This window comes from Ranitomeya variabilis, chromosome 1, assembly GCF_051348905.1.
Source record: "Ranitomeya variabilis isolate aRanVar5 chromosome 1, aRanVar5.hap1, whole genome shotgun sequence".
Classification (NCBI taxonomy): domain Eukaryota; kingdom Metazoa; phylum Chordata; class Amphibia; order Anura; family Dendrobatidae; genus Ranitomeya; species Ranitomeya variabilis.
The window spans coordinates 1,167,102,177-1,167,224,072 of NC_135232.1; the positions used below are offsets into that span (position 1 = coordinate 1,167,102,177).

Genomic DNA, 121,896 nt, shown 5'->3' on the forward strand with positions numbered 1-121,896 from the left:
TTTAACTTGCTGAATGGGGTCACCAGAGGAGCGGGGTTTCAAAGCAAGAAACAGTTTACAATTATTTTTGAAATTCAGAACCCTAGATCTATCCCCAGAAAACAAATCAGGAATTGGAATTCTAGGCTCTAACATCGGATTCTGAACTACATAATCTTGAATGCTTTGTACCCTTGCAGTGAGATGATCCACACAAGAGGACAGACCTTGAATATCCATATCTACACCTGTGTCCTGAACCACCCAGAGGTCAAGGGGAAAAGAGAGACAAAACACACTGCAAAGAAAAAAAAATGGGTTCAGAACTTCTCTTATCCCTCTTTTGAGATGCATTAACACTTTGTAGGCCAGCTGTACTGTTATGGACCTGGTGGTTAGGAGCACCCGGAATGACCTGATAAGTAAATTCAAAATCGGGACTAGCTCTGGGTAAGTGGGAACTCTGCTGACCGCAAACCCTACTCCCATCACATACACTAGAAATAGCCGTGGAGCGTACCTAACTCTCCTTAGACGCCTCTTCACAGCCTAAGAGCTAACTACACCTAAAGATAGAAATAGAAGCCTTACTTTGCCTCAGAGAAATTCCCCAAAGGTAAAGGCAGACCCCCACATATATTGACTGTGAGTTAAGAGGAAAGTCACAAACACAGGAATGAAACAGGTTTTAGCAAAGGAGGCCAGATTTCACTAAATAGTCAGAGGATAGAAAAGGGAACTATGCGGTCAGCACAAAAGACTACAAAAACCACGCAGAGTAAGCAAAAAGACTCCCCACACCGACTCACGGTGTGGAGGTGCCACTCTGCACCCCAGAGCTTCCAGCTAGCAAGGGAATATCATGATAGCAAGCTGGACAAGAAATTAGCAGTAACAACAAATGAACTAGCAAAGACTTAGCTTCTGCTGGAGTAGACAGGTCCTCAGAGAAGTCCAAGAGAGATCTGAACCAATACTGAAACAATGACAGCTGGCATGAAGTAACGATCTGAGTGGAGTTAAATAGGGAAGCAGCATAGCAATAAACGAGAGCAGCTGATAAAGCCAACCTCAGTGACCAGCAGTTCCGCTCGAAGCCACCAGAGGGAGTCCAAGAGCAGAACCAACCAAAGTACCATTCATGACCACAGGAGGGAGTCCGAGAACGGAATTCACAACAGTGCTCCCTCGCTTCCGAGCCCCGACGTGCGCCCAAACAGTGGTTTACCCCCACATATGGGGTACCAGCATACTCGGGACAAACTGGACAACAATTATTGGGGTCCAATTTCTCCTGTTACCCTTGTGAAAATAAAAAATTGCTTGCTAAAACATCATTTTTGAGGAAAGAAAAATTATTTTTTATTTTCACGGCTCTGCGTTGTAAACTTCTGTGAAGCACTTGGGGGTTCAAAGTGCTCACCACATATCTAGATAAGTTCCTTTGGGGGTCTAGTTTCCAAAATGGGGTCACTTGTGGGGGGTTTCTACTGTTTAGGCACCTCAGGAGCTCTGCAAACATAACATGATGCCTGCAGACCATCCCATCAAAGTCTGCATTCCAAAACGTCACTACTTCCCTTCCGAGCCCTGACGTGTGCCAAAACAGTGCTTTACCCCCACATATGGGGTACCAGCGTACTCAGGAGAAACTGGACAACAACTTTTGGGGTCCAATTTCTCCTGCTACTCTTGTGAAAATAAAAAATTGCGGGCTAAAAAATAATTTTTGAGGAAAGAAAAAAGATTTTTTATTTTCACGGCTCTGCGTTATAAACTTATGTGAAGCACCAGGGGGTTTAAAGTGCTCACCACACATCTAGATAAGTTCCTTGGGAGGTCTAGTTTCCAAAATGGGGTCACTTGTGCGGGAGCTCCAATGTTTAGGCACACAGGGGCTCTCCAAACGCGACATGGTGTCCGCTAATGATTGGAGCTAATTTTCCATTCAAAAAGCCAAATGGCGCTCCTTCCCTTCCGAGCCCTGCCGTGCGCCCAAACAGTGGTTTACCCCCACATATGAGGTATCGGCGTACTCAGGAGAAATTGCCCAACACATTTTGATAAAAGATTGGAGGCAATTTTTCACTGAAAAAGTCAAATGGCGCTCCTTCCCTTCCGAGCCCTGCCGTGCGCCCAAACAGTGGTTCCCCCCCATATGGGGCATTGGCGTACTCAGGACAAATTGTACAATAACTTTTGGGGTCCAGTTTCTCCTTTTAGCCTTGGGAAAATAAAAAAATTGTTGCTAAAAGATCATTTTTGTAACTAAAAAGTTAAATGTTCATTTTTTCCTTCCATGTTGCTTCTGCTGCTGTGAAACACCTGAAGGGTTAATAAACTTCTTGAATGTGGTTTTGAGCACCTTGAGGGGTGCAGTTTTTAGAATGGTGTCACTTTTGGGTATTTTCAGCCATATAGAACCCTCAAACTGACTTCAAATGTGAGGTGGTCCCTAAAAAAAATGGTTTTGTAAATTTTGTTGTAAAAATTAGAAATCGCTGGTCAAATTTTAACCCTTATAACTTCCTAGCAAAAAAAAATTTTGTTTCCAAAATTGTGCTGATGTAAAGTAGACATGTGGGAAATGTTATTTATTAACTATTTTGTGTCACATACCTCTCTGGTTTAACAGAATAAAAATTCAAAATTTTCGCCAAATTTCCATTTTTTTCACAAATAAACGCAAAAATTATCGACCTAAATTTAACACTAACATGAAGCCCAATATGTCACGAAAAAACAATCTCAGAATCGCTAGGATCCGTTGAAGCGTTCCTGAGTTATTACCTCATAAAGGGACACTGGTCAGAATTGCAAAAAGCGGCCAGGTCATTAAGGTCAAAATAGGCTGGGTCATGAAGGGGTTAAATGGGACAGTTTCCATCCGAAACACATAAAAAACTCTACTAAAAACAGCATAAAAACAAAAAGGTGTGTATATATGAACACAACTACCAAGTAAATATAGTAAAAAGATATCATTTTATTAGATAATATGTGTATAGAAGAATCACAACAATGCAGTACATCACATGGCCATCAGGTGGCGCCACAGGATAAACCCGGGATTTCACCTAGAGGAGACCAATTAGTCACATCCCAGTGTACCCCAAATAATCAGCCGTCAGAAATGGGGCTGCAATATAGAGCATCGGGTAATAAATAACAGCGGCAATAAGCTGTGATATATGGTGCAACGTGTCCAACTACAAGTCGCCTTTCAGAGTAAGAGAACATGATTGTTCCTGCAGCCGGCGAGGACGGGACAGAGGGTCTCACACCTGTGGGTCTCACACCTGGGGGTCTGACACCTGGGGGTCTCACACCTGTGGGTCTCACACCTGTGGGTCTCACACCTGTGGGTCTGACACCTGGGGGTCTGACACCTGGGGGTCTGACACCTGTGGGTCTCACACCTGTGGGTCTCACACCTGTGGGTCTCACACCTGTGGGTCTCACACCTGGGGGTCTGACACCTGGGGGTCTCACACCTGTGGGTCTCACACCTGTGGGTCTCACACCTGGGGGTCTCACACCTGTGGGTCTCACACCTGTGGGTCTGACACCTGTGGGTCTCACACCTGTGGGTCTCACACCTGGGGGTCTGACACCTGGGGGTCTCACACCTGTGGGTCTCACACCTGTGGGTCTCACACCTGTGGGTCTCACACCTGTGGGTCTGACACCTGGGGGTCTCACACCTGGGGGTCTCACACCTGTGGGTCTCACACCTGTGGGTCTCACACCTGTGGGTCTCACACCTGGGGGTCTGACACCTGGGGGTCTCACACCTGTGGGTCTCACACCTGTGGGTCTCACACCTGGGGGTCTGACACCTGGGGGTCTCACACCTGTGGGTCTCACACCTGTGGGTCTCACACCTGGGGGTCTGACACCTGGGGGTCTCACATCTGTGGGTCTCACACCTGGGGGTCTCACACCTGGGGGTCTCACACCTGGGGGTCTCACACCTGTGGGTCTGACACCTGTGGGTCTCACACCTGTGGGTCTGACACCTGTGGGTCTGACACCTGTGGGTCTGACACCTGTGGGTCTCACACCTGTGGGTCTCACACCTGTGGGTCTGACACCTGTGGGTCTCACACCTGTGGGTCTCACACCTGGGGGTCTCACACCTGGGGGTCTCACACCTGTGGGTCTCACACCTGTGGGTCTGACACCTGTGGGTCTGACACCTGTGGGTCTGACACCTGTGGGTCTCACACCTGTGGGTCTCACACCTGTGGGTCTGACACCTGTGGGTCTCACACCTGGGGGTCTCACACCTGTGCGTCTGACACCTGTGGGTCTGACACCTGGGGGTCTCACACCTGGGGGTCTCACACCTGTGGGTCTGACACCTGTGGGTCTCACACCTGTGGGTCTCACACCTGGGGGTCTCACACCTGGGGGTCTCACACCTGTGGGTCTCACACCTGTGGGTCTGACACCTGTGGGTCTGACACCTGTGGGTCTCACACCTGTGGGTCTCACACCTGGGGGTCTCACACCTGGGGGTCTCACACCTGTGCGTCTGACACCTGTGGGTCTGACACCTGTGGGTCTCACACCTGTGGGTCTGACACCTGGGGGTCTCACACCTGTGGGTCTCACACCTGGGGGTCTCACACCTGGGGGTCTCACACCTGTGGGTCTCACACCTGTGGGTCTCACACCTGTGGGTCTCACACCTGTGCTCCCTCCGGACGGCGGATCCTTGGTTGTCTCCATGGATCTCCAGCCATCGGCCGACATGACACTCTTCATTGATCTCCAGGTTCTAGATTAATAGTTGTTTTATATTTTTCATGCTTCATTTTATTTCTCTTTATAACTTATATTTGAACAATCTTTTTATCTTGTAAGATTTATTACGTGTGTCCAGATGTCGCTCCCCTGAGGCCTCGAATTCAGGAACCGTGGACCCGACCTGAGGATCCTAGTACAGAAGTGTTGTTATTGGTATAAATACCTGATTTCTGGTATCTGGTGCTTGTCGGCTACTGTGCGGCTGATAGACAGCGTATCTATGTGTAATATTATCTGTAATTATTATTATTATTATAGGCCTCACTGCACAGGTGGGATTCTATCGATATATTTTATGTATCTATTTCCAACACATCACACCACAGGTATATATATATATATATGGGCATATTATCTTCTAGATCCGTCATTGTGATCTATTTTATGTATCTATTTCCATCTCACATGATGTATATAACTCTCCATTCTGTATTGTGGCCGCGTCCTGCACACACTGCAGTGATAGCTGTGATTTATTATATGTACACAGGTATATATATATATATCTGGGCATAGTTACTATTATCCTCTAGATCCGTCATTGTGATCTATTTTATGTATCTATTTCCATCTCACATGATGTATATAACTCTCCATTCTGTATTGTGGCCGCGTCCTGCACACACTGCAGTGATAGCTGTGATTTATTATACAGTGCCTACAAGTAGTATTCAACCCCCTGCAGATTTAGCAGGTTTAATAAGATGCAAATAAGTTAGAGCCTTCAAACTTCAAACAAGAGCAGGATTTATTAACAGATGCATAAATCTTACAAACCAAAAAGTTTTGTTGCTCAGTTAAATTTTTATAAATTTTAAACATAAAAACATAAACACATAAAAGTGTGGGTCAATTATTATTCAACCCCTAGGTTTAATATTTTGTGGAATAACCTTTGTTTGCAATTACAGCTAATAATCGTCTTTTATAAGACCTGATCAGGCCGGCACAGGTCTCTGGAGTTATCTTGGCCCACTCCTCCATGCAGATCTTCTCCAAGTTATCTAGGTTCTTTGGGTGTCTCATGTGGACTTTAATCTTGAGCTCCTTCCACAAGTTTTCAATTGGGTTAAGGTCAGGAGACTGACTAGGCCACTGCAACACCTTGATTTTTTGCCTCTTGAACCAGGCCTTGGTTTTCTTGGCTGTGTCCTTTGGGCTGTTGTCTTGTTGGAAGATGAAATGACGACCCATCTTAAGATCCTTGATGGAGGAGCGGAGGTTCTTGGCCAAAATCTCCAGGTAGGCCGTGCTATCCATCTTCCCATGGATGCGGACCAGATGGCTAGGCCCCTTGGCTGAGAAACAGCCCCACAGCATGATGCTGCCACCACCATGCTTGACTGTAGGGATGGTATTCTTGGGGTCGTATGCAGTGCCATCCAGTCTCCAAACGTCACGTGTGTGGTTGGCACCAAAGATCTCGATCTTGGTCTCATCAGACCAGAGAACCTTGAACCAGTCAGTCTCAGAGTCCTCCAAGTGATCATGAGCAAACTGTAGACGAGCCTTGACATGACGCTTTGAAAGTAAAGGTACCTTACGGGCTCGTCTGGAATGGAGACCATTGCGGTGGAGTACGTTATTTGTGGTATTGACTGAAACCAATGTCCCCACTGCCATGAGATCTTCCCGGAGCTCCTTCCTTGTTGTCCTTGGGTTAGCCTTGACTCTTCGGACAAGCCTGGCCTCGGCACGGGAGGAAACTTTCAAAGGCTGTCCAGGCCGTGGAAGGCTAACAGTAGTTCCATAAGCCTTCCACTTCCGGATGATGCTCCCAACAGTGGAGACAGGTAGGCCCAACTCCTTGGAAAGGGTTTTGTACCCCTTGCCAGCCTTGTGACCCTCCACGATCTTGTCTCTGATGGCCTTGGAATGCTCCTTTGTCTTCCCCATGTTGACCATGTTTGAGTGCTGTTCACAAGTTTGGGGAGGGTCTTAAATAGTCAGAAAAGGCTGAAAAAAGAGATAATTAATCCAAACATGTGAAGCTCATTGTTCTTTGTGCCTGAACTACTTCTTAATACTTTAGGGGAACCAAACACAATTCTGGTGGGTTGAGGGGTTGAATAATAAATGACCCTCTGAAAATACTTTTCCCAATTTAAAAAAAAAATAAACAAAGAAATAACATTCTTTTTTGCTGCAGTGCATTTCACACTTCCAGGCTGATCTACAGTCCAAATGTCACAATGCCAAGTTAATTCCAAATGTGTAAACCTGCTAAATCTGCAGGGGGTTGAATACTACTTGTAGGCACTGTATGTACACAGGTATATATATATATATCTGGGCATAGTTACTATTCTCCTCTAGATCCGTCATTGTGATCTATTTTATGTATCTATTTCCATCTCACATGATGTATATAACTCTCCATTCTGTATAGTGGCCGTGTCCTGCACACACTGCAGTGATAGCTGTGACTTATTATATGTACACAGGTATATATATATATATCTGGGCATAGTTACTATTATCCTCTAGATCCGTCATTGTGATCTATTTTATGTATCTATTTCCATCTCACATGATGTATATAATTCTCCATTCTGTATTGTGGCCGCGTCCTGCACACACTGCAGTGATAGCTGTGACTTATTATATGTACACAGGTATATATATATATACCTGGGCATAGTTACTATTATCTTCTAGATCCGTCATTGTGATCTATTTTATGTATCTATTTCCATCTCACATGATGTATATAATTCTCCATTCTGTATTGTGGCCGCGTCCTGCACACACTGCAGTGATAGCTGTGACTTATTATATGTACACAGGTATATATATATATACCTGGGCATAGTTACTATTATCTTCTAGATCCGTCATTGTGATCTATTTTATGTATCTATTTCCATCTCACATGATGTATATAACTCTCCATTCTGTATAGTGGCCGCGTCCTGCACACACTGCAGTGATAGCTGTGACTTATTATATGTACACAGGTATATATATATATACCTGGGCATAGTTACTATTATCTTCTAGATCCGTCATTGTGATCTATTTTATGTATCTATTTCCATCTCACATGATGTATATAACTCTCCATTCTGTATTGTGGCCGCGTCCTGCACACACTGCAGTGAGAGCTGTGATTTATTATATGTACACAGGTATATATATATATACCTGGGCATAGTTACTATTATCTTCTAGATCCGTCATTGTGATCTATTTTATGTATCTATTTCCATCTCACATGATGTATATAACTCTCCATTCTGTATTGTGGCCGCGTCCTGCACACACTGCAGTGATAGCTGTGACTTATTATATGTACACAGGTATATATATATATACCTGGGCATAGTTACTATTATCTTCTAGATCCGTCATTGTGATCTATTTTATGTATCTATTTCCATCTCACATGATGTATATAATTCTCCATTCTGTATAGTGGCCGCGTCCTGCACACACTGCAGTGATAGCTGTGATTTATTATATGTACACAGGTATATATATATATATACCTGGGCATAGTTACTATTATCTTCTAGATCCGTCATTGTGATCTATTTTATGTATCTATTTCCATCTCACATGATGTATATAACTCTCCATTCTGTATTGTGGCCGCGTCCTGCACACACTGCAGTGATAGCTGTGATTTATTATATGTACACAGGTATATATATATATACCTGGGCATAGTTACTATTATCTTCTAGATCCGTCATTGTGATCTATTTTATGTATCTATTTCCATCTCACATGATGTATATAACTCTCCATTCTGTATAGTGGCCGCGTCCTGCACACACTGCAGTGATAGCTGTGACTTATTATATGTACACAGGTATATATATATATACCTGGGCATAGTTACTATTATCTTCTAGATCCGTCATTGTGATCTATTTTATGTATCTATTTCCATCTCACATGATGTATATAATTCTCCATTCTGTATTGTGGCCGCGTCCTGCACACACTGCAGTGATAGCTGTGATTTATTATATGTACACAGGTATATATATATATACCTGGGCATAGTTACTATTATCTTCTAGATCCGTCATTGTGATCTATTTTATGTATCTATTTCCATCTCACATGATGTATATAATTCTCCATTCTGTATTGTGGCCGCGTCCTGCACACACTGCAGTGATAGCTGTGATTTATTATATGTACACATGTATATATATATATATACCTGGGCATAGTTACTATTATCTTCTAGATCCGTCATTGTGATCTATTTTATGTATCTATTTCCATCTCACATGATGTATATAATTCTCCATTCTGTATTGTGGCCGCGTCCTGCACACACTGCAGTGAGAGCTGTGACTTATTATATGTACACAGGTATATATATATATACCTGGGCATAGTTACTATTATCTTCTAGATCCGTCATTGTGATCTATTTTATGTATCTATTTCCATCTCACATGATGTATATAATTCTCCATTCTGTATAGTGGCCGCGTCCTGCACACACTGCAGTGATAGCTGTGATTTATTATATGTACACAGGTATATATATATATATCTGGGCATAGTTACTATTATCCTCTAGATCCGTCATTGTGATCTATTTTATGTATCTATTTCCATCTCACACGATGTATATAATTCTCCATTCTGTATTGTGGCCGCGTCCTGCACACACTGCAGTGATAGCTGTGATTTATTATATGTACACAGGTATATATATATATCTGGGCATAGTTACTATTCTCCTCTAGATCCGTCATTGTGATCTATTTTATGTATCTATTTCCATCTCACATGATGTATATAATTCTCCATTCTGTATTGTGGCCGCGTCCTGCACACACTGCAGTGATAGCTGTGACTTATTATATGTACACAGGTATATATATATATACCTGGGCATAGTTACTATTATCTTCTAGATCCGTCATTGTGATCTATTTTATGTATCTATTTCCATCTCACATGATGTATATAATTCTCCATTCTGTATTGTGACCGCGTCCTGCACACACTGCAGTGATAGCTGTGACTTATTATATGTACACAGGTATATATATATATACCTGGGCATAGTTACTATTATCTTCTAGATCCGTCATTGTGATCTATTTTATGTATCTATTTCCATCTCACATGATGTATATAATTCTCCATTCTGTATTGTGGCCGCGTCCTGCACACACTGCAGTGATAGCTGTGACTTATTATATGTACACAGGTATATATATATATACCTGGGCATAGTTACTATTATCCTCTAGATCCGTCATTGTGATCTATTTTATGTATCTATTTCCATCTCACATGATGTATATAATTCTCCATTCTGTATTGTGGCCGCGTCCTGCACACACTGCAGTGATAGCTGTGATTTATTATATGTACACAGGTATATATATATACCTGGGCATAGTTACTATTATCTTCTAGATCCGTCATTGTGATCTATTTTATGTATCTATTTCCATCTCACATGATGTATATAACTCTCCATTCTGTATTGTGGCCGCGTCCTGCACACACTGCAGTGATAGCTGTGACTTATTATATGTACACAGGTATATATATATATACCTGGGCATAGTTACTATTATCTTCTAGATCCGTCATTGTGATCTATTTTATGTATCTATTTCCATCTCACATGATGTATATAATTCTCCATTCTGTATTGTGGCCGCGTCCTGCACACACTGCAGTGATAGCTGTGATTTATTATATGTACACAGGTATATATATATATACCTGGGCATAGTTACTATTATCTTCTAGATCCGTCATTGTGATCTATTTTATGTATCTATTTCCATCTCACATGATGTATATAATTCTCCATTCTGTATTGTGGCCGCGTCCTGCACACACTGCAGTGATAGCTGTGACTTATTATATGTACACAGGTATATATATATATACCTGGGCATAGTTACTATTATCTTCTAGATCCGTCATTGTGATCTATTTTATGTATCTATTTCCATCTCACATGATGTATATAATTCTCCATTCTGTATAGTGGCCGCGTCCTGCACACACTGCAGTGATAGCTGTGATTTATTATATGTACACAGGTATATATATATACCTGGGCATAGTTACTATTATCTTCTAGATCCGTCATTGTGATCTATTTTATGTATCTATTTCCATCTCACATGATGTATATAATTCTCCATTCTGTATTGTGGCCGCGTCCTGCACACACTGCAGTGATAGCTGTGATTTATTATATGTACACAGGTATATATATATATATCTGGGCATAGTTACTATTATCCTCTAGATCCGTCATTGTGATCTATTTTATGTATCTATTTCCATCTCACATGATGTATATAATTCTCCATTCTGTATTGTGGCCGCGTCCTGCACACACTGCAGTGATAGCTGTGACTTATTATATGTACACAGGTATATATATATATACCTGGGCATAGTTACTATTATCTTCTAGATCCGTCATTGTGATCTATTTTATGTATCTATTTCCATCTCACATGATGTATATAATTCTCCATTCTGTATTGTGACCGCGTCCTGCACACACTGCAGTGATAGCTGTGACTTATTATATGTACACAGGTATATATATATATACCTGGGCATAGTTACTATTATCTTCTAGATCCGTCATTGTGATCTATTTTATGTATCTATTTCCATCTCACATGATGTATATAATTCTCCATTCTGTATTGTGGCCGCGTCCTGCACACACTGCAGTGATAGCTGTGACTTATTATATGTACACAGGTATATATATATATACCTGGGCATAGTTACTATTATCCTCTAGATCCGTCATTGTGATCTATTTTATGTATCTATTTCCATCTCACATGATGTATATAATTCTCCATTCTGTATTGTGGCCGCGTCCTGCACACACTGCAGTGATAGCTGTGATTTATTATATGTACACAGGTATATATATATATATACCTGGGCATAGTTACTATTATCTTCTAGATCCGTCATTGTGATCTATTTTATGTATCTATTTCCATCTCACATGATGTATATAACTCTCCATTCTGTATTGTGGCCGCGTCCTGCACACACTGCAGTGATAGCTGTGACTTATTATATGTACACAGGTATATATATATACCTGGGCATAGTTACTATTATCCTCTAGATCCGTCATTGTGATCTATTTTATGTATCTATTTCCATCTCACATGATGTATATAATTCTCCATTCTGTATTGTGGCCGCGTCCTGCACACACTGCAGTGATAGCTGTGATTTATTATATGTACACAGGTATATATATATATATGGGCATAGTTACTATTATCTTCTAGATCCGTCATTGTGATCTATTTTATGTATCTATTTCCATCTCACATGATGTATATAACTCTCCATTCTGTATTGTGGCCGCGTCCTGCACACACTGCAGTGATAGCTGTGACTTATTATATGTACACAGGTATATATATATACCTGGGCATAGTTACTATTATCCTCTAGATCCGTCATTGTGATCTATTTTATGTATCTATTTCCATCTCACATGATGTATATAATTCTCCATTCTGTATTGTGGCCGCGTCCTGCACACACTGCAGTGATAGCTGTGACTTATTATATGTACACAGGTATATATATATATACCTGGGCATAGTTACTATTATCTCCTAGATCCGTCATTGTGATCTATTTTATGTATCTATTTCCATCTCACATGATGTATATAACTCTCCATTCTGTATAGTGGCCGCGTCCTGCACACACTGCAGTGATAGCTGTGATTTATTATATGTACACAGGTATATATATATATATACCTGGGCATAGTTACTATTATCTTCTAGATCCGTCATTGTGATCTATTTTATGTATCTATTTCCATCTCACATGATGTATATAATTCTCCATTCTGTATTGTGGCCGCGTCCTGCACACACTGTAGTGATAGCTGTGATTTATTATATGTACACAGGTATATATATATATACCTGGGCATAGTTACTATTATCTTCTAGATCCGTCATTGTGATCTATTTTATGTATCTATTTCCATCTCACATGATGTATATAACTCTCCATTCTGTATTGTGGCCGCGTCCTGCACACACTGCAGTGATAGCTGTGATTTATTATATGTACACAGGTATATATATATATACCTGGGCATAGTTACTATTATCTTCTAGATCCGTCATTGTGATCTATTTTATGTATCTATTTCCATCTCACACGATGTATATAACTCTCCATTCTGTATTGTGGCCGCGTCCTGCACACACTGCAGTGATAGCTGTGACTTATTATATGTACACAGGTATATATATATATATCTGGGCATAGTTACTATTCTCCTCTAGATCCGTCATTGTGATCTATTTTATGTATCTATTTCCATCTCACATGATGTATATAATTCTCCATTCTGTATAGTGGCCGCGTCCTGCACACACTGCAGTGATAGCTGTGATTTATTATATGTACACAGGTATATATATATATATCTGGGCATAGTTACTATTATCCTCTAGATCCGTCATTGTGATCTATTTTATGTATCTATTTCCATCTCACATGATGTATATAACTCTCCATTCTGTATTGTGGCCGCGTCCTGCACACACTGCAGTGATAGCTGTGACTTATTATATGTACACAGGTATATATATATATACCTGGGCATAGTTACTATTATCTTCTAGATCCGTCATTGTGATCTATTTTATGTATCTATTTCCATCTCACATGATGTATATAACTCTCCATTCTGTATAGTGGCCGTGTCCTGCACACACTGTAGTGATAGCTGTGATTTATTATATGTACACAGGTATATATATATACCTGGGCATAGTTACTATTATCCTCTAGATCCGTCATTGTGATCTATTTTATGTATCTATTTCCATCTCACATGATATATATAACTCTCCATTCTGTATTGTGGCCGCGTCCTGCACACACTGCAGTGATAGCTGTGACTTATTATATGTACACAGGTATATATATATATATCTGGGCATAGTTACTATTATCTTCTAGATCCGTCATTGTGATCTATTTTATGTATCTATTTCCATCTCACATGATGTATATAATTCTCCATTCTGTATAGTGGGCGCGTCCTGCACACACTGCAGTGATAGCTGTGATTTATTATATGTACACAGGTATATATATATATACCTGGGCATAGTTACTATTATCCTCTAGATCCGTCATTGTGATCTATTTTATGTATCTATTTCCATCTCACATGATATATATAACTCTCCATTCTGTATTGTGGCCGCGTCCTGCACACACTGCAGTGATAGCTGTGACTTATTATATGTACACAGGTATATATATATATATCTGGGCATAGTTACTATTATCTTCTAGATCCGTCATTGTGATCTATTTTATGTATCTATTTCCATCTCACATGATATATATAATTCTCCATTCTGTATAGTGGCCGCGTCCTGCACACACTGCAGTGATAGCTGTGACTTATTATATGTACACAGGTATATATATATATATCTGGGCATAGTTACTATTATCTTCTAGATCCGTCATTGTGATCTATTTTATGTATCTATTTCCATCTCACATGATGTATATAATTCTCCATTCTGTATTGTGGCCGCGTCCTGCACACACTGCAGTGATAGCTGTGATTTATTATATGTACACATGTATATATATATATATACCTGGGCATAGTTACTATTATCCTCTAGATCCGTCATTGTGATCTATTTTATGTATCTATTTCCATCTCACATGATGTATATAATTCTCCATTCTGTATAGTGGCCGCGTCCTGCACACACTGCAGTGATAGCTGTGACTTATTATATGTACACAGGTATATATATATATATCTGGGCATAGTTACTATTATCTTCTAGATCCGTCATTGTGATCTATTTTATGTATCTATTTCCATCTCACATGATATATATAACTCTCCATTCTGTATTGTGGCCGCGTCCTGCACACACTGCAGTGATAGCTGTGACTTATTATATGTACACAGGTATATATATATATATCTGGGCATAGTTACTATTATCTTCTAGATCCGTCATTGTGATCTATTTTATGTATCTATTTCCATCTCACACGATATATATAACTCTCCATTCTGTACTGTGGCCGCGTCCTGCACACACTGCAGTGATAGCTGTGACTTATTATATGTACACAGGTATATATATATATACCTGGGCATAGTTACTATTATCCTCTAGATCCGTCATTGTGATCTATTTTATGTATCTATTTCCATCTCACATGATGTATATAATTCTCCATTCTGTATAGTGGCCGCGTCCTGCACACACTGCAGTGATAGCTGTGATTTATTATATGTACACAGGTATATATATATACCTGGGCATAGTTACTATTATCCTCTAGATCCGTCATTGTGATCTATTTTATGTATCTATTTCCATCTCACATGATGTATATAATTCTCCATTCTGTATAGTGGCCGCGTCCTGCACACACTGCAGTGATAGCTGTGATTTATTATATGTACACAGGTATATATATATATATATCTGGGCATAGTTACTATTCTCCTCTAGATCCGTCATTGTGATCTATTTTATGTATCTATTTCCATCTCACATGATGTATATAATTCTCCATTCTGTATTGTGGCCGCGTCCTGCACACACTGCAGTGATAGCTGTGACTTATTATATGTACACATGTATATATATATATATACCTGGGCATAGTTACTATTATCCTCTAGATCCGTCATTGTGATCTATTTTATGTATCTATTTCCATCTCACATGATGTATATAATTCTCCATTCTGTATTGTGGCCGCGTCCTGCACACACTGCAGTGATAGCTGTGACTTATTATATGTACACAGGTATATATATATACCTGGGCATAGTTACTATTATCTTCTAGATCCGTCATTGTGATCTATTTTATGTATCTATTTCCATCTCACATGATATATATAATTCTCCATTCTGTATTGTGGCCGCGTCCTGCACACACTGCAGTGATAGCTGTGATTTATTATATGTACACAGGTATATATATATATATATCTGGGCATAGTTACTATTATCTTCTAGATCCGTCATTGTGATCTATTTTATGTATCTATTTCCATCTCACATGATGTATATAACTCTCCATTCTGTATAGTGGCCGCGTCCTGCACACACTGCAGTGATAGCTGTGATTTATTATATGTACACAGGTATATATATATATACCTGGGCATAGTTACTATTATCCTCTAGATCCGTCATTGTGATCTATTTTATGTATCTATTTCCATCTCACACGATGTATATAATTCTCCATTCTGTATTGTGGCCGCGTCCTGCACACACTGCAGTGATAGCTGTGATTTATTATATGTACACAGGTATATATATATATACCTGGGCATAGTTACTATTATCCTCTAGATCCGTCATTGTGATCTATTTTATGTATCTATTTCCATCTCACATGATATATATAATTCTCCATTCTGTATAGTGGCCGCGTCCTGCACACACTGCAGTGATAGCTGTGATTTATTATATGTACACAGGTATATATATATATATCTGGGCATAGTTACTGTTATCTTCTAGATCCGTCATTGTGATCTATTTTATGTATCTATTTCCATCTCACACGATGTATATAATTCTCCATTCTGTATTGTGGCCGCGTCCTGCACACACTGCAGTGATAGCTGTGATTTATTATATGTACACAGGTATATATATATATACCTGGGCATAGTTACTATTATCCTCTAGATCCGTCATTGTGATCTATTTTATGTATCTATTTCCATCTCACACGATGTATATAACTCTCCATTCTGTATTGTGGCCGCGTCCTGCACACACTGCAGTGATAGCTGTGATTTATTATATGTACACAGGTATATATATATATCTGGGCATAGTTACTATTATCTTCTATATCTGTCATTGTGCTATATTGCACACTATACAGTATATCCCTCTGTGCTGTACGAGTGTCCGTCTGTTATGGATTCCTTTCTTCCCGGCCCCGCACAGCACCTCTACTCTACACTGCGCATGTCGGCCCGCCGCCCCTCTGTCTCCTACGCCCCAGGCCGGGGTCCGCTGACATGTTAGTTTGGGCGTGGCTTCGGGTCACGTGATCGTGTCTGTTTCCATGGCGCTCTGGGGGATGGGACTGAGCTCAGGGAGTCAGCACATGCGCCAATAAATGGCGGTGTAACATCTGCGCTTTGTACACAATACACGCGATTGGTCGCCCATCAGCCCCTTTGTTAGGGACAGGCGCCACCAGAGAGTCACGCTAGTGTACATTTATCTATTGCTTATCCTGCACTTAGATCTCGGGGCCTTTACTTACAAGTCGCACACACTTATTATTGATCCTTCCATTGCTGATCACTTTCTGACGATTTCCTTCACCACATTGTTATTGTTTATCCTGTGGCGCCACCTCATGGCCATGTGATGTACTGCATTGTTGTGATTCTTTTATACACATAGTATCTAATACACTGAGACCTTTTTACTACATTTACTTGGTCGTTGTGTTCATATATACACACCTTTTTGGTTTTATGGTTTTTTTCAGTGTGATGGTGTAGAACCATTGTTGTCCTTTACTATCAATGGTGATATTTGATTTTTTTTATTCACATAAAGCTTTATTGATAATAAAAGACTCTATTGTCTACAGCCATCAGATACAATCGTATATGTTCCACCCCATGGACAGGGATGAACACCTTGGTCGCCTCAGAAAGACCTTTTTGAATCAGGGCGACCATCCAAGAACAACTGAAAACCAGATCACAAGAGCCACCAGAATATCAAGGAATCACCTGCTACATTACAAAGCTAAAGAAGAAAATAACCGGGTGCCTCTAGTAGTTACCTACAATCCAAATCTGGAGGTGCTAAGGGGAGCTGCACGGAAATTACAACCTTTACTGCAAAAAGATGCCGATTACAATCCTCCAGACCCCCCACTACTGTGTTTTAGGCAGCCCCCAAATCTAAGAAGCATCATTGTCAGAAGCTCCCTGTCCTCTCCAACAGCTGCAGGAACCTTTCCCTGCAATCAGAAAAAATGTAAAACCTGTCCATTTATAATGACCACGGACAAGATAAAGATCCCAACTCACATCAGGACTACAAGATCCCAGGTACTTTCAGCTGCGTCACTTCTAATGTGGTGTACCTAATTATTTGTACTAAATGTCCAACTGGAGGTCTGTATGTGGGGGAGACAGGGCAGAAACTGAGAACAAGGATGAACTCTCATCGCCATACAATAAGAGAAAAAAGAATGGATCTACCTGTGGCCAAACATTTCTGTCTCCCTGATCATAGCACCATGGACATGAGATTACTTGTATTAAAGGGTCATTTCAGATCTAAGAGAGACAGAAGAGTCTGTGAATATAAACTGATGACGATCTGTGACACTCTCAGTGCAGGAATGAATGTGTCACATGGATTTATGTCTTTTTACATTAAGGTATTTGCCCATCAGACCGTGTGGGGTCATCACAACAGAGACCCCAATCAGAGGACAATAAAACATTCACTCCTTATCTAAGAACTGTTCCAATATTTATGGACACAACTGTTTATCACTCACATAATGGTAGTTCTGCTTCACGTCACCTGTCGTATCTATGGCATTTTTCTGTGTTGTGTATAAATATGTGATTCTTCAGAATTTGTTTTAGTCTTTGCCTGATGAAGAGACCTGAGTAGTCTCGAAAGCTGCAATTTGTTACCATCTTCTCAGTTAGCCATTAAAAGGTATCAACCACTGAGGACTCTCAATTCTAAACATTTTTCTATCCACTGCCTAACACTGTACCAAGATATATATCTTTCCTGTATCACAGTATACCGGGAAACCAAACAGGATTTGGGCCCACAAATTAGATAAAGCAAGTATAGGAGACTCATTCATTAATCCCATTAAGGGAAAAGGACTGTGACCTAAAGATCCACTCAGCCTCCCGTCTCTGAATGATCTTATCAATATTACCGCCCCGAATCCTTAAGCCTAAGTCACACTAAACGACTTACCTGGCCGTGATCGTTGGTAAGTCGTTGTGTGGTCGCTGGGGAGCTGTCACACAGACCGCTCTCCAGCGACCAACGATCAGGGGAACGACTTCCCCCTGCAGCACCCGGGTAACCAGGGTAAACATCGGGTTACTAAGCGCAGGGCCGCGCTAAGAGCTTCCCTGCACTGAATGTGTCAGCGCCGGCAGTAACAGCGGTGACGTCACCGCCGGCAGTAACAGCGGTGACGTCACCGCTGTGCTCTGCTTTACGGCCGGCGCTGACACAGTCAGTGCAGGAAGCTCTGAGCAGCAGCGCGTGCATATTAGCAGCGCTCCTGCCGAAAGCAGTTTTAACCCTGTGGACGCCGGGGGACGTGACAGACATCAGAAGGTGAGTATGTAGTGTTTTTTTTAACTTTTACAATGGTAACCAGGGTAAATATCGGGTTACTAAGCGCGGCCCTGCTCTTAGTAACCCGATATTTACCCTGTTTACAAGCGAACACATCGCTGGATCGGCGTCACACACACCGATCCAGCTATGACAGCGGGTGATCAGCGACCAAAAAATGGTCCTGATCATTCCCCAACGACCAGCGATCTCCCAGCAGTGGCCTGATCGTTGGTCGCTGTCACACATAACGAGATCGTTAGCGGGATCGCTGCTACGTCACCAAAAGCGTGACGTTGCAACGATATCGTTAGCGATATCGTTATGTGTGACTCAGCCTTTAGTTTCATCAGTTTAATCACATTAAAGGCGATGTCACTCAATCGTCCATCATGTACATTATTCATGTGTTGAGCGACCGGTGTATCCCGTTTACTTCTGATGTCGCCCAGATGCTCAGCCACCGTCACCCTCGATTCTCTTATAGTCTTACAAATATAATCCATGGGGCAGGTGCACGTTGCCTTATACACCAACCCCATCAACCTACAATTACCAAAATCACTAATGCGATAGGTCCTGCCATTGGCCAAACTAACAAAGGTCTTACATTGGGACATCCTTTCACACCTCGAACAATGGTCACATTTAAAGAAACCCAGAGGCTTCCTATCCAACCACGTGCCTACCCTTACAGGTCTCTGATAGGGGCTATGCACTAGCCAGTCTCCAATAGATCTACCCCTTCTCTATGTAATACTTGGTGTAGATGACACAACATTTTTCAGCTTGGGGATAATATAAAATACCCCAATGTTTTTTAAAAACCTGATAGACGCTTTCGGCCTGCCCATCAAATTTACCAATAAGTCTCTCCAGGATTTTTCCACCATCCACATGAGTGTCCTTAGGCATTAAAAGAGATTGCCTGTCAATAGATAACGCCTCATTCAAAGGTCCATCCAAGACACTACAAGGGTAACCTGTCGCCCTGAATCTTTGGTAGAGATCCCCAGCTTGTCTTCTAAAGATGCCCACATCTGAGCAGTTCCTGCCGATTCAGAGGAACTGCCTCTTTGGTATTCCTTTCTTGAGAGGGACGGGATGATGACTTGTCCATCTCAACAGATTATTTGTTGCTGTGGGTTTGTGGTAAGAACACATGTTCATACTGCCATCTAGTTCTTTTGTAATAGTCAAATCAAGGAAATTGAAACTCCGGCTATGATGTTCACTTGTGAACTTGAGTCCTATAGAATTAACATTAATGCTCTCAACAAGGCGGCAGAACTCTGCCTCTGGGCCAGACCAAAATATCATCACTATATCTGCCACCCCTCCTCTCCCCCAAAGATATGGATTTCCTCCCACCAGCCCAGGAAGATATTTGCATACGTAGGGGCACACAGTCTCCCCATTGCAGTACCCCTGAGCTGGCGGAAGTACTTGCAATCAAAGAGGAAGTAGTTGTGTGCAAGAGTAAAAAACAAAAGGTTTTCAATGAACAAATTGTGGCTCTGACATTCAACCGCTGCAAAAAATGGGCAATTGCTGTCATCCCGCAGTCATGTGGGATACTGCTGTAGAGCGCCTCCATGTCGATTGAGGCTACCAAGGTGTCTGCCTCCACAGCAACCCCCTCCAACAAGGTCAAAAGATGAGACGAGTCCCGCACATATGAGGGAAGCGATGTCACAAAGGACCTAAGTATTTTGTCCAGATAAATTCCACTATTTTGTGTTTGGGAATCAATCCTTGCAACAATGGGACAACCTTTCAATGGTTTAAACCTTCATGAACCTTTGGCAATGCATAAAATGTAGGTATTACAGGGTTATTTGGTAACAGAAAATTTTATTCATTGTCCGAAATTAAATCACTCTCTCTTGCCTGGTCCAAAATACTTACTAGTTAATTTCTATTTTCCAAAGTTGGATCCCCCATTGCACCTCATATGTATCACATTGATGCAATAATGAATGGCACATCTCACAATAACCCTGGTGATCCATGAGCACAAGATTTCCGCCTTTATCTGAGGCTTTCATGATGCCATCACCGTTTTTCTCTAGTCTCTCTAGTGCCATTTTTTCGCCTGTTGAGAGATTCAAGATACTCTGGTGATCGTAAGAGGGTATTTTACAAAGATCCGCCTCACCATCTTAATAAATGTCTACACTAGTCACCTCATTGATAGGCTGCATCCTAGTGCTCCAATGAAGGGACCCATACCCCGCTGAAGTTCATTCTCTTTTAAAGGGCCCGTAAGAGCTTGAAATCCCTCTAAGTCTTCTTCAGATAATCCTAGCCTTCTACATTGCTCAAGATCATGTTGTTGAAAAAAAGAGTTTCCACTTTAAACTACGTCCAAATAAATTCAAATCCTTAACCCAATTAAAACTGTTGAAGGAATTTGTTGGCACAAAATTAAGACCCTTCTGTAGGACCGAAAATTCATCCCTGGACAGTGCATATGATGAAACATTTATAATTTGACCTTGGCTTATAGCGGCCTTTTCCTCAGATCGTATCCCAATGTAGGTCCTATGTCCAAACAAGATTGTGATGATGAAGACGAGGAAGGCACGGCCTTTGTCAAATTTTATTGTGTCCCTCTCCCTGTCCCGCTTTGCCTGTATTGATTTCTTGATCCATGCCATTTTGATTTTGTTTGCCCACCTCTTCCGTGATAATTGGTGAAAATATCTGTACGTTCTGTGTCAGAACTATCTATATCACATGAAGTCACTTCTACCGTACCTCTAGGTTGATAATCATATGCCATATTATCTTTAAAGTCACCAATATCACGTGTAAAGTGAGTATGTTTTCGATCCTTAAGATTAGATTGAACTTTCTCAACTGATGTTTGTAGAATATTTTCCCGTCTCACAAACTCAGGATCAGATTTGTGTTCTGAACTTTTTCTATAAGACTATTTAATTTCTTTGTTGAGTCATGCGTGGTGGAGACAGTAGCCACATCTCTGGCCATACCCAAGGTCGTGGCGGGAAACATGATTCATGGAATAAATAAAGCACAGAACACAATGGACATGAAAGAAGTAAAGGTAGGCCCACGTCCAACCATCATCCCTGCAAACAGTGGGAGTGAGGTGTGGAATTTGGGTGAAACCAGGAAGAAAATTACAGAGTAGACTGTTTGTGCCGAGAGACTCATCAATACTTCCTGAGGGTGTCATCCAAGATGAGACTCTGCTTATGATCCCTACAGGTGGTTTTGCCCTAGTCACAGTGCTGGTGATGAATACGATGAGGTATGAAGCTAGATAGAACTCTAAGACTGTGTTAGGCCACATTGAAACCATTAAGACGGTGTATCCAGCCAGTGTGAGTCCAGTCCATGTTCCCGCAGTGAATTCGATTTGCAAACCAAGAATGAAAGTGTGCCCAGGTGAGAGAACCACAGGACTAACCTCAGGAGTTTGGGACCCTCGAGTACCCCTCGAACACCTGAGTGCTGAAGATCTAGCAGTAGCGAAACAGATATTAAGGGAAGAGTGTCACGCATTCTCAAAGGATGACACTAATATAGGGTGCATCACATCATTACACCTGAAGATCAACCTGAAAGACACTATCCCAGGAACTGGAAGTTACATGTCTGTGCCTAAACCATTGCACCAAGAAGCGAAAGAATATCTGCAAGACCTAATTAACAGAGGTTGGGACCAAAAGTCGAAGTCTTCCTAATCCTCTACTATTATCTCTATCAGGAAGAAGGATGGCACGTTGAGCCTCTGTTGTGATCGGGAACTTTAAAGGAAGTCAATTCCTGATCAACCTGGCTACCTAACATTCAAGACATGCTGGATAGTTTGTCCAGAAGTACCTGGTTCTCTGAACTTGACCAAGGTAAGGCGTGCCATCAATGTTCTGTCGAAAATTCCAGGAGACCCCTGACAGTCTTCATCACACTTTGAGGATTGTACGAGTGGATCCGTATACCATTAGGGCTTATCTCTGCCCTGGCAGAATTCCAGAGGAGCATGGAAGCATGTCTAGAGGAGTTAAGGGACACTGTCATGGTTCCCAATGGCAAGGGAACGTCAGAGAACTTAAACAACAGACTAGCTCTTGGGTGATGGAATCTTGAGCTGACCGTGAGCTAAACCTACCACACAACTAACAGTGGCCGGGTGGCGTACCTACGTTTTATCCCTAGACGCCTAGCGCCAGCCGGAGGACTAACTAACCCAAATAGAGGAAAAGACAGACCTGGCTTACCTCTAGGGAAATTCCCCCAAAAAGGAGACAGAAGCCCCCCACATATATTGACGGTGAGTTCAGAGGAAAAGACATACGCAGTATGAAGGTAGGTTCAGCAAAGCGAGGTCCGCTTACTAGATAGCAAGAAGATACAATAGGGAACTTCACGGTCAGCTGAAAACCCTATTAAAATACCATCCCGAAATTACTTTAAGACTCATGTGTCAACTCATGACACCGGAGTGGCAATTTCGGCCCACAAGAGCTTCCAGCTACAGAAAAATAACATAACTGTGAACTGGAACAAAAATGCAAAACAAACTTAGGACTAAGAGTCCAACTTAGCTGATAGTAGTCTAGAAGCAGGAACATGCAACAGAAAGGCTCTGGTTACATTGATGGCCGGCACTAGAATAACTGAGCAGCAAGGCTAAATAGGATACTCCCATATCCTGATGGAAACAGGTGAACAGAGAAAGTGAAGCACACAAGTCCAGTACCACCAGTGACCACCGGGGGAGCCCAAAAACCAAACTCACAACAGTACCCCCCCCTCAAGGAGGGGGCACCGAACCCTCACAAGAACCACCAGGGCGATCAGGATGAGCCCTATGAAAGGCACGGACCAAATCAGAGGCATGAACATCAGAGGCTGTCACCCAAGAATTATCCTCTTGACCGTAACCCTTCCACTTGACCAGATACTGAAGTTTCCGTCTGGAAACACGGGAGTCCAAGATCTTCTCCACAACATACTCCAATTCACCCTCAACCAACACCGGAGCGGGAGGCTCAACGGAAGGCACAACCGGTACCTCATACCTGCGCAATAATGACCGATGGAAGACATTATGGATAGAAAAAGATGCTGGGAGGTCCAATCGAAAGGACACGGGGTTAAGAATCTCCAAAATCTTATACGGGCCGATGAACCGAGGCTTAAACTTAGGAGAAGAAACCCTCATAGGGACAAAACGAGAAGACAACCACACCAAGTCCCCAACACGAAGACGAGGACCAACACGACAACGGCGGTTAGCAAAATGCCGAGTCTTCTCCTGGGACAACTCCAAATTGTCCACCACCTGTCCCCAAATCCGATGCAACCTATCCACCACAGTATCCACTCCAGGACAATCCGAAGACTCCACCTGACCAGAAGAAAAACGAGGATGAAACCCCGAATTGCAAAAGAAAGGAGAAACCAAAGTGGCAGAACTAGCCCGATTATTGAGGGCAAACTCCGCCAACGGCAAAAAGGCAACCCAATCATCCTGATCCGCAGACACAAAACACCTCAAATAAGTCTCCAAGGTCTGATTAGTTCGCTCAGTCTGGCCATTAGTCTGAGGGTGGAACGCAGACGAAAAAGACAAATCAATGCCCATCCTAGCACAGAACGCCCGCCAAAATCTAGACACGAACTGGGTCCCCCTGTCAGAAACGATATTCTCCGGAATACCATGCAAGCGAACCACATTTTGAAAAAACAGAGGAACCAACTCGGATGAGGAAGGCAACTTAGGCAAGGGCACCAAATGGACCATCTTTGAAAAATGGTCACACACCACCCAGATGACAGACATTTTCTGAGAAACAGGGAGATCAGAAATAAAATCCATAGAGATGTGAGTCCAAGGCCTCTTCGGAATAGGCAAAGATAACAACAATCCGCTGGCCCGAGAACAACAAGGTTTGGCCCGAGCACAAACATCACAAGACTGCACAAAAACTCGTACATCTCGAGACAGGGAAGGCCACCAGAAGGACCTAGCCACCAAATCCCTGGTACCAAAGATCCCGGGATGACCTGCCAACACAGAAGAATGAACCTCCGAGATGACTCTACTGGTCCAATCATCAGGAACAAACAGTCTACCAGGCGGGCAACGATCAGGTCTATCCGCCTGAAACTCCTGCAAAGCCCGTCGCAGGTCTGGGGAAACAGCAGATAATATCACCCCATCCTTAAGGATACCTGTAGGTTCAGAATCACCAGGGGAATCAGGCTCAAAACTCCTAGAAAGGGCATCCGCCTTCACATTTTTAGAACCTGGTAAGTATGAGACCACAAAATTAAACCGAGAGAAAAACAACGACCAGCGCGCCTGTCTAGGATTCAGGCGCCTGGCAGACTCAAGATAAATCAAATTCTTGTGATCGGTCAATACCACCACCTGATGTCTAGCCCCCTCAAGCCAATGACGCCACTCCTCAAAAGCCCACTTCATAGCCAAAAGCTCCCGATTACCAATATCATAATTTCGCTCGGCGGGCGAAAATTTTCGAGAAAAGAACGCACAAGGTCTCATCACGGAGCAGTCGGAACTTCTCTGCGACAAGACCGCCCCAGCTCCGATCTCGGAAGCATCGACCTCAACCTGAAAAGGAAGAGTAACATCAGGCTGACGCAACACAGGGGCGGAAGAAAAGCGGCGCTTAAGCTCCCGAAAGGCCTCCACAGCAGCAGGGGACCAATCAGCAACATCAGCACCCTTTTTGGTCAAATCAGTCAAAGGTTTAGCAACATCAGAAAAACCAGTTATAAATCGACGATAAAAATTAGCAAAGCCCAAAAATTTCTGAAGGCTCTTAAGAGAAGAAGGTTGCGTCCAATCACAAATAGCCCGAACCTTGACAGGATCCATCTCAATGGAAGAGGGGGAAAAAATGTACCCCAAAAAAGAAATCTTTTGAACCCCAAAAATACACTTAGAACCCTTCACACACAAGGAATTAGCCCGCAAAACCTGAAAAACCCTCCTGACCTGTTGGACATGAGAATCCCAGTCATCCGAAAAAATCAAAATATCATCCAGATACACGATCATAAATTTATCCAAATATTCACGGAAAATGTCATGCATAAAGGACTGAAAGACTGAAGGGGCATTTGAAAGACCAAAAGGCATTACCAAATACTCAAAATGGCCCTCGGGCGTATTAAATGCGGTTTTCCACTCATCCCCCTGCTTAATTCGCACCAAATTATACGCCCCACGGAGATCAATCTTAGAGAACCACTTAGCCCCCTTATGCGAGCAAACAAATCAGTCAGCAGTGGCAGAGGATACTGATATTTGACTGTAATTTTATTCAAGAGTCGATAATCAATACACGGCCTCAAAGAGCCATCTTTTTTAGATACAAAGAAAAAACCGGCTCCTAAGGGAGATGAAGAAGGACGAATATGTCCCTTTTCCAGGGACTCCTTAATATATTCTCGCATAGCAGCATGTTCAGGTACAGATAGATTAAATAAACGACCCTTTGGAAATTTACTGCCCGGAATCAGATCTATGGTACAATCGCAATCTCTGTGAGGAGGTAGTGAACCAAGCTTAGGCTCCTCAAAAACATCACGATAATCAGACAAAAATTCCGGAATCTCAGAGGGAATAGATGACGAAATGGAAACCAAAGGTACGTCCCCATGAGCCCCCTGACATCCCCAGCTTAATACAGACATAGCTTTCCAGTCAAGGACTGGGTTATGAGATTGTAACCATGGCAATCCGAGCACCAAAACATCATGTAGATTGTACAACACAAGGAAGCGAATCGTCTCCTGATGGTCTGGATTCATACGCATAGTCACTTGTGTCCAGTATTGTGGTTTATTACTAGCCAATGGCGTAGAGTCAATACCCTTCAGAGGTATAGGAACTTCCAGAGGCTCTAGATCAAACCCACAGCGCCTGGCAAAGGACCAATCCATTAGACTCAAAGCGGCGCCAGAGTCGACATAGGCATCCGCGGTAATTGACGATAATGAACAAATCAAGGTCACAGACAGAATAAACTTAGACTGTAAAGTGCCAATTGAAATAGACTTATCAACCTTTTTTGTACGTTTAGAGCATGCTGATATAACATGAGTTGAATCGCCACAATAGAAGCACAACCCATTTTTTCACCTAAAATTCTGCCGTTCGCTTCTAGACAGAATTCTATCACATTGCATATTTTCTGGAGCCTTCTCAGAAGACACCGCCAAATGGTGCACAGGTTTGCGCTCCCGCAAACGCCGATCAATCTGAATTGCCATTGTCATGGACTCATTCAGACCAGTAGGCGCAGGAAACCCCACCATAACATCTTTAATGGCATCAGAGAGACCCTCTCTGAAATTCGCCGCCAGGGCGCACTCATTCCACTGAGTAAGCACAGACCATTTACGAAATTTTTGGCAGTATATTTCAGCTTCATCTTGCCCTTGAGATAGGGCCATCAAGGTTTTTTCAGCCTGAATCTCTAAGTTAGGTTCCTCATAAAGCAACCCTAAAGCCAGAAAAAACGCATCCACATTGAGCAACGCAGGATCCCCTGGTGCCAATGCAAATGCCCAGTTTTGAGGGTCACCCCGCAGCAAGGAAATTACTATCTTAACCTGCTGTGCGGGATCTCCAGCGGAGCGAGATCTCAGGGAAAGAAATAATTTACAATTATTTTTGAAATTCAGGAAACGAGATCTATCCCCGGAGAAAAATTCTGGTATAGGAATTCTAGGTTCAGATATAGGAGCATGAATAACAAAATCCTGTAAATTTTGAACCTTCGTAGCAAGATTATTCAAACCTGTAACCAAACTCTGAGGATCCATTTTAATCAGGTGAGATCAGAGCCATTCAAGGATTAGAAGGAGAGAGAGAGAGACAAAGGCTGCAATTAGAGCAGAAATGCAACTGAGTCAACTAAAAAGCAAACTCAGAAGGAAAAAAAAAAAAAAAATCTGCAGACTTCTTTTTCTCTCCTTTCTTCTGCCAACGGTTTTAACCCTTGGCCGGCCATACTGTCATGGTTCCCAATGGCAAGGGAACGTCAGAGAACTTAAACAACAGAACAGCTCTTGGGTGATGGAATCTCGAGCTGACCGTGAGCTAAACCTACCACACAACTAACAGTGGCCGGGTGGCGTACCTACGTTTTATCCCTAGACGCCTAGTGCCAGCCGGAGAACTAACTAACCCTAATAGAGGAAAAGACAGACCTGGCTTACCTCTAGGGAAATTCCCCCAAAAAGGAGACAGAAGCCCCCCACATATATTGACGGTGAGTTCAGAGGAAAAGACATACGCAGTATGAAGGTAGGTTCAGCAAAGCGAGGTCCGCTTACTAGATAGTAAGAAGATACAATAGGGAACTTCACGGTCAGCTGAAAACCCTATTAAAATACCATCCCGAAATTACTTTAAGACTCATGTGTCAACTCATGACACCGGAGTGGTAATTTCGGCCCACAAGAGCTTCCAGCTACAGAAACATAACATAACTGTGAACTGGAACAAAAATGCAAAACAAACTTAGGACTAAGAGTCCAACTTAGCTGATAGTAGTCCAGAAGCAGGAACATGCAACAGAAAGGCTCTGGTTACATTGATGGCCGGCACTAGAATAACTGAGCAGCAAGGCTAAATAGGATACTCCCACATCCTGATGGAAACAGGTGAACAGAGAAAGTGAAGCACACAAGTCCAGTACCACCAGCGACCACCGGGGGAGCCCAAAAACCAAATTCACAATAGGACACTATCTGCCAGCTGTATCTAGATGACAATGTGATACACAGCAAGACCTTCACCAAGCACGTTGAACACTCCGTTTCTACAACATGGAGTCAAGCTAACGCCAAAGTGTGAAATATTCAAAAGACAAGTTCGATTACTGGGACAAATTGTGTCTGGAGATGGAAACACCCTGGACACAGCGGAAATCGCTCTGGTAATGGCCTTAAAAGACAAGCATCCATCTAATGTGGGGAAGCTGAGGAATGATCTTAGGATTCCTCTCCTATTACAGATTATAAGATTAGCCCCCAATGTTACAGATGAGACGGAGACATTCTGCCTTTTCACTTGATCGTTTATTAGGCACAGAACACATTATCCATAGAGATCTTAGTGACTGCGACTCCATCTTGTGATCACATAGATGATAAATGCCACAAACCTCCCAAAATACAAGAAATTATAGACAGCCCTAGAGAAATCCAAAAAGTATGGAGACCATATGGCTAAAGCAGTCGCTTCTCCCAACATGACCTCTGGATCAGCAGGTGGCTGGAAGAAAAAGTCAAACATGAAAGTTATGTTTCCTTTGTATGGAGGTAGGCCCCTCAAGGCTCCAAATGAAAAAAAATCAGATGACAAATGCATCAAAATGTTGTTCAACACAACTGAAGGTCAAATCCGGCTGGAATCTCTCCCGATACACAGAAAACAATTATGGCAGAAACTAGACGTTTGGCGGCATGAAGAAGAGCATGAAGAAGAGCAAAAAGAAGAACAAGAAGAAAAGCGTGAAGAAGAGCAAGAAGAAGAAGAGCATGGAGAAGAGCATGAAGAAGAGTATGTAGAGAAGCATGAAGAAGAGTATGTAGAGGAGCATGAAGAGGAGCATGAAGAAGAGCTTGGTGATATGGCCTGAACTGGTCTAACAAACCCACTACTAGCAGGGGCCCCACTGGTCTATTATACCCACTACTAGCAGGGGCCCCACTTTTCTAACATATCCACTGCTAGCAGGGGCTCCACTGGTCTAAAATACCCACTGCTAGCAAGGGTCTCACTGGTCTAATATACTCACTGCTAGCAGGGGACCTCACTGGTCTAACATACCCACTGCTAGCTGGGGCCCCGCTAATCTCATATACCAATTGCTAGTAGGGGCCCAACTGGTTTCACATACCAACTGCTAGCAGGCTCCTCCTGGTCTAATATACCCACTACTAGCAGTAGCCCCACTGGTCTAACATACCCACTGCTAGCGCGGCCCCCACTGGTCTAACATACCCACTGCTAGCAGGCTCCTCCTGGTCTAATATACCCACTACTAGCAGTAGCCCCACTGGTCTAACATACCCACTACTCGCAGGGGCCAAACGTTTCTACTATACCAGCTGCTAGAAAGGGCACCACTGGTCACATTGTGGTGATGAGATGGCTGGAGGGGCCCAATGGTCACACTACAGTGTTATGATGAGAGTACTTCTGGTAATGTTAAGGTAATGAGAATACTGAGAGGTCTAGACCAGAGTCCCTAATCTCCAGTCCTCACCAGACACTAACACATCTTGTTGTCAGAATGTCCTTAGAATTGCACAGATGATGGAATTATAGCCTGCACAATACTAAGGACATCCTGAAAACATGATGTGTTGGTGGCAGGTGAGTTCTAGAGATGGGGACTGGAGAGGTGAGGACTGGAGGTGAGGAATGGAGATGAAGACTGGAGGCGAGGGTTGGAGGCGAGGACTGGAGGCAAGGACTGGAAGCAAGGACTGGAGATGAGGATTTAAGATGAGGGCTGGAGGGCAGGCCTGGAGGGGAGAACTGGAGGTGAGGACTGGAGATGAGCACTTGAGGTGGGAACCTTGGTCTAGATTATTCTGTTTTCAGAAGATTATCCTGTAGAATACCTCATATAAGATGTTCTTAGAGGATCTTCAGCATTGGGGCCCAGGAGCTCCACACTAAAGGGTTATACAGGTCTCTGCAGCGTACAGTGAAATTCCGAACATCCTTCTCATTGTAGCTCTGCTCTTCTGTGGTCTTTATCACCTGGAAAAAAAACAAATATATTGTGCATGAGGAACCTCACGCTCCACTTCTCTACTCAATTCTGGAGTTGAGGATTAAAGGGGTTGTCTAAAAAGTGGACCAGCCCTTTAACCATGTGGCATGGTGTAATGAGAGTGAAGCTGTAGAATCTGGTGATTATGTGAAACCTGATGAGAATTCTAGTAGAGAAGTGAAATCTGTAGGACTTGTAGAACTTTTAAAGGTGGCACTTAGTGAAGATGTGGAATCTGGAAAGAATATGAAATCTGAGAACAGTCTAAAACTTGGCGACAAAGTGAATCCTGATGGAGATGTAAAAACTGGTCACAATTTAGGATCTGGTGAAATGTGGGACCTGCTGAACATTCAGGTTTTTGAGACAGATGTGGACAGGTCCCAAGACATCTTTTTTTTACAAGCTCCTCTTTTAGAGGAGCCTTGTGTCATAGACAATATAAGAACCTTGTCTTACTGACTTACACTCATTTCAAGGTCACCTTCACACATGAATCTTTTACTCACATTGGTGTTGTTTCGATAGTTGACCGACAGCTCGAACAGCAGAGGGAAGAAGGATGGATGATGGGTCCAAGATGGGTTTGACCAAATGATCTTCTCATTGGTGACAGACAAGTTCTCCGGGGACCGAGGCACCACTAGAAGACCAGAAACAAGAAAATTGAGTATAACAGTGAAGAGATTAACATTTATCCAACCTGAGACTGTGAGGATGTCTGTTTCTTATATAACACGGTGGGACGCCAGGAGGTGTGTGGTTGTCCAGTGGTTGCGGCAGGAGCAGGTATAACAGTGCAGGCAAGGAGATGTTTGTCAGAATATTGTCAGCAACAACAGCCTTGACAGCAGCAGTATTACAGTATAATGCAATACATGCTAAGCTTGCCGAGATGAGGAGACTTAAAGCTGCAATGCTCCTCTGGGAAATATGCTAATTATGCAAATTGTCTCTTCAGAGAGGAAGAGAACTAGAACTCTAGTGCCACCTATTGGAAGTAGCAATCCTACAAGACAATGTTGACCCTTTAACGAGCCTTGTCACATGACTTAGGATAATAACCAAACCAGAAGAAACGGTACTTCTTGGATATCGGTCGGACGCCTCTCACACAGCCAAACCAGATCTCCACTTTGCACTGACGAGGGGCAGTTCCCGAAACACAGTGTCTGCAAATTGAGATTCTGCTTTGGCTATTATCCTAAGTCATGTGACCAGGCTCGTTAAAGGGTCGACATTGACTTGTAGGATTGCTACTTCCAATAGATGGCACTATAGTTCTAGTTCTCTTCCTCTCTGAAGAGACAATTTGCATAATTAGTATAATGCAATAAATGTTTTATGGGAAACTACTCTTCAGCATACACAAACATGAAACCATTCCCAAAGTACGGCTAATTTTTTATAAATGGTTTGGTTGGCAACAAGTCATAGCTTCTTCACTTTTAAAACAGTACTCCTGTTTTGTCTGCTGATCAAAAGGTGATACTTTTTGGATGGTTTGATAAAAACAACCTTTTTAATTGTTTTTAATAATTTTGTGACTAGAAAACCAGATGTGGACCACAAAAAGTTATTTTTTTATTCCTAGTTGAGAAAAAAATCACTTATTTACGTTCAAAAGAGCACAACTGTATTGTTTCCTTAACTAAAGAGACAGCTTCATCACTAGGCATCCAAAAATTATCACTTCAATTAGCAAAGTGCTAAGCTCTTGATACTACCCAAACAGAAATCATTTTTAGACCCAATCATGTGAAAATGTCAGAATTTCTTCCATCAGTACCACCTGACTATAAACCTCATCAATTCATGCATCTTCCTCCCAAAAGGGATAATTTTTGGACTGTTTATACAATATGATTAGCATAACAAGCCCGAAACTGCACTGCGTGGTTAAATCCACTGCTGGTTACCACCGCTTACCATCTGTCTTCTCCAGATGTCATTTGGACATCAAAAGGCTGTGTTTGCATTACACAGCTCAAAGGGGGCTTCGAGGGGAAATCAGTGGTCTGCATATTTTAAAGGTACTTAAAGGTTTTCTAGTTATGCAGCAAACTAAACCTTTTGGAAAAATTCTGTAAAGTCAGAGAATTTGAATTTCAAAAGATCCACTCTTCTCTATTACTCACCAATATCTCGGATATAGATGGACATGTGTCCTGTCCTATATTCACCGTCAGACATGAGCTCGACATACACATTAAAGGGATGCACCTGCTCCTCAAAAGGACAGAAACCACGAAGAGGAATGTCAAACACAAAAAGCTGATTGCCTTCCTGTGAGATCCTCATTTCCTTCCAGCCTTGGTCCATTTTGGAGCTGAAGGACAAACCGGTGAATATGTAACCTGACAGAAGATTGTTTATGAGATCCAGGCACAATGGGTCCATGAAATTCCACTTACTTGTTGGACTTTGCTCTCACCAGACTTTCTTTTTTGAGGTTTTCAGCCAGGGAACAGTGGAGAACATGGCTGGTATGTGAATCCACAGAGCAAGAGAAGGACAAGGGATTGTGTCCTAAGGGAATGGAAGTGTGGAAGGACTGATGAGATACCTATCATAACATTTGGAGGAGATCATATGAGGAGTGCTACATGATCCTTATAAAAGGAGTGGGGCAGGAAGGACTGATGAGATCCAACTAAACCTTGTGGAGGAGATCATTTGGGGAGCTCTACATATTCCCTATAGAGCAGTGGGACAGAACGGACTGACGAAATCCAATTGAATGTTGTGAAACAAATCATGTTGGGGCGCTCTACATGATCCCTACAGAGGAAAGGGACAGGACTCACTGACGAGATCTCTACCATAACCTTATGGAGGAGATCATGTGATGAGCAGGGCAGGAATGACTGACGAGATCCCTAATAAACCTTGTGGAGGAGATCATGTAAGGAACACTACATGATCCCTATAGAGCAGTGTGACAGGAGGGACTGTATGATGCCCGGTCCAGTGTGTGGATGACCCAGTCAAAGTCAATTATCCATGGGCAATAAATTTAGAGGGGATTTCCCATCATCCTGCATTCCTCCCATCCCTCACAGTGTTCAGGGGCCCTGCCCCCACACAGTATTACATTTGTGCCCCCTGGAGTCAGTGTTGTACTGGCAGTTTGTGTCATTTATCTCCATGTAATAGTTCTGAGTCCACCCAGTTGGAGATGATGGCGATGTGGTCCTTACCTCCGTCTATCAGTAGGTACTGGGAGTAGGTTTGGGCACCGTTGGTGCAGGTGTAGAGGCCGGTGCAGCGGTGTCTCAGAGGGCGCAGGTGAAGAGTCTTCTGGGGCACTGAGTCATTACACTTGTGACGTGGAAACGACCAGTTCATTTCCTGGGCTTCTAGCGGACACTCGAGGACATGCATCGCCTTTTCCTTCACAGCATAATCTAGAAGGAAGGGGTGTACAGAGCATGTGAGAGGACCCCAGTATGGTGGGACCGTCTATTGTACAACATAGAGGAAGCCATGTATACAGCGATGTTCCACCGCGGCAGGACTAATGCACGTGATGTGGTGTCGTATGTACTGCCATGTACATGGGGAGACATAACAGTACACAAAGAAAATGGGAGACGTTTATTAGCATCCGGGATAGGACCTGTGCACAGTATATACCGTATGGGAGTAAACATACTAGGTTCTCTGCTGTATGTATGCCCACAGTGGGTTCTCTGCTGTATGTATGCCCACAGTGGGTTCTCTGCTGTATGTATGCCCACAGTGGGTTCTCTGCTGTATGTATGCCCACAGTGGGTTCTCTGCTGTATGTATGCCCACAGTGGGTTCACTGTTTTATGTATGCCCACAGTGGGTTCTCTGCTGTATGTATGCCCACAGTGGGTTCTCTGCTGTATGTATGCCCACAGTGGGTTCTCTGCTGTATGTATGCCCACAGTGGGTTATCTGCTGTATGTATGTCCACAGTGGGTTCTCTGCTGTATGTATGCCCTGTTGTGAGCTGTGTTTCTGGGCTCCCTCTGGTGGTCACTAACGGTATTGTGTTAGGTATGTCTTGTTGCAGGCCTGAGCTCCAGCTGTGTCGTTAAGCAGCGGGTGTTTCCTATTTGAGTCTCCTCTGGACTCAGTCTCTTGCCTGGCATCGTTGTATCCAGACCTATTTGGTCTCCTCCGGATTCCTTTCAGTCTGCCTCATGCAAGAAAAGCGAAGTCTGTTTTGTACAATTTGGATCGTTTGCATTATTCAGTGTTTTTGTCCAGCTTGCTTTACATTTGATTTTTGACTTGCTGGAAGCTCTAGGGGGCTGATATTCTCCCTCCACACCGTCAGTCGGTGTGGGGGTTCTTGAATGTTCAGCGTGGATGTTTTGTAGGGTTTTCTGCTAACCGCATAGTCCACTATCTATTTTCTGCTATCTAGACTATTGGGCCTCACTTTGCTGAATCTAGTTCATCTCTACGTTTGTGTTTTCCTCTTGCCTCACCGTTATTATTTGTTAGGGGCTTTCTATATCTTTGGGGTTCAATTTCTCTGGAGGCAAGTGAGGTCTTATTTTTTCCCTCTAGGGGTAGTCAGTTCTCCGGCTGGCTCGAGACATCTAGAACCAACGTAGGCACGTTCACCGGCTACTTTTAGTTGTTTGTGTCAGGATCAGGTATGTGGTTAGCCCAGTTTCCACCTCCCTAGAGCAGTATTTATATTTTTGCTATCTTGCCGGAATATCAGAGATCCTCTGCCATTGGGATCATAACAGAATGCCAGGCCCAAAAGAAAATGTTTAATGCATCGCAGAAGCGGGATTAAAAAGAAGTTCTGAGTTTTTTTTGTTTGTTTTTTTTTGCTGCAGTTTGCCTAGCTTCTTCCATCCCCTTTTTCTCTGAGTGGCTGAAACTCTGCTGCAGATATGAATGTCCAGACTTTGACTTCTAGTGTGGATCAGCTTGCTGTTAGGGTGCAAAGCATTCAGGATTTTGTTATCCATAGCCCTATGTCTGAACCAAAAATACCTATTCCTGAGCTGTTTTTTGGAGATAGATCTAAATTCCAGAATTTTAGGAATAATTGTAAATTGTTTCTGTCTCTGAAACCTCGTTCCTCTGGTGATTCCGCTCAGCAAGTTAAGATTGTTATTTCCTTCTTGCGCGGCGACCCTCAAGATTGGGCCTTCTCTCTGGCGCCAGGAGATCCTGCATTGGTGAATGTTGATGCGTTTTTCCTGGCACTTGGTTTGCTTTATGAGGAGCCTAATCGTGAAAATCAGGCTGAAAAAATGTTGCTGGTTATCTCTCAGGGTCAGGACGAAGCTGAGGTATATTGCCAAAAATTTCGGAAATGGTCCATGCTTACTCAATGGAATGAGTGTGCACTGGCCGCAAATTTCAGAAATGGTCTTTCTGAAGCCATTAAAGATGTGATGGTGGGGTTTCCTATCCCTACAGGTCTGAATGATTCAATGGCTCTAGCCATTCAAATTGATCGACGTTTGCGGGAGCGCAAATCTGTTAATCCTTCGGCGGTGCTGTCTGAACGGTCACCTGATTCTATGCAATGTGACAGAATTCTGACCAGAGCCGAGCGACAAAATCATAGACGTCAAAATGGGTTGTGTTTCTACTGTGGTGATTCAACACATGTTATCTCAGCATGCTCTAAACGTTTAAAGAAAAAAGTTAATCCTGTCGCCATTGGTACTTTTCAGCCTAAGTTTATTTTGTCTGTGACTTTAATTTGTTCATTATCTTCTTACTCAGTTATGGCTTTTGTGGATTCTGGTGCTGCTTTAAGTCTGATGGATTTGTCGTTTGCCAGGCGCTGCGGTTTTGTCCTGGAGCCTTTGGAAAATCCTATTCCTCTTAGAGGAATTGATTCTACGCCATTGGCAGAGAATAAACCTCAGTATTGGACGCAGGTGACCATGTGCATGACTCCTGTACATCAGGAGGTGATTCGTTTTTTGGTACTGCATAAAATGCATGATGTTGTCGTTTTGGGTCTGCCATGGTTACAGGCCCATAATCCAGTTTTAGATTGGAAAGCTATGTCTGTGTCTAGTTGGGGGTGTCAGGGGATTCATGGCGATTCTCCATTGGTGTCTATTGCTTCTTCTACTCCTTCTGAGATCCCTGAGTTTTTGTCAGACTTTCAGGATGTATTTAATGAGGCCAGGTCCAGTGCCCTTCCTCCTCATAGGGATTGTGATTGTGCTATAAATTTGATTCCTGGTAGTAAGTTTCCTAAGGGACGACTCTTTAATTTATCTGTGCCAGAACATGCCGCGATGCGGAGTTATATAAAGGAGTCTTTGGAGAAGGGACATATTCGCCCATCCTCGTCCCCTCTTGGTGCAGGATTCTTTTTTGTGGGCAAGAAAGACGGGTCTCTGAGACCTTGTATTGATTATCGTCTTCAGAATAAGATCACTGTTAAATTTCAGTATCCTTTGCCATTGTTGTCTGATTTGTTTGCTCGGATTAAGGGATCCAGTTGGTTCACCAAGATAGATCTTCGTGGTGCGTATAACCTTGTGCGCATAAAGCAGGGAGATGAATGGAAAACGGCATTTAATACGCCTGAGGGTCATTTTGAGTACCTGGTGATGCCTTTCGGATTATCTAATGCTCCTTCTGTGTTTCAGTCCTTCATGCATGACATCTTCCGGAAATATCTGGATAAATTTATGATTATTTATCTGGATGATATTTTGTTTTTTTCTGATGATTGGGAGTCCCATGTGAACCAGGTCAGGATGGTGTTTCAGGTTTTGCGGGAGAATGCTCTATTTGTGAAGGGCTCAAAATGTATCTTTGGAGTACAGAAGGTTTCTTTTTTGGGTTTTATTTTTTCCCCTTCTACTGTGGAGATGGACCCAGTCAAGGTCCGTGCCATTCATGACTGGACTCAGCCCACGTCTGTTAAGAGCCTGCAGAAGTTCTTGGGCTTTGCTAATTTTTACCGTCGTTTTATCGCTAATTTCTCCAGCGTGGTTAAACCTTTGACGGATATGACCAAGAAGGGTTCTGATGTTGCGAATTGGTCTCCTGCGGCCGTGGAGGCTTTTCGGGAGCTGAAGCGTCGGTTTACTTCAGCGCCAGTCTTGTGCCAGCCGGATGTCTCTCTTCCCTTCCAGGTTGAAGTTGATGCTTCTGAAATTGGTGCAGGGGCTGTTTTGTCGCAAAAAAGTTCTGATGGCTCCGTGATGAAGCCATGCGCCTTCTTTTCAAGGAAATTTTCGCCTGCTGAGCGGAACTATGATGTTGGTAATCGGGAGTTGTTGGCCATGAAGTGGGCATTTGAGGAGTGGCGACATTGGCTCGAGGGAGCTAGACATCGTGTGGTGGTCTTGACTGATCATAAAAATCTGATTTACCTCGAGTCTGCCAAGCGCCTGAATCCTAGACAGGCCCGTTGGTCGTTGTTTTTCTCCCGTTTTGACTTTGTGGTCTCGTACCTGCCTGGTTCGAAGAACGGGAAGGCTGATGCACTTTCTAGGAGTTTTGTGCCTGATTCTCCGGGAGTCTCTGAGCTGGCTGGTATTCTCAGAGAGGGAGTAATTTTGTCTGCCATTTCCCCAGATTTGCGACGAGGGCTGCAAAAATTTCAGGCTGATAGGCCTGATCGTTGTCCACCAGAGAGATTGTTTGTCCCTGATGGATGGACCAACAGAGTTATTTCTGAGGTTCATTCTTCGGTGTTGGCGGGACATCCTGGGATTTTCAGTACCAGAGATTTGGTGGCCAGGTCCTTTTGGTGGCCTTCCTTGTCGCGGGATGTGCGTTCTTTTGTGCAGTCCTGTGGGATTTGTGCTCGGGCTAAGCCTTGCTGTTCTCGTGCCAGCGGGTTGCTTTTGCCCTTGCCTATCCCAAAGAGGCCTTGGACGCACATTTCCATGGATTTCATTTCGGATCTTCCGGTGTCTCGGAAGATGTCTGTCATCTGGGTGGTGTGCGATCGGTTTTCTAAAATGGTCCATTTGGTGCCCTTGCCTAAGTTGCCTTCCTCCTCTGATTTGGTTCCTTTGTTCTTTCAGAATGTGGTTCGTTTGCATGGCATCCCTGAGAATATTGTATCTGACAGAGGATCCCAGTTTGTTTCCAGATTCTGGCGATCCTTTTGTGCTAAGATGGGTATTGATTTGTCTTTTTCGTCGGCTTTTCATCCTCAGACTAATGGCCAGACCGAGCGAACTAATCAGACGTTAGAGACTTATTTGAGATGTTTTGTTTCTGCTGATCAGGACGACTGGGTTACCTTTTTGCCACTGGCCGAGTTTGCCCTTAATAATCGGGCTAGTTCTGCCACCTTGGTTTCACCCTTTTTCTGCAACTCTGGTTTTCATCCTCGTTTCTCCTCGGGTCAGGTTGAACCTTCTGACTGTCCTGGGGTTGATTCTGTGGTGGATAGGTTGCAGCGGATTTGGAACCATGTGGTGGACAATTTGAAATTGTCACAAGACAAGGCCCAGCGGTTTGCCAACCGCCGCCGCGGTGTGGGTCCCCGACTTCGTGTTGGGGATTTGGTTTGGTTGTCTTCTCGGCATGTTCCTTTGAAAGTCTCCTCTCCTAAGTTCAAGCCTCGCTTTATCGGTCCTTATAAGATTTTGGAAATCCTTAACCCGGTGTCTTTTCGCTTGGACCTTCCAGCGTCTTTTGCTATTCATAATGTGTTCCATAGGTCCTTGTTGCGGCGGTACGTGGTGCCTATGGTTCCTGCTGTTGAGCCTCCTGCCCCGGTTTTGGTTGAGGGCGAGTTGGAGTACGTGGTGGAGAAGATTCTGGATTCTCGTATCTCTAGACGGAAACTCCAGTATTTAGTTAAGTGGAAAGGCTATGGTCAGGAGGATAATTCCTGGGTTGTCGCCTCTGATGTTCATGCGGCTGATTTGGTTCATGCCTTTCACGCTGCTCATCCTGATCGCCCTGGGGGTCTTGGTGAGGGTTCGGTGACCCCTCCTCAAGGGGGGGGGGGGTACTGTTGTGAGCTGTGTTTCTGGGCTCCCTCTGGTGGTCACTAACGGTATTGTGTTAGGTATGTCTTGTTGCAGGCCTGAGCTCCAGCTGTGTCGTTAAGCAGCGGGTGTTTCCTATTTGAGTCTCCTCTGGACTCAGTCTCTTGCCTGGCATCGTTGTATCCAGACCTATTTGGTCTCCTCCGGATTCCTTTCAGTCTGCCTCATGCAAGAAAAGCTAAGTCTGTTTTGTACAATTTGGATCGTTTGCATTATTCAGTGTTTTTGTCCAGCTTGCTTTACATTTGATTTTTGACTTGCTGGAAGCTCTAGGGGGCTGATATTCTCCCTCCACACCGTCAGTCGGTGTGGGGGTTCTTGAATGTTCAGCGTGGATGTTTTGTAGGGTTTTCTGCTAACCGCATAGTCCACTATCTATTTTCTGCTATCTAGACTATTGGGCCTCACTTTGCTGAATCTAGTTCATCTCTACGTTTGTGTTTTCCTCTTGCCTCACCGTTATTATTTGTTGGGGGCTTTCTATATCTTTGGGGTTCAATTTCTCTGGAGGCAAGCGAGGTCTTATTTTTTCCCTCTAGGGGTAGTCAGTTCTCCGGCTGGCTCGAGACGTCTAGAACCAACGTAGGCACATTCACCGGCTACTTTTAGTTGTTTGTGTCAGGATCAGGTATGCGGTTAGCCCAGTTTCCACCTCCCTAGAGCAGTATTTATATTTTTGCTATCTTGCCGGAATATCAGAGACCCTCTGCCATTGGGATCATAACAATGCCCACAGTGGGTTCTCTGCTGTATCTATGCCCACAGTGGGTTCTCTGCTGTATGTATCCCCACAGTGGGTTCTCTGCTGTATGTATGCCCACAGTGGGTTCTCTGCTGTATGTATGCCCACAGTGGGTTCTCTGCTGTATGTATGCCCACAGTGGGTTCACTGCTGTATGTATGCCCACAGTGGGTTCTCTGCTGTATGTATGCCCACAGTGGGTTCTCTGTTGTATGTATGCCCACAGTGGGTTCTCTGCTGTATGTATGCCCACAGTGTGTTCTCTGCTGTATGTATGCCCACAGTGTGTTCTCTGCTGTATGTATGCCCACAGTGGGTTCTCTGCTGTATGTATGCCCACAGTGGGTTCACTGCTGTATGTATGCCCACAGTGGGTTCACTGCTGTATGTATTCCCACAGTGGGTTCTCTGCTGTATGTATGCCCACAGTGGGTTCTCTGCTGTATGTATGCCCACAGTGGGTTCTCTGCTGTATGTATGTCCACAGTGGGTTCTCTGCTGTATGTATGTCCACAGTGGGTTCTCTGCTGTATGTTTGCCCACAGTGGGTTCTCTGCTGTATGTATGCCCACAGTGGGTTCTCTGCTGTATGTATGTCCACAGTGGGTTCTCTGCTGTATGTATGTCCACAGTGGGTTTTCTGTTATGATCCTAGTGGCAAGGATCGCAGGTAGGACTAGCTAAGTAACTGAACAGACTACTTGCTCTGGGGAAGTGGTAACTAGATTGACCGCAACCTGATCCTATCCGCAAGCAACTATAGGCAGCCGTGGAACGTTACCTAAAAATCCTAGACGTCTCGTCACGGCTTGAGAAACTGACTATTCCTGGAGGGAAAGTAAGTCCTCACTTGCCTCAGTGGAATGACCCCAAAGATATAGAATAGCCCCCCACAAATATTAACGGTGAGTTAAGGGGAAAGCACAAACGCAGAGATGAAATCAGATTTAGCAAATGAGGCCCGCTAATACTAGATAGCAGAAAATAGGAAGGAAACTGTGCGGTCAATAAAAAACCCTATTCAAAATATCCACGCAGAGATTGCTCGAGCCCCAGCACCAACTAACGGTGCGGGGGAAGCAACTCCGTACCCCAGAGCTTACCAGCAAAAATAAATCACATGTTAGCAAGCTGGACTAGACTCATCATACACAGAAATCATATTGCAGGCAGAAGAGCAAAAAATATTCAAACAGAACTTAGCTTATCCTGAAGAGGCAGAAAATGAGATAATCAGGAGTAATCAGAATAGCACTGAATACATTGACAGCTGGCAACAAGTGGAAGTGAAGCAGAGCTAAATAGGAGCCTCCCTGGTGAATAACGAGGCAGCTGATCCAGCAGACCCGCAGGATAATAAACCAAACCACCAGAGGGAGCCAAAAAACCAAAGTCACACAATACCATCTGTGACCACAAGAGGGAGCCTAAAAAAACGGAGTTCACAACAGTACCCCCCCCTTGAGGAGGGGTCACCGAACCCTCATCAAAACCCCCAGGGCGATCAGGGTGAGCCACATGGAAGGCACAAACCAAATCGGCCGCATGAACATCAGAGGCGACAACCCAGGAATTATCCTCCTGACCATAGCCTTTCCACTTAACCAAATACTGAAGCCTCCGTCTAGAAATACGAGAATCCAAGATCTTCTCCACCACGTATTCCAATTCTCCCTCAACCAGCACAGGGGCAGGAGGCTCAACCGAAGGAACCACAGGCACCACATACCTCCGCAACAACGACCGATGGAACACATTATGAATGGCAAACGATGCCGGGAGGTCCAAACGAAATGACACAGGGTTAAGGACTTCCAAAATCTTATAAAGACCAATAAACCGAGGCTTAAACTTAGGAGAGGAGACCTTCATAGGAACAAAGCGAGAAGACAACCACACCAAATCCCCAACGCGAAGTCGGGGACCCACACAGCGACGGCGGTTGGCAAAGCGCTGAGCCTTCTCTTGTGACAGCTTCAAATTGTCCACCACATGATTCCAAATCTGATGCAACCTATCCACCACAACATCCACTCCAGGACAGTCAGAAGACTCCACCTGACCCGAGGAAAAACGAGGATGAAACCCTGAATTACAAAAAAAAGGCGAAACCAAAGTAGCAGAACTAGCCCGATTATTAAGGGCAAACAAAGCCAATGGCAAAAAAGTCACCCAGTCTTCCTGATCAGCAGAAACAAAACATCTTAAATAGGTTTCCAAAGTCTGATTAGTGCGCTCGGTTTGGCCATTCGTCTGAGGATGGAAGGCCGACGAAAAAGACAAATTAATGCCCATCTTAGCACAAAAGGTCCGCCAAAATCTAGACACAAACTGGGATCCTCTGTCGGAAACAATATTTTCAGGGATCCCGTGCAAACGAACCACATTTTGAAAAAACAGAGGAACCAACTCGGAGGAGGAAGGCAACTTAGGCAAGGGCACCAAATAGACCATTTTAGAAAAACGATCCCACACCACCCAAATGACCGACATTCTCTGAGAGTCAGGGAGATCTGAAATAAAATCCATGGAAATGTGCGTCCAAGGCCTCTTCGGGACAGGCAAAGGCAACAACAAGCCACTGGCACGAGAACAGCAAGGCTTAGCCCGAGCACAAATTCCACAAGACTGCACAAAGGAACGCACATCCCGCGACAAGGAAGGCCACCAGAAGGACCTAGCCACCAAATCTCTGGTACCAAAAATCCCAGGATGGCCTGCCAACACCGAAGAATGAACCTCGGAAATAACTCTGCTGGTCCATCTATCCGGGACAAACAGTCTCTCCGGTGGACAACGGTCAGGTCTATCCGCCTGAAACTCCTGCAGCACTCGTCGCAAATCTGGGGAGATGGCAGACAAAATCACCCCTTCTCTGAGGATACCAGCTGGCTCTGAATCACCAGGAGAGTCAGGCACAAAGCTCCTAGAAAGAGCATCAGCCTTCACATTCTTCGAACCAGGCAGGTATGAGACCACGAAATCAAAACGAGAGAAAAACAACGACCAACGAGCCTGTCTAGGATTCAGCCGCTTGGCCGACTCGAGATAAATCAAATTCTTGTGATCAGTCAAGACCACCACACGATGCTTAGCTCCCTTGAGCCAATGTCGCCACTCCTCAAATGCCCACTTCATAGCCAACAACTCCCGATTACCAACATCATAATTCCGCTCGGCAGGCGAAAACTTTCTTGAAAAGAAAGCACATGGCTTCTTCACAGAGCCATCAGAGCTTCTCTGCGACAAAACAGCCCCCGCTCCAATCTCAGAAGCATCAACCTCGACCTGGAAAGGAAGGGAGACGTCTGGCTGACATAAGACCAGAGCCGAAGAAAACCGGCGCTTCAGCTCCCGAAAGGCCTCCACAGCCGCAGGAGACCAATTAGTAACATCAGAACCCTTCTTGGTCAAATCCGTCAATGGCTTAACAACACCAGAAAAATTAGCGATGAAGCGACGGTAAAAATTAGCAAAACCCAAGAACTTCTGAAGCCTCTTAACAGATGTAGGCTGAGTCCAGTCATGAATAGCCTGAACCTTGACTGGGTCCATCTCAATAGCAGAAGGAGAAAATATGAAACCCAAAAAAGAGACCTTCTGGACTCCAAAAAGACATTTTGAGCCCTTCACAAATAAAGCATTGGCACGCAGGACCTGAAACACCATCCTGACCTGCTTAACATGGGACTCCCAATCATCCGAAAAAACCAGAATATCATCCAGATACACAATCATAAATTTATCCAGATATTCGCGGAAGATGTCGTGCATAAAGGACTGAAAGACAGAAGGAGCGTTAGAAAGTCCAAAAGGCATCACCAAGTACTCAAAATGGCCTTCGGGCGTATTAAATGCAGTTTTCCATTCATCACCCTGCTTAATACGCACAAGGTTATACGCACCACGAAGATCTATCTTGGTGAACCAACTAGACCCCCTAATGCGAGCAAACAGATCAGATAACAATGGCAAAGGATACTGAAATTTGACCGTGATTTTGTTTAGAAGGCGATAATCAATACAAGGTCTTAAGGAACCATCCTTCTTAGCCACAAAAAAGAACCCCGCACCAAGAGGGGAGGAGGAGGGGCGAATAAGTCCTTTCTCCAAAGACTCTTTTATATAACTCCGCATAGCAGCATGCTCCGGCACTGACAAATTGAAAAGTCGTCCCTTAGGAAACTTACTACCAGGAATCAAATTTATAGCCCAATCACAATCCCTATGAGGAGGTAGAGAACTGAGTTTGGGCTCATCAAATACATCCTGGTAATCTGACAAAAACGCAGGGACCTCAGAAGGAGTGGATGAAGCAATTGACACCACAGGCGCGTCGCCATGAATTCCCTGACAACCCCAACTTGACACAGACATTGCTTTCCAATCCAGGACTGGATTATGAGTCTACAACCATGGCAGGCCCAACACGACAACATCATGCAAATTATGCAATACAAGAAAGCGAATCACCTCCTGATGAACAGGAGTCATGCACATGGTCACTTGTGTCCAGTACTGAGGTTTATTCGTAGCCAATGGTGTAGCATCAATTCCCCTTAGTGGAATAGGGAATTTTAAAGGCTCCAAAACAAAACCACAGCGCCTGGCAAATGACAAATCCATCAGACTCAGGGCAGCACCTGAATCCACAAAAGCCATAACCGGGTAAGATGACAGGGAACAAATCAGGGTAACAGACAAAATAAACTTAGGCTGTAAAGTACCGATGGTGACAGATTTATCAATCTTTTTTGTGCGCTTAGAGCATGCTGAGATAACATGAGCTGAGTCACCACAGTAAAAGCACAACCCATTTTGCCGTCTATAATTTTGGTCAGAATTCTATCACATTGCATAGACTCAGGTGTCTGTTCAGAAGACACCGCCAAATGGTGCGCAGGTTTGCGCTCCCGCAAACGCCGATCAATCTGAATGGCCAGAGTCATTGACTCATTCAGACCTGCAGGCGTAGGGAACCCCACCATGACATTCTTAATGGCTTCAGAAAGACCTTTTCTGAAATTTGCAGCCAGGGCACACTCATTCCATTGAGTAAGCACCGACCATTTCCGAAATTTCTGGCAGTACACCTCTGCATCATCTTGCCCCTGAGAGAGGGCCAACAACGCTTTTTCAGCCTGGTTCTCAAGATTAGGTTCCTCATAGAGCAATCCAAGGGCCAGAAAAAACGCATCCACACAGAGCAACGCAGGATCCCCTGGAGCCAATGCGAAAGCCCAATCTTGAGGATCGCCACGCAAGAAAGAAATAATAATCTTAACTTGCTGAACAGAATCCCCAGAGGAACGAGGTTTCAAAGAAAGAAACAACTTACAATTGTTCTTAAAATTCAGGAACCTAGATCTATCTCCAGAAAACAACTCCGGAATAGGTATTCTAGGCTCTGACATAGGAGTGTGAACAACAAAATCCTGAATACTTTGTACCCTTGCAGCAAGATGATCTACACTGGAGGCTAAACTCTGGATATCCATATCAGCAGCTGAACTCAGAGCCACACCAAGATTAAGAGGAGGAAAGAAGCCAGACACACAGCAGCTAGACACACGGCAGCAAAAAAAAAAAAAAATATCTCCAAGCTTCTTTTCTCCTGCTTCTGCCATGCAATTAACACTTTACTGGGCCGGCTGTACTGTTATGATCCTAGTGGCAAGGATCGCAGGTCGGACTAGCTAAGTAACTGAACAGACTACTAGCTCTGGGGAAGTGGTAACTAGATTGACCGCAACCTGATCCTATCCGCAAACAACTATAGGCAGCCGTGGAACGTTACCTAAAAATCCTAGACGTCTCGTCACGGCCTGAGAAACTGACTATTCCTGGAGGGAAAGTAAGTCCTCACTTGCCTCAGTGGAATGACCCCAAAGATATAGAATAGCCCCCCACAAATATTAACGGTGAGTTAAGGGGAAAGCACAAACGCAGAGATGAAATCAGATTTAGCAAATGAGGCCCGCTAATACTAGATAGCAGAAAATAGGAAGGAAACTGTGCGGTCAATAAAAAACCCTATTCAAAATATCCACGCAGAGATTGCTCGAGCCCCCGCACCAACTAACGGTGCGGGGGAAGCAACTCCGTACCCCAGAGCTTACCAGCAAAAATAAATCACATGTTAGCAAGCTGGACTAGACTCATCATACACAGAAATCATATTGCAGGCAGAAGAGCAAAAAATATTCAAACAGAACTTAGCTTATCCTGAAGAGGCAGAAAACGAGATAATCAGGAGTAATCAGAATAGCACTGAATACATCGACAGCCGGCAACAAGTGGAAGTGAAGCAGAGCTAAATAGGAGCCTCCCTGGTGAATAACGAGGCAGCTGATCCAGCAGACCCGCAGGATAATAAACCAAACCACCAGAGGGAGCCAAAAAACCAAAGTCACACAATACCATCTGTGACCACAAGAGGGAGCCTGAAAACGGAGTTCACAACAGTTCTCTGCTATATGTATGCCCACAGTGGGTTCTCTGCTGCATGTATGCCCACAGTGGGTTCTCTGCTGTATGTATGCCCACAGTGGGTTCTCTGCTGTATGTATGCCCACAGTGGGTTCTCTGCTGTATGTATGCCCACAGTGGGTTCTCTGCTGTATGTTTGCCCACCGTGGGTTCTCTGCTGTATGTATGCCCACAGTGGGTTCTCTGCTCTATGTATGCCCACAGTGGGTTCACTGCTGTATGTTTGCCCACAGTGGGTTCCCTATTGTATGTATGCCCACAGTGGGTTCACTGCTGTATGTATGCCCACAGTGGGTTCTCTGCTGTATGTATGCCCACAGTGGGTTCACTGCTGTTTGTTTGCCCACAGTGGGATCACTGCTGTATGTATGTTCACAGTGGGTTCTCTGCTGTATGTATGCCCACAGTGGGTTCTCTGCTGTATGTATGCCCACAGTGGGTTCACTGCTGTATGTATGCCCACAGTGGGTTCACTGCTGTATGTTTGCCCACAGTGAGTTCACAGCTGTATGTATGCCCACAGTGGGTTCACTGCTGTATTTATGCCCACAGTGGGTTCTCTGCTGTATGTATGTCCACAGTGGGTTAACTGCTGTATGTATGCCCACAGTGGGTTCTCTGCTGTATGTTTGCCCACAGTGGGTTCTCTGCTGTATGTATGCCCACAGTGGGTTCTCTGCTGTATGTATGCCCACAGTGGATTCCCTGTTGTATGTATGCCCACAGTGGGTTCTCTGCTGTAAGTATGCCCACAGTGGGTTCCCTGCTGTATATATGCCCACAGTGGGTTCTCTGCTGTATGTATGCCCACAGTGGGTTCTCTGCTGTATGTATGCCCACAGTGGGTTCACTGCTGTATTTTTGCCCACAGTGGGTTCTCTGCTGTATGTATGTTCACAGTGGGTTCCCTGTTGTATGTATGCCCACAGTGGGTTCACTGCTGTATGTTTGCCCACAGTGGGTTCCCTGCTGTATGTATGTTCACAGTGGGTTCTCTGCTGTATGTATGCCCACAGTGGGTTCTCTGCTGTATGTATGCCCACAGTGGGTTCTCTGCTGTATGTATGCCCACAGTGGGTTCTCTGCTGTATGTATGCCCACAGTGGGTTCTCTGCTGTATGTATGCCCGCAGTGGGTTCTCTGCTGTATGTATGCCCACAGTGGGTTCTCTGCTGTATGTATGCCCACAGTGGGTTCTCTGCTGTATGTATGCCCACAGTGGGTTCTCTGCTGTATGCATGCCCACAGTGGGTTCTCTGCTGTATGTATGCCCACAGTGGGTTATCTGCTGTATGTATGCCCACAGTGGGTTCCCTGCTGTATGTATGCCCACAGTGGGTTCTCTGCTGTATGTATGTCCACAGTGGGTTCTCTGCTGTATGTATGCCCACAGTGGGTTCTCTGCTGTATGTATGCCCACAGTGGGTTCTCTGCTGTATGTATGTCCACAGTGGGTTCTCTGCTGTATGTATGCCCACAGTGTGTTCTCTGCTGTATGTATGCCCACAGTGGGTTCTCTGCTGTATGTATGCCCACAGTGGGTTCACTGCTGTATGTATGCCCACAGTGGGTTCTCTGCTGTATGTATGCCCACAGTGGGTTCTCTGTTGTATGTATGCCCACAGTGGGTTCTCTGCTGTATGTATGCCCACAGTGGGTTCTCTGCTGTATGTATGCCCACAGTGGGTTCTCTGCTGTATGTATGCCTACAGTGGGTTCTCTGCTGTATGTATGCCCACAGTGGGTTCACTGCTGTATGCATGCCCACAGTGGGTTCTCTGCTGTATGCATGCCCACAGTGGGTTCACTGCTGTATGCATGCCCACAGTGGGTTCTCTGCTGTATGTATGCCCACAGTGGGCTCTCTGCTGTATGTATGCCCATAGTGGGTTCTCTGCTGTATGTATGCCCACAGTGGGTTCTCTGCTGTATGTATGCCCACAGTGGGTTCTCTGCTGTATGTATGCCCACAGTGGGTTCACTGCTGTATGTATGCCCACAGTGGGTTCTCTGCTGTATGTATGCCCACAGTGGGTTCACTGCTGTATGTATGCCCACAGTGGGTTCTCTGCTGTATGTATGCCCACAGTGGGTTCTCTGCTGTATGTATGCCCACAGTGGGTTCTCTGCTGTATGTGTGCCCACAGTGGGTTCTCTGTTGTATGTATGTCCACTGTGGGTTCTCTGCTGTATGTTTGCCCACAGTGGGTTCCCTGCTGTATGTATGTTCACAGTGGGTTCTCTGCTGTATGTATGCCCACAGTGTGTTCTCTGCTGTATGTATGCCCACAGTGGGTTCTCTGCTGTATGTATGCCCACAGTGGGTTCACTGCTGTATGTTTGCCCACAGTGGGTTCACTGCTCTATGTTTGCCCACAGTGGGTTCCCTGTTGTATGTATGCCCACAGTGGGTTCTCTGCTGTATGTATGCCCACAGTGGGTTCTCTGCTGTATGTATGCCCACAGTGGGTTCTCTGCTGTATGTATGCCCACAGTGTGTTCTCTGCTGTATGTATGCCCACAGTGGGTTCTCTGCTGTATGTATGCCCACAGTGGGTTCTCTGCTGTATGTATGCCCACAGTGGGTTCTCTGCTGTATGTATGCCCACAGTGGGTTCTCTGCTGTATGTATGTCCACAGTGGGTTCTCTGCTGTATGTTTGCCCACAGTGGGTTCTCTGCTGTATGTATGCCCACAGTGGGTTCTCTGTTTTATGTATGCCCACAGTGGGCTCACTGCTGTATGTATGCTCACAGTGGGTTCTCTGTTTTATGTATGTCCACAGTGGGTTCCTGTCAAGGGAAACTATCAGGAGACACTGCCAGGTGGGCACTTCCCAGCGGTTTATGCTGCCCTGACAGTGAGAGCCCGGAGCCTCAGACGGCCTGTGGCAGCTGTACATACAGCGCCCAAGAGCTGGGCAAGAAAACACCAACAATACAGCAGAGCTGGAGTGAGCAGAACGCTAGGTGGTAAGTGTACTGACAGGACCTGTGGTCACGTGACCACAGGGGGCGGGGCTTAGCGTCCTGTTGCTGGAGAATGCAGGACACTACAGGGACTCTGAGCAGAGGAGAAGGGAAATGGAGTAACCGGACACCAGGGAAAGGACGGGCCACCAGAGGGAGACGCAATCCGAGACAAGCCGAGAACAGTAAACGAGAGAGGTAACGCGGTACACAAGGAGCAGGCTAATCAAGAGTAGTCAGGGACGTGGCAGGAGTCAGAAAACCGGAGAAGCAGATACACAGTACAGAATCAAAAGGCAAAACCACACCAGGGAATAGAACCGAGTCAGAACCATACAAGCAAGCTAGGATACAGGCACAAGCACACAGAGGTCAACACACTCAGCCAATAGCAAAAGTATAACTGACAGAGATTGGAGCTTCCCAGGGCTATAAGAAGCTCCCCCCGAACCAAAGAGAGGCCAATAATAAGCCCCAGGTGTGACGGTCAGAGCCTGCACTGTGATCAAGACATTAACCCCTGGTGTGCAGGTAAAACCTGCACTGGGATCATGACAGTACCCCCCTCTCAATGGAGGGCTTCCGGACCCCCAGGCTTCCCTGGATACCTGGCATGGAAAGCCCGAACCAGACGATCCACATGTATAGAGTGAGCAGAGACCCATGAACGATCCTCCGGTCCATATCCCTTCCAGTGGACCAGGTACTGCAAGGAGTGGCGCACCCGCCGAGAGTCCACAATATGTCCGACCTCATACTCCCTGTGACCCTCCACTAACACTGGAGGAACAACAGACACCGAGTCCTCCTTGACAGACCCCATGGGTTTCAACTAGGATTTATGGAACACATAAGATATTTTTAAGGACGCGGGGAGACGCAACCTATTTGCCACTCGATTCACTATCTCTACAATCTCGTACGGACCAATGAACTTCGGGCCCAATTTAGCTGACGGTACCTTCAAGTTGATGTTACGTGTGGAAAGCCAAATCTTCTCCCCCACCTGAAACATGTGTCCTGGGGCTCTCTTCGTGTCCGAAAAATATTTATACCTCCCCTGGGCCCGAGAGATATTACACTGGACTTCAGCCCAGATATTTTTTAACCATTGCACAGATCCCTCCGCCCCTGGACAACCGGAATCCAACCGAGAAAACTCCCCAGAATGGGGATTAAGCTCATAATTGATCAGGAATGGGGACATGTTGGATTGACTCACCCGGTTGTTAAAAGCGAATTCCGCCAACGGTAATGCATCACACCAATCCTCCTGTCTGGCGGAGGTCAGACACCGGAGAATCTGTTCCAGGGATTGATTGTTGCGTTCCGTCAGACCATTGCTCTCCGGGTGATATGCCGACGAGATGGAGAGTGAGATGCCCAATTTCTTACAGAATGCCCTCCAAAATTTGGCCACAAACTGCATACCTCTGTCAGACACAACATTCAGGGGTACCCCATGCAAATGGACCACATGCAGCACAAACAACCTTGACAATGTTTCTGCTGAGGGTAATGCTGCCAAGGGAATGAAATGGGCCTGTTTCAAAAACCTGTCCACCACCACCCAGATCACGGTATTGCCCCTGGAAGGTGGAAGACCGGTAAAGGTATGAGTTCCCCAGCCGGCCGCCTATGCGAGCTTTTGGAGCGAGCACAAACTCCACAAGCAGAAATGAATCTCTCTCTCTGTTACTCTGTTATGTGAGACTGAGGCCTGGAGTATCTGTTTAAAAATGATAGTTTTGCAGGCATACGCAGCCTAGTTCTGTGTGCTAGCCTTGTTCTACTTTTATTTATTTATTTATTTTTTTTTAAATTCACCAAAAAACAAAAAATAATTTATACAGTCTGTTATGTCAGACTGAGTCCTGGTGATTCTGTGTTTGAAATATCGTATTTCCGCAGGCATACATAGCATAGTTCTGTGTGCTAGCCTTGTTCAATTTTTTTTTCTTAAATTCACCAAAAAAAGCAAAAAAATGTATACAGTCTGTTATGTCAGGCCTAGTGTATCTGTGGTGGAAAAATCATAGTTTCGCAGGCATACGTAGCATAGTTCTGTGTGCTAGCCTTAAGCTACTGTTTTTTTTGTTTGTTCTAAATTCACCAAAAAGCAAAAAAAAATGGAATAGTCTGTTATGTCAGGCTGATGCCTGGTGTTTCTGTGTTTTTAAAATTGTAGATTTGCAGGCATACTGATCAGATATAATTTAGCTCCAAATAAATACATTTGTGTTGAGCTTTTGAAATAGTTCAGTAGTCCATTTACAATGGGCAAGGCAAGGGACGGGGTAGTGGACGTGATGCTGATGGTGCATGCAGAGGACGAGGACGTGGTCAACTGAAAATGCGGACAGGCTGACTCAAAATGAACAAGGCCTGGATTGGGAAAGACTTCTGTACATCATCAAATGAAAACAGCGAAACATGACCTCTAATACATTCTCTGTTTTGGGGAGGTGTATTCTCATGCACCTCTTCACGACCACACATGGGTATACGCTTCCAGATGTCTGTTTGTCTTGGTCTGTTTGTAGAACACCAGGGTGAACGAATTCCGTGATGCCAAAGTCACACATTTTTTTGTGCAAGGGTGTTTTTATGATGCCCGTTACTAATTGGAAACCAAAATAAATGTTACTCCCACAGGGGGAAATGCCATAAAAAAGATGTACGTCTATTATTCCCATTTATTCTTATATTTCCATTTTCCCTATCTCTGAACAGTCCTCTAATGAGGTAGTGTATACCTCTACAATAGAAAATAATTCAAAGACTTTTAGATTATATTTTTATTTATAGCCCTGTCTCTGAGCTGTTGCTAGGGACAAACATATCTCATTGGACACATTCTGTCTTCAAATCTATGGACCTGTGTTCGTCCCTCCCTTTTGTTATTTACTTTCATCGGTGGATTCACATTTTTTATTTATTTCTTTGATTTCAGTATGATTTATGTCACGATAATGTAAGATACCATAGCAGAGGGATTTTTTGCACATGTGACTATGGTCCTGAAAGCACATGGCAGCTTTGACCCCCCTCTCTCTCTCGCCCCTGAATACAACAAACAAGCCGTATGGCCAAGACACTGCGTAACTTGAAGCTAGTGGGTGAGCAGGGTGTAGCTTTAAACTGCAGGTGACCAATCCTGCAAAGCCACCTGTTGTCCCTCCCTTCTCACTCAGGAATTTCTTTTGTCTCCAAAGTCTAGAAATGTAAATATCTCTGAGATCAGTGAATATCACTAACCAGCCCTTTAGCAATGTCACAAGCCTGCAGGTATAAGTGACTGCACTTAACCCAGCCTTCAGTCTAGTCTGAGGAGCTGTTACAGCAGGTCTTATCTCATGAATTGGGACATTTGGGGCTCTGGCCACCAGCATGGTTGCTTGAAATGATCTGAGCACATGTAAGTGTTATTTCTCTTTTAATCCATGTTTATTTTATAATTGATTTGTACATATGTTAAATTGTCTCATATTGTAACAGCTTTATATGCCTTTTATAAACACTGCCTTATCTTTTATGGAGTAAAATATATAAAATACTAGCTTTGTTCTCCTGCTCTAGAACGTACCCTAAGTCTTCTGAAGTTGATTACACTATTAATTTGGGTTGGCTCGAACCCCTCCCTGTGAGGAATCTGAGCTGGTGGCAGCGAAGTGTGTTCTGGGCTAGGCAGGTGAGCTGGCAGCGACGGAACGGGGTTTTATAAGATATTTTCCGGCTGCGGCCTGAGCATTTATAATTCTGTCCTTGCGGTAAATTGATAGCTCAATAGCCTTTGTTTGTGTAGAAGGGAAGGGATAACTAAGATAAGCCCCCTGCACATGTGATAGCCGGGTGCTGGCCAAAGGTCACCCCCGATCCGTGACGTAGTGGTGTCAGCACGGTGTGAATCGTGACATCTTATCTTTATGTCTCCTCATTCTCCACCACTAGATCACCAGGCTTAACGTCTTCTGTGCCGCTACAGGCATTTCATTTTTTAGCTAGGGTGTCTATGATGCCCATAGTATATTTTTAAAAAATGTATCCCCCTTGGGGAAATGTTTGTCAGCCCATGCACTGTGTGTATGGGCTGTTGTGAATTTGGATTCTGGGCTCCCCCGGTGGCCGCTTGTGGAATTGGACTTGTCATCCTCTTTCCTGTTTCACCTGGTTCCATCAGTAGTGGGTGTCGCTATTTAAGCTCATTTCTCTGGTGGTTTCTTGCCGGTCAACAATGTTATCTGATGCCTCTCAGTGCTTGTTCCTGCTTCTAGACAACTACTAGATAAGTTGGACTTTTGTCCATGTTTTGTTTTGCCTATTTGTTCCAGTTCACAGCTGAAGTTTTGTTACTGTGTCTGGAAAGCTCTCGTTGATCAGGGATTGCTACTCTGGCGTTATGAGTTAATGCCAGAGTTTAAGGTAATCTCTGGATGGTGTTTTGTTAGTGTTTTTCTGCTGACCATGAAAGTATACTATCTGTCTTCTGCTATCTAGTAAGCGGACCTCAAATTTGCTAAGACTATTTTCCTGCTGCGTTTGTAGTTTCATCTGAACTCACCGTCATTATATGTGGGGGGCTACTGTCTTCTTTGGAATATTTCTCTAGAGGTGAGCCAGGTCTTATATTTCCCTCTGCTAGCTATTTAGGTCTTAGGCCAGAGCTGGGCATCTAGCGATAAATAGGAAATGCTACCTGGCTATTTCTAGTTGCGCGGCAGGCTTAGTTCATGGTCAGTATAGTTCCATCTTCCGAGAGCTTGTCCCTCTATAGGCTTGCTATGATCTCTGCCTGCAGAGATCATGACAGTTTGACCGGCCAATAAAGTGTTAAAGACCCAGGTTGAGAAAGGAGAGTTATAAGAAGTCTGCTGGAATTTTTTTTTTTTTTTCCTCCAGTCTGCCTTGCTGCAGTCTTTTTTCTCTCTCTCCTCCTAATCTCTGTATGCTCTGTGTGCACCTGACAATAATGGATCTCCAGAGTGTAACTGCGGGTTTGAATAATCTCATCACGAAAGTACAAAATTTACAAGATTTTGTGGTACATGCTCCGGTATCTGAGCCGAGAATTCCTTTGCCGGAGTTCTTCACAGGGAATAGAGCTAGCTTCCAGAATTTCCGAAATAATTGTAAGCTTTATTTGTCCCTGAAGTCTCGTTCAGCTGGAGACCCTGCTCAGCAGGTTAGGATTGTGATTTCCTTGCTCAGGGGTGACCCTCAAGATTGGGCCTTCTCATTGCCAGCAGGGGATCCTGCGTTACGCGATGTGGATGCGTTTTTTCTGGCCTTGGGCTTGCTTTATGAGGAACCTCATTTGGAACTTCAGGCAGAAAAAACTTTGATGGCACTATCTCAGGGGCAAGACGAAGCTGAAGTTTTCTGCCAAAAATTCCGTAAATGGTCTGTGCTTACTCAGTGGAATGAGTGCGCTTTGGCGGCAACTTTCAGAGAAGGTCTCTCTGATGCCGTTAAGGATGTTATGGTGGGGTTCCCTTTGCCTGCAGGTCTGAATGAGTCCATGACAATGGCTATTCAGATTGATAGGCGTCTGCGGGAGCGCAAACCGGTGCACCATCTGGCGGTGTCTATGGAAAAGACGCCAGAAAGTATGCAGTGTGATAGAATTCTGTCCAGGAGCGAGCGACAGAATTTTAGACGGAAGAATGGATTGTGTTTCTATTGTGGGGATTCTACTCATGTTATATCAGCATGCTCTAGGCGTACAAAGAAGCTTGATAAGTCTGTTTCCATTGGCACCATTCAGTCTAAGTTTATTTTGTCTGTAACCCTGATTTGCTCTTTGTCATCCATTGCCACGGACGCCTATGTTGACTCTGGCGCCGCTCTGAGTCTTATGGATTGGTCCTTTGCCAATCGTTGTGGTTTTAATTTAGAGCCTTTGGAGACTCTTATTCCTCTGAAGGGGATTGACTCCACCCCATTGGCTAATAATAAACCACAATACTGGACACAAGTAACCATGCGTATCAATCCGGATCACCAGGAGATTATTCGTTTCCTGGTGCTGTATAATTTACATGACGATTTGGTACTGGGATTGCCATGGTTGCAGTCTCACAACCCAGTCTTGGACTGGAGAGCAATGTCTGTGTTGAGCTGGGGATGTAAGGGTATTCATGGGGACGTACCTTTGGTTTCTATTTCGTCGTCCATTCCCTCTGAAGTCCCTGAGTTCCTCTCTGATTATCAAGACGTCTTTGACGAACCCAAGCTTGGGTCGTTACCTCCGCACCGTGAGTGCGATTGTGCCATAGATTTGATACCGGGTTGTAAATATCCAAAGGGTCGTTTGTTTAATTTGTCTGTGCCGGAACATGCTGCTATGCGGGAATATATAAAGGAGTCTTTGGAAAAGGGACATATTCGTCCATCTTCTTCTCCCTTGGGAGCTGGGTTTTTCTTTGTCTCAAAAAAAGACGGCTCTTTGAGACCATGTATTGATTATCGGCTTCTGAATAAGATCACTGTTAAGTATCAATACCCATTGCCATTGCTTACTGATTTGTTTGCTCGTATAGAGGGTGCTAAGTGGTTCTCTAAAATTGATCTTCGTGGGGCGTATAATTTGGTGCGGATCAGGCAGGGGGATGAGTGGAAGACCGCATTTAATACGCCCGAGGGCCACTTTGAGTATTTGGTCATGCCTTTTGGTCTTTCTAATGCCCCTTCAGTTTTCCAGTCTTTTATGCATGATATTTTCCGCGATTTTCTGGATAAATTTATGATAATATATCTGGATGATATTCTGATTTTTTCTGATGACTGGGACTCTCATGTCCAGCAGGTCAGGAGAGTTTTTCAGGTTCTGCGGTCTAATTCTTTATGTGTGAAGGGGTCTAAGTGCGTTTTTGGGGTCCAGAAAATTTCCTTTTTGGGGTATATTTTTTCTCCCTCTTCCATTGAGATGGATCCCGTCAAGGTGCAAGCTATTTGTGACTGGACTCAGCCCTCCTCTCTTAAGGGTCTTCAGAGATTTTTGGGCTTTGCCAACTTTTACCGCCGATTTATTGCTGGTTTTTCGGATGTCGTTAAACCACTGACTGATTTGACCAGACAAGGCGCTGATGTTGCTAATTGGTCCCCTCATGCTGTAGAGGCCTTTCAGGAGCTTAAGCGCCGTTTTGCCTCTGCCCCTGTGTTGCGTCAGCCTGATGTGAATCTGCCTTTTCAGGTTGAGGTTGACGCTTCGGAGATCGGAGCTGGGGCAGTGTTGTCGCAGAAAGGTTCCGACTGCTCCGTCATTAGGCCTTGTGCCTTCTTTTCTCGCAAATTTTCGCCCGCAGAGCGGAATTATGATGTTGGGAATCGGGAGCTTTTGGCCATGAAGTGGGCGTTTGAGGAGTGGCGCCATTGGCTCGAGGGGGCTAGGCATCAGGTGGTGGTATTGACTGACCACAAAAATTTGATTTATCTTGAGACTGCCAGACGCCTGAATCCTAGACAGGCGCGCTGGTCTTTATTTTTTTCTCGCTTTAATTTTGTGGTGTCATACCTACCGGGTTCTAAGAATGTTAAGGCAGATGCCCTTTCTAGGAGTTTTGACCCGGACTCTCCTGGTAATTCTGAACCCACAGGTATCCTTAGGGAGGGAGTAATTTTGTCGGCCGTTTCTCCTGATCTGCGGCGGTCCTTGCAAGAGTTTCAGGCGGATAGACCGGATCGTTGTCCGCCTGATAGACTGTTTGTTCCGGATGATTGGACCAGCAGAGTCATCTCTGAGGTACATTCTTCTGCATTGGCAGGTCATCCCGGAATTTTTGGTACCAGGGATTTGGTGGCAAGATCCTTCTGGTGGCCTTCCCTGTCACGAGATGTGCGAGTCTTTGTGCAGTCATGTGACGTTTGTGCTCGGGCCAAGTCTTGTAGTTCTCGGGCTAGCGGACTGCTGTTGCCCTTGCCTATTCCTAAGAGGCCTTGGACACACATCTCGATGGATTTTATTTCAGATCTGCCTGTTTCCCAGAAGATGTCTGTCATCTGGGTGGTCTGTGACCGTTTCTCTAAAATGGTCCATTTGGTTCCTCTGCCCAAGTTGCCTTCTTCTTCTGAGTTGGTTCCTCTGTTTTTTCAGAATGTTGTCCGATTGCACGGTATTCCTGAGAATATTGTTTCTGACAGAGGTACCCAATTTGTGTCTAGATTTTGGCGGGCATTCTGTGCTAGGATGGGCATAGATTTGTCTTTTTCATCTGCTTTTCACCCTCAGACTAATGGCCAGACCGAGCGGACTAATCAGACCCTTGAGACATATCTGAGGTGTTTTGTCTCTGCTGACCAGGATGATTGGGTTGCTTTTTTGCCATTGGCAGAGTTCGCCCTCAATAATCGGGCCAGTTCTTCCACCTTGGTGTCCCCGTTTTTCTGTAATTCGGGGTTTCACCCTCGATTTTCCTCCGGTCAGGTGGAATCCTCGGATTGTCCTGGAGTGGATGCGGTGGTGGAGAGATTGCATCACATCTGGGGGCAGGTTATGGACAATTTGAAGTTGTCCCAGGAGAAGACTCAGCGTTTTGCCAACCGTCATCGTCGTGTTGGTTCTCGGCTTTGTGTTGGAGATTTAGTGTGGTTGTCTTCTCGTTTTGTCCCTATGAGGGTCTCTTCTCCTAAGTTTAAACCTCGGTTCATCGGCCCTTATAGAATATTGGAGATTCTTAATCCTGTTTCTTTCCGTTTGGACCTCCCTGCGTCCTTTTCCATTCATAACGTTTTTCATCGGTCGTTATTGCGCAGGTATGAGGTACCTGTTGTACCTTCAGTGGAGCCTCCTGCTCCGGTGTTGGTTGAGGGTGAGTTGGAGTACGTTGTGGAGAAAATTTTGGACTCTCGTGTTTCCAGACGGAAACTCCAGTATCTGGTCAACTGGAAGGGTTACGGCCAGGAGGATAATTCTTGGGTCAATGCATCTGATGTTCATGCTTCTGATCTTGTTCGTGCCTTCCATAGGGCTCATCCTGGTCGCCCTGGTGGATCTGGTGAGGGTTCGGTGCCCCCTCCTTGAGGGGGGGGTACTGTTGTGAATTTGGATTCTGGGCTCCCCCGGTGGCCGCTTGTGGAATTGGACTTGTCATCCTCTTTCCTGTTTCACCTGGTTCCATCAGTAGTGGGTGTCGCTATTTAAGCTCATTTCTCTGGTGGTTTCTTGCCGGTCAACAATGTTATCTGATGCCTCTCAGTGCTTGTTCCTGCTTCTAGACAACTACTAGATAAGTTGGACTTTTGTCCATGTTTTGTTTTGCCTATTTGTTCCAGTTCACAGCTGAAGTTTTGTTACTGTGTCTGGAAAGCTCTCGTTGATCAGGGATTGCTACTCTGGCGTTATGAGTTAATGCCAGAGTTTAAGGTAATCTCTGGATGGTGTTTTGTTAGTGTTTTTCTGCTGACCATGAAAGTATACTATCTGTCTTCTGCTATCTAGTAAGCGGACCTCAAATTTGCTAAGACTATTTTCCTGCTGCGTTTGTAGTTTCATCTGAACTCACCGTCATTATATGTGGGGGGCTACTGTCTTCTTTGGAATATTTCTCTAGAGGTGAGCCAGGTCTTATATTTCCCTCTGCTAGCTATTTAGGTCTTAGGCCAGAGCTGGGCATCTAGCGATAAATAGGAAATGCTACCTGGCTATTTCTAGTTGCGCGGCAGGCTTAGTTCATGGTCAGTATAGTTCCATCTTCCGAGAGCTTGTCCCTCTATAGGCTTGCTATGATCTCTGCCTGCAGAGATCATGACAATGGGCATTACAAGTCTAGGAGACCCACTCCTTTACATTGGGCCTAGTTTTTAATGAGGCCTTCAGCAATGTCTCCTCATTCTCCACCACTAGATCACCATGTGTTCACGTGTTTCGTGCTGCTACAGACAGTCAATTTTTTGGCATGGGTGTCTATGATGCCCATAGTATATTTTTTAAAAATGTAACCGCATAATGTAAGGCGGCCCTTGCATTCAATGCATAAGAAACCAGTATGGCAGGACCAACTGAATAATGTGAACTCGGGTTTTCCTGTGGCCATCCACTACTTAGGTTCAAAGGCTTATTGGGTGTATATGGCTTGATTACAGGGCAGGCCTTGCATTCAATGCAACATTTTTTCAGGAAGCCCTCCTGTACCTCTCGTGAAAGGGGTATTGGGGTGCGTTGTAATTCTTGGCAGCCCAGCCACTCGCTGCATAGGCAATAACAGCATAGGAGACCCACTGTTTAATAATGGCCCTTTAAGAAGATTAATGCCGCCTGATGTACCAGTAAAAATAGGCTCTGTGACTTTAAGAGTTCCTCATTCATAAAAAAAACCAGATGGGTCTGCTTATGTGTCACACACCACATGGCCAGCTAGGGGGGTTACATGTTACAATGACATTTCCCAGTGAATGCATTTGTAGTGGTTGAAAGCAATGTTAAAGATGAAAAACGCATCAAAACGCTGCGTGTGCACATAGCCCAAGTGGTGGAGGAACATTTTGGTCTGGGGTTAATTATTTTGTCGTATATCGTATATGCAAGTCATTAGCCTGGAAATGATGTACCGGTACCTTAACATATTTCCCAGCAAAATGCAATTTGGTGACGTTTTTGAATGGTTTTTGGTGCGCCAGTAAAAATGGTGTGAAACTCTGACAACATTGCTTACAGCTGGGACCTAGGAGTCAGGAAAGCTTCCAGGGGCGATCCCCATGATGTTCCTGTGTCATTTGAGCAGTGTTTCCATCATTTTTAGACGTTTTTAGACCTTAAAAGGACTCCACGGGGGGATCTCGGTAAAAAGACTTGGGTCTCCATAGACTTACATTGGGCTCGTTGCTTGGGTCGAGTACCCGAGTATTCCAATCTGCTCAACCCGAGCAACGAGCACCCGAGCATTTTAGTGCTCGCTCATCACTAGCGCTGATATATGTACTACTGTACCTAAGCTATTGAATAATGTATGTGTGAAAAAAGAATCTAAGGCTGAGCCTTCCATAATGTATCCTAGACCCTGGATAACCACTGCTGAATGGGTAAGTGAGTGTCCACACTGAGGGTGGGTGGGCGAAGCGGGTAGGAAGCCCCCTTATGGGTACTAGATCCAAGAGACAGTAGCCCGTTTGTGGACACCAACTGACCCTGAGGCAGAGGTTATACCATTTACAAAAGGGGGAAATTGATATAGAAGGGTTAATGTTTTTCCTTCTTTTGCTAGAATTTGTTTTTATATTGTTGTAGCCTTATAGTCTCCGATTCAAGGATTTTATACTTCTTATCTCATATGAAATGCAAGAACATGTTTTTGGTATATGGTAAATAAAGGTCATCATGACCTGGGTAACAGGGGGGCTACATGAGTTACATTGCTTTAAACGGTATAAAATACTGCTTCTTGTGTGAATAAACCAGAAAAGTGACTTGCTGACAACCAGTGCGCATTCTTTTCTCCGAGCGCTCGTTATTTGTGAGCCAAACCTCTTAATTCGGCTTCACTGGAGATCCGGCATATCTGACTTTGGGTCTGAACAAAAACAGCTACAACATCTCTGTCTACCACCTTCCCGTCCTCTCCACAGTGCTGCACCACCCTACATCTCATCATCTCTGTCTACCACATACCTGTCCTCTCCACAGTGCTGCACCACCCTACATCTCCTCCTCATCTCTGTCTACCACCTACCTGTCCTCTCCACAGTGCTGCACCACCCTACATCTCCTCATCTCTGTCTACCACATACCTGTCCTCTCCACAGTGCTGCACCACCCTACATCTCCTCATCTCTGTCTACCACCTACCTGTCCTCTCCACAGTGCTGCACCGCCCTACATCTCCTCATCTCTGTCTACCACATATCCGTCCTCTCCACACTGCTGCACCACCCTACATCTCCTCATCTCTGTCTACCACATACCTGTCCTCTCCACAGTGCTGCACCACCCTACATCTCCTCATCTCTGTCTACCACCTACCTGTCCTCTCCACAGTGCTGCACCACCTTACATCTCCTCATCTCTGTCTACCACCTACCCGTCCTCTCCACAGTGCTGCACCACCCTACATCTCCTCATCTCTGTCTACCACATACCTGTCCTCTCCACAGTGCTGCACCACCCTACATCTCCTCATCTCTGTCTACCACCTACCTGTCCTCTCCACAGTGCTGCACCACCTTACATCTCCTCATCTCTGTCTACCACCTACCCGTCCTCTCCACAGTGCTGCACCACCCTACATCTCATCTCTGTCTACCACCTACCTGTCCTCTCCACAGTGCTGCACCGCCCTACATCTCATCATCTCTGTCTACCACCTACCTGTCCTCTCCACAGTGCTGCACCACCTTACATCACCTCATCTCTGTCTACCACCTGCCTGTCCTCTCCACAGTGCTTCACCACCCTACATCTCCTCATCTCTGTCTACCACATACCTGTCCTCTCCACAGTGCTGCACCACCCTACATCTCATCATCTCTGTCTACCACATACCTGTCCTCTCCACAGTGCTGCACCACCCTACATCTCATCATCTCTGTCTACCACATACCTGTCCTCTCCACAGTGCTGCACCACCCTACATCTCATCATCTCTGTCTACCACATACCTGTCCTCTCCACAGTGCTGCACCACCCTACATCTCATCATCTCTGTCTACCACCTACCTGTCCTCTCCACAGTGCTGCACCACCTTACATCTCCTCATCTCTGTCTACCACCTACCTGTCCTCTCCACAGTGCTTCACCACCCTACATCTCCTCATCTCTGTCTACCACATACCTGTCCTCTCCACAGTGCTGCACCGCCCTATATCTCCTCATCTCTGTCTACCACATACCTGTCCTCTCCACAGTGCTGTACCACCCTACATCTCCTCATCTCTGTCTACCACATACCTGTCCTCTCCACAGTGCTGCACCACCTTACATCTCCTCATCTCTGTCTACCACCTACCTGTCCTCTCCACAGTGCTGCACCACCCTACATCTCCTCATCTCTGTCTACCACATACCTGTCCTCTCCACAGTGCTGCACCACCCTACATCTCCTCATCTCTGTCTACCACCTACCTGTCCTCTCCACAGTGCTTCGCCGCCTTACATCTCCTCATCTCTGTCTACCACTCTGCCCGTCCTCTCCACAGTGCTGCACCGCCCTACATCTCCTCATCTCTGTCTATCACTCTATCCATCCTCTCTACAATGCTGCACCACCCTACATCTCCTCATCTGTCTACCACTCTGCCCGTCCTCTCCACAGTGCTGCACCGCCTTGCATCTCCTCATCTGTCTACCACTCTGCCCGTCCTCTCCACAGCGCTGCACCACCCTACATCTCCTCATCTCTGTCTACCACCTACCCGTCCTCTCCACAGTGCTGCACCACCCTACATCTCCTCATCTCTGTCTACCACCTACCTGTCCTCTCCACAGTGCTGCACCACCCTAGATCTCCTCATCTCTATCTACCACCTACCCGTCCTCTCCACAGTGCTGCACCGCCCTACATCTCCTCATCTCTATCTACCACCTACCCGTCCTCTCCACAGTGCTGCACCACCCTACATCTCATCATCTCTGTCTATCACTCTATCCATCCTCTCCACAGTGCTGCATTGCTCTACATCTCCTCATCATCTCTGTCTACCACTCTACCCATCCCATTGACCAAGAGTGAGACAGAGGCTGCAAGGATATAGACAGAGTTGACAGGAAGAGCCGAGTCTGCCTGGAAGGCAGGGAGGATAAGAAGATGTCTCTGTGTTTAACTTGTGCTGCCTGTTTGAGGAATGCAGATAAGAAGCTGTCTCTGTGTTTAACTTGTGCTGCCTGTGAGATGAATACGCTGCTGCTTAGTAAAGTTCAACTGTTAGAAAAAGATTCCATCTCTGAAGTGATTTGGTTGAGCTCATGAATGCGGAGCCGACCTGACAGCAGCTGAGAAGCCTCTGACAATAATCGTGAGTGTGTTTCTGTGTACACTGCACATGCAACAGAAGGGACATTGTATTTCATTTGTAGGGCACCAGGGTGTGGGAACGCTACGGCCCGTTGCCACGACTACCACACTGGCCGCCTTACATTCGCATAAAAGCCAGAGTCGTCCCCACAGACTCAGCGCCCTTCCAGCTTAGCTCAGCACTAAGGACTTCAGAATGATGAGAGTGATGAGCAGATACTCCCACCTGCCACAGATATTTGAACTGCCATGACCTAGAAAATAGAATAATGGGAACCCCAAAATACTAGATACTCACAGTTCTGCGGCCAGGAGACCAGAATAGATTGAAGATGGTGAATTCTTAAGGCCAAGATGGCAAGAGAAAGATAAAGAGACATCTGCAGAGCAAATAAAAACAACCAGGTTTCAATAAAAAGTATGTAACCCCATATGGTAAAATCCCACAGTATGTCATACACATCTACATCATCATATAGATCCCATCCACCTCATCCCAAACCTCACCACAGACTTCATAGCAACCCTAACCCACCACTTTAACCAGTCACTAACGACTGGTGCCTTCTCCTCATGCTTCAAACATGCCTTGATCACACCCATCCTCAAAAGCCCTTCCTTGACCCATCCTCTCTGTCTAGCTATCACCCGATATCACTTTTACCCTATGCCCCAAAACAACTGGAACAACTCGTCCATCTTGAACTGTCCTCTTACTCTCTCTTTGACTGCTTACAAACTGGCTTCCGACTGCACCATTCCACTAAAGCTGCCCTGACTAAAGTCACCAATGACCTACTAACTGCCAAAACCAAGGGACACTACTATGTCCTCCTCCTCCTGGACCTGTCCTCTGCCTTTGACATGGTGGACCATTCCCTCTAAGTACAGCCTCACTCATTTCTTGGCATCACAGACTTTGCCCTATCATGGATCGCGTCATACCTAACAGACCTGACATTCAGCATCATCCACTCACGCTCCACCTCCTCATCTTACCCCTATCTGTTGGTGTCCGCCAAGGTTAATTTCTAGAGGACCCCTGCTCTTCTCCATCTACACATTCGGACTGGGACAGCTGATAGAGTCCGACAGCTTTCAGTATCACCTCTATGCTGATGACACACAGATCTACATCTCTGGACCAGATATCACCTCCCTACTAACCAGAATCCCTCAATGTCTGTCCACTATTTTGTCCTTCTTCTCCGCTAGATTTCTAAAACTTAACATGGACAGAATTGAATTTATCATCTTTTTATCCTAGTGTTCTGGTTGTAGTCATACTCTAGCTGTGTGTACATACCATGATGTAGAAGTGTTCTAGTTGTCATCATCCACTGGCTATGTGTACATGTACTAGTGTAGTAGAGCTCTGGCTGTAGCCACCAGGACATGTACACACAACCAGAGCATAACTACAACCAGAGTATATCCTGGTGTAGTAGTACTCTGGTTGCAGTCATGCTCTGGCTGTTTGTACATGTTGTGGTATAGTAGTACTCGGGTTGTAGTCATTCCTTTGTTGTGTTGACATGTCCTGGTTGTAGTTATGCTCTGGCTGTGTGTATATGTTGTTGTGCAGTAGTGGTTTTGTTGTAGTCACCAGGACATGTACACACAGCCAGAGCATGAATACAACCAGAGTATGTCCTGGTGTAGTAGTGCTCTGGCTGTTTGCACATGTTGTGATATATTAGTACACGCATTGTAGTCATGCCTTGGGTGTGTTGACATGTCCTGGTGTAATAGTGCTCCTGTTGTAGTCATGCTCTGCCTGTGTTGACATGTCTTGATATCAGTCTAGCATCTTACATGGGTATCATGGTGCTGGAGAGTCGATTGTTCTTACCTTTCCTGCTATTCAGTATGATGAGTGAGTTCTAGTGTTGACATGTTTTATAAAGGATGAGTTGCTGTGTGGGGGGCAGATGAGGGCGGCTGAGCGATAAGGTGATTAGAAGTGTTAAAGAAAGAGGAACACTATATTTATCATGATGGAGGAAGGTTTAGGCCATGGTATCTAACCACAGATTCCCCTGATGACATGGAGACTTTACTCACTAGAAATCCCCCAATGTTTGTGGATGAAAGGTGAAGAGCATCTACCTCCGCAGCGCATCACATTGCCATCTCGAGCCTCACCATGCTCCTCCGCCAAGCCGAATCTCCTTCTGATGTAAGGAGATGCAGCAAAGGTCCTCTCCTGCTTTTTTCACCTTTTACTTTATAGCTGTTTTTGTCCATTTTAGTTTGGTTATTTACCTATTTTTAATCATATTAACATGGGACCTTTTGTGGCGCCCCAGGGTCACAGTGGTATTGCTTTCCTCCCGGGGAGAGTGATGCTACGTTTGGAGGCAAGGAAGGATAACTGCATCCAGGTACCACAAACATGCAACACTTCACACTCCGGGCCACCAGGGGGAGCTTTATAACTGGTGGTCTGTAGGGAAAGTCAGTCAGTCTTTCAGGGAAGCTGTTCCAGGCAGGAGCGAATTCCTGTCAGAGGACAGAGAAGAGGGTCCACGGAGTTGTGCATGCCTACAGAGCTGCAGCTCCCAGAAAGAGACATTTGAAGGCCGAATTGTTCGCAGCGAGCATGCAGGAGAGGAAGCACAGGAGAGGATATCAGAAGGGGACCAGCCCCGAGCAGGCTGCCTCCTTCTGAGACGCAGAGACCGGTAGCCGGAACACTGAGGTTGTAAGGACCTCTATGACATACCTCATCAGAGACCAGCAGGACAGCTGAACTCTACGTTACCTGTCCGACCTAACACCCAGGAGGCATGGTGACAACCCTTAGAGGCTGGGGCGTGCTAGAGTCCCTATAAACCGCCTCAAGTCACCAGTCATACGGGTATGTCCTATCCAATCCGGGGGACAGAGAGAGATAACATCTGTGAGGACCTTATGAGAAGCTTAGCAGTAAGGGACTACACCACCACGGTGCTAGAGGAAAGGCTTTTATTCTCCACCTGGACAAGGGAACTCTGGACTTGCCTCCAAACCGGCCAGACTCTGCCTGCCCTGTGGTCTGGTGCTCTGGACTGTGGATGCTGAAGTCTTCAGTAACGGTAAAGAGACTGCAACCTTGTGTCCTCGTTCTTCACTGCGCCTCTCACCATTCACCATCTACATACTGGAAAGCCCTGGGGATATACTTCAACTGTGGGAAGGTATACCATCTAGCTGCCATAACATCACCCTTTAAAGCAGTGTTGGTCACCCTGACTGAATACCACAGGTGGCGTCACGAACATAAACTTTATCCCTTTAAAAACCTTTCCCTTTTATACGGATGTCCCAGGGCCATGGACTGGGTCAGCCACCGTGACATCCCTCCCTGTGAACCGCAGGACCCGGTACCGAGTACCCCACTGCCCTGACGGGGCGCTCCACTTTCGTACATTAAAGCTCAAAACTGTAATCACTTTGCCTGTCGCCCTAAAGAGTGTAAGTGTCTCCGTAGTGAGTACGTGGTAGATTGTGCATGTGACCAGTGTACGACCTGCGGGCAGAGACCACACTGTGTGTAAAGAGTAAGTGGTAGATTGTGCCTGTTTCCGGTGTACGACCTGTGGACAGTGACCACGCTGTGTGTGAAGAGTAAGTGGTAGATTGTGCCTGTGACTGGTGTATGGCCTGTGGGTAGAGACCACACTGTGTGTAAAGAGTAAGTGGTAGATTGTGCCTGTGACCGGTGTATGGCCTGTGGGCAGAGAGTACACTGTGTGTAAAGAGTAAGTGGTAGATTGTGCCTGTGACCGGTGTATGGCCTGTGGGCAGAGAGTACACTGTGTGTAAAGAGTAAGTGGTAGATTGTGCCTGTGACCGTGTATGGCCTGTGGGCAGAGACCACACTGTGTGTAAAGAGTAAGTGGTAGATTGTGCCTGTGACCGCTGTATGACCTGCGGGCAGAGACCACACTGTGTGTAAAGAGTAAGTGGTAGATTGTGCCTGTGACCGCTGTATGACCTGCGGGCAGAGACCACAGTGTGTAAAGAGTAAGTGGTAGATTGTGCCTGTGACCGGTGTATGGCCTGTGGGCAGAGAGTACACTGTGTGTAAAGAGTAAGTGGTACATTGTGCCTGTGACCGGTGTATGGCCTGTGGGCAGAGAGTACACTGTGTGTAAAGAGTAAATGGTACATTGTGCCTGTGACCGGTGTATGGCCTGTGGGCAGAGACAACACTGTGTGTAAAGAGTAAGTGGTAGATTGTGCCTGTGACCGGTGTATGGCCTGTGGGCAGAGACCACACTGTGTGTAAAGAGTAAGTGGTAGATTGTGCCTGTGACCGGTGTATGGCCTGTGGGCAGAGACCACACTGTGTGTAAAGAGTAAGTGGTAGATTGTGCCTGTGACCGGTGTATGGCCTGTGGGCAGAGAGTACACTGTGTGTAAAGAGTAAGTGGTAGATTGTGCCTGTGACCGGTGTATGACCTGCGGGCAGAGACCACACTGTGTGTAAAGAGTAAGTGGTAGATTGTGCCTGTGACCGGAGTATGGTCTGCGGGTAGAGAGTGCACTGTGTGTAAAGAGTAAGTGGTAGATTGTGCCTGTGACCGGTGTATGGCCTGTGGGCAGAGACTGCACTGTGTGTAAAGAGTAAGTGGTAGATTGTGCCTGTGACCGGTGTATGGCCTGTGGGCAGAGACCACACTGTGTGTAAAGAGTAAGTGGTAGATTGTGCCTGTGACTGGTGTATGGCCTGTGGGCAGAGACCACACTGTGTGTAAAGAGTAAGTGGTAGATTGTGCCTGTGACCGGTGTATAGCCTGTGGGCTGAGACCACACTGTGTGATAAGAGTAAGTGGTAGATTGTGCCTGTGACCGGTGTATGGCCTGTGGGCAGAGACCACACTGTGTGTAAAGAGTAAGTGGTAGATTGTGCCTGTGACCGGTGTATGGCCTGTGGGTAGAGAGTGCACTGTGTGTAAAGAATAAGTGGTAGATTGCGCCTGTGACCGGTGTATGGCCTGTGGGCAGAGACCACACTGTGTGTAAAGAGTAAGTGGTAGATTGTGCCTGTGACCGGTGTATGGCCTGCGGACAGAGATCACACTGTGTGTAAAGAGTAAGTGGTAGATTGTGCCTGTGACTGGTGTATGGCCTGTGGGCAGAGACCACACTGTATGTAAAGAGTAAGTGGTAGATTGTGCCTGTGACTGGTGTATAGCCTGTGGGCAGAGACCACACTGTGTGTAAAGAGTAAGTGGTAGATTGTGCCTGTGACCAGTGTACGACCTGTGGGTAGAAACCACACTGTGTGTAAAGAGTAAGTGGTAGATTGTGCCTGTGACTGGTGTATGGCCTGTGGGTAGAGAGTGCACTGTGTGTAAAGAGTAAGTGGTAGATTGTGCCTGTGACCGGTGTATGACCTGTGGGCAGAGAGTACACTGTGTGTAAAGAGTAAGTGGTAGATTGTGCCTGTGACCGGTGTACGACCTGTGGGCAGAGACCGCACTGTGTGTAAAGAGTAAGTGGTAGATTGTGCCTGTGACAGGTGTATGGCCTGTGGGTAGAGAGTGCACTGTGTGTAAAGAGTAAGTGGTAGATTGTGCCTGTGACCGGTGTTCGACCTGTGGGTAGAGAGTGCACTGTGTGTAAAGAGTAAGTGGTAGATTGTGCCTGTGACCGGTGTATGGCCTGCGGACAGAGATCACACTGTGTGTAAAGAGTAAGTGGTAGATTGTGCCTGTGACTGGTGTATGGCCTGTGGGCAGAGACCGCACTGTATGTAAAGAGTAAGTGGTAGATTGTGCCTGTGACTGGTGTATGGCCTGTGGGCAGAGACCACACTGTGTGTAAAGAGTAAGTGGTAGATTGTGCCTGTGACCGGTGTACGACCTGTGGGTAGAAACCACACTGTGTGTAAAGAGTAAGTGGTAGATTGTGCCTGTGACTGGTGTATGGCCTGTGGGTAGAGAGTGCACTGTGTGTAAAGAGTAAGTGGTAGATTGTGCCTGTGACCGGTGTATGGCCTGTGGGTAGAGAGTGCACTGTGTGTAAAGAGTAAGTGGTAGATTGTGCCTGTGACCGGTGTATGGCCTGTGGGCAGAGACCACACTGTGTGTAAAGAGTAAGTGGTAGATTGTGCCTGTGACCGGTGTACGACCTGTGGGTAGAGAGTGCACTGTGTGTAAAGAGTAAGTGGTAGATTGTGCCTGTGACCGGTGTATGGCCTGCGGACAGAGATCACACTGTGTGTAAAGAGTAAGTGGTAGATTGTGCCTGTGACAGGTGTATGGCCTGTGGGTAGAGAGTGCACTGTGTGTAAAGAGTAAGTGGTAGATTGTGCCTGTGACCGGTGTTCGACCTGTGGGTAGAGAGTGCACTGTGTGTAAAGAGTAAGTGGTAGATTGTGCCTGTGACCGGTGTATGGCCTGCGGACAGAGATCACACTGTGTGTAAAGAGTAAGTGGTAGATTGTGCCTGTGACTGGTGTATGGCCTGTGGGCAGAGACCGCACTGTATGTAAAGAGTAAGTGGTAGATTGTGCCTGTGACTGGTGTATGGCCTGTGGGCAGAGACCACACTGTGTGTAAAGAGTAAGTGGTAGATTGTGCCTGTGACCGGTGTACGACCTGTGGGTAGAAACCACACTGTGTGTAAAGAGTAAGTGGTAGATTGTGCCTGTGACTGGTGTATGGCCTGTGGGTAGAGAGTGCACTGTGTGTAAAGAGTAAGTGGTAGATTGTGCCTGTGACCGGTGTATGGCCTGTGGGTAGAGAGTGCACTGTGTGTAAAGAGTAAGTGGTAGATTGTGCCTGTGACCGTGTATGGCCTGTGGGCAGAGACCACACTGTGTGTAAAAAGTGGTAGATTGTGCCTGTGACCGGTGTACGACCTGTGGGTAGAGAGTGCACTGTGTGTAAAGAGTAAGTGGTAGATTGTGCCTGTGACTGGTGTATGGCCTGTGGGCAGAGACCACAATGTGTGTAAAGAGTAAGTGGTAGATTGTGCCTGTGACCGGTGTACGACCTGTGGGTAGAAACCACACTGTGTGTAAAGAGTAAGTGGTAGATTGTGCCTGTGACTGGTGTATGGCCTGTGGGTAGAGAGTGCACTGTGTGTAAAGAGTAAGTGGTAGATTGTGCCAGTGACCGGTGTACGACCTGTGGGTAGAGAGTGCACTGTGTGTAAAGAGTAAGTGGTAGATGTAACAACTCTGCTGGCATCACGGCATGGCCTCGCATCTCTCACACTATCTTACCCACTGCTCCAGGTCATGTTGTGGTTTCTGTTTCTTGCCAGCTCCATGTTCTGTGTCTCTGCTCTCTGCATGCTTCATAGTTCTGTGTATAGAGGGGCGGCGCCTGAACTCTCTGGTTCTTATAGGAATCAGGTGCATCTGTCCAATCTGTTCCTGACCAATTGCCAGGAGACCTCCACTATTTAGTTCTGCTCCACCCAGTGGACTGGTCCTGTGCAATGTGTTAGCTCAGTTAGTGTCTTGCTTCTGAGTTTGCCTGGCCTTGCTCTGAGTTACTCCCTCTCTGGAGGATTCTCTGTGTTATTTCCTTGGTCTTGTTGTCCGCCCACCAGGAGGCAGAATATCCTGGTCCCAGTGTCTTTGTCCTTGTGTCTTGTTCCATTGCCTTGTCTGTACTTAGACTTACCTCGGTCTTCTAGTCTTGGGCTTCCTTCCCTGTTGTCTTTCCTTGTATTCTCAGTCTGCTTACACTCCGCACTCTTGCAGCTCTGCCTGCTCTGGACCTTTGTTACTTTACCACTGCTCCTCACTTCTGCGTTTCTGCTCCTTTGTACTCTGCTTATCTTCTGCTGTTGCAGTTATCCCTTGCTGCAGCTTCTCTCCACATTCTTTGTGGCTCAGCTCAGCTTTGCTGCAGAGACCCCTCCCGCAGCACCTCTCCGCTCCTTGCGGTTCTACCTGGCTCCGCTCCTTGCGGTTCTACCTGGCTCCGCTCCTTGCGGTTCTACCTGGCTCCGCTCCTTGCGGTTCTACCTGGCTCCGCTCCTTGCGGTTCTACCTGGCTCCGCTCCTTGCGGTTCTACCTGGCTCCGCTCCTTGCGGTTCTACCTGGCTCCGCTCCTTGCGGTTCTACCTGGCTCCGCTCCTTGCGGTTCTACCTGGCTCCGCTCCTTGCGGTTCTACCTGGCTCCGCTCCTTGCGGTTCTACCTGGCTCCGCTCCTTGCGGTTCTACCTGGCTCCGCTCCTTGCGGTTCTACCTGGCTCCGCTCCTTGCGGTTCTACCTGGCTCCGCTCCTTGCGGTTCTACCTGGCTCCGCTCCTTGCGGTTCTACCTGGCTCCGCTCCTTGCGGTTCTACCTTACTTATTCCTAGGTCCTCGTGTCTGAACAGGTTCTTACCCGTTCTACATACCTGCCTGCAGACCGGTCCTGCCAGAGAGCCAGCCGTGCCCGCCTGACAGTGTTCCTGTTGTACCCGTCTGCCTGCCTATGTGCCAGCCGTGCCCGCTTGCTTGTCTATGTTCCGTTCCCCGGTGGGATCAGCAGCCACAACCAGACTCCACCCTGGAGTGGTACCTGGTAGCTTCCTATTGCACAAGTCTGACCTCACCATCAGAGGCTCCAGCGAACACCTAGGAAGCTACTTAGTTACGCCCCTTCCAGGGAGGTTTGGTCTGTGGTCCAGTGGGGCCACTCCCCCGCACGCCCGCGCCAACCAGTCTGGGCGCGAGCATGACAGTAGATTGTGCCTGTGAACGTTGTATGGCCTGCGGGCAGAGACCGCACTGTGCGTAAAGAGTAAGTGGTAGATTGTGCCTGTGACCTGTGTATGGCCTGTGGGCAGAGACCGCACTGTGCGTAAAGAGTAAGTGGTAGATTGTGCCTGTGACCTGTGTATGGCCTGCGGGCAGAGACCGCACTGTGCGTAAAGAGTAAGTGGTAGATTGTGCCTGTGACCGGTGTACGGCCTGCGGGCAGAGACCGCACTGTGCGTAAAGAGTAAGTGGTAGATTGTGCCTGTGACCGGTGTTCGGCGTGCGAGCAGAGAGTGCACTGTGCGTAAAGAGTAAGTGGTAGATTGTGCCTGTGAACGTTGTATGGCCTGCGGGCAGAGACCGCACTGTGCGTAAAGAGTAAGTGGTAGATTGTGCCTGTGACCGGTGTACGGCCTGCGGGCAGAGACCGCACTGTGCGTAAAGAGTAAGTGGTAGATTTTGCCTGGGACCGGTGTACGGCCTGCGGGCAGAGAGTGCACTGTGCGTAAAGAGTAAGTGGTAGATTTTGCCTGTGACCGGTGTTCGGCGTGCGGGCAGAGAGTGCACTGTGCGTAAAGAGTAAGTGGTAGATTGTGCCTGTGACCGGTGTACGGCCTGCGGGCAGAGACCGCACTGTGCGTAAAGAGTAAGTGGTAGATTTTGCCTGTGACCGGTGTACGGCCTGCGGGCAGAGACCGCACTGTGCGTAAAGAGTAAGTGGTAGATTGTGCCTGTGACCGGTGTTCGGCGTGTGGGCAGAGAGTGCACTGTGCGTAAAGAGTAAGTGGTAGATTGTGCCTGTGAACGTTGTATGGCCTGCGGGCAGAGACCGCACTGTGTGTAAAGAGTAAGTGGTAGATTGTGCCTGTGACCGGTGTATGGCCTGCGGGCAGAGAGTGCACTGTGCGTAAAGAGTAAGTGGTAGATTGTGCCTGTGACCGGTGTACGGCCTGTGGGCAGAGACCGCACTGTGCGTAAAGAGTAAGTGGTAGATTTTGCCTGTGACCGGTGTACGGCCTGCGGGCAGAGAGTACACTGTATGTAAAGAGTAAGTGGAAGACTGTGCCTGTGACCGGTGTTCGGCGTGTGGGCAGAGAATACACTGTGTGCAAGATATTGGGACTTACTGTTCTATGACTCAGCTGTCCAGTTACCCAGGACTAGGGGCTCTTTCCCTGTCCTAACACTAGGGGGCGCTGTAGCTCTCCTTGTTCCCCGGGATACTTCTGAAGGTGAAGATGCTGGGGCCACCAAACTTGCCTTATCTCCTGAATCTGCCCTCCGTCTGTTCACTTCCCCCACCCAGGGAAGAGGGGCGCTAATGTGCATTGCAGTACACCAACCAGACAAACAAGGCAACATGAACAAGGGCAACTGAAAATACTAGGCTTACAAAATATTCACTCACATATAACAGAGGAATGGACCAGCAAGTGGCGGATGGGGAAAAACCAAAGTTAGAGGAGGAAAGGGAATTATCATGCTTACAAACCCACGCAACAGTCACAGATAAAGCCTCCAAACTCCTTCTCATATAACCATCAAAACACCTCTCCTCCAAGCCGTGCAGCATTAGCTAGCTCTGACAATGTGTTTCAATCAGGACCCAGATTATAAAGGGGATAGGAGTGGCTAACCGAGCTTAGCTCAGAACTCAGGCTCCCAGAGCTCCCAACATTGCTGATTAACCCCTGTACTGCCAAAAGAAATTTACACCATTTGAAAAGAAGGTGAAGTGCTTCTTTTCAGTGCAGGAGCAAACAGTTTTCAGAGAGACCAGTATTTCAGCTGATGTTATTTTTGGGTTTTTCTTTGCATCCCTGTCATGATTCTCAATGGCGAGAGAACATAGCCCAGCATATATGAGAACTAGCTCTTGGAAGATGGAAACTATACTGACCATGAACTAAACCTGCCGCACAACTAGAAGTGGCCGGGTAGCATGCCTACGTTTTTTTATCCCTAGATGCCCAGCGCCAGCCGGAGAACTACCTAATCCTAGCAGAGGAAAAGACAGTCCTGGCTCACCTCTAGAGAAATTTTCCCAAAAGGCAGACAGAGGCCCCCACATATATTGGCGGTGATTTTAGATGAAATGACAAACGTAGTATGAAAATAGGTTTAGCAAAATCGAGGTCCGCTTACTAGATAGCCGGAAGACAGAAAGGGCACTTTCATGGTCAGCAGAAAACCCTATCAAAACACCATCCAGAAATTACTTTAAGACTCTAGCATTAACTCATAACACCAGAGTGGCAATTTCTGCTCACAAGAGCTTTCCAGACACAGTAACGAAACAGCAGCTGTGAACAGGAACAAAATGCAAAAACACACAAGGACAAAAGTCCAACTTAGCTGGGAGTTGTCTAGTAGCAGGAACATGCACAGAAAGGCTTCTGATTACATTGTTGACCGGCATGAAACTGACAGAGGAGCAAGGTTATATAGCGACTCCCACATCCTGATAGGAGCAGGTGAACAGAGAGGATGATGCACACAAGTAATTCCACAAGTGGCCACCGGGGGAGCCCAGAATCCAATTTCACAACAGTACCCCCCCCTCAAGGAGGGGGCACCGAACCCTCACCAGAACCACCAGGGCGATCAGGATGAGCCCTATGAAAGGCACGGACAAGATCGGAGGCATGAACATCAGAGGCAGTGACCCAAGAATTATCCTCCTGACCGTATCCCTTCCACTTGACCAGATACTGGAGTTTCCGTCTGGAAACACGAGAGTCTAAGATCTTTTCCACAACGTACTCCAACTCACCCTCAACCAACACCGGAGCAGGAGGCTCAACGGAAGGCACAGCCGGTACCTCATACCTGCGCAACAATGACCGATGAAAAACATTATGAATCGAAAAGGATGCAGGGAGGTCCAAACGGAAGGACACAGGGTTAAGAATCTCCAATATCTTGTACGGGCCGATGAACCGAGGCTTAAACTTAGGAGAAGAAACCCTCATAGGGACAAAACGAGAAGACAACCACACCAAGTCCCCAACACAAAGCCGAGGACCAACACGACGACGGCGGTTGGCAAAAAGCTGAGTCTTCTCCTGGGACAACTTCAAATTGTCCACCACCTGCCCCCAAATCCGATGCAACCTCTCCACCACAGCATCCACTCCAGGACAATCCGAAGATTCCACTTGACCGGAGGAAAATCGAGGATGAAACCCCGAATTACAGAAAAACGGGGACACCAAGGTGGCAGAGCTGGCCCGATTATTGAGGGCGAACTCCGCCAAAGGCAAAAAAGCAACCCAATCATCCTGATCCGCAGACACAAAACACCTCAAATAGGTCTCCAAGGTCTGATTAGTCCGCTCGGTCTGGCCATTAGTCTGAGGATGGAAAGCAGACGAAAAAGACAAATCTATGCCCATCCTAGCACAGAATGCCCGCCAAAATCTAGACACGAATTGGGTCCCTCTGTCAGAAACGATATTCTCCGGAATACCATGCAAACGAACAACATTTTGAAAAAACAGAGGAACCAACTCGGAAGAAGAAGGCAACTTAGGCAAGGGAACCAGATGGACCATCTTAGAGAAATGGTCACACACCACCCAGATGACAGACATCTTCTGAGAAACAGGCAGATCCGAAATAAAATCCATCGAGATGTGCGTCCAAGGCCTCTTCGGGATAGGCAAGGGTAACAACAATCCACTAGCCCGAGAACAACAAGGCTTGGCCCGAGCACAAACGTCACAAGACTGCACAAAGCCTCGCACATCTCGTGACAGGGAAGGCCACCAGAAGGACCTTGCCACCAAATCCCTGGTACCAAAGATTCCAGGATGACCTGCCAACGCAGAAGAATGAACCTCAGAGATGACTCTACTGGTCCAATCATCAGGAACAAACAGTCTACCAGGTGGACAACGATCAGGTCTATCCGCTTGAAACTCCTGCAAGGCCCGCCGCAGGTCTGGAGAAACGGCAGACAATATCACTCCATCTTTAAGGATACCTGTGGGCTCAGAATTACCAGGGGAGTCAGGCTCAAAACTCCTAGAAAGGGCATCCGCCTTAACATTCTTAGAACCCGGTAGGTAAGACACCACAAAATTAAACCGAGAGAAAAACAATGACCAGCGCGCCTGTCTAGGATTCAGGCGCCTGGCAGACTCAAGGTAAATTAAATTTTTGTGGTCAGTCAATACCACCACCTGATGTCTGGCCCCCTCAAGCCAGTGACGCCACTCCTCAAAAGCCCACTTCATGGCCAAAAGCTCCCGATTCCCAATATCATAATTCCGCTCGGCGGGCGAAAATTTACGCGAAAAAAAAGCACAAGGTCTCATCACGGAGCAGTCGAAACTTCTCTGCGACAACACCGCCCCAGCTCCGATTTCAGAAGCGTCGACCTCAACCTGAAAAGGAAGAGCAACATCAGGCTGACGCAACACTGGGGCGGAAGAAAAGCGGCGCTTGAGCTCCCGAAAGGCCTCCACAGCATCAGGGGACCAATCAGCAACATCAGCACCCTTCTTAGTCAAATCAGTCAATGGTTTTACAACATCAGAAAAACCAGCAATAAATCGACGATAAAAGTTAGCAAAGCCCAAAAATTTCTGAAGACTCTTAAGAGAAGAGGGTTGCGTCCAATCACCAATAGCCTGAACCTTGACAGGATCCATCTCGATGGAAGAGGGGGAAAAAATGTATCCCAAGAAGGAAATCTTTTGAACCCCAAAAACACACTTAGAACCCTTCACACACAAGGAATTAGACCGCAAAACCTGAAAAACCCTCCTGACCTGCTGGACATGAGAGTCCCAGTCATCCGAAAAAATCAGAATATCATCCAGATACACAATCATAAATTTATCCAAATAATCACGGAAAATGTCATGCATAAAGGACTGGAAGACTGAAGGGGCATTTGAAAGACCAAAAGGCATCACCAAATACTCAAAATGGCCCTCGGGCGTATTAAATGCGGTTTTCCACTCATCCCCCTGCTTGATTCGCACCAAATTATACGCCCCACGGAGATCAATCTTAGAGAACCACTTGGCCCCCTTTATACGAGCAAACAAATCAGTAAGCAGTGGTAACGGATATTGATATTTAACCGTGATTTTATTCAAAAGTCGATAATCAATACACGGCCTCAAAGAGCCGTCCTTCTTAGACACAAAGAAAAAACCGGCTCCTAAGGGAGATGACGAAGGACGAATATGTCCCTTTTCCAAGGACTCCTTTATATATTCTCGCATAGCAGCGTGTTCAGGCACAGACAGATTAAATAAACGACCCTTAGGGTATTTACTACCCGGGATCAAGTCTATGGCACAATCGCACTCCCGGTGCGGAGGTAGTGAACCAACCTTGGTTTCTTCAAAAACGTCACGAAAGTCAGACAAGAATTCAGGAATCTCAGAGGGAATAGATGATGAAATGGAAACCAAAGGTACGTCCCCATGAGTTCCTTTACATCCCCAGCTTAACACAGACATAGCTCTCCAGTCGAGGACTGGGTTATGAGATTGCAGCCATGGCAATCCCAGCACCAAAACATCATGTAGATTATACAGCACCAGAAAGCGAATAACCTCCTGGTGATCAGGATTAACACGCATAGTCACTTGTGTCCAGTATTGTGGTTTATTACTAGCCAATGGGGTGGAGTCAATCCCTTTCAGAGGTATCGGAGCCTCCAATGGCTCCAAATCATACCCACAGCGTTTGGCAAAGGACCAATCCATAAGACTCAAAGCAGCGCCAGAGTCGACATAGGCGTCCGCGGTAATAGATGACAAAGAACAAATCAGGGTCACAGATAGAATAAACTTAGACTGTAAAGTGCTAATTGAAACAGACTTGTCAGGCTTCTTAGTACGCTTAAGCATGCTGATATAACATGAGTTGAATCACCACAATAGAAGCACAACCCATTTTTTCGTCTAAAATTCTGCCGCTCGCTTCTGGACAGAATTCTATCACATTGCATATTTTCTGGCGTTTTCTCAGTAGACACCGCCAAATGGTGCACAGGTTTGCGCTCCCGCAGACGCCTATCGATCTGAATAGCCATCGTCATAGACTCATTCAGACTCGCAGGCACAGGGAACCCCACCATAACATCCTTAATGGCATCAGAGAGACCTTCTCTGAAAATCGCCGCCAGGGCGCACTCATTCCACTGAGTAAGCACAGACCATTTGCGGAATTTTTGGCAGTATATTTCAGCTTCATCTTGCCCCTGAGACAAGGACATCAAGGCCTTTTCCGCCTGAAGCTCTAAATGAGGTTCCTCATAAAGCAACCCCAAGGCCAGAAAAAACGCATCCACATTGAGCAACGCAGGATCCCCTGGTGCCAATGCAAAAGCCCAGTCTTGAGGGTCGCCCCGGAGCAAGGAAATTACAATCCTGACCTGCTGTGCAGGGTCTCCGGCAGAGCGAGACTTCAGGGACAAAAACAATTTGCAATTATTTTTAAAATTTTGAAATTGAGATCTATTCCCCGAGAAGAATTCAGGCAAAGGAATTCTAGGCTCAGACATAGGTGCATGAACAACAAAATCTTGCAAATTTTGTACCTTTGTGGCGAGATTATTCAAACCTGTAGCTACACTCTGAAGATCCATTTGAAACAGGTGAACACAGAGCCATTCAAGGATTAGAAGGAGAGAAAGAGAAGAAGGCTGCAGCATAGGCAGACTAGCAAGTGATTCAATCAAGAGCACACTCAGAACTAGAGGGAAAAAAAAAAAAAAAAAAAAATTGTAGCAGACTTCTTTTTTCTCTCCTTTCTCAGCCAGAAATTTAACCCTTTTTTTTTTTTTTTGGCCGGTCAAACTGTCATGATTCTCAATGGCGAGAGAACATAGCCCAGCATATATGAGAACTAGCTCTTGGAAGATGGAAACTATACTGACCATGAACTAAACCTGCCGCACAACTAGAAGTGGCCGGGTAGCATGCCTACGTTTTTTTATCCCTAGATGCCCAGCGCCAGCCGGAGAACTACCTAATCCTAGCAGAGGAAAAGACAGTCCTGGCTCACCTCTAGAGAAATTTTCCCAAAAGGCAGACAGAGGCCCCCACATATATTGGCGGTGATTTTAGAAGAAATGACAAACGTAGTATGAAAATAGGTTTAGCAAAATCGAGGTCCGCTTACTAGATAGCCGGAAGACAGAAAGGGCACTTTCATGGTCAGCAGAAAACCCTATCAAAACACCATCCAGAAATTACTTTAAGACTCTAGCATTAACTCATAACACCAGAGTGGCAATTTCCGATCACTAGAGCTTTCCAGACACAGTAACGAAACAGCAGCTGTGAACAGGAACAAAATGCAAAAACACACAAGGACAAAAGTCCAACTTAGCTGGGAGTTGTCTAGTAGCAGGAACAAGCACAGAAAGGCTTCTGATTACATTGTTGACCGGCATGAAACTGACAGAGGAGCAAGGTTATATAGCGACTCCCACATCCTGATAGGAGCAGGTGAACAGAGAGGATGATGCACACAAGTAATTCCACAAGTGGCCACCGGGGGAGCCCAGAATCCAATTTCACAACACATCCCAAACAATTTTCCTGGCATTTGTCACAGGTCACAGGTGAGGATGTTACCTTTAGTAGCCATTCAAACCCATTTGTGTCAACTTCTGTTCATGTTATCAGGCCAAAATCACCAGGGGATGTGAACTTTTGATCAGGGTCATTTGGATGTTTAGGGTTGTCATTATGATTTAAAAAGAGAAAACACAGTAGTGTGACAATAAATGGCTTCACCCAACCACTAACCATGAGTGGAGAAAAGGTTTTGGTGTTGTCATTCATATTCTCTGAAAAAGGCCAAGAAAGCAAAAATTTAAACTTTTGAGCACAACTGTAAGTTTACAATTTCCCTGATGAAAATTTGCACCAAGGATTTGGTGTTTGGTAAAGCTGATAATGCAATAAAATGAGACATGTTACTGAATCTATCCATGACCAGCAAAATTACCTTATTCCCCCCCGACTCTGGTACATCCATGATAAAATCGACCGACAAGTGAGTCCAATGTCTAGTGGGAATCTCCAATGGTTGGAGAGCCTCCAACAGATGAGTATGAGAGGTCTTAGGCCATGTTCACACTTTGCGGGTTTTACCGCGGATCCGCGGCGATTTTGATGATGCGGGTCCGCAGCAGTTTCCATAGCCTTTACATTTACATGGAAACCACAAACCGCTGTGCACATGCTGTGGGAAAAAAACGCGCAGAAACGCAGCGGTTTACAACCCGCAGCATGTCACTTCTTTGTGCAGAATCGCAGCGATTCTGCACACATAGAAATGCATTGATCCGCTTACTTCCCGCATGGGGCTGTGCCCACGATGCGGGAAGTAAGCGAATAATGTGCGGTTGCTACCCGGGGTGGAGGAGAGGAAACTCTCCTCCAGGCCCTGGTAACCATATTTGTGGTAAAAAAAAAAAGAATTAAAATAAAAAATAATGATATACTCACCTCTCAGCGCTGCACGCGGCCATCCGTTCTCAGGTTTGCAGTGCGAGCAGGACCTGCGGTGACGTCGCGGTCACATGACTGTGATGACGCCACGGTCACATGACCGTGACGTCACAAAGGTCCTTCTCGCACAGCATCTTTGGAAACGGACCGCCGTGTGCAGCGCCGAGGAGATCGGGACGTAAGAGGGGGTGAGTATAACCATTTTTTTTTTTTTTTAACATTACTATTGATGCTGCATATGCAGCATCAATAGTAAAACCAAAGCCCGCAGCGGAAACCGCAAGACAAAACTGCAGGGATAACCGCAGCGGTTTTGCACTGCAGATTTATCAAATCCACTGCTGGAGAACCCGCAGGGACCCGAACCTACGTGTGCACATAGCCTTAGAATACGCACAGACTCTGCAGGCGGCTACATACTTCCAGACATCCTGATGAACCACTGGCCACCAAAAACGCAGAGTAAGAAGGTCAGTGGTGGCCTTATTCCCAGCATGTGCAGTCAAGACCAAATCATTATGTTTAGGGTTGGGCGAAACGGGTCGGCCATTTTCAGAAGTCGCCGACCCGACCCGACCAATCACAAGCCGCGACGTCACCGCAGGTCATTCACGCGCTCATTCTTAGGAAGGAAGCCTGCCGATTAGTACCAGGGCGCGTCCGAGGGTGAGTATATCAATATTTTTTATTTTGATTCTATATTTTACACATTAATATGGATCCCAGGGCCTGAAGGAGAGTTTCCTCTCCTTCAGACCCTGGGAACCATAGTATCCCATTGCACTGCATTGGGTTTCGTGTTTCGGCCGACCCCGACCTTTTTATAGGATCGGCCGATTTCACTCGACCCGACTTTTGAGAAAGTCGGGTTTCGTGAAACCCGACCCTATAAAAATAAAAGTCGCTCAACCCTAATTATGTTCACTAAGGATTCTTAAACAAATATTAGCAAGAACAAACAGTTTACCAAGTGGACAGGCAGCAGGGGCATCCCCTGAGCCTCAACAACCTCTTTTTTAAGATCAGAGCACAAAGACTCCATAACCGCGTCTTTTTGTAGAATAGGTACTGGTTCACAACAATTTTCTCCCCCAAGAAAACAACGAGATAAGGCATCTGCCTTAATGTTTTTGTTTCCCGGCCTATATGTGACAAAAAGTTAAACCTGGTAAAGAACAATGCTTATCTTGCCTGTTGAGGCATTACATGTTTCGCTGATTCCCAATATACAAGATTCTTATGATCAATGATCACCATAACCAGATGAACCGCTCCCTCCAACAAATGACACCACTCCTCAAAAGCCCACTTGATTGCCAAGAGTTTCTTGTTGCCAATGTCATACTTTTTCTCTGTAGACGACAGTTTTTTTAAAAAGCACATGGACGCCAGTTACCAGGAGACGCACTCTGGGACAGTACAGCCCCTGCTCCCACCTAAGATGTATCAACCTTGACGATAAGGAGACGTCAAGCTGAATGAGGATCGGTGCAGATGAAAAACACCTCTTCAAGGTATCAAATGCCTCCCTTGTTGGACTGGACCAGCCCCCTTTCCGTCCCCTTTCTGGTCATATCCATAAGAGGTTTGGCTACAACCGAAAAGTTTTTGATGTTCTTACGGTAGTAGTTGGTGAAACCTAAAAACCTTTGTAACGCCTTCAAATCCTCAGGACAATCCCAATCCAGTACCACCCGGACTTTTGCTGGAACCATGCGAAAACAGGTGGATGATATCCCTTTTCTAGGATATGCGTTCTCCTCAACCGAGAACATACATTTCTCGGGTTTGACAGATAATTTATTGTTTCTGAGTATCTGTAAGACCTGCCTGACATGTACCTGATGTGACTCAAGGTCAGGTGAATAAACTAATATGTCATCAAGATAGATAACCACAAATCTGCCTACCAGGTGACTAAAGATGTCATTAATAAAGTGTTGAAAGACGGCGGGTGCGTTCATCAACTCAAAAGGCATCACCAGATTTTTATAGTGTCCATCAGGCATATTAAATGCTGTTTTCCACTCATCCCCCTGTTTAATGAAAATTAAATTATACACACCCCTGAGGTCCAGTGTTGAAAAGCATTTTGCTCCTACAATCTGATTAAAGAGGTCGGGATGAGAGGGAGTGGATTCAGATCCCATACAGTGATCATGTTGAGTTTGCATAAATCTAGGTACACACATAACCCCATCTTTCTTCTTTACGAAGAAAAACCCTGCAGCAATCGGGGATGAGGATGGTCTGATATGACCCTTTGCCAAACTTTCCACAATATAGTCATTCATGGCTTGCCCCTCTGGACAATTTGGATACCTCAAAAGTGAGCCCCTTTACAGGACCGGTTGTGTTTGTCCATAAAATAGCGTGATAGGGAGTGCCCAATGAATCCCTTATTGACATTATCCAAATGTTCCTTAATGCGATCCATGAGTCGTCTTTTAGTTCGGCCTAGGTACAGTATATTTTGTCACAAGGCAACTAATCACGTAGATAACCCCTGTGGAGTAGCAAGAAATAGTATCTTTGATGGTAAACTAATTTTGTCTTGTTAGTGTCGGATATACGAGTAGGGCCCAGAGTTTAAGATCTAATGGCTGTTTGTTTTCAATTACTACTGTTCCAACTTGTTAAAAAAATCAAAGGACGTATAGCCATTGTGATGTACGTTGTTCCTCAACGTGCCTATCTGTAAACACTTTGCATTTTCCATTAATGCATATAATACCTGGCACAATTATGTCCAATATAGCTTTGATCCTCACTTTTCATTATATAGATAGCGTCCATGATGTCCGTTCTCCAATACACACAAGAACACAGTGAACCAATGGGGCACAGCAGAGGAGGTATGCGTGTATTTAAATAGATGGGTTAGGTGAATGGACTGTGACCCTTATGAAGAAGGACTGCGTCCTCTGAAACACGTCAGCATTTTGGTCCTATCACGTACCAGTCACTGAAGACTTTTGACATCAACCTTACCACGCCCCTCGCTTACCTCACCACAACATGGCGATGCTTCAGGTCGGGGCTCACTGCCAGTCCACATCTCTGCTACTATGAGGGGAACCATAGCTATGGGAGGACCCTCCCTAAGCTTTCCACTCACCACACAGAATTTGCTCCAACACTGGACCATTAGGATGTGCGCCGCTCACCGGGAACTGAGTAAGTGACAAACTCTCACTCACACTTTTACCAGTTACCGGGTGGCTATATCTGCACATTATACAGTATATCAAATTTTCTAGGTCTGTAGCGCGGTAGTTTCCCCTTTTGCAGTCTTCAACATATGTATTACTCAGACAGGATTATGCACAGAGCCTGTCTAACTACCATCTGCTTCATCCTACCATTTGCCTGTGAGCGCTGGTGTGTCCCCTTTGTTGTTCTTTAAAACCAGAAATAGCATTTCAGGAGAATAAAGATCTCAATAAAAAATGTAAAAACAAAATCAATCTGCAAAGTTACCAGAGAAACAAATCACCAGTGACATTAAAATAAATCCCCAAAAATGTCATAAATACATCAAAGCCAAAAAGAAAACAATTCGACGGCATAGCCCCTTAAAAGATGATAACAAGATAATTATAGAGGACAAAAAAAGGCTGAGATATTAAACAGGCACTTTTCATTCGTGTTCACCAATGAACTGTCTGTTACAGGAATCATTTAACAAGGCAAAAATCAAAGTTTTCCATCTGATATAGTTAATTTAACACAATAAGAAGTACATCTAAGTCTGAGCAATTTAACACTGGCAAATCCCTCGGCCCAGATGGCATTCATCCACGGATATTGAGGGAGCTGAGCTCAGTAATTGACAGACCACTATATCTCATATTCTCTTGTAACAGGGTCAATGCCACAGGTTTGGAGGAGGCTGACGTGGTACCAATATTTAAAAGAAGGTGGATCCAGGCAACTACCATTCGGTAAGCCTTGCATGAGTAGTGTGACATATATGAGTGCATTATAAGAGATGACCACAGAGATATATTACAGAGAATAATATAATATTTGACAACCAGCACGGATTCATGAAGGATAAGTCATGTCTGACAACATGTTGGGTTTCTATGAGGAGGTAAGTGCAGATCTGGATGTAGGTAATATGGCTGATGTTATTTAACTGCACTCTGATCCTGTACCACATAACAGCCTTATACTGAAGCTACAGAAGCCGGGACTGGGGGAAACTATATGCAGATGGGTAAGGAATTGTGACAGCACAGCATTTTTTCTTAATTAGGCCAGACATAAATCCAGTAGTCATAAACTATTGTCTGAAGTATTAACTCTTCTTGTAGGTTGAATTGCTATTTGTAAATGGATGAATGGATGTTATTTACCTCTTATATTGGTTCCTACAGTTTACTGTACTGCTATCCTTGCAAAACAGGGATGCAGGGTCACTGAACAATGATCTTTGCTGATATGTTGATTGCACATTATACCAGGCCATGCAGTTTGTTGACTTGCAAACTTTGAAGGATAAACTATAAATAATCAAACAATGCGAGCTAACCTCATCACATCTTTCTCTTGACCTCTGGATGCTGGCTTGAAGAACAGTTGTGGACTATGTAAGGAGACTTTGCTTGTTACAAGAGAGTCTGTAGGATGTCAGCTTAGGGGACCACGACCCCAGCTGGAAGAACACAGATCTGCTTCATTGACCATCACTGAACCCTCAGAAACATCTCGGAGAATCCAGGATGGGTGTTGTGAATTCCGCTCTTGGGCTCCCTCCGGTGGTTGTAAGTGGCACTTTTGTGAGTTCTGCTCTTGGGCTCCCTCTGGTGGATTTAAGTGGAACTTCTGCTCCTTGGATTTAGCAGTCAGCAGCTGCTTCCACTGATCGTCTATTCTGGCTCGGCTATTTATCCTGGCTCTACCCTTCAGCTAGTGCCAGTTGTCAATGGTTCCTGGTTGGATTCACATCTCTCTTGGATTTCCCTGATATTCTGACCAGCTCAGCAAAGATAAGTCCTTGCTTTGTTCTTTTGCTTTCCACTTGTTGTGGACTTAATCGTTCAGCACATTCTATGTTTTTTTTTCTAGTACAGCTTGTCAGTATGGATTTATTCAGTTAAGCTGGAAGCTCTGGGAAGCAGATTTACCCTCCGCACCTTTAGTCAGGTGTGGAGATTTTTGTAAACTCTGTGGTGGATTTTTCTAGTTTTTAATACTGACCGCACAGCATTCTGTCCTGTTCTATCTATCTAGATAGATTGGCCTCCTTTGCTACATCCTAGTTTCATTCTGTGTATGTCATTTCCCTCTCCACTCACAGTCAATATTTGTGGGGGGCTGTCTGTCCTTTGGGAATTTTCTCTGAGGCAAGATAGCTTTCCTGTTTCTATCTTTAGGGGTAGTTAGTCCTCCGGCTGTGATGAGGTGTCTAGGGAGTGACAGGAACATCCCACAGCTACTTCTAGTGTTGTGTTAAGCTCAGGAACTGCGGTCAGTACAGGTACCACCTCCTCCAGAGCACGTCCCATGTTGCTCCTAAACCACCAGTTCATAACAGATGGGACAATCAGTTCACCTGGACACATACCTCTCTGCTCCTAAGTTTGTTGTTACCTCCTCTCTGTGGGGACCTGCCAAAAGCGAGGTAGTGGGAGTAGTCAGCCGTGGAAGCAGCTCTATTCCCAGTGAGTCAGCGGAAGGGTGAGAGTCTGTGTGTTTTTCTGGGACTGTTCTATATGCTATTTGTTGGTGGTTCAATAAATTATTGTCACACAGTTTTACCCTCATTCTGTATTGTCTGAGTAGTGTTCTGCCCATGGAAAAAGAGCAGGCGTTCTGTGGTATATTCAGTGGTCCATTTGGTTTCGGCTAGCGGACTATATTACCCGCTGACCCCCATGTCTTCACATATGGTGGCAGCAGTGTGATACTATTCAGCCTGTCAGATCCCGGGGAGCTGCAGGGGACTGATGTTCATAGACACCATCCAAGGGCTCCACAACCAGGGAGGCATATAGACAGACCCAGCAAGCCATAGGTGAGGCATACACAGTAGGTTTCGGATGCCTGCATGTCCAATCCCACCAACTCGGCCTTGGGAAGAGGACCAGAGTGGATGTATTGCCGCAACAAGAAACAACAACTAGAGGAGCTGTGCCAGCTTTGATGGATTGAATACCACACACGGTCAACCAGGGAGAGGCCAAAGTGGGACTCATTGACAGCCTCCCCACACTTGTTCTTTTTGGGAATGACCTAGGACAAGGACTGTCCAGCCAATTTGCCACAGTCATCACCCACAACCAAGCCAAGCAACCCACACTTCATCATCCTCCTTTGAGACGACGGGTGTGAGTACATCTGACCATACTGTGGCCATTGACTGGGGGAGACAGATTCATCGAAGCCCAACTCACGGACACCACCCTACAGCTTGTCCACAGTACAGCCGCTCAACCTGGGGAGATAAATCAGGAAGAGGTGTATAGATGGGAGAATGGACTGTTGGACTGTTAAATTGGGAAAAATCTGCACCCTGCCCAGAGAAGCCCTGGACCTGTGTACATAAGCTCACGGTGCCCCAGTAGTATCGACCCCAACTCCTGTGCTTGGCCCATGACATCCCTGAAGCTGGGCACATGGGGGTCAGAAAGACTTGAGCCCAACTGCTGTGTAGTTTCTTTTTACCCTGTTCCAAAGAGAGCTGATTCAGACCCTCTGGGAGAAACATGGGGTTCGTCCAATGCGTACCACACCCTACCACTTTGAAACAAACAGGTTGTGTGAGTGTTTCAACAGAACACTCAAGCAGCTCATTAGTCGGTATGTAGAGGCCGAGGGGGTAGACTCGGAGAAAGGGATCTGTACTGGGAGCAGTGGGGTACCTCAGGGATCTGTACTGGGAGCAGTGGGGACCATAAGGGATCTGTACTGGGAGCAGTAGGGTCCGCAAGGATCTGTACTGGCAGCTGTAGGGACCATAAGGGATCTGTACTGAGAGTAGTGGGGACCATAAGGGATCTGTACTGGAATCAGTGGGGACTGCAGGGATCTGTACTGGAATCAGTGGGGGCTACAGGGATCTGTACTGGAATCAGTAGGGACCACAGGGATCTGTGCTAGAACTGATTCTTTTTAACCTCTTTATTAATGACTTTGAGGATGGGATTGAGAGTAAAATGTCAGTCTGTCTTATGCTTATTCTTTGCTGATGACACCAAACTATGTAGGACATAAAATCTGATCGCATCATTACAATATTACAGAACGATCTGGAAGAGACGTCTGATGGGCAAACAATTGTCAGATGAGATTAATGTAGATAAATATAGAATAATCACCGAGGACGGAAGAATCCTATAGCTGCATATACATTAGATGGGAGAATACTCAGGACTACAAAACAGGAGAAGGACGGGATTCTGGTTACAAGGAACTGAGCAGCAGCACGCAATGTCAGGCAACAGCCGCAAAAGCAAACAAGATTTTAGGATGTATAAAAAGAGAAAAAATCATAGACTCAAAGAATCCTAGAATGTAAGAATTGGAAGGGACCTCCAGGGTCATCGTGTCTGTTTCAAGACTTCTATTGAAGGAGAAATCACCACCTCTCAGGTCAGCCTGTTCCACTCATTGATCTCCCTCACTGTCAAAAAGTTTTTACTAATATCTAATCTGTATCTCCTCCCTTTCAGTTTCATTCCATTGCATCTCATGTTTCCATGTGCAATTGAGAGTAATTATGATCCCTCTACACCGTGACAGCCCTTCAGATATTTGTAGACAGCTATTAAGTCTCCTTTTAGCCTTCTTTCTTACAAGCTAAACATTCCCAGCTCCTTTAACGGTTTCTTGTAGGACATACAGGGGTTGGACAAAATAATGGAAACACCTAACGTTTTGGCATCATAATCTTCGAACATGTGATAAACATGCAAACCGTGACATATGGTAACGTTTTGTAGTTGATTATTTGTGTTATGAGATGTGTATGTAAATTAACTGTTTGTGTTGCATAATTGTAAGAACATTGATGAGAACCTGATACCAATGGCAGACCTCTCGGATTTTCAAAGAGGCCAAATTGTTGGTGCTCGTATGGCAGGCGCTAGTGTAACAGAAAGTGCCCGAAATGCTTGGTGTGTCAAGAGGTACTATCCCAAAGTAATGACTGCTTTTGAAAGAGAAGGAAAAACGTCCGCAGCAAAGCACAGGTCTGGCCGAAAGTCAAAGTTGACTGAGAGACCGTCGGACTCTAAATCGAATTGTGAGAGAGGATCGCAAGACCACAGCTCCAAAAATCACTGCTGAGCTCAATGAACACCTACAGAACCCAGTTTCCACGAAAACTGTTCGTCGGGAGCTGCACAAATCTGGATTGCACGGAAGAGCTGCAATTTGAAAACCGCTGCTCGCAATGACAAATGTTTCCAAGCGTTTAGTTGTGCAGAAACCTCCAGAATTGGTCCCTCGAGCAGTGGAAACCTGTGATATTCTCAGACGAATCATCGCTTACCCTATTTCCGACCGAGTGTACGTTTGGAGGCAGCCGAAAGAAGCATTCCATCCAGACTGCCTTCTCCCAACCGTAAATCATGGCGGAGGTTCTGTGATGATCTGGGGTGATATTTCATGGAAATAAGCCGGGCCAATGATATCCCTTCATGGAAGAAATAACAGCCAAGATTATTTAGGCATTTTGGGCGACCAAGTGCATCCAATGGTTCAAGCACTGTTCCCGGAGGGGAACGCCATCTTTCAGGATGATAATGCACCAATTCATACAGCTAGAATCGTTAAAGCATGGCACGAGGAACATTCTAATGAAGTTGAGCATCTCATCTGGCCCCCACAATCCCCAGACCTCAACATTATTGAGCATTTGTGGTCGATTTTAGAGATTCAAATTAGACGTCGAATTCCGCCGCCATCGTCGCTCAAAGAACTGGAGGGTTTTTTAACTGTAGAATGGGCTAAAATTCCTTTGGAAACAATTCACACCTTGTATGAATCCATACTTCGGAGAATTGAGGCTGTAATCGCCGCAAAAGGTGGACCTACACCATATTAAACTAACTTTTGTTGATGTTGTTTCCAGGTGTTTCCATTATTTTGTCCAACTCCTGTACTTTGCAGTTCACCATCCTGGTAGTTCTCAATGTATTTTTTAAAATGTGTTGCCCAGACCTGGACACAGTATTTCAGATGGGGCCTGACCAAGGAGGAGTAGAGGGGGATAATTACTTCACGTGATCTAGACTCTAAGCTTCTCTTAATACATCCTAGAACTGTGTTTCCCTTTTTTGCTGCTGCATCACACTGTTGACTCATGTGCAGTCTGTGATCTATTAGTATACTCAAGTCTTTTTCACACGTGCTGTTGTTTAGTTCTATTCCTCTCATTCTATAGATGTAATTTTGCTTTTCTTCCCCAGATCTTGTCAAATGTTGAAAAACACTGGGGCCAGGACAGAGCCTTGTGGTACTCCACTTGTATCACTGGAGCAAGGATAGATCTTTGTGGTACCCCACATGAAACACTGGGGTCATGAGAGATCTTTGTGGAACCCACTTGCAACAATGGGGCCAGGACAGAGCCTTGTGGTACTCCACTTCTAACACTGGGAACAGGACAGAGCCTTGTGGTACTCCACTTGTATCACTGGAGCCAGGATAGAGCCTTGTGGTACTCCACTTGTATCACTGGAGCAAGGATAGATCTTTGTGGTACCCCACATGAAACACTGGGGTCATGAGAGATCTTTGTAGTACCCCACTTGCAACAATGGGGCCAGGACGCAGCATTGTGGTACCCCACCTGTAACAATGGGGCCAGGACAAAGCCTTGTGGTACTCCACTTCTAGCACTGGGGCCAGGACAGAGCCTTGTGGTACTCCACTTGTATCACTGGAACCAGGATAGATCTTTGTGGTATCCCACACTGGGGTCAGGACAGAGCCTTGTGGTACTCCACTTGAAACACTCTTCCAATTGGATGTACAACAATTTATTACCACTCTTTAAGTACGATCACTGAGCCAGTTCTAAATCCACCTAACCGTAGCCTTGTCAATCCCATAGTTGGTCATTTTTTCAATAAGGATAGTATGAAATACTTTATCAAATGTTTTGCTGAAGTTGAGATATACTATATTACTGCATTTACCTGATCGACCCAGTCAGTGATTCCATCATAGAAGGAAATTAAATTAGTCTGGGATGACTTGTTTGCTACAAACCCATGCTGACTCTGGTTAATTACTGTATTCTTATCCAAGTACTTACATACATGCTGTTTAATAAATTGTTCAAAGATCTTTCCTGGTAAAGTAGTAATGCTCACTGGCCCGTAATTTCCTCGTTCCATTTTTTTTCCTTTTTTGTAGATGGGGACAACATTTGCCCTTCTACAATCTTCTGGGACTTCTTTTCTCCAGGATTTTTCAAAGATTCTTGCTAGTGGTTCTGTAATTTTCTCTGGTAACTATTTCAGTTTCCTAGTGTGGTGAAATTTGTATATATCTATATGTGTGTAGTGACATATGTCTAGGGTTATATGTGTGACTAGTGATAATGTAACATCTGTCCTGAAGGCAGGTCGCACCCAGGTGTTAATATGTATTTTCCTGAGACAAGGAGACTTCTGTCTCCAAATCTCACCGGGGGGTCTAACTAGGACCAAGAAGAAAGGGTAACACTTGACACCTCCTAGCTTTTGGAAGAGAGATGTCAATTACAACTCTGTGAGAACGTTTATACAAATGATCACAAGAGAAAATAATATATTCACTGGTAGCGCGGCTGTGGTCCAATCAAAAACAGGCAATTATGATATTAACCTGAGGGACTGGTCTAGAAATCTGACCTCCAGACCAAAGCCATAAATTAGACCTGTATACGTAGAACCGTGTTCACATAATGGAGGTGGCCGAGCTGGTGTGATCCAATCTACATTCATCCTACCCTCAGGGAGCAGAAAGCAGACTACCAAGTTAGATGATTTCTATAAGTTTTCTCCTGTTATTTTATACTGTTTTGCATAAGTTGTATGTCTTCTTTTTATCATATTTTTATACCTTTTTCTTACTGTAAGCACTGAACCTTTTGTATTAAAATATAAAACTTTAAAAAGTTGAACATTGAATGTTCTAACGAATCCATAGCCTAAGGTGTGTGAGGCTTATGAGTGGTAGACAATATTATTATTAATATTTCCGGGACTCATCGCCCGTGTGTTCGATGAGTGGTGGCAGTGTGTATGAGCGGGTGCATAGCCTGGGTCAGTGTGTGATTTATGCTCCCATTACAGCATAGGACAGAGGTTGAATGCTGGACTGAGAGTGGGGAGATAGATTAACCCTTGCAGGCACAACCCCAAGTCACATGCTGAGAGCGGATACATGACAAATTAGTGACACCACTGAGTGGGGATCCGTGACACCTAGTATGCAAATTGTCTCTTCAGAGAGGAAGAGGATTAGAACTCTAGTGCCACCTATTGGAAGTAGCAATCCTAACAGCGCGGATATATTCTGCAGCACTTTACATTTTAGAGGGGATTTGTACATACAATAGACATTACAGCAAAACAATAAGCACATAGATCAAAACAGATACCAAGAGAAGTGAGGGCCCTGGACGCGAAAGGTGGATGGTAACAATTGCTTTCATTGTTCGGACCAGCCAAAGTTTAAGAATCGGGTGTTCATGTAATGGTGCATGAACCAGTTTTCAGCCTAAGTATGTAACAGTACAGACACAGAGGGCTATTAAAAGCATAAAACATGTGAGGACATGATGTGAGAAACCAGGTTATGGTAAAAATTTTGAATGGGCCACACAGGGATAGTTATGTTAATGCGTTGAGACGGTAGGCCAGTCTGAACAAATGCATTTTTAGGACACACTTAAAACTGAGGGGATTGGAAATTAATCATATTAACCTGGGTAGTGCATTCCAAAGAATTGGCGAAGCACATGAAAAGTCTTGGAGACGTGAGTGGGAGGTTCTGATTACTGAGGATGTTAACCTCAGGTCATTAGCAGAACGTAAGGCACGGGTAGGGTGGTAGGCTGAGACCAGAGAGGAGATGTAGGGTGGTGCTGAGCCATGGAGTGCTTTGTGGATGAGGGTAGTAGTTTTGTACTGGATTCTGGAGTGGATGGGTAACCAGTGTAATGACTGGCACAGGGTAGAGGCATCGGTGTAACGGTTGGTAAGGGATATGATCTTGGCAGCAGCATTCAGGACAGATTGGAGCGGGGAGAGTTTGGTAAGAGGGAGGCCGATTAGTAGAGAGTTACAATAGTCCAGACGAGAATGAATAAGTAAAACAGTAAGAGTTTTTGCAGAGTTGAAAGTAAAAAAGGGTCAAATTTTAGAAATGTTTTTGAGATGCAGATAACAAGAGCGAGCCAGTGATCGGATGTGGGGGGTGAATGAAAGCTCGAAGTATGATCCCAAGGCAGCGGCATGTTGCTTGGGAGTAATGGTGGAACCGCACACGGAGATGGCAATGTAGGTGCATTAGTAGAGGGAGGAAACACAAGGAGTTCAGTTTTTAACAGGTTGTTTCAGATGGAGGGAGGACATGATGTTAGAGACAGTGGTAAGACAATCACTGTTTTTTTCTAAAAAAGCGGTCTTGATATCAGGAGAAGTGTATAATTGGGTGTCATCAGCATAGAGATGGTACTGGAAACCAAATCTACTGATTGCTTGTCCAATAGGGGCAGTATACAAAGAGAAGAGGAGGGGTCCTACTGTAGGACTGATCCTTGAGGAACCCCAACAGTAAGGGGAAGGTGAGAGGAGGAACAAGCAAAAGATACAGTGATGGAGCGGTCAGAGAGATAGGAGGAGAACCAGGAGAGAACGGTGTCCTGCTGCGGAAAGATCCAAGAGAATTAGCATGGAGTAGTGACCATTAGATTTAGCTGTTAGTAGGTCATTAGAGACTTTAGTGAGGGCAGTTTCAGTAGAGTGTAAAGAGCGGAAACCAGATTTTACAGGGTCGAGAAGAGAGTTATCTGAGAGATAGCGGGTAAGACGGGAGTGGACCAGGCGTTCCAGGAGTTTAGAGATGAAGGGAAGATTAGAGACAGGTCTATAATTAGCGGCACAGTTTTGGTCGAAGGATGATTTTTTAAGTAATGGATGTATGATGGCATGCTTAAATGAGGAGGGAAAAATACCGGAAGTGAGAGAAAGGTTGAATATTTTTGTTAGGTGAGAGGTGACAGCTGGGGAAAGCGACTGGAGATGTGACATAATGGGGTCACTGGGCCAAGTAGTCGCTCAAGAAGATGCAAGGAGCCTGATTACTTCTTCTTCTGTGACTGGTTCAAAATCAGAGAATGAGCTAGATGCAGTGAGGGAGGGAGGGCAGTGCATGGTATGAAGGGATTGGGAGATTATTTCCTGTCGGATATAGTCAATTTTTTCTTTGAAATAATTAGCCAGATCGTCAGATCCATGGTTGGGGCCTGCACTGTTGGATTTAGTAGGGAATGAAAAGTGTCAGAGAGACGTTTTGGGTTATTGGATAGTAAGGTGATCAGGGTGTTAAAATAGGTTTGTTTGGAGAGGTGAGGGGCAGAGTTGTATGTTTTAAGCATAAACTTATAATGGATGAAATCTTCGAGTAGATTAGATTTTCTCCACAGACGTTCGGCGCACCTGAAACACCGCTGCAGGAAACGTGTTTGCACCATGTGCCAGGGTTGTCACCATCTGTGCAGAGTTGTTCTCTGTATAGGAGGTGCAGTTACCTCCAGGGCACTTTGCAGGGTTTCATTGTAATGCTTCAGTGCAGAATCAGGACATGAGATAGAGGAGATTGGGGCCAATGATAATTGCAAGTGATTCATAAGTTTCTGGGTGTTAATGGCCTGTATGTTTCTATAAGTGTGGAAAGTGGGTTGACCTGAGCAAGATGGCAATTGTCGATTGAGAATGATGGAAGGTTGTGGTCAGAGAGTGGGAGAGGGGAGTTTGTGAAATCATCACTGAGCAAAGCCTGGAGAAGACCAAGTCGAGCGAGTTTCTGTCTTCATGCATTGGAGAGTTAGTATGCTGCGAGAGGCCAAAAGAGGGGATTAGAGATTAAAGGTGAGAAGCAGACTGGGAAAGGGGAGAAGCAATGGGGATGTTGAAATCACCCATGATAAGGGTGGGAGTGTCACAGGAGAGAAAGTGTGGAAACCAGGTGGCAAAGTGATCCAGGAACTGATGAGAGGGGCTGGGAGGACGATACACCACTGCCACTCGCATGGAGAAGGGGATGTAGAGTCTGAAAGCAAGGACCTCAAAAGAAGGGAAGACAAGTGAGGGTACTTGGGGGATAACCTGAAAGGTACATTTGGGTGATAGGAGCAGACCAGCGCCTCCACCTGCTCTGTCAAATCCTTTTTTTCTGCTTTTGGTTTCCCTTGCATACCTTTAATATATTTAAAAGAGTGTGGCTAAGGGTCATATACAGCCATCCACCTCTCCAGTCACCGTCGTGCTCTTTTTTGTTAAAAAAAAAAAAAAAAAAAGAGGGTAGTGCCCATGTTTGGATTTAAGCGAGATTAATGCAATCATGGCTCGCAATCCTTATCCATTTACTCCTTAAAATTTGGTAATGCCTTTCGGGTTAACTAATGCTTCGGCAGTCTTTCAAAATTTCGTAAATGACATTTTTTGCTCTTTGGTGGATAGATTAGTGGTAATTTTCCTGGATGATATTTTGCTTTACGTGCATACTCAGTAGCAGCATCGTGAACATCTCAGACAGGTTCTCCCGATCCTATGTGATAACCATGTATTTGCTAAACTAAAGAAATTTCAATATGAGGTACAGCAGGTCCAGTTCTTAGGACTTTTAGTTTCTGCATCAGGGTTTCGGATGGACCCCGTTAAGGTGCAAGTGGTCCTTGATTGTGTTCAATCAACTAACCTGAAAGTGTTGTAGAGATTTCTGATACAGGAAAGATATATATCTTGGTACCGTGTTAGTAAAGATTTCTGGGCTTTGCAAATTATTGGAAGCTCATTAAAAACTTTTCGGTCATAGCCAAACAGACATGACTAAGAGCAGAACAGATTTATCTTCTTGGTCAATCAAGACAGCTTTCTCCAGGGCTCTTGTTCTCATTCAACCTGAAGTCGATCTCTGCTTCTGTGTTGAGGTAGATGCTAGTGGGATGGGAGCCATTCTTTCGCAAAAACAGAATGGGTATCTACACTCTTGTGCTTTCACTCCCATAAGTTCTCTCTAATTATGACATAGGTCGCCGAGAGTTTCTGGTGGTTAAAAGAGCTTTTGAGGAATGGAGACACTGGTTGAGGAGGCGAGACATAAGGAGACGGTCTTTACTGATTATAATGCTGCTAAGTGCTTAAACACCAGACAGGTTCGGTGGGCTTTTTTTGCCCAGATTGATTTTACTGTGACTTATCTCCTCGGATCTAAGCATGTTAAGGCTAAAGGTACCGTCACACTCAGCGACGCTGCGGCGATATAGACAACGAGCCGACCCAAACTAGATCGCTGGAGCGTCGCTGTTTAGGTCGCTGTAGAGACGTCAAACACAGCAACTCCAGAACAATGCAGGAGCGATCCAGTGACGTAACGGCGACTCACTTCTCATTCTCGCTGGTTGTTAGCTCCATGTCAAACAGCCGGAGTGTACCGACTGGCTAGAAGGAGACGCTGCGATGCCCCCTATGCTCGTTGCTGGCGTCGTTGCTTTTGATGTCAAACATGACAATACACAACGACCTGGCGACAAAATAAAGTTCTGGACTTCTAGCTCCGACCAGCGATGGCACAGCAGGATCCAGATCGCTGCTGTGTGTCAAACACAATGAGATCGCTATCCAGGACGCTGCAACGTCACGGATTGTTGTCGTTCTCTTTGCAAAGTTGCTGAGTGTGACGGTACCTTTAAGCTTTATCTCATAGCTTTCTCCCTGAATTGAGGGAGGAAAATCCAGTAAAGATTCTTATTGAGGGGTGGTGGTATTTTTTCTAAGGGTAGATCTCAGGCAGCGCATTCAGGATGCTCGGGACACTGCACCAGAAGATTTACCTATGAACAAGCTTTATATACCATCCTCTTCATGCACAGACATTCTTAATGTAGTACATGATTCAGTCTTATCCGGGCACCCGGGTTCTTCTGCCACTCGGTGATCTCTTTCTAGGTCTTTAAAGAGGCAGAATGCTCATAAGGATTTTGAAGAATATGTAAATGCAGAGTCTGTGCCATGGCCAGTGGGTTATCTCTTGCCTAAAGAGATCCTTCACAGCCCTGAACTCATTCTCACTGATTTTCCTGAATCTGGTAGTATTACAGTCATGTGGGTGGTAGTGGACAGTTTTAGCAAAATGGTTCATTTGGTTTCCTCTTCAAAAATTGACGACTGCCAGGAGTTTTAGCAACTTTATTCATTTCTAATAGTTGAATTGCATGATGTTACAAAAAGCATTATTTCTAATAGAGGGGTTCAATTTCTTGCTAGTTTTTGGGGTAGTTTTTGCTCCACTTGGGTATCAAGCTGTCTTTTTCCTCATGTTATCATTCCGAGACTAATGGACAAACAGAAAGGATGAACTAAGAGGTAGAGCAGTATTTGAGATCTTTGTTTCTTCTAATGAGCCAGACTGGGTGGAGTTTCTGCCCCTTGAAGAGTTTGCTCCTAATAAACATACCTCTATGGGATCTTGCCTTTTATTTGCTGTGGGGGTTTTCATCCAGTGTTTGGGAAGTATTCTGGGTTACAATTCTCTCTGCCAGAAGAGGAGAGATTTTCTTCCTAATTAATTAAGGTCGAGAAGGAGGTGAAAATGAGTCTTTTGGTAGCTAGTGACCAGGCCAAGAGAGGTGCTGCTGACCTGTCAGCAGTCTGCATTATGAATATCTAATCAGAGCACCACATGAAGCCCCACCCACAGCCCCGCCCCAGAGCACGAGCATATCATTAACTCAAAACTGAAAATAAAGATTACACAACAACCACAAGACGGATTTCATCACCAGGTATCATTGTAATCAGTATAACCGTGCCGACCTGACACTGTCTGTAGATTACTCGGCACAATCCTGGTTCCCTTTAAAGGAAGTTTGCGCCTAAAATTTGTAGGTCCTTATAAAATTATTACAATTTTGACGTACACATGTGATGGTTAGATTACAATGTTCGCTTGCCTGGAAGGATCAATAAATCCTTCCACTCTTACCTTTTGGAAAAATTGGAGGGGCTCCTGGTCCCAAATATGTAATTGAGATGGATTTGGAGGAGGATCTGGAGTATGAGCTTGAGGAAGTTCTTGGAGTCAGATGGGCCAGGTGGCTTCTACATTATCTCATTAAGAGGAAATACTATGTCCTGAGGAAAACTCCTGGGTTGATTCACAGGATCTCATGCTGATTGCTTGGTGAGGGAATTCCATTGGCGACATCTGAGGCTTCTGAGGGTCTGGTGGCCCCTCGTTGAGAGGGCAGTGCTGTCATGCCTTCAGATTGGGGATTCAATCAGGTGACCTGTTGCTCCGTAGTCAGATGTCCTGTCCGCTAAACTATTACCCTTTTCTTTCTTGTCTTTATGCTGATGGTTACTATTGCCTTTATTTTTGCTTTTTAGGTTTGCTCCCCTTCATGTGTTTCCATTTCCCTGTTTTGCTGCCCTTTCACATTCTGGGATAGGCTATATGTATTTCCCTTCACTACACTTCCTTGCTGGCTATACCTCAAAGTGGATTAGTGCTAAAGAATTCCAGCTCTTCAGCTAAAAAATTTTCCCTGCTAGGCAAATATCATTTGTATTTCTGCTGTGTGTTCGTTTATCTTTCTTCACAGCTCCTTTCCTTTCTCCTCAGGTTGGTGGAAGATTATTCTTCTTTAAATTGTTTACCTTAGTTCTCCTTATTTCCCCTTTGTGCACGTGCTGTAAGTTGCCTTTAGGCTGCGGTCACACCTAACATATCAAAATATGGTCCGTTTTTTATGGCCAAGATAGGTAGAAAATTTCCTGAACAGTGATCCGTATTCAATGCGAGGATGCGATTAATTCCCCAGTTTTTACAGCCAGGGGCGGCTGCATTAGCAGGCTCATGGTTGTAAAATTATTTAACCTCTTCAGATGGATTTACATTGTGGGACATGACTGTATGGCAGACAGGTATGGAATATTGTTGTTTTTATTTTTCCTTTTTTTTTCAGAAGATCGAGGGTCGTCAGTTGGATTGAGAGAACAATAAAGATATTAAAACCCCATGTGTTTATTTAACCCTTTATTACTATTGGATTAATAATGGATAGGTGTCTTATTGACATCTCTCCATTATTAACCAGGCTTAATGTCACCTTACATTAGCAAGGTGACATTAACCCTTTATTATCCCATATCCCACCGCTACAGGGCAGTGGGAAGAGAGAGGCAAAGTGCCAGAATAGGGGCATCTTAGGGGCCAATATCCATGGTCCCTCTCTAAATATAACAGGTATGAATAAGACGCATGGTACCTATTATTTACTGTCGTTAACCCATTTCATGCGTCAACCGGATTACCAGACCTATCATCAAATATCAACAAGACCACAGAAAAAGAAACAATGATCAAAAGGTGAGTTTTCATCAAAAATCTGTATGAATTTATTAAATTTCAAAGTTTAAAACACAAATCACCAATTATGGAAGAAGGTGAAATAGAACAGCCTGTTCACATTGTGTAGTACATAGTAAGTGATGCCATCGTCTGGACCCACAGTTTTCTTAGGTGATATAACAATTGGGTAATGCTAAAAAAATATATATACTGCTCACAGCCACAATTATAGATTGTTCAAACCAGTGTAACCTATCAGTGTAATACACACAATTGCATAGCCTTAATCATTTGCCACGTGATATGCTGTCTCCAAAAATCACAGCTCAAGCATTGACAGGTATCACATCCCTATATATATATATATATATATATATATATATATATATATATATATATATATATATCAGCTAGATGTAAACACTACAATAACCCCCGTAAAAGAAAGAGAACCATGCCCAACAGGGACTGTCAATAACTCGCATGTCTTTACTTTTTAATGGTCACCGGAGATATGGGGACTAAACAGGAATCCAGGCGAGACCGTCTGCCTCGTCGCGCATTTCAGACCTCACCTTTCTCAAGGGGCCTGACGAGACTGGTATCAGTCCTTCTTAAATACTGCATGGACACAAGCAGTGTACCGTGCTCACCGGAAGTTGCGCTCCTGGTCCGGAAGTGATGCGCCCCGTTGCCGAGGCAACCACCACAACAACCAGTGCCGGCGTCACACAGCGGGGAAGCCAGCTAACTCCACCCCCGTGTAAAGATGGTGCTCATATGGCAGGCGCTAGTGTAACAGAAAGTGCCCGAATGCTTGGCGTGTCAAGAGATACTGTCTCCCAAGTAATGACTGCATTTGAAAGAGAATGAAAAACGTCCGCAGCAAAGCACAGGTCCGGCCGAAAGTCAAAGTTGACAGAGAGACCATCAGACTCTAAAGGGAATTGTGAGAAAGGATCGCAAGACCACAGCTCCGAAAATCACTGCTGAGCTCAATGAACACCTACAGAACCCAGTTTCCACGAAAAAACTGTTCATCGAGAGCTGCACAAATCTGGATTCCACGGAAGAGCTGCAATTAGAAAACCGCTGCTCTCAATGACAAATGTTTCCAAGCGTTTAGAGTGGTGTAGAAACCTCCAGAATTGGCCCCTCGAGCAGTGGAAACATGTGATGTTGTCAGACGAATCATCGTTTACCCTATTTCCGGCCGAGTGTACGTTTGGAGACAGCCGAAGGAAGCATTCCATCCAGACTGCCTTCTCCCAACCATAAAACATGGTGGAGGTTCTGTGATGATCTGGGGTGCTATTTCATGGAGATCCGCCGGGCCAATGATATCCCTTCATGGAAGAATTAACAGCCGAGATTATTTAGGCATTTTGTGCATCCATTGGTTCAAGCATTGTTCCCGGAGGAGAACTCCATCTTTCAGGATGATAATGCACCAATTCATACAGCTAGAATCGTTAAAGCATGGCACGAGGAACATTCTAGTGAAGCATCTCATCTGGCCCCGACAATCCCCAGACCTCAACATTATTGAGCATTTATGGTCGATTTTAGAGATTCAAGTCAATTTCCGCCGCCATCGTTGCTCAAAGAACTGGAGGGTGTTTTAACTGCAGAATGGGCTAAAATTCCTTTGGAAACAATTCACACCTTGTATGAATCCATATCTCGGAAAATTGAGGCTGTGATCGCCGCAAAAGGTGGACCTACACCAGATTAAACTAACTTTTGTTGATGTTTCCAGATGTTTCCATTATTTGGTCCAACCCCTGTATATATATCTACCTATTCTATGTGTACATTTATTTTATCTATTCTATTCTAACCTGTCAGTCTGATTTTACTGTACACCGCACTGAATTACCGGCTTTTCTACAGAACACCGGTGCGTATTTCTCGCAAGCCATACGCATGGTCCGTGTGTAATCCGTATTTTTCTCGCCCCCATAGACTTTCATTGGCGGATTTTTTGCACAATACACTGACAAACGCAGCATGCTGTGATTTTCTAAGCCTGTTAAATACGGCCGAGAAATATACGGCTGATGGGAGCTGCCCCATAGAGAATCATTGGTCCGTGTGCAATGCGTTGTTTCTGCGCCTCTCACTCGTCTGTATTCCTCTCTAGTGTGACCCGGCCTTACCCTGGGTCCTACCCTTTAGGGAGACAGGTGTTATTTAGTTGTGTGGCAAGGGATTTTCTTGTTTGCACAGGGTCCAGTAGGGTGTGAAACAGCTTCTTTGTGTTGTAGGCTTTAACATTCACACATAGAGAAACGTGATTACAGAAGCATGTGTGTGAACTCCAACCAGCAGATGCTGGAGAGGCAGAAAGAGGACTTGTTACTCATAGTCCAGTCTTTAACACCTTCATGCACCGCAACCAGTGCAGACGATTTTAATAAAGGCCACATGCAAGGGAAGCCAGAGTGTACATGGTAATAGAACACAGAGAACAGAGAGGTTGACTGCAGAGAAGGGTAAGAGATAGTGATGAGCGAGTATACTCGTTACTCGGGTTTCCCCGAGCATGCTTGGGTGGTCTCCGAGTATTTGGATGTGCTCGGAGTTTTAGTTTTCATCGCCGCTGCAAGATTTGCGACTAGTGATGAGCGAGTAATGAGTAAGACTGCTTAGTGCAGGCAAAACGCGTCGACTGGGTCATGTAGACCATGCAAAGTTTTCTTTTCTATGCACTATATTTTCTTTTGAAAAAGAAAAAGAAAATAAAAACCCAGTCCTGTTGAGCCTGACACCAATTTTTTCTACTTTCCTTGATGTGAGGCCAGTGTCTGAGCCCCAGGTGGATGAGCATAGAGCTACTAGGTGTGCTGGAATCAAGTTTTTATAATAGCCAGAGGGAATACAGAGCAGAGCACCTGGTGTACAGAGAGGCTGACTGCAAAGAATGGTAAGAGAGACAGATACCAGAGCAGGAGGAGCCAGAGTGAATACTGAGCAGAGGACGTGGTGTACAAAGAGGCTGACTGCAAAGAATGGTAAGAGAGACAGATAACAGAGCAGATGGAGCCACAGCGAATACAGAGTAGAACACCTGGTGTACAGAGAGGCTGACTGCAAAGAATGGTAAGAGAGACAGATACCAGAGCAGGAGGAGCCACAGCGAATACAGATTAGAACACCTGGTGTACATAGAGGCTGACTGCAAAGAATGATAAGAGAGACAGATACCAGAGCTGGAGAAGCCAGAGTGAATACTGAGCAGAGCACCTAGTGTACAGAGAGGCTGACTGCACAGAATGGTAAGAGACACAGATACCAGAGCAGAAGGAGCCAGAGAGAATACAAAGCAGAGCACCTGGTGTACAGGGAGGCTGACTGCAAAAAATGGTAAGAGAGACAGATACCAGAACAGGAGGAGCCAGAGTGAATACAGAGCAGAACACGTGATGTACAGAGAAACTGACTGCAAAGAATGGTAAGAGAGACAGATACCAGAGCAGGAGGAGCCAGAGTGAATACTGAGCAGAGCACCTAGAGTACAGAGAGGCTGACTGCACAGAATGGTAAGAGAGACAGATAGCAGAGCAGAAGGAGCCAGAGAGAATACAAAGCAGAGCACCTAGTGTACAGAGAGCCTGACTGCAAAGAATGGTAAGAGAGACAGATACCAGAGCAGGAGGAGCCAGAGTGAATACAAAGCAAAACACGTGGTGTACAGAGAGGCTGACTGCACAGAATGGTAAGAGAGACAGATACCAGAGCAGGAGGAGCCAGAGTGAACACAGAGCAGAGCACCTGGTGTACAGAGAGGCTGACTGCAAAGAATGGTAAGAGAGACAGATACCAGAGTAGGAGCAGCCAGAGAGAATACAAAGCAGAGCACCTGGTGTACAGGGAGGCTGACTGCAAAGAATGGTAAGAGAGACAGATACCAGAGCAGGAGGAGCCACAGCGAATACAGATTAGAACACCTGGTGTACATAGAGGCTGACTGCAAAGAATGATAAGAGAGACAGATACCAGAGCTGGAGAAGCCAGAGTGAATACTGAGCAGAGCACCTAGTGTACAGAGAGGCTGACTGCACAGAATGGTAAGAGAGACAGATACCAGAGCAGAAGGAGCCAGAGAGAATACAAAGCAGAGCACCTGGTGTACAGGGAGGCTGACTGCAAAGAATGGTAAAAGAGACAGATACCAGAACAGGAGGAGCCAGAGCGAATACAGAGCAGAACACGTGATGTACAGAGAAACTGACTGCAAAGAATGGTAAGAGAGACAGATACCAGAGCAGGAGGAGCCAGAGTGAATACTGAGCAGAGCACCTAGAGTACAGAGAGGCTGACTGCACAGAATGGTAAGAGAGACAGATAGCAGAGCAGAAGGAGCCAGAGAGAATACAAAGCAGAGCACCTAGTGTACAGAGAGCCTGACTGCAAAGAATGGTAAGAGAGACAGATACCAGAGCAGGAGGAGCCAGAGTGAATACAAAGCAAAACACGTGGTGTACAGAGAGGCTGACTGCACAGAATGGTAAGAGAGACAGATACCAGAGCAGGAGGAGCCAGAGTGAACACAGAGCAGAGCACCTAGTGTACAGAGAAACTGACTGCAAAGAATGGTAAGAGAGACAGATACCAGAGCAGAAGGAGCCAGAGAGAATACAAAGCAGAGCACCTGGTGTACAGAGAGGCTGACTGCAAAGAATGGTAAGAGAGACAGATACCAGAGCAGGAGGAGCCAGAGTGAACACAGAGCAGAGCACCTGGTGTACAGAGAGGCTGACTGCAAAGAATGGTAAGAGAGACAGATACCAGAACAGGAGGAGCCAGAGAGAATACAGAGCAGAACACATGATGTAGAGAGAAGCTGACTGCAAAGAATGGTAAGAGAGACAGATACCAGAGTAGGAGCAGCCAGAGTGAATACAGAGCAGAGCACCTGGTGTGCAGAGAGGCTGACTGCACAGAATGGTAAGAGAGACAGATACCAGAGCAGGAGGAGCCAGAGAGAATACAAAGCAGAGCACGTGATGTAGAGAGAAGCTGACTGCAAAGAATGGTAAGAGAGACAGATACCAGAGTAGGAGCAGCCAGAGTGAATACAGAGCAGAGCACCTGGTGTGCAGAGAGGCTGACTGCAAATAATGGTAAGAGAGACAGATACCAGAGCAGGAGGAGCCAGAGTGAATACAGAGCAGAGCACCTTGTGTGCAGAGAAGAATTGGATACTGGAGTGAGTACACAGCACAGGGCACCAGTTGTATAAAGAGTGAAGGACAACATTCTATGAAATGAGTAAGATTCTTGCGTTGTCGTTCCTTTGAGTTGGTGTCATTACCATACAACACTAATATAAGGAGAGTTTTGGAGACGCTACTGACCGGAGAGCTTTCGTTGTATACCTAGGCTTCTAAGCAAGAAAACCTCAGGCCACAATATCACAGACTCTTTGAAGACTCTTAAAAAAGCATTACATTGGAATCACTATTTTACGGTCAATGGTCTCCACAGCTACCAAGTAAGGGAGGTTTCCCTAATATTCTGCAGGGATCACTGGTTCACGGCTGCAAACTGTTGTTTGTACTGATGATGTTATACAAGCGCTTCAACATTGCCATTTGGGCGTTTTCTGGATTTGGCTTTATGAATGAGTAGCTGGCCATACTAAGTTTACCCCAGTGCAGGAAGGTATTAAGACACATTAGAGAGAGGTGTAGAAGAGGAGAAAGGGTCAGCGTGGACATCACATAGACCATGGGACCATGGCAAAATAAAGTCCTATTTTGTTCTCTTTGTGCATTTTAAAGGCTGTTCTTCAGAAGCAGGATGTGCATAAATTGTAGGGTTGCAATCTACATAGAATTGAAGAACTTTTTACTGTATGTATCCAATATGTATGTGCTGGAATAGCTGCAGATTAGGGGGTCATGAGTTATATGTGGATCCAATATTTCCTATACGTTGAATAACCTTTTAACCCTATAAGTCACGTCCTGCCTTTTTGTTGTGAGGTCTCTTCCATCAGAGGAGACCTCAGCTGTGAAATGTCCCCATGTGCTTCTTATCTAGCCACTTCCACATTCTGTCCAAGAAAGGAATGTCCGATTCTGAACACGTCACGTCTTCCTCTTTTCTGCGGTATTCGACTACACTGACATTTTCACTCATCGATGATGTCACTATCTTCTCCTTTCTTTATCTTTACAAGGTTGTCTAGAACATCTCAAACATTTCTCCACCCAATAACTGGCACTCAAGTGATGACAATCGGTGTTAACACCTTATGTTCCATTGAGACGAGCAGATAACTAGTGAACATGGCGCCGATCAACCAAAGAGCAAACAAAACACTCATTAAATGGTTGTGGAAACGGTTTATGCCAATGTAAAAATCTGTATTTTTGGTGGAATACTGTTCTTTGTCACTGGAGACTCTTCCTCCACCGTGACGCTGTATGTGAACATCCCAATTATTCTGTCCCATCGGATTTTTTCAGGCTGCATAAACAGAAGCCAGTCGGCTTCCTTAATGTCCATCTAAATAGGCTAAATGGCTTCTGGTGATCAGATCCTGTACACCGTCTGTAGTACAAGGTGCAGGTTTCCTTTAGGGTGGGCAGTAGAAGAAGTGTGGGTTCTCTTTGGTGGGACGCTCAGTCCACTCTGTGGTTCTTGTAAGTGATTTTGATTGTTTTGGTGGCACTATTAAAAGATTCAGAAGGTTTGGATCCATCTTACAGTCTTTGTTAGGTGTGGTGGACCCAGTAGGTGGTTTTTTATCCTCTGTTGCTTCTAGTATTGTCTTTGATATAAATTTCAGATCTTCTTCAGCTGCTCTAATAGAAACCTCCTCTCCGGGGTCTCGTGTAGAGTACACATAGCCTCTTTTGTGGCTCCACTGAAAGATTCAGAACCTCTTTGTATCTAGAGGAATGTTTAATTTTTATGTTGGAGATAGGGGTCAAACGGTGTAAATAGTATGTAACAGATGCTCTAGAGCAGTGTTTCTCAACCGCAGTCCTCAAGAACCACCAACAGGTCATGTTTTCAGGATTTCCTTACTATTGCATAGGTGATAGAATTAATGCTTGAGCTAGTGATTCAATTATCCCCCATGCGATGCTAAGGATATCCTGAAAACTTGACCTGTTGGTGGGTCTCAAGGACTGGAGCTGAGAAACACTGCACTAGAGGCCTCTTCTGACAAACTTCACCTTCAGATCCCCTACAGCATCACCTCAGACCGCATCATGCATAAAGACTCTCTGTGTATTATACCACATCGCTGCAGATTGTTGGACTGCAGAACCCCACAGTTCTCCAAAAACACCTAGGGAATCTTATCAAGGGGTTGCAACAAAGCTGCACCACAATTTCCAACCCCCAATTCAAAAGTTCAGTTTCTTAAAGAGACAGCACACCTTAAATCAAAATGGCTGAAAAGGACCTTACGCAGTTCCCCAATGTTGAAAGAGAGCAAATACAACCCGATGCAGTCCATTATGAAGACCGGGAAGCAGTGCCCACTTCCGCAGCAGACCCAGATGCACGACCAGTGCGCTCCCTCAAGCCAACACTAAAGGTCCTCGAGAATTACCATTCCACAAGGGATGAGTTCAATGACAACCTGGATGACCTATGGGAATGAGTCGCCTCCCTCATGTCAAGCATCCAACACCACAAAGATGCAGCGAGTTTACAGGACACTATAAGATAGCTAGACACGGCCCACGGCAGATACAAGAGACTGTCCGCAAAGTATGCTGCCTTCCTAAAAGACTCTAAAATAGACGAAGCCCTATCAGAGTTAAGCAAGGCAGATTCCACAGACAGAGAAAGGGTCGCCGCCGTGCAAGTCCCCGAAGATAAAGCGGAGCTTCGTATCGCCCATCTGTAAGAAACTAGATCGCACAGGTCAGCCTCATCTAAACACTCTGTCCGGTCATACAAATCATCCTGCTCAAGAACTTCAGCTCTCAGCGACAGAATTCTAGAGGCCCATTTAAACGCAGAGCAGTGCAAACTAAGGCGTTCATACACAGAAAAGAAAGCAGAAGCAGAGGTAGAAGCCAGGAAGGCAGAAGCAGAAGTCAAGAAAGTAGAGGTAGAAGCAGAAGCCAGGAAAGTAGAGGCAGAAGCAGAAGCCAGGAAAGCAGGAGCAAAGAAAGCAGAAGCAGAGGCTCGAGCAAGGATTCTTCAAGCAGAAGCAGAAGCAAAGAAGGCAGAAGCAGAGGCTCAAGCAAAGATTCTTCAAACAGAAGCATAAGCAAAGAACGCAGAAGCAGAGGCTCGAACAAAGATTCTTCAAACAGAAGCAGAGGCTAAAGCAAAGATTCTTCAAACAGAAATGGAGGAAGAAATCACATTAGCCGAAGTAAAAATACTTGAGCAAGCATTGAAGCAAAACCTCGACCCGATTTGCCTGCCACAATAGGAAGAAGACGACCCAGCTGTTCGTACCAGCGACTACGTGCAGAAACAGATACCTGCAGCACACACCTTACCCAGCGACGTTCAACCCAACATTGCAGAAACGTCCAAGTCAGCCCAACTAATGGTGCCAGTTTCATCCACAACCCCTACAGAGACCCAAGACCAATGCCATGATGCACCCCCTCAGGAGCAGTCATCACCGCAAGACGACCGCAAGGCATACTCCAGCCTGCCGCCACGGTTCAAGCAGCAGTCATCGGAATCTCCAGAGGTTAAACCACAGCTCAACCCCGCAGCGACATCATTCTACCTGGGAACAATTCACCCTTCCACGCCACACAGCTTATACGCCTGAGGGGCACCACAAGCTACTACAGTAACAAGGAGTGAAGGATCAGACATGTCCGAGTTTCCAAGGTTCAAGGTGAGCAGGGAGCTAATCAACACTAGCCTCTCAAAATTCGACGACCGTGCAGAGAACTACAGAGCCTGGAAAGTAACCTTCATGGCCGCCATTGCTGATCTCAACCTATCCGTGGAGCAGGAGCTCGACCTCATGGTAAAATGGTTGGGTCCTGAATCTACAAACTGTATCAAGAGTCTTAGGACTGTCTATGTGGGGCAAGCTGAAGCAGGTCTCGCAGCGGCCTGGCAGAGACTCAAAAGAACCTACGGCAGCGCTGAAGCCATAGAAAAGTCCCTATTCAAGAGACTGCAGAATGTTCCAAGGATCAACCTTAAGGAAGCCCACAAACTTCTGGACTTAAGTGATCTGCTTATGGAGCTGGAACTTGCTAAAAGAGACCCTCGTCTGTCTGGACTGTGCTACCTGGACACTGCGCATGGGGTGAACCCAATTGTCTCAAAGCTGCCACATAGTCTGCAAGAGAAGTGGGCAGTGTGCATTTCCAGGTATAAAAGGTCACATGATGTCACCTTTCCTCCATTCATTCAGTTCTGCAAGTTCATTGATGAACAAGCCCAAATGAGGAACGACCCTAGCCTCGACTTCCTGGAGTCTAACACTGCAGCTCCAGCAACACCTTCATCAAGGTATCCCTCATTTCGGTCTATCGGCCTAACCGACCACTGCGCTCTGCAAATGACTTTCGACTAACCTCTGCACTAATCCGTACCTCCCACTCCCGACTCCAAGACTTCTCCCGTGCTGCGCCAATCCTCTGGAATGCTCTACCCCAAGATATTAGGCCATCCACAATTTGCATAGTTTTAGGCGCTCCCTCAAAACACATGTAACACCCCTTTAGGGCTACCACGGTACACTGGGTGTTATGGGGGGTCTCACCTCTCCAGGGCGCAGTGCCTCCACCCGAATCTTGATTGGAGCTCTCTCTGGGACTGCAGAAGGACTATTATCTTCTGCCAGGGGCTGACTCGGGAAGCCCCTGCCACACTCAGTGCACACTCACAGGGATCAGGAGTAAAACAGTTTAACAGATTGATTGCTATGCAGCATAAATGAGATGGATTTAAAAGAATAACATGCAATACAAGTAACTGTGCTCTGTCAAAGTCATATACACGTCACACTCTAATTCTACTTCAACCCAGAAAGTATAAAGTAGCAGGGTTTTTTTGTTTCTTCCGGTTTAACTCAGTCCAAACGTTGGGGCCCAGTTGCCGCGGATGTTGGCGCGCAAATTAGAACAGTTGGTGCACTTAGACGAATATTAATGGAAATAGTCTGGGCTGTAATGTACTCACTGTAAATAGCGCTAGTAGGACCACAAGTCTCAGAAGGGCACTCACTGCGCATCTCCAACGGTCGGATGGTTCTCTGGACGCCAGTTGGGGCGGCCGGATTCAGTCCTTTATACGGTGGGAGTGCCGGCAGAACTCTCCAAGTTCTTGATGCAATTTGCTCCAGAGGGTAAAACAAAGCAGCGCTCTCTCCAGCAGCGCGGGTATATCCGAGGGGACAGCAACCCTGCAGCATGGAGCGATGCAAATCCGCCGTGCTCAGTCTCTCCCAGCAAGATGCCATGCTCTTTTCTTTCTCTGAATTCTTGCTTTCACTTTCTGCCCAGCTCCTCCCTCCAAGTCCCTCGTCATCCAATCCAGGCTGTGTCATCTGACTGAAACAAAGATCCCTGGGAATTGTAGTCCAAGGGTCCTTGGGGATTGTAGTCCACTGCAGCTCAGAGGAAAATCTGCTAATGTCTGTAGGTCCCTGTTTAACAGCAGCTGCAAAGCTCTTCTTAGTGTCTGTAAATCCCAGTATACCAGTAGCTGCCCTGGCAGTTCCCAGTGCAGGTGTTACATTCTCCCCCTGGTGAGTCATTGAAAGTGTCCCATCACAACATGAGGACTCACCACCTGAAACATGAATGGGGGTTAAAGCATCCTGACTAACACCAAATTTACATGCACACAAACCACCTCCTGGGCATATGGGAGATACTGGGAAATAAGGCCAAACAGAATTTGGATTAAAGTGTATCAGCCTGGGGACCTCAGTGGTATGTCCCATTCTATCATAGGTCAGCATCATGGGTGGCCTAGTGTCCCATTTGGGACGAGTATGTACTGAGGGGGCCCCCTCCTCAACCCCCGATTCTTGTCTGTCAAGAACGGGCTCCTCCAGGTGGATCTCTTCATTTAATAAATGTCCCTCTTCTGAACTCTCCCCCAATGGTGGGCAGAGCGCACTCGCCTCCTGACAAATGTCCCTTTTTTGTGCTTCCACTTCAGGAGTCTGGTTTTCAGGGCCCCCGCCTATGGGGCATGGGTCATCAGTCCACCTGTAGCTCCATTGACCATCGGGTCCCCATTCATCCCCAGACTCGCTGTCACTTCCTCCTGAGGCAACTCGAGGCTGGGGTGGTTGTTGACACCTACGACTTCTCCTATTGCATGGAAGGGTTGTATGACCTCCTTGGGTTGGCAATGGCTGTAAAGGGATGTTTTTTCCCACAGGCAACAAATGGTGTCGATGATCAGGTTTTGCGGTCTAATTCTTTGTGTGTGAAGGGTTCTAAGTGTGTTTTTGGGGTACAGAGGATTTCCTTTTTGGGATATATTTTTTCCCCCTCTTCCATTGAAATGGATCCTGTCAAGGTTCAAGCCATTTGTGATTGGACGCAGCCCTCTTCTCTTAAGAGTCTTCAGAAATTTTTGGGCTTTGCTAACTTTTATCGTCGATTTATTGCTGGTTTTTCGGATATTGCTAAACCATTGACCGATTTGACTAAGAAGGGTGCTGATGTTGCTGATTGGTCCCCTGATGCTGTGGAGGCCTTTCGGGAGCTTAAGCGCCGTTTTTCCTCTGCCCCTGTGTTGCGTCAGCCTGATGTTGCTCTACCTTTTCAGGTTGAGGTCGACGCTTCTGAGATCGGAGCTGGGGCAGTGTTGTCGCAGAAAAGTTCTGACTGCTCCGTGATGAGGCCTTGTGCCTTCTTTTCCCGTAAATTTTCGCCCGCTGAGCGGAATTATGATGTTGGGAATCGGGAGCTTTTGGCCATGAAGTGGGCTTTTGAGGAGTGGCGCCATTGGCTTGAGGGGGCCAGACATCAGGTGGTGGTATTGACTGACCACAAAAATTTGATTTATCTTGAGACCGCCAGGCGCCTGAATCCTAGACAGGCGCGCTGGTCATTATTTTTCTCTCGGTTTAATTTTGTGGTGTCATACCTACCGGGTTCTAAGAATCTTAAGGCGGATGCCCTTTCTAGGAGTTTTGAGCCTGACTCGCCTGGTAACTCTGAGCCCACAGGTATCCTTAAGGATGGAGTGGTATTGTCAGCCGTTTCTCCAGACCTGCGGCGGGCCTTGCAGGAGTTTCAGGCGGATAGACCTGATCGTTGCCCACCTGATAAACTGTTTGTTCCTGATGATTGGACCAGTAGAGTCATCTCTGAGGTTCATTCTTCTGCGTTGGCAGGTCATCCTGGCATTTTTGGTACCAGGGATTTGGTGGCAAGGTCCTTCTGGTGGCCTTCCCTGTCACGAGATGTGCGAGGCTTTGTGCAGTCTTGTGACGTTTGTGCTCGGGCCAAGCCTTGTTGTTCTCGGGCTAGTGGATTATTGTTGCCCTTGCCTATTCCTAAGAGGCCTTGGACGCACATCTCGATGGATTTTATTTCAGATCTGCCTGTTTCTCAGAAGATGTCTGTCATCTGGGTGGTGTGTGACCGTTTTTCTAAGATGGTCCATTTGGTTCCTCTGCCCAAGTTGCCTTCTTCTTCCGAGTTGGTTCCTCTGTTTTTTCAAAATGTTGTTCGTTTGCATGGTATTCCTGAGAATATCGTTTCTGACAGAGGGACCCAATTCGTGTCTAGATTTTGGCGGGCATTCTGTGCTAGGATGGGCATAGATTTGTCTTTTTCGTCCGCTTTCCATCCTCAGACTAATGGCCAGACCGAGCGGATTAATCAGACCCTGGAGACATATCTGAGGTGTTTTGTGTCTGCTGACCAGGATGATTGGGTTGCTTTTTTGCCATTGGCGGAGTTCGCTCTCAATAATCGGGCCAGCTCTGCCACTTTGGTGTCCCCGTTTTTCTGTAATTCGGGGTTTCATCCTCGATTTTCCTCTGGTCAGGTGGAATCTTCGGATTGTCCTGGAGTGGATGCTGTGGTGGAGAGATTGCATCAGATCTGGGGGCAGGTGGTGGACAATTTGAGGTTGTCCCAGGAGAAGACTCAGCTTTTTGCCAACCGCCACCGTCGTGTTGGTCCTCGGCTTTGTGTTGGGGATTTGGTGTGGTTGTCTTCTCGTTTTGTCCCTATGAGGGTCTCTTCTCCTAAGTTTAAGCCTCGGTTCATCGGCCCGTATAAGATATTGGAGATTCTTAACCCTGTTTCCTTCCGTTTGGACCTCCCTGCATCCTTTTCTATTCATAACGTTTTTCATCGGTCATTATTGCGCAGGTATGAGGTACCGGTTGTGCCTTCCGTTGAGCCTCCTGCTCCGGTGTTGGTTGAGGGCGAGTTGGAGTACGTTGTGGAGAAAATCTTGGACTCTCGTGTTTCCAGACGGAGACTCCAGTATCTGGTCAAGTGGAAGGGATACGGCCAGGAGGATAATTCTTGGGTGAATGCATCTGATGTTCATGCCTCTGATCTGGTTCGTGCCTTTCATAGGGCCCATCCTGATCGCCCTGGTGGTTCTGGTGAGGGTTCGGTGCCCCCTCCTTGAGGGGGGGGTACTGTTGTGAATTTGGATTCTGGGCTCCCCCGGTGGCTACTGGTGGAATTGAACTGTGTCTTCATCTTCTCTGTTCACCTGTTCCCATCAAGATGTGGGAGTCGCTATATAACCTTGCTGCTCTGTTAGTTGCTTGCCGGTCAACAATGTTATCAGAAGCCTCTCTGTGCTTGTTCCTGCTCCTAGACAACTACTAGATAAGTTGGACTCTTGTCCATGTTTGTTTTTGCATTTTTGTTCCAGTTCACAGCTGTAGTTTCGTTACTGTGTCTGGAAAGCTCTTGTGAACAGGAATTGCCACTCTGGTGTTATGAGTTAATGCCAGAGTTTTAAAGTAATTTCTGGATGGTGTTTTTGATAGGCTTTTCAGCTGACCATGAAAGTGTCCTTTCTGTCTTCTGCTATGTAGTAAGTGGACCTCAAATTTGCTAAACCTATTTTCATACTACGTTTGTTATTTCATCTCAACTCACCGCCAATACATGTGGGGGGCCTCTGTCTCCTTTCGGGGTATTTCTCTAGAGGTGAGCTAGGACTAATATTTTCCTCTGCTAGCTTTATTTAGTCCTCCGGCTGGTGCTGGGCATCTAGAATCAACGTAGGCATGCTACCCGGCCACTGCTAGTTGTGCGTTAGGTTTAGTTCATGGTCAGCTCAGTTCCCATCTTCCAAGAGCTAGTTCCTATATATGCTTATGCTATGTTCTCTTGCCATTGAGATCATGACACTCTACCCCCTTTCTCGGGCTTCACTCTGTAGGCCGGGACACCAGGCAGCTTCTCCATCACCACAAAAGGGTCAGGACACCACCGATCAGCAAGCTTGTGCTTCCCAGGAAGACCTAAAAGTTGGATAAGGACTCTATCTCCAGGCAGTAAAACTTGTTCCCGAACTCTACAGTCATAGCGAGTCTTATTGCGCTTCCCTGATCGACCAGAGGCCTGCTCTGCCAATCTTTAAGCTTTTTGCAAATCTTCTTTTAGCTGGGACAAATATTTTAAGTAGGTCTTCCCATTAGAATTGTCAAAGGATGTCCCAAAACTAATATCCACTGGTAGCCGGGCTTTTCTTCCAAACATGAGAAAATAAGGCAAGTATCCCGTTGACTCATTTGTGGTGCAATTGTAGGCATGAACCAACTGACTCACATGCCTGCTCCATTGTCCCTTCTTCGTGGGATCCAAAGTGCCTAACATGTTCAGAAGGGTACGGTTGAACCTCTCAGGTTGAGGGTCCCCTTGGGGGTGATACGGGGTGGTTCTGGATTTCTTGATCCCACAGATGGCGCATAGCTCCTTGATTAGTCTACTTTCGAAATCTCTTCCTTGATCGGTATGGATGCGGGCAGGCAGCCCATAATAGAGGTAGTCATGCAGCGTGTCCACTACAGCCCATTTCAAAGCCAGAAACTCCAGTTTGTGAGCTGGGTAGTTGCGTTCACTGGGAGTCAATCCTCGACTAATGTAGTAGACGGGACGCAGACAGCCTTCATGGTCTTGATAGAGAATCCCTCCTAGTCTGTCAAGAGAAGCATCTACATGTAACACATATGGTTTACTGGGGTCTGCATAGGCCAACACTGGGGTTTGGGTCAAGCATGACTTCAGTTTCTCGAATGCCTCGTCGCATGCCGGTGTCCATCTATCCCCAAAAAGTTCATTAACTTTGAAGTAGACCCTCTTTCCTGACCTTGAGGAGTGGGCTGTCCTCCCGGAAGGGGGATACCCCTGAGTAAGGGCAGTTAACGGCTTCACAATCCGAGAGTACTGGGGTACAAATCTTCGGTAGTATCAGCAAAATCCTAAAAAGGACCTAAGCTCCTTCAGGTTGGTGGGTTTAGGCCAGTTTACAACAGCCTCCACTTTGGCGGGGTCGGTGGAAATTCCTTCTCTGCTTACTATGTGCCCCACATATTTCACAGTCGTCTGGCAAATCCGGCACTTGTCAAGGGACAACTTCAACCCAGCCTCCTTCAACCGATCAAGCACGTTGAACAACCGCTGGTTGTGTTCTTCCAGAGTCTTACCAAAAACAATTAAATCATCTAGATAAACCAGGACCTCACGTAAGTGCATGTCCCCCACTACTTTGTCCATACATCTCTGAAAAGTGGCCGGAGCACCTGTCAGTCCTTGAGGCAGTCTCTGAAACTCGAAGAACCCAATGGGGCAGATAAAAGCGGTCTTCTCTTGATATTCTTTTGACATGGGTATCTGATAGTAGCCGCTCCGGAGATCTAACACAGAAAACCATTGGCTCACTTGCAGGCAATCCAAAGCTTCATCGATTCGGGGCACAGTGTACTGGGCGGGGATCGTACATTTATTCAAGGTACGATAATCCACACACATCCGAATAGCTCCATTTTTCTTTCGAGCTATCACGATAGGGGAAGCATAGGGGCTACTAGATGACTCCTGTGTCTAACATACCACGTAGATGTTGGCATTTGTTCCCACTATGACAGGTGTTGGTCTCTCATCTGCCTCGGCCTCTGGGCAGATTAGCGCTATGATGGGTATCTCTTTATCCACTCCAACAGCAGTCTTTGAGAATCGTAGCGTCATGGACACGTATACTCTGTAGGGGTAGCTGTGCTCACTCAGTCCCCACACCACGAGTCCAGACAACGGTTTCAGAGGCATGTTGGATAAATATCTCTTATACCATCCTTCAAAGATGATGGTTACTTGAGACCCACTATCCAGTAATACTGTGCAAGGTTGACCATTGATATATGCGGGGACATGTGGGGATGGTCCCACTAAACCTTCAGGCAGGGTTTTTGATGATGCACTATTGGATGGGGCGGTAGAGTAGGTCTTAGTTGCTGATGGTGGCTCAGTATGGGGTTCTGCTGGCCCCCTTTCCCGTTTCCCGACTGCCTCTGAGGGTGATGGGGAAGATGTGAAGAGTTCTTTGGGCTCCACCTCTTTGGACACTGACGAGCTATATGGCCTGGATTCCCACAGACAAAGCACCCTTCTGGTTTCCCACTCTCTACTCTACCGAGGTCATCATTCTCTCTTCCTGAAACCAGGGTTTGCTTCTCGGCTACCTCCACAGCACTTTGTAGCCGCTGTATTGTCTTGGCCTGAGCACTTAACAGTTGTGTAATCTGCTCCCCCTGTTTCTCGATGACTTTCAACAGTTCTATCTCTCGGCAGTCGGGTGCTGGCTTCAAGGCAACAGTAGTCACCCGAGGGGATGTCTTCTCTCTTGTGGCCAAAATAACCTCCTCCTTCCGAACTTCCTTAAGCAACTCATGAAAAGAACCAGGAATCTTCTCTCTATCACAAGACCTCATCCGCTGGGCAATTGGATCATGAGTGAGAGCTCCTCTGAGTACTTGTTCCAGGCGACACTGATCAACTTCTTTAGGGCTGATGCCACCTTTAGATACTATTCTATGAACCAGCTTATCTAGTCGGTATAGATAGTCGGACATCTTCTCATCTGGCTGTTGGTAGGTGGTACGGAGTTTATAGAGTAGATCAGTAGCATCTTCAGGGGATCCAAAAGCATCTTCTAAAGCACTCATATAATCTTGATAAGTTGCCAGAGGCTTGCTCTGCCAAGCAGCCTGCACCACCTCCATAGCAGTACCCTTCAAGCTCTCTACTATTCTCTGCTTCTTTACAGCATCAGTGCACTGCCACTCTTCTAGGCACTGTAAAGTGACATCCCTCCAAGTATCATATCCTTCTTCTCCAGTAGGGGTGGGGAGGGCACCCGAGAAAGTTCTTAGACGACAGTAGTTCCCTTCTGGCTGCATCTTGGCAAACTGACTGACTAACTTTTCCATAGCTGTCATAAGCACATCAGCAGGGGCCGCTGTCTCTTCAGGAAGGAAGCTAGGTGGAGTAGAGGGTGGATATATATACTAGTCTTTCTAGACTGAGTGGTTGATTCCTGTTGCCGGGTCTCAACTTCGGACTCAGTAGGCCAAGTGATCTGCCATTGTCGACCATACTCTGAAGACACGACTACCATGGATGGGAAGTATTCTTTTCTCAAGATCTGCCCGGTTGAAATCAGGGCTGTGGGTAACTGTCCCCCCTTTTCCTTCCGGCGGTCGACCACTTTAGGGTGGGCAAGTTCAGTGAGTCGGTTAACTATTTTCAGTATCTCTTCATCAGTCGCATCACAGAGCTCACCACTCACCGCAAAGCTTTGTTTGGTGGGAACATCCATCTCTTCACACCACAAATACACTTCTCGTTCTGTTAAAGTCTCCATAGTAAATACTCCTGTGTTAGGCTGGTTTCACATTTGCGTTTGTTGCCGCAGCGTTTGTACCGCATATAAACGCATGCGTCGTGTTTTCCTATATTTAACATTAAAAACGCATGCGTTTTTTTTGGTTCGCGTTTTGCCGCGTGTGACGATGCATGCGTCGTCTCGTCGTTTGCGGCTTGGCGCGGAAATGCAACATGTAGTAATTTCTAGAGGCATCTATTTGCCGCCAGGAAATGCATGCGGTCGATTGCGCAAGGATTGCGACCAAAAAACGCATTGCTGTCTATGTAAACGCATGCGTTTTTTAGCACATGCGTTTTGTTGCGTTTTTGAACGCATGCGTTTCAATTGAGAAAAACATGTCTAGACACTGATAAGCCACCCCCCACCATCAAGGTGATAAAAGGGAGGGTGTGGACAGTTGCAGGTCACTTCTCAGCAGACAGCCAAGCAGAGCAGACGGCCCACAGCGGACAGCCAAGCAGAGCAGACGGACCACAGCACCTTGGAGCAAACAAGCCTCAGAACAATGTGAGTATATCCTAGCCAATGCCTTTATTTTCTATTTTCTTTCTCTACATGTCCTAATTTCTGCCATTTCTTTCTTTCTACATGCATCAGAATGTTTTCTTCGGATTCTTCTTCTGGTGAGGAGTTTCGGCCAGGACAGTCAGAAGTGGAGCATGTCAGTGAGGTGAGTACTTGCCTCGTCAGATTGGTAAGTATTCACTGTCACATCGACACATGTGACAATTTAAATTTTTCTTTTAGAGCTCTTCTACTGCGGCAGAGACAGGGCAGGAGCAGCGGAGTCAAGGTCCGGTGGCAAGACGGCAGCCGGTACGTATACAAGGCTGACTGTCCTCAGTGTAATATTCTTGAATCTTCCTTTCTTTCCATTCCTATTTCTTTACTTTTTTCTTGTGGAATCCTTTTGTATGTTGACTTTCCTATTCATGCCATTTCTCAGCATCTTTTTTCTTTCTTTTCCGTCTGTTAATTGAGCAAACTGTAATGACTTTCTTTAATTTTTAGGTTTCACAACGGGAGGATGATCTGATCGAGAATGACCTCCTCATCCCCCTGGTCCAGGAGAGAGTTCCGTTGTGGGACACCCGGGATCCACTGCACTCAAACAACATGACGATCCAGAGGTTATGGAATGAGGGGGCCCAAGAGATGTGGGATGGCTGGGACAATGCCCTGACACGGGTCCGAGCTGCATTTGGTAAGTATTGCACTGCAGTGTGAAGCAGCAGAGACCTTGGCCGTGCTCACTCGACTGTGTGTGATGAAAGAAACTTTCTGGAGTTTCTCTCATCACACACAGTTGTGTGAGCACGGCCAAAAGTACTTTTTCTGACCAACATTTTTTTTAAACAGTATCCAAAGTCAAACACGTTGGCGTTCGATGAAGGACCATCTCAACAAGGACCTGCGTCAAGAGAGCAGTGTTCCCAGTGGTTCAGGAGCAAGGATCAGATGCTACAAATACCATCGTGTTCTGTAATTTTTAAGACTGGTCCTTGCCCAGAGAACGTAAGTATTTATCAGGTGCATTAGGTTGTATTGTATTGCCATAATCTTTATTGTTACATTCCACAGGATTTTGCGTCTGTTAAATTTTTGATAGTAATTTTCTTTTTCCTTTTTTCACAGCACATACAGCACAACTGTTGGCCCAGGTTCTGGAGCGGTTCTTCATCCGACAGCCATGGACCCGTCCCAGCCATCAAGCAGCGCAGCAGCAAGTGGGCCTTCCACACTAACTGGAGACCAGGGAGCTGGTCCATCAGGTCTTCCCCTTTCGCAGTCCCTTTCCACTGCCCCCTTTTTTTGGGGCTCCTCCCGGCAGCGACAGAGGGCTTCGGACAGGTCACTCATGCCTGAGTTTTTGCACTTGAGTTCGGTTTTACACGAAGCAATCAAGGCTTTGGGTGACCGAATGGATGTTTCACATAACCTCTTGAATGCACGTATCCAGGAGGTCAGCAAAGGCCTTGATCAAGTGAAAGCTGACCTCCAGAGGCCAGCACATCATTTTTTTAATCAAATTGAGCAGGCCATGTCGGAACACCTTACTCCTGATCTCCAGCTCAGTGTTATGCAGGCTTGCAATGCTGCTTACGTGCAGGCTATGCAGCAGAGTCGGTATTTCCAGCAGACAGTGGGGGCATATCCACCTGTGCCTTCACTGTCACGATTATCCTCAATGCCGACCTCTGTTGCATCCCACTGCACGGCCACCTCAATTCCTTCCACAGCCGGACACCACTACAGCACCACCACCATGCCGAGTGCAGTCGGACATCCCACCGCCACCACGATGACATCCGCTGCTCTTGCTTGGACCTCCTCCACTGACACCACGATGCAGCAGGACCCTGGCATGGCCTTCCGTACCGCCACCACCACGATGCAGCAGGACCCTGGCATGGCCTTCCGTACCGCCACCTCCACGATGCAGCAGGACCCTGGCATGGCCTTCCATACCGCCACCTCCACGATGCAGCAGGACCCTGGCATGGCCTTCTGTACCGCCACCTCCACGATGCAGCAGGACCCTGGCATGGCCTTCCGCTCTACAAGCTCTATGGACTCTGGCATGGCTGCACGCTCTACGAGTGCTATGGACTCTGGCATGGCTGCACGCTCTACGAGCGCTATGGACTCTGGCATGGCTGCACGCTCTACGAGCGCTATGGACTCTGGCATGGCTGCACGCTCTACGAGCGCTATGGACTCTGGCATGGCTGCACGATCTACGAGCACTATGGACTCTGACACAGTGCAGCCAGACCCTGACAGGTCACCCGCCACCACGCCACGCCATATGAGCCCACCAAGACCTCCCACAACCAGGCAAACCAAAAAAAAAACAACAGAAAAAAAAACCCGAGGACTCTTAGCATTCCTCCCCCTTCACCTCCCAATGTGTCTGTTATTATTATTATAATATTATTATTATTATTATTAATCGTATGAACAATGTGTCTGTAATGTCAGGTTTGTCTCACCCTTCCAGTGCGTCTCAAGCCTCTCGTGTCAAGCCCCATCCCCGAACTTCCAGACCCTTCTAGTTTCATTGCCCCTTCTCCTGCCACCTCTGCGTCGTCCACGGTTAGCCAGGCCTCAGTACTTCACCCCCCCCGTTTACATCACTCTACCCCAAGCCGGCGCAGTAAAAAATAAATATTTTTCTGTTGTTAACAAAATTAAAAAAGTTTGATTTGCCACAATTATGTTTGGTTTATTGTGTCTTCTGCCGCCGGCAACACACACTGTGCGCCATGAAACTTCGCCACACACTATTTTTTTGAGCCACATCATATCTCCTGTAGTTAAAAATAAAAAGACTGCAGCTTTATGTGTTTTTAGTATAGAGATATGAGGTGGGCCAAAAAATATTACATGTATCTCCATAATCTCTTTTGGTCTGTGCTTAGTGTGGCAGTCTGAAGAGAAAATGGTGGCAATACAGTGCAGACCTCTACTGAACAGGTCAGGTGTCAAAAAACTCATTAGTTATGACTAGAGCGACTTTCATTTTTTTAAGATCGAGTCGGGTTTTGCGAAACCCGACTTTGTCCAAAGTCGAGTCGAGTGAAGTCGTCCGATTATCGCGAAAAGTCGGGGATCGACCGAAACATGAAACCCAATGCAAATCAATGGGGAAGCATAGTCGGCAGTGAGTGGAAGCCAGGAAAACACCTACAGTGCCCATTTTAATGCCAAAAACATCCATTCTTGTTACTGAAGCTTGTCAATCTTAATTAACTTTATAATAATAGTTGGGCATTGGAAATTGGGGGTCATTTGGCAAAAGTTGTGGGGGGTAGGGCTGCTTCAAGGTTTTAGTGGGCCCAGGAAACGTGGACTACGTCACGGTGGTGGAGCAGGGAGAGGAAAGTATTTCAACGTTGCAAGTGCTGTGATCCTGAGCAAGCAGGGAGGCCCACTCGTTCGCATTGGCACTGGCACAGGGCCCCTCAAAGTACGGTGGTGTGTTTGCACGGCGGGGGCGCCTCCCACCGGCAGGGACACTTTTGCGTACTCTGAGGGGCCCTGTGCCTGTGACGTCGCCAACGAGTATGCCCCCCTACCTGTTGAAGAAACCTGCACTTTCATCTGCACCTTCCTCTTTGTCCCTGTGTAAGTTGGTATAGTATGCGGGAAGGGGAACCTGACTTTCAGCAGGGTCAGATTCTGGCTGT

The 121,896-nt window shown here is 45.7% G+C and overlaps 1 protein-coding gene across 1 annotated transcript; it reads right to left on the reverse strand.

Annotated features, from left to right (window-relative positions):
* Window positions 1-29,254: 29,254 nt before the first annotated feature.
* On the reverse strand, window positions 29,255-100,552 carry LOC143793334 (interleukin-12 subunit beta-like). The gene is made up of 8 exons (XM_077280218.1): window positions 100,441-100,552; window positions 64,405-64,486; window positions 34,182-34,388; window positions 33,396-33,510; window positions 33,120-33,310; window positions 31,491-31,624; window positions 30,827-30,968; window positions 29,255-29,468 (listed from the first exon to the last, which is right to left on the reverse strand). The coding sequence occupies exons 2-7, from the start codon at window positions 64,484-64,486 to the stop codon at window positions 30,843-30,845; spliced, it is 855 nt and encodes a 284-aa protein (XP_077136333.1). The 5' UTR covers window positions 100,441-100,552; the 3' UTR covers window positions 29,255-29,468; window positions 30,827-30,842.
* Window positions 100,553-121,896: the final 21,344 nt, after the last annotated feature.

Coding starts and splice junctions, on each gene's coding strand:
- LOC143793334 (XM_077280218.1), bottom strand. CDS start 64,486: ATGTCTCTTTATCTTTCTCTTGCCATCTTGGCCTTAAGAATTCACCAT. Junction 34,389..64,404: donor GGTCTCCTGGCCGCAGAACT/GTGAGTATCTAG, acceptor CCTTCCTTCTAG/ATTATGCTGTGAAGGAAAAG. Junction 30,969..31,490: donor ACTATCGAAACAACACCAAT/GTGAGTAAAAGA, acceptor TTTTTTTTCCAG/GTGATAAAGACCACAGAAGA.